This window comes from Pungitius pungitius, chromosome 1 (assembly GCF_949316345.1).
Source record: "Pungitius pungitius chromosome 1, fPunPun2.1, whole genome shotgun sequence".
Classification (NCBI taxonomy): domain Eukaryota; kingdom Metazoa; phylum Chordata; class Actinopteri; order Perciformes; family Gasterosteidae; genus Pungitius; species Pungitius pungitius.
Genome location: NC_084900.1, coordinates 22892139 through 23036317, shown reverse-complemented (window position 1 = coordinate 23036317; position 144179 = coordinate 22892139). Strand labels below are relative to the sequence as shown.

Below are 144179 nucleotides of genomic sequence, written 5' to 3'. Positions count from 1 at the left end.
TTTTATTCTGACGTCTGATGAGGTTGATTCAATTCTTGCAAGGGGGAAGTGATGCGGTTCCTTAACAAAGAACAAATCATTCGTTTTCTTTATTTTCAAATCAAATTTCAGATTGCGGGATGCGACTCACAAATATATGACTTTTTAGTGTGGTGCATTTATGAGCTTTTCCATATTAATCTCAGAATATCTGTTTTTTACTAATACTTGACCTTTTTCAAGGGACTATTACCCCCTCCCCTGTCTCATCCTGGCCTTTACTCCATGTAACGTCTGGTACTTTTACCACTTTTTCACAGCATCTTCTCGTTTCTGTTCTTTGTCCCGTTCGTTGGACTCTAATCAAAAAAGCTGCAATGCACAGGACTCAAAACCCCTACAACTACACAACGTTACTCTCTTTATAACAGGATGGATTTTCCCTTTAAATCCATCACTCTGACGGTGGAGATGCAAACAAAGACAAATGCGTTTTTTGATGCACTGGAAACATGAATTGTTAATGAGGCTGGATATTAAGAAGGTGTCGGTGTGACAGTCAGTGCACTCAGTGTGTAGCTCGCAGGCCTAGAAGAGTGGGCTGCGTGGGTGGTGGTGCACTGTGGTTGGTAGGATTCACACCGGGCCTTCAATATCACATCGCGCAGTCTCTTCAGCTCACTGCTCCATCTTAACAGAGGTAATCATTTATCGTATGAGGATCCACTGAAAAGACTCCCTCTCTCACACACACACACACACACACACACACATATTAGTTATCTCTCGCTACCTCCGCTGACACCATCACAGATGGAGTGATGAAATGATTTTCCCCTCCAGTGCTTTTCAATTCACATTAGAGGGAATATCGCGCCCCCATTTTAAAACGGCCACAGGTAAATCAAACTCAATTGGGTCCACTGAAAGCCGACCAATGCCTCTTTATCAGCGTGGTCTACAGAGGGTTGTATCGAGCCTTTTTTAATGTGGAGAATTATGTATAGCATATGGTTAAATTGCAATGTGATTTTTATGTGAAGTTTAAATTATAATGTAGTAATTTTGTATGTTTTACTTCTATCGCTTTAGGATATTTATGGGACTTTGAGGGAATTTCTTTAGAATATCGTGTATCTGAGCATCAAACTGCTTAATAAATGCCACGCAACATACAGCACTAAAATAGGACATCCTTAATGGGCACTTGGAAATAAATAGAAGACATCAAGTCTGCAGACAGCCATGTCCTTACTCTATTTCAGGTTGGCTCAGAACGGGGACGACTTTGTTAGCAACAGCTCACACACACACACACACACACACACACACACACACACACACACACACAGGAAACAAAGATATCTGTCAGAACTAGCCGCAGAGAAGCTGATGAACAAAACCGCTGCCTGAGCAAGAACAAAGCACTACAAAGCAAATCAACGCTTGATGCCAGCTAATGCCGTCGGGGAGTAGAATCCCTTTAGAGAGCTGCAGCCAGGTATTGCCATCACACTCTGAAAAACGCTGCTATTCAAATTGACGCCTCAGAGTCGAAATTTTTTTTTGCTTCTTCTTTTTCCTATCCACCTGGCACAGGATCGATGTGCACACACCTGTTTTACATAGGTCCTAACACCAATCAACAATTTGTGTTACTGGCTCAGTTCGGGCCTGACTGATCAGCTCAGTATTTCAAAATGCAGTATGCAGGAAACAGGGCACCACACGCTCCTACGAGAAAAAGGAGGTTTTTAAAGACATTGGCTTTTGCAGGATTTGCCTTGCGTTATGTCCTTTGACCATCACTACTTCCCGTCTGCCTACAGGTATTTATACAGATCAGTACAGGTGTGAAAGTCAGTGTCCCCGCCCCCTGGGAGTGGCCTCCTGGTGAGTTTAATGTAGCTCGCATTTTGAATGCTTCTCAGTCAATCTGTTTGGCTTTCACTACAACATCCACTGGCCTTCATTGGCTGGAATTTGAGATACTGACAGTGTTTTTTTACGCACTCTCCTTCTCTCTCATTTGGTGCTTTTTCATCCCAGCAGTTCATCAGAGACTACATTGCTTGAGCAGCTTACTAAATAGAAGAATTTTCAGTAAATACAATCAAATCTTTCAATTCATTTGTTTTATTTATTTGCTTATTCCTCTTTAAGTTTTCCCGCACCTCCCTTCCACATACACACACGGTGATGGGAACTGTTGGCCCAGTGTAATAGTGCAATAGTTTTTTATGTTTGTCTGATAAGACTCAGGTTCATCCATCTCTCTTAAAAATCAGTTGGCCCCTCTCTCCCTCCGCATGAAATGGACAAATGGAAGTGCTGTGGTCTGGGGTTGACATATGTGTGTGTGTGTGTGTGTGTGTGTGTGCGTGCGTGTGTGTGCGCGTATGTGTGTGTGTGTGTGCGTGTGCGTCTAGACAGGCTTTGGGTTTTAGTTTCCAGAGACTGAGAACAGAGTGCTGGTCATCCCCTAATTAAATCACCTTATGAATCCGATATTTCAAACCCTTCAAATGCCGCCTTTGTAGGGGCATGGTCGATCTAAAATCAAAGTCAAAAAATATATTTTCCTTGGAGAAAAGCCATCTGTGTTATACTTTGCTCTTTTTTCAATGAAGAATTACTCTGCAGTATCTATATACCTGACGCTGTTGTAGCCATTGTTGTCTGAAACCACTGGGTCCTCTTTATGTCATTTACACCTTTGCCACGTGTCTGTAGCTTCTCTCCCGATGCTGGATAAATCCAACTGTGGTACAGGGTGAACAGCATTACTGATGACCGTTGAAACCCCCCCCCATTCAGAATGTGAATGGGCCTTTTTCCCTCTCACAACCTCACTAGTGAGCTCTTTAGCCCCCAGGCACTCATCAACACGGTGCTTCTTTGGGATACATCCAGCACTGTGAGCAGATAAACATGCTCTGGATGCTTAATTGTCCTCTTCAGGACCACAAGACTTCAGGGGGAATGGCAGAAGCTCATATCCATGAAACACTACTAGCAAATAAACTATGAGTTTATTTAAGAAATGTCTCGTTTAGTGATGGCATAGAAATTTGTTGAGAAAAATACTTTCCTCTGATGTAAAATATAAACAGTGTGTACCCAGAACAGCAAGAGCAAAGAACTAAATGTGCTGCCGCATTATGAGAAGCGGCTCTTATTGTTGTGTTTACTAGAATTCATGTGGGAATGATGCGTTTAGAGAGATGAATCTGCGTTTAATGACTCCGTTAATCATTTACAAACAAACTTATTCCTAGAAATACATTTGTTCTGCACCCAGGGCACAGAGCTGATGGCTATTAAGGCAGGGAGCCCCGAGAATGAAGAAAAACGCAGCACAAAAAAGACCAGCAAGTTAAGAGAAAGAGAGATTGCCACCTTCAATTATCTGCCCAGGGATAAAGAGATTGCTACCCTGCATTTCACAAGTCTGTCCCTGATGAGCTGGTTTAGTCGGTTCTGCTTAGAGGTGGGCCAGCCACAATTACTTGCAATCCACTTAGCTTGTGACAGCTTCCCTAAACGTGATAAATTACACTGGCAGCGCAGAAATAACAGTCTAAACTTTTCTTTGATGAATTTGGTCTCTGAGTTCTCCCAAAACTTTGCGAGGTAATGAGCGCAGTCCCACAACTCCCGAGGCTTTAATTGGTGTGCCTCGTTGTGATTGTATTTTCTTTGCGGCGCAGGAGAGTCGGCGACACTGGTTCATTTCTTTCTTCTTATTCTTCTTTCTCGCTCTCTGAATGACAGCCGAGGGAGTCGGGAGGGTAGCGTAGCCCAATAAATATGTCGTCAAAATGTTGTCTACACACACTATAAAGCTACATCAGGTCTCCCCTGTTTATATGTGTGTGTATGTTGAGCTAGGCCAGCCCCTTCTAAACTTCAGCTGTGTACTACATGCACAGACAAGAAATTGATGTCAATCTTCTCATCTGACTTTCAGCAAGACATTTTTAATTTGACACAACACACAATTACTTTCATTCTTCGGCGTTATTCTTAATCTCTCTTGCTAGCCCTCCACACTCTTATTATATTTTATATATCTCGTCTCTGACACACAGAATCACTGATATTTTCACCCGTCTTTCTCCCTCTCTTTTCCCCTCGACGTCCACCCGGCCTCCCCCCCCCCATCTCATTCGGATTCACGGCCGTATTTTTGGCCTTTGTGGAGACAGCCTCGGTCCTGGAGGATTCTCCTGGAATCAATTTACCCTCCCTGTGCCAAGCCACTGATCAACAATTTACAGGCCATCAACTGCTGGGGCTGCTGGGAGGCTGTTTAACTGCTATATTAGGTGCTGGACATGACAGAGCGTTAACAACACATGCAGTCCTCACTTTAAACACAAAACCTCACAATATCCTTTCCAACAGCATATGCTGTGCTGCATCAAACCTCGGATTCGAAATATCTTGTAATCCAAATACTTTGTATCATCAAACAAAGGTTTTTAGTCGCAAGTCAGTATCCTGTTTGATGTTTTGAATGTATTCAAGTAGCAAAAATGAATGTGACAGAAAGATCACAGCAAAATTAGAATTTCAAGCGAGAATGTGACACATGGAACACCTGCGCATCAACACAATGTGCAAAGCACTAACACGTTCTGCCTGAGAGAATTACATCCAACACATTTCAGTGTGAGAGTTGAGCCTGTGCAGATATATTCGGACCTGCATGGAAGAATAATAAGACACACAAACACAGACATTTAAGCATACAATTCAAAAACCTCTGTTGTGCCGTATCCATGGTGATTAATTATATCCATTTGTGCCCTTTCATTCCCTGTCTAAACCCTCTATGTATGTAGAGAAAGAGGAAAAATAGAAAAATATAGTAAAAGAGAGGAAGTGGGAGAGATAGTGAGGCAGTTCAAACGACAGACAGGCAGTTAAGAAGGCAGGGGTTGCCATGCGACAGCGCCATACAGAGAGGTGATGGCCGTGGTAATGCTACCTGGCATTCTGTTCAGTGATTTAATAAGCTCGCCCGGCCAGCCATAAATCATCATCAGGCCGAGTTCTCGAAGCTTAAAGGAGAAACGCGGAGAAACACTAGAAGTCACGTGACTCTTGCCGAAGGAGAAGCTTGTTGCTATGAAGACAAACTCTCGTTTCACACTGAAGCACTGTCATGATCCAGTGTGTGGCGAGAGGTAGTAATAAGACTTTTTAATGCCTGAAATTTATTTAAATCTTTTTCTAAAATAGTTAGTGTATATATCCTTTTTTCACACTGTGACTTCTACTCCTACATTTGTGGACATTTTCGTACTGATAGCGGCATCTGTTCGATTGATTATCTCTGCTGTTACTCCATGACTCCACGCGTTACAGTTCTTCTCGATTGTTTACACACATTTTCTTAAAGCATGCCTCATACTCTCAGAACTCTACACACAAATCAAAAAACACACACACAATGGGCAATGTAATTTCTTCTCTAAATGGTATTTTGTTTTCAAATGAAACACACAAACCATCATATGAATAGACATTTATAAGAACCAGTTGAACACTGATGTGCTCAATGTAAAACAACATGATGAATGGAAAACTCTTCTCCATTCATCATAATGACTTAGACCTTTTTTTACACTTACTACATACAGTACATACTGTACATACGTGTGTTGTAAAATATTTTAGAATATTGTTTTTATACTCAGAACACACAAATACATGGTAACAAATATATTTTATTTTCCCCACAAAAACAATGCACACAGTGTACATCCCAACCAACACAAAGTTGCACATACAGTGGTCTACACACAAAACAACAGAAGAATTTATTGTATACAGTTACAGTAAAAAACTATGCTGCATCCTGTCATCTGTTCCGGTCTGTTCCACAGAACCTCATCCACATCACAAGCAATGTTTTCCCTGGCCAAGCAGTGGGGGAAATATCGCTCAGCATGTCGAATCCAGCCATGAAAAGCATCAACTGCTTTATCTCCACATGTGTCTTCCATAGCTTAGAGAAGGGGGATATGCGTTTGTGGATTTCGGTCAAACACTTTCCATCTCCAGGCAGAAAAGAATTCCTCCATAGCTTTGGTCAACCAAAGTGGCTCAGATCTCATCAGAGTTTACGGTCCTTGGCCTTCCTCGATCTTGTCCTCCCCCCGTCCTCCTCCTCCTCCTCTTACTCTCACTCCTCTGGCTCTGTTTCTAATGTTGTCATCCATTGCTCCAAAACAGAAGAGCTCACCTGTTGCCCTTTTATGCTAAAGCTCTAATTCCTAATTGTAACACTGTGTGACAGGTGTTTTCCCATGTGACAAGTCAGTGTGCATAGTAGGGCAATTGACTTTAGAATTTTGAATGACAGTGTTTTTCTTGTGAAAACAAAAAAAAATTCATGAAAATTGTGCAGAGAATGCAAAGAATTGTGTGTAGTGTTTTGAAAAAAGTGTGTTTTAGAACTGCAATTTGAGTGTAAAGCAAGAATTGTGCTTGTAGTTTAGCAGAATTGGTTCAGGGGGTTGGTGCATGAGTTACATGTTGTGGTCATTGTGCGTCAAGTACCAGTATTTGTGTGTAAACAATCGAGAAAAACTGTAAAATGATTGTCTCTATTCTATATCACTTTAAAGTAGTGCCCTCCAACTCCCCTTTAAGTACACGACAGATGGCTCCTGTGTCAAGTAAGAAGGAAATGCACACAAACACACCTGCAGGTAGACTTGAACTGTCGGGTCTTACTGTAACAGGTGCCCTCCACTCCCGCACTGTTGTCCCGAGTCAAACTAGGGGTGTTTCAAATTAGATTTAGCATCGATCATTTCCCCAGCCTGAATGGGGCCCAATGTCAGGGGCTGGCTGGGGCAGTCCCTCACCCACTGTCTGTCTGCCTCATCTCAACACAGCATCAGTCAGGCCTGGGAGAAATTGCGGTAGGATTGGGGAGAGAGAGGGAGAGAGAGAGAGAGAGAGAGAGAGAGATATCCTGGGAAGGAAGCAGTTGGGAGGGAGTTAGGAAAGAGGATGAGATGAAGGAACTCAGCTAGAGATGAGGAGCAGATGGTGGAATCGACTGGTGAAAAAGAGAGAGAGAGAGAGAAGGAATGAGTGATGGGTAGAAATGAGTGAAGACTAGAGAGGGGAAAGAAAAAGAGATGAGGGAGAAGAGAAAAATGAAAGATAAAGTCCTAATTTTCTCAGTTTACCAAGTCTGATCAATTTAGAACTTTATTTTTCTTTCATGAAAACAGATATATATTGGAGTAAATTGAGGTTGAGGACAGATTTAAATGGTCACTTTTAATTATCACATGCCTGTGATTGTGCAGCAGTCACAGAGGGAGCAGGTTGCTTGCTTTTTACAAGAACTATCTGCATGGTAATTGTATTTTTATGTCCCCTTCATGCAGTGTCACCGCCGAGCAAGTGGAGGAAGGTGAACTGCATATTGTCGCGTCACAGGATGTCTCCTATAGGGCAGGCTCAAGGTGTGACAGTACAAGAGAGCTGAAAAACAGACACAATCAAAGTGTGAAATGAAGACTGATTATCATAAAATAGGCTATGATGACATCGGTATTTATGCTTTTGTAGTCTCCAGTATCTGATACTGTTACATTGTAACAACTAATCCGTAACAAAGGTTCCATTTGTTTGCATTGTGATGCATTTAGGCTCTGTTCAGTGAAAAGGAGCAGCCATCCAAATTGTGTGTTACACCCCTAATGGATGCAAAAACGCTGCTGTCTGCTTTGCTCTCACCATTTTTATCTACTTCATCTCCTCCAGGAACAGCTGAAAAAATACTGATAAACCTGCTGTATGCTACCTGCTTTAGCAGAAAGGTGGCAAAATGGATGGTCGGGATGGACCGGTGGTGGTCAGATCCTGGCCAAGTGGACGCCAGGTGTTACTAATTTGAGGCTGTGTGGTCTTTTTTTTTACTGCTGCCCTCTTTTGATATCAAGGTCATACTACGTTTATGACTTTTTTCATAAACACTCTGTGAACTGAAATTAACCATTTTGAGATCAACTTTATATTAGTTTTTTTACCTTGCTCATTTCCTTTTTATTGTAGTTGTCCGCCACAGAGGGAACAAGACTTCTGTGGGTTTCAAACCAAAAATAGCTTGTAAAATAATTAGAATTTAAATAGAGGGTTACAACGGTGAAGTTTACAGATGTTTAGAGTCTCTCCCCATTGGTTTTTACATTTTGTACTGTAATACATTTTGTATTCTAATACGCATAATACATGATTTAGGCATTCAATGATTAGTGCATTGAAAACGGTGCCCATCCAGAAATAAAAGCAGACTTGTTCAGAAAGAAAAGAACGTTTGGATGTGCTTGATTTGCTTGGAGCCTTTTGTAAGTCACATCTCTAATATCTGACCCTTTTCCAGTCCACCAGCAGAGCCTTTTATGTATTTCCAAGTATGACATTCACTCTTTAATGCCATCCATCCACCACACGCCCAGTTACAGCCTTGCAGCCGTAATGCCCGCTCTCTGGACTGTGGCTATTACCATCAGCATCCTTGTTGTGTTAGTGAGGCATAGACTTGCTAAATGCAAGGAACATTGATTTTTATAACCCTGCTCCCAACAAGGTTTTGTTAATGTCCTTGGTCCCGTGTCTGGCCTCGCGTCCGTGATATTTTTGAGTGAGCGCGGTAATGAGGCTTCCTGAAATACATTTGATTGGCAGTATGGTCAACCGTTTCCCCTCCTGTAGAATAAATACCCAACTCTGTTTTTCTTCAGTTAATTCCTAAAGTGGCTTTCTCATTGCTGTCTTGATGACTTTTCAAATGGAGTTGCCCTCACTTTGAATTGAGAGTGAATTAGCTTAACGCTGGAGTCTGCGAATGCAGTCAACTCTTTGCACAAAGGGGCCATTCAGTGCGTGGAAATGAGTTATACCTCAGGGAAGAAATCATAGGGCTGTTACAATAATGAGAGACTAGACAATGACTGTAATATAATGTAGTGTGAATCAATGGTCCGGCAATGTGTACAAAATGGGCCGAAAAATTCCCTGTTCCTGGGCACACACTAGATGTATTGTGTCTGTGCACACGCATACTATATGGAAGTAAATCTGTGCCATCGGGGGTTGAAATAAAAAGTTGATTGAATTTCTAGCACTGAATATTTATGCATTGAAATTATGTACCTGAATGTTTTTCAACATTAAAACACCGCAAAAAAATTCAACCTAAAAAAAAAAATGTTGAAATATTCGAAATGGAGGCTACAATATTCAACCGCAAAAAATTCAAACTTGGCACACCAATATGCGGAGGCTACAATATTCAACCCAAATAAATTCAACCTTGGCACACCAACATCCGGGACACTAAGGAAGAGCAATCATTCTAGATTCAAGATCAGGAGCGTGCGTCAAGCTAAAGGAGCGAGCACCCAAAACACCTTCGGCTTTGGATTGTAAACATGTCCAATAATAACGAGGCTTTAACTCTTCTTCATGTCATCAGTGTGGTTTGTGTCTGTAAGATTCCGTAATAGACAGCTGACATTTGTACATTAACAGACTGTGTTGGACATGAACTAAGCGGAAGTTAAACGAGAGCGTACAGCCGCTCACAATACGCCTCTTCTTCTAGTTTTGAATTCATTTAATGATGCTGAGATCCTTGGACAAGCTGTTAGGAGTGATTGGCGGAGTTTTGAAAACCAGGAACGCGCTTGAAGAGGCAAATGAGCCGCTGTATCGTAGGGGGGGAGGGGGGGGGGGGGGGCAGCGGCTTTAGCGGAGCGTGCAGACGCATAAACCCGACAGGACATGCAGGAATAACCGCAGTAGCGTCGGTGGAAGGATCCTTTTTCACAGCGGCACAAGCCGATCTCAGTTGGGTATTAAGCGACATTCAAAGTCCACGTAACGTTAAATGAGTCTTCATGACCATGGGTAAACTTTATTGAGGATCTGGCACAACACAGCGACCTGCAAGTAGCGCAGAGTCTTACATAAAGGGATGTACGGCTTTAGAATTTATCTCAAAGGGATCCTGTATTTGCTCGTAAAGTCTGAAACGAGAACCCATTTTTCAGTGACGGTGTTACGTGCCTACTGGTTTTTGAACTACTGGTTTGGCTACGGGTGCGTGTTTGTTCTGAAAATGTTCAAAAATGCATCCCATATCCATTGCAGCGATTACGATTGTATAAGTGAGCACTACGTCACTGCCACGTATGAAGAAATACATAAAAGAACATTTATTAAAAGTCCGCCACAACCGGGATTCGAACCGTGTCGCGCAAAATAACGTAGTGCCACAGAGCGACTGTGCTACCCACTCGGCCAACCGAGCTTAAGGGATTTCAGTTGATTTGTATATTTTAATAGAGTTGTATATCGTCAGTGGCAAGCAAACGTTTTGGTTTAGGGTGAACATTATATGTTCTTTTATGTATTTCTTCATACGTTGCCACACTGATGGCATGAAGAAGAGTTAAAGTCCCGTTATTATTGGACATGGATACAATCCGAAGCCGAAGGTGTTTTGGGTGCTCGCTCCTTTAGCTTGACGCACGCTTCTGATCTTGAATCTAGAATCGATTGCTCTACCTTAGTGTCCCGGATGTTGGTGTGCCAAGGTTGAATTTGTTTGGGTTGAATATTGTAGCCTCCGCATATTGGTGTGCCAAGTTTGAATTTTTTGCGGTTGAATATTGTAGCCTCCATTTCGTATATTTCAACATTTTTTTTTTTTAGGTTGAATTTTTTTGCGGTGTTTTAATGTTGAAAAACATTCAGGTACATAATTTCAATGCATAAATATTCAGTGCTAGAAATTCAATCAACTTTTTATTTCAACCCCTGATGGCACAGATTTACTTCCATAATACTAGAGCACTTGTATATTTGATTTCTAGGCCAATTTTGTTGTTTAGTATACATCTTATTCCCACTAGTTAAGTGCAGGTTTGGGCCGATTGCCTGGTGGCTGGTATTGCTGCCTGCAGTGCTTTCAAGTGCCGCTCAACCCTTGTTGACCAAAGTGAGGTGAAGACGGGTTCAGTTGAAACATCAGTATATCCATCATCAGGCAGTGAAGTGAACAGTTCTACGTGACCCCCAAACCTTTTTGTTTAATCAAAGTTTATAATATTGGACGCGTCATGTGTTGGACTTGCACCAATTGAACATGGCCCTCTCTTGATTCCCTAGCACTATGCTCGTCAGTGAAATAGATTGCATTAGCGGTTTCTGAGATATGCAAAAGGCTTGGCCTTTAGCGAAATACCATGAAAAATATTGGTTGGTATAGTCAAGAAATTTGGGGATAACAGCAAGTCAGTAAACATCAGAAAATTGAGTCTGATGAAGTGACACATTTGGAACAGATATTATGGTGTCTTTAGGAATCCTACAGACTTTAGTGATGCCATGTCTTGTCCCCTGGTCCTTTTCTTTTGGTATCCTAAAAATGTCTTTATCTAACTTTTAGTTTTTAGAGATTCTCGTCGTCGGCCATAATGCAAACTCAAGGCTTTATAAACCACAATCAACCAACCGATTTGTTTTGTCACCTTGACCACGCCCGCCTCTTGTATGCTAGCATCGTCCTGCAGCATTCTAATTGTATGCATGCAACGTATTGCATGAGAGGACTGCCCTGTTTAATAAATAATACCATGCCTGAGCCGTCTCTTACAATATCTCTCCTTTACATCCATCCAAACTGAGTTCTTCCCTCTCGACCCCTCTGCGATACTGTGAGGTCTCAACCCCAGCGTGACGGCAGGAGGCCACTAGGGGGAGCCAAAGAACGCGTCCTCCGGAGTCAATCACCGGAATTCTAAACACCTGCGAGAGAGAGATACCTATAAAAGCAGCCCGACGCAGCGGGCAGGTTGTGAGGTATTGAATGTACACTTCTCTGCTGAACCGCTTTTTGATTATCTACCCCTAAACCCCTTAGAACCTGTGACTCGACCTTCCGCCTGCCTCTGACCACGAACCTGCCTATTCCCCTGGACCAGAACCATCTGTTGCCTCCCGCGTTGCCGACCTACTGCCTGTCTTCGGAATTCCCACTTAGATTTGTCCCGGAACATAGTTACTATCTGTCCTTTAAAATAAAGAAAGATTGGAAGCTCTGATCCTGAGTCCGAGTCTCCTTCCAGGGTCCAGACGTGACAGAATACCTCACCAGTATTCAAATGGAACCATCGGAGCTCCAACTTCGGCTCGCCCAGCAGGAGGAACGAGTTGAGGAGCTATGCCAGCTCCTACGCCAGTCCGCCACACCGGCGGTTCAACCCGCCATTCCTGCGGCATCCACCGGACCCGCCCCGATGGCTATGCCGGGAAAGTATGATGGCTCTCCTGGCAAATGCCTGGGATTCCTCATGCAGTGCGGGATGTATATCGCCCACCACTCTGCAAACTACCAAACGGAGAAGGACAGAGTCGACTTCGTCATCTCCCTGTTAACAGGAAGAGCCCTCGATTGGGCAACGGCCCTCTGGTCAGCGGGAGCCCCAGAACTTCTGTCTGAGCAACATTTTCAAGCACAGTTTAAAGAGGTGTTTGACCACCCCATTACCGGGAAAACAACGGGAGATTTGCTGTGCGAAATCCGGCAGGGCTCGCAAACGGTGTCAGATTACGCCCTGAGGTTCCGGACCCTCGCCGCTGGCAGCGGGTGGAGCGAGACCGCACTCCTGACCATCTACCGTCGCGGTCTCCGTCCTGAACTCCAGGCCGAACTGGCGTGCCGAGGGGATGTCACCCAGCTTGGCGATTACATCCGAGTGTCCATTAGCGTGGGACACCTCCTCGAGTCCCGACGACCCCCGCGAGCCGGTTTTCCATCAGAGCCCACCTTTCCGGTAACACCTCCTCTGGCCGACGAGGGACCGGAGCCGATGCAGTTAGGTCGCCTGCCCCTGTCTCCAGCGGAGAGAATAAGGAGGATCAGGGAGCAGTTGTGCTTGTATTGTGGCGAGGCGGGACATCTCCTTCGGAACTGCCGACTCCGACCCCCCCGTCAGAAGGATGGCTGGACCTACACCTCCGCCAAGGTAGGACTGTCTCCAGTGTTAAACATGTCACGTCAACAACTAACCCTACCTACTGTTTTATCGTTGGGGAAAATGAAGCAGGAGGTACGTGGGTTGGTGGACTCGGGGGCGGCAGGGAATTTTATGGACCAACACTTGGCTCACCGTTTATCTGTGCCCCTCATCCCGGTGCGTCCTCCACTCCGAATCAACGCCTTGGAAGGACAGCCCCTGGGCACCGGAATGATTATGCACCAGACGGCTAACATCACTCTGCGGGTCGGAGCGCTGCACGAGGAGGACATAAGGTTCTTCATAGTGTCCTCTCCCCGGGAGCCTCTGATCCTAGGACACCCGTGGCTTGTGCTCCATGACCCTGTGATTTCGTGGAGACAAGGTGAGTTACTGACCTGGTCTCCTGAATGTATGTCCAGATGTCTGAACGTCACCTGCCGAGCCACCTCGGTGGAGGCAGCCACGGCTACAAGACCCAGGCAGTACCCCCCTGCTACGAGACACTCCAGGAGGTATTCAGCAAACAAAAAGCCGCAGAGCTGGCTCCCCATCGACCATGCGATTGTGCTATCGAGCTGCTGCCAGAAGGACCGCTGCCGAGGGGTCGGATATACGCGCTGTCCCTACCAGAGGAGGAGGCCATGAACCGGTACGTCGAGGAATCCCTGCAGCAGGGCATCATCCGCCCCTCCACGTCCCCGGCCGCTTCAAGTTTCTTCTTCGTGGGAAAGAAAGATGGAGGGCTCCGTCCGTGTATCGATTACCGGGCATTGAATGCGATCACAGTGAAGAACCGGTTCCCTCTGCCCCTCATCCCCGCGGCCTTGGAACAGGTAGGAGGGGCAAGCATATACACTAAGCTTGATCTCCGTAGCGCTTACAACTTGGTGCGCATCCGGGAGGGCGATGAATGGAAAACGGCTTTCCTGACGGCAAGAGGGCATTACGAGTACCTGGTGATGCCTTACGGGCTCACAAACGCCCCCGCAGTATTCCAAGCCTTTATGAACGAACTCTTCCATGACATGATAAATCGGTTTCTTATTGTGTACATTGACGATCTGCTCATTTACTCCCACAGTATGGAGGAGCACGTCCAGCAGGTGCGTTTAGTGCTACAGCGTCTGCAGGCCAACCAACTCTACGTGAATGCGGAGAAAAGCCTGTTCCACGTCTCAACGCTCACCTTCCTTGGATACGTGCTTTCGCCAGGAGGGGTCGCCATGGACCAAGGCAAGGTAGACGCGGTGCACAACTGGCCTACACCCAACACCGTAAAGGAGCTCCAGCGGTTCCTGGGGTTCTCCAATTACTATCGGAGATTCATCCGGAACTTCGGGGCAATGGCTGCTCCACTTACCGCCCTTACGAGCCAGAAGAAAGGCAAACTCCCATGGTCTGACGCAGCCCAGAAGGCGTTCGACACCCTTAAGCTGGCGTTCACCTCAGCTCCCGTGCTGAACCAACCAGACCCCGACCGCCAGTTTATTGTCGAGGTGGACGCCTCCGAAGAAGGGGTCGGGGGTGTTCTATCCCAACGCACGGGGAGTCCCCCCAAGGTGCACCCATGTGCGTTCTTTTCAAAGAAACTGTCCCCGGCGGAAAGAAACTACGACGTGGGCAACCGGGAACTGCTAGCCATCAAACTCGCCCTGGAAGAATGGAGGCATTGGCTAGAGGGAGCTCGGCACCCCTTCATGGTCCTGACTGATCACCGCAACCTGGAGTATCTGAAAGGGGCAAGACGGCTAAACCCGCGTCAGGCCCGGTGGGCCTTGTTCTTCACGCGCTTCCAGTTTACCGTGTCGTACCAGCCCGGAGAGAAGAACGCAAAGGCGGACGCACTCTCACGACTATACGGGTCTCCGGCGTCTATGGGCGATCCCGAACCCATCCTACCGGACTCATATTTCGTCGGCCCCATCCACTGGGAGCTCGAGTCCGTCATCCAGGACGCGCTCCGCACAGACCCAGCACCACCTGACACCCCTGCCAACCGGGTCTATGACCCCGCATCAGTGCGACCTCAACTCGTCCAGTGGAGTCACACCTCGTTGGGATCAGGACATCCAGGCATTACCCGAACCACTCAGCTCTTGTCCCAGAAATACTGGTGGAATTCGTTGGCCTCCGACGTGCGGGACTACGTGCTATCCTGTCCGGTCTGTGCACAAACTAAAACCCCCCGTCAACTCCCCGCCGGGGAGTTAGTACCGCTGCCCACTCCCCAGAGACCGTGGTCCCATGTGGCAGTGGACTTCCTCACCGACCTACCGGCGTCAGAGGGGTTTACTACTATTTTAGTTTTAGTCGACAGGTTCTCTAAAATGTGTCGCTTTATACCCCTGTGTAACCTTCCTTCAGCCATAGAGATGGCAGAGTGTCTGTTCCTCCAGGTGTTTCGCCCGTTCGGCCTTCCAGAAGAAATCATCTCAGACAGAGGTCCTCAGTTCACGTCTCAGGTCTGGAGGGCGTTCTGCAACCGGCTGGGAATAAAGGTGAAGCTGACGTCCGGATACCATCCAGAGACCAACGGCCAAACCGAAAGACTCAACCAGGAACTGGGGAAGTACCTTCGTGGTTATTGCTTACAACATCCACATGATTGGTCCCGGTACGTGGCCTGGGCAGAATACGCACAGAACTCTACATTCCACTCGTCATTACGACTAACCCCGTTTCAGTGTGTGCTGGGATACCAGCCCCCATTGTTTCCCTGGGACACTAGGCCCGGTCCCGTACCGGCCGTAGAGGACTGGTTCCAACGCAGTGGCGAAGTCTGGGAGACCGCCCATCGTCACCTCCGCCAAGCCGCCAGCACGCAAAAGAAGTTCGCAGACCGACGACGCCGGCCCGCTCCCAGCTACCAAACGGGTCAGAGGGTGTGGCTATCCACGAGAAACTTGAAGCTGCGTCTGCCCTGCCGGAAGCTGTGGCCACGATACATCGGACCATTCAAAATCACCCATCGCATAAACCCGGTAACCTACCGACTGCTTCTACCTAAACATTATCGAATCTCGTCAGCATTTCACGTGTCTCTTCTGAAGCCTGTCCATGCTAGCCCTCTCCATCCATCTCTACCGACACCAACGCCACCTGCCCCACTGGAGATAGATGGGGGTCCGGCATACGCTATCACGGCGGTGCTGGATTCCAAACGTCTGCGGGACGGCCTCCATTACCTGGTAGACTGGGAAGGATACGGCCCTGAAAAACGATCATGGATCCCGGCCCGGGATGTCCTCTCCCAAGAACTAATAGAGGAGTTTCATCGGATGCGCCCGGATCGCCCTGCACCTCGCCCGCGGGGTCGCCCGCCGTCTACAGTGGCTCGACCGTCAGGAGCCGGCCGTGGAGGAGGGGGCTCTGTGAGGTCTCAACCCCAGCGTGACGGCAGGAGGCCACTAGGGGGAGCCAAAGAACGCGTCCTCCGGAGTCAATCACCGGAATTCTAAACACCTGCGAGAGAGAGATACCTATAAAAGCAGCCCGACGCAGCGGGCAGGTTGTGAGGTATTGAATGTACACTTCTCTGCTGAACCGCTTTTTGATTATCTACCCCTAAACCCCTTAGAACCTGTGACTCGACCTTCCGCCTGCCTCTGACCACGAACCTGCCTATTCCCCTGGACCAGAACCATCTGTTGCCTCCCGCGTTGCCGACCTACTGCCTGTCTTCGGAATTCCCACTTAGATTTGTCCCGGAACATAGTTACTATCTGTCCTTTAAAATAAAGAAAGATTGGAAGCTCTGATCCTGAGTCCGAGTCTCCTTCCAGGGTCCAGACGTGACAGATACCCATCAATCCCTAACTGTTGAGGGACACACTCATTTCACAGGTCAATTAATTTTAATCAGAGTGTGTCAATTTAATCCGAGTTCAAACCACTAGACGGACACTTTGTAAAAATCTCATTAACCTTCCCATTTGCAATCCGCTCACTTCATCAGCAGGGTTAGGGCAATGACTCAGTCATTTTCTCAACCACATTTATTTTTTCAGTTTTCTCAGTAAACAAACTCCTGAAATTGGATGGTGTCACAGGAAAAGGAACGCCAGGGAAGGGAAGCACACAACATCCTCTCACACCAAACACGACACTAACATTGACTTATTGTCCTCACATTGTTTTTTTTTAATGGCAATAACACTAGAAAGAAAATCAATGTGATCTCAAGATAAGGTTAAGGTTAAATGATTGCAGTGAGGATAAAGAAGCAGGAAGACAGTACACTATAGAAAGCACAGCAAAGGAGACAACACAATGTAAAAGAAAGTATTGAAGGTCCAACTGCAACAATGAAAAATAAGGCATGGCTTCATAGGACCAACTAAGAGTAAACAGGCTCTTTACTAAGTCCACATTGAGGAATATATTTGTCCTCTCGAGGTATACTTTCACACTGTATGAGACGTGTACTGGGATGTTCTACGATCTCAGCTATATCACTGCACTCTGTAACTGTGACTAAATCTCTGTTTCTAGCTGAAAAACACACATAAATCAATCATAACCGATTCAAAACTCAGAGGAAACTTAAGAAGATGTTCAAGTGTGCATAATTAGTATCATTACTATCAGATTTACAACTTGGACATAAACAGTATTCAGGTGGTCCAATAGTGCTCACAGTCATTTAGATGATCGTATTGCTGCTTTCACTTAATGGTTCATTCAATATACATCAGACTACAAAAATAAACTAGTACTGAAAATATGATATATATATATATATATTTGCTGACTCTTTATGCACATCTCATCAGCCCAGAGTACACACACCCCATTAAGACTGGCTCTTAGGGCTTTATATTCTGCAGGTTTCAATGTGCTTGACAGACCAAAGCAAGCGCACCCGACCACCATGACCAGGATTCATTATTTTTGACTCGGGTATGGTGACTAGCTGATAAGTTGCGAGCTCATTTGCATGACGGGCCAAGACGGGCTTCAGAAACCACGGAGCCGTGCAGGCCAGCCGCTATAGTTAACAGTGGCCTTTCATCTCCAGCTCTAACTGCTTTACTCTCCTGTTCTCTTTCTTCACACGGGCACACACTCATAGGCCCAAACTGCAAAAAAAATAGCAAGGTTGGCAAGAGGTTTTATTTTCTGTCAGCTTCTTTTTTACGATTGTTAGTCAGCTCACTCTGCTGCAGACTCACAGCAGAACAACGTTTTTTGTTCGTTGAGGTAAAACAAGAGGAATTCAAGAGAAGGAGCAGCATTTTACTTTCATGAAGAAATACCCACGGTCAAAGGGGTTGATTCTTGCTACAAAATACGAGCCCTCGCTAAGCTTGTAATTTTCACGGTGCAGGAAGGACAAGATGAACAATGAACACGCACGTGCCCACACACTCCTGTCCTCTTTATCTCCCTCTGTCACACATTAAAACACTCTCTGGCCTCTTTAGTATTCTGATGAGGTTCGTGATTCGCTGTCAACATTTGACTTCACAGGCAGGGGGGTCCAGACTGATACAGGGAGAGGCCAGCCGCCGCAGAGGACTGTGGGTGGAGCTGACAGGGAGGGAGTAAGGCAATGACACAAAGACAGACGGCTTACCTTCTGGAGTCACGTAATCTTTCATCTTTAACAAAGTGGGCAATTGACAGGCAATCGGTTGAACTGTAGCTAGTTCCTGACCCCCCCCTGTCTCCTCTCTCTTTGGCCAACGGTGGGCTGGGACTGTCTCAAAACCATAACATCCGATTGTGCCCCCAAAGAGACAAAAGAGCTTGCTGGCCTGCCGATGTGGTCGGCCACACTGTGCTACTCGGCAGTAACTGTTTTCCTTATGGACCCTTTAACATTCATCTCACATGCAGTTTGCTTCTGGATATGATTCAGCTCAAGTACATTTACGCCTGACATTAAAATGCGACTGTGGTATACACAGGGAAATTGGATTTCTCATTCCCTCACCCAAATGCACACTGTGTCCTTTACGTCCTCCAAAGCTGACAGTAAACATCTCCTCTTGCTTGTTGTTCACCCACAAGTGTCTCATATTTTACTAGTGTTTTACAGAGTGTCCTGTTGGCAGTTTGATTTGTTGTGTTGTGTTTCTGTCTTGGGGTTGGCCTTATCTGTTATGTAGTTTCTTTACATTAACTATTTAGGCCACCTCAGGGTGTCTTGGAGGCAGAAGTGACGTCATGCACACCCTCGCTTAGAAGTAATAAAAACGCGCTGGTGCGGTAGTATGCAGATTGCAAAAAAGCTGATGATCAGCAGAGCTTGTGAAATGTCAAATATCTCAACACACATGCTTGCTAACGGCTCAAACCTCCAGTGGAGGGTGACTCAATGGCGAGAGCCTTGCGCCCCCCCCTCGTTTGCCACTCAAGTCTCTTTGAGCAAGACCCGTCATTTGTGTCCGGTGCAGGTTCTTACCCCTGCTGTTATGCTCAGTGCTGACACCCCGATCTGTTTCCATTAGCCCAACCCACACTTCTATTTTGTCACAATGCATGTGTGAAAAGGGGGTGAGAGGTGCAGGAGGGGGGGGGGGGGGGGGGGGGGGACATAGCATCTCATTGTTAGATGTCACCTCCCATAGAGAGCTGCAGGAGCAAGCATGCACAACGCATAACAAACCTGGTATCCCTTTGTGTGTCACTCGGTGTGTCATCAGTCAATGCTGTCGCCATGACGCTTGCGACTCCGTCTGTACGTTAACAGGGAGCTGAGGCGAAGAGAAAGTCTGTCTCGCCTACCAGCACCTTTGTGTTTGACACAAAACTTGAGAAGTACGAGTCAGCAATAAGGTTTCCCTGCGTCTAGTGTACTGTTACGACCACTTTGTGACGCTTTATCCAAAAGTTGCCACAAGGAGCTTGTCAAAATTCTGCTTCATATGACTGCCTTTTAATTCAAAGTTAGTCATTACTTTATGCGTCATGTCGTCTCACACTTTCTCACAACTTGGCCTTGAGAGCTCGACAGAGCTCTTATACTTTGGAAATTGTCTCAACCTTTTTCTGAGTGAAACCTGCATTGGCAATGGGGACTTCCCAAATGATAAGAGCACATTAGCAGAATTGGGTAGATTGCCCCTGGTTCCAGCTGGATAGATAGGGGATTTTGTTCACACACCCTCAAACAAAGACTGCTTTCCTCTTCCTCTAATTGGCAGAACTTAATCTTTTAACCCGAAGCTTAGTATTGTAACGTTGTGGGGCACTTTTTCCGAACAACTAATCCCGCTATCACATCGCTGTATTGTGTCAATTTGATTACGTTTGTAGAAAAGCTTCAGTGGGGGAAAGATAAAGGAAATCTGAATGGGAAGAGGTGTGTTCAACTTTCTGTGTGCACCCATACAATATATGTACATCCATGTGAATGTGTGTGTTTTTGCGAACGTCATTGAAGGCAAGCAATATTTTGAGGACTTGATCTTGTGTGTGGGCACTACGAAAAAGGTAGTGAGGGATTTATCCAAAAGGATTTCTTCAGTTTCAGAATAGTTCATAAAAAATGTAAGATAATTAATGATTTGGTTTTTAATTAGGATTTGAGCTTACTTTTTAAAGCAGCCAGGAAAGGCAAGAAAAGAAGGAAATGCATTTGCCAGGCCTCAAGGATGCACAGCGTGATTTGGTATATAACACTGTATGTAAACATAACTTTCTTTACGTGAACTTGCAGGACACTTTTAAAATATACAATGGTTAGTAAACAGCCTAGTAAATGCCCCTCACTTTCTTTAACTATTATGAAAAGACCGTCTTTCCTTATTATGTCAGATTGCATAAAGCTTCTCAAGTGCAAATTTGGGCAAGTTATTTAACTAAATTCCAGTCTGTGAATATCACATGTCATGTATAGTCTGTTTGCAGCCTGAAGCATATTTAGTAGTCAAACAGCATTGAAACGAGCATACAGCTTTAAACATGATTGACACCACTTCCTTTTTTGTTTGTCTTTGAGTCAGACGGTAACTTGAAGAATTCACTTATTCTTGAATTCAGGGCTCCTCCAGACCATAAAAATTCATGAGATGCAATTAAAACAGAAGCCCCTGCATTTGGTGGCCGTGTGACTTTAAATCTGGTTTCCACTTACTATTAAGAGGAAGGGTGTAGATTGATTCATTTAATTAATTTCATGCCCTTAAGGAACTGCTAATCCCACTAAAACACTTTAATCAGACTCTGTTTCATCAGAGAGTTTTTGTTGGAAATCCTGTTTGAAATTCTGTTGCAAAAGATGTACGTGTGCAGGCTGCTCTTCTAAACTACCCCCTGGTCCACCATCACCCAAAAGGCATGGGCCACCAGCGCTGCATCATATTCAAAATGGAGATTAAATTGATCTGCTCTCCCCTCCTCTTCGTCGGCTGTCCCCCTCTATCCTTCTCTCTCTCTCTCTCTCTCTCTCTCTCCTTATACTGCCCCTACATACATTCATCTTTAGTCTAGTGGGTGCTGTGCCTCTCGCCACCATCTCTCTCTCGGGTGTTGTCTCTTCGTCTACCTACGGTGCTGCAGCAGCCCTCCAGCCTCTATCTGTGTCAGGTTTGTGAATGGCCGACAATGGGGAGGAAAGCTTTTAGACACTTAGCGGCTTCCTTGAAAGCATTTTTTGAAGAAAAATAGGTCTGAGCGTGACCGTGTTCTCGATTATCAGGAGAAAACCACGCTCACACACATCCACCATGCATTACTTCATCGCATTGTGTTAGCACATTGCAAACAATGTGACTTTACCTAATAGAACCTTTCAAGAATCAAATGGGCGCTTGCCAATCAGCCGATTTAAGTTAAGGCACAAGCACGAGAGTGGGAAAATGAATGCGGAGTCCTTTAAGTCCTTAATTGTGACAACTTCCCCTGTTTCAGCCGAGTCACTGAACACCCAGTACCTGTCTAAGCTGCAGCTGTGACAATGCACATCAGTAGAAAATGTAATGCTGCTTAGACGTTATGATTCGACCAATTCAAATGACAACTTGGAAATACTTGGGAATACTCTAATCTGCACACAATGAGTGGGTTCATGTTTACCGTCGAATTTTCTCCGGTCTGCCTGCTTGTCAATTAACTCGCCTGCCATCAACTGGAGATCATCTCTCATTCCCTTTACCTGGTCCTCATGCCCTTCCCACCTGCAGCCCAGTCCCCCACTATTTAGGTCCCCACACTTGCACTTGCCCTCTGCCAGATTGTCTTGTGTGTTACTGCCGAGCGCTCCAGTCCAGCGCGAGTGTGTTCCTGTTCTGACCCTCTTTGCCTGACTACTCGACCTCGATTTTTGTGTGCCCCCCTTTTTGGATTTGTTTGCCTGTTGGACTGATTTCCCGGTTGAGACCCTGCCTGAACACGAGTAAAGAACTTTACATCCATTGCTGTTTCCGAGTTGTGTTTTTGGCTTGAAGTACCTGTAATCCTTACACACACCAATAAATAATCGCCGCAGTCCGCCCTCATCAAAGCCTGCTGTCTTTGTTTAAGTTTAAGTGTCCTCATGGGCTGAACTAATGTTGGCATCCCTTGAGTTTCCACTAGTTTGTAATTACAGCTGAACGAGATCTCTCCCTTCAGCGTTGTCTGTCCATGATGGTTCACAACCAGACAAGTCCAGAGACTCCATATGATTCTAGACTTAATAACTTGAGGATGACACTGAGTAAGAGTTTGCATAATATCCAGGAATCCGTCGATCCATACACCCGCCAATTACTGTAAACGACCCACCCATCCATACATCCTCCCATCCACCCAATTACCCACCTAACGACCGTCATGACATTTTTGTAAATTTGTACAAAAAAAATTAGATTGAGCTTATCGTTCAAGGTGATAGGCTTCTCCCAAGTACAGCCAAGGTACGTACAACACACACAAGTCGGCCCACCTTCAAGAGAACGGTTGCCTAGCGAGGAGGATGTTGCAGAGTTGACAGAGAGGCTTTCTTCGTGCAGAGAAGGCCTACCATTATGACCCAAACAACTTATTAAGCAATCGCTGCTGTCGAAATCAAGATAAGAAATTCATCTTGAGCTGTGTGTTGCCGACTGCCAATGCGATTCGTAACTCAGTTTGTATCTCAGGGGACAGAAAATCATTTGATTGCACCACTTTACTTAGCGAGGGGTAATGATGAAGCCAATCTGTCCTCACCATCTCTTTCTCTCTCCCTCTGTCTTTCTCTTTTTCAATAATAGCAGTGCCACTCTAAATTTTGAGCACACTTACGTTGGCCTCCACAGCATGATACAATCACACTGACCTCATGCGATTTAATGCAATCAGCCCTCACAGCTTGTGTGAAATTGCATTGTTCTGTTTCAAAGGAGAAGGGGTATGAGTCTGTGGAAACGATCCTACGGCGTCGCCCCTGAAGAATTCTGCAGGGAAAGATGTGGCGATGTCATTTAGCAGATGGTTGTGTATGAAAAGCGTTTGGCTCCTTCAGAGATTACGGAATGTGTTAATCATTGCGTGGAGCAAAAAAAAAGATTCTGTAATAATGGAGGTTTTCACAGCAACTGCAGCAGGGGAGGAAAATTTAGAGTTGAGTCCGATGTTGCTAGTCGTTAAATAAATACTCTGTTCCCCCATCACTGCCTGCCATTATGAATTTATTGTATTCATGATCATGATCACTAAGAGACAAAGACGTTCAGAACGTTTCATTTATGGTTTATTACCTGACGTCTCCCTGCAGTTTAATGCCGTATGAAGGAGCTGCACAACACGTAACGTTAAATCCTAAACCTGGTGGAGCCTGAAGCTGCGTCCCTGTATTGAGTCACAGTATTTCCATACTCATTTGTATTTTTCACACCTCTCTCTTACTCTCTTTCTCTCTGTGTCTCTCGCTTTCCCTTGATCAAGTGTTTCTTTCCCTTGGGTTTTTGGTGAAGTCAAGCTAGGCTGCCTGACATTGGCTTCCCTCTTAAATGTTGTTTCTATTGCTCCACTGTCACAGATCACTGGCCAGAGACTGGAGTGGCGATGGAGGCTTTCACACTATGCACTGCTCATACACTTCCAGTCATCCTCACTGAAAAGTAGATTTTATGCCTGTCTGAAACAATAAGTCAGCTTGACATTTGAAGCTCTTCTGCAAGGAATATAGCAAAATTGGGTCACTTGAGACCAGGATTTTATAATGTGAGGTCTGATGCAGAAACATTTTAATTGTACATTTATCATAAAGGGGGTTTATGCAGGATTGCCGAATGATGAAAGGATTCTGTTGTAGGACTGACACTTATTTTATTTTTTAGGTTATATTACTTTAAGAACAACATATGTGATCCTTTTCTTAAAAATCTAATTTCCGCTACAGATAGAGCTGTAACATGTTAACCGATACAGAGATCGCAAAAACAGCTGTACTGCTATACATTGCAGTTGTGACTCTGTTTCTGCCGACAGTTTAAACTTGAAAGTATCAAAAAATTGTATTATATTGTGTTGTACATGCATAATTTTGCGTGTGCAAGTCACACTCCTCCAATCAGAACACTTCACAAATAGTATAAATCCCTTCAACGGTATGAAAACCTTCTACCCCTTCCGCTGATATCCTGCTCTTGTGTTTGTCAGTGTTGGGATTTCCGATCACTCCGAGTTGGTTGATGAGAAGAATCCGACACATCAATCAATTAAAGTTAAAAAAGATAACATTCATTTAGAAGAGACAAAGATACATGAGCAATTCGCGCAGATATCTGGAGACACTTTGCCGCATCGAACAGCAAATCCGTCTGTCAGAGTCTAACAGCTGTCAGACTGTGAAACCTCCCCACACCCTAAGAACTGGTCAAAACTGGCTTGTCCAAGGCGGTGATCACCGAAGCTGTATTTTTGTACTTGTCCATTCTGCTCTATTATACTGTTTTGCCATATAAGGTCCTAAAACACACCACAGCAAGTGTTTACTGTATGTATATGCATATCAGCACAGCGTCATTTCTGCGGTTGGGCCAGGCTAGAGGAAAGAAAAAGTAAAAATAACACATTCATACACAGGCCCTACATCTCACATCAGGGATCATTTACACACATTTAGGCACATCTGTTAAGGGCATTAGGCACACTGGCCTTTACTTATGCACCATGGAACTACTGCAGTAAATAAATTGTTTTGTTGTTTTCACAGACTTTTCAAGTTTTAAAATCTGTTATCTTCTGGGGAAAAACTGGACTGGAAAATCTCAATGCAGTCTCAATGCATTCAGCATGAAGCTTAGATAAACTATACTGTTATTTCACAGATATTTCAGTTTCAGTAAATCTAATTTGAAATCTTTCATGAAGCACTTCTGTGCACGTAAGCTTCAAACTAAATAGATAATGTTTCACTGCATTTTATTTTTGGAGGAGGAGAAGAAACAGCTGAGTGGACTGACTGGACCTTGTTTTTCCAAAATGTAACGTTACATCATGAGGTGGTTCATCATGATTTCAAATCATGGCCTTATCCCATCATAGGTACCCGGCTTCTTGTCAGGGCGTGTTTACGGCAGTCAGTAGCTGCGACAATGAAAACAGTCGCTTTACGGCAAGCGTGAATCCGTATGGAAAGCTTGTTGTTAGCCGTGTAGCTGTTGAAGTGCCACTTACGCTCTTGTTTCTTTCATGAGCTCGAGCAAAACATTCTCACTTTTAGGTTTTTAACCCGCTGTCATGGATGTCGGAGAGCTTCTGAACTATCAGGTAGACGTTTTATTCAGCCCGCCCATGAGGAACTGAGCTAACAGCTAGCTTCAACTGATAGCGCTCGTGTGCCACAGTAGCATCGCTAGCAGTTAACCTACCGCTACGCTAGCAGTTAAGTTACTTCATTACTACGTCTCGGTATTTAACGGTTACTTTGTTGTGTCTCTTTACGTCCACTGTGTGTCAGCCGACCGACCCTCGCTTTATTTCTCCTTCTATCGATAATTAGTGTTAGCAGTTAGCGTGTACAGGTTGATGTGTGATGCTGCGACACTAACTGACACTTCAGTTTGCATTATACAGCCAAACTACGTTAGTTTACGGACTGACGCAGATCGAATAACGCAACGTTCCTGCTGACACGGACTCTGATGATCTGCGCCAAGAGAGGCGGTTCGATGAGGACATTTCTCAAAAAAGTTTCTTTTAATCAACCAAATATATTACATATGTGAAAGGAAAAAGCGCGTTGATATGGTTGACTTGTGAAATCGGTTCGCCATGTTCTCTTGTAAGATTCATGGAGAAATACAGGAGCGTTACTTTCATGTGGGATTAAACGATGCTCTTTATTGTTATGCCTGTCTCCTCGTACGTTTCTCGCCATCTTACTTAGCTAGACCCTGGTAATCCATCTTTGTATTGAATGAGTCAACAAAGCCAACTATTCATGTGAAATGTCTCCATCCCCTGTCATCTGGCAGCCTGATAGAGGAGCAAAGCGTCCCAGGGGGGGAGATGGAGATGAGGAGACCAAAGGAGGGAAGCAGCAGAAGGGACTCAGTGCCAGGGAGTTGGCCCGATACCGGGAAGCAGCGGCAGGAATGGAAGGAGGGGGGGACACCGAAGATCTGACAGGGGACAAGAAGAGGATCCTGGAGAAGCTGATGGACCAAGATGAAGAAGAACCTGAGGTGGGAAATGTTATTGATAATATTATTAAACTCTACATTTGTTTCTCCATGTCCAGTACCATGTTTTTGAAACCCATTGGGATGCAGTAATACGATAGCATTGAGGTTGACTTGTCAAGACACGCCTCATCCCCCAACATCCACACTTACCATTAATCTTATAAGAGGTTCTGCAGGGTTTTGATCATGATTGAATGCATCCCAGCAACAGAATTTCATCCAACCCAAAACTGACGTGCTCTCGGTGACAGGTTCAAATTCAGGATGGATTGTTTAGGGTCCAATTTACTCATCGGTGTTCAGTTTGTTGCAAGTTGGGTAGGATTGCAAGTACTACCGCACTAGAACGTCTCTCGGTTCCGTATGTAACCTTCGTTCCCTGAAGACGCTGTCTCGTTCCCTTCAGGGTACGAAGGTTACATACGTAACCGAGAGACGTTCCCTCTCAGGGAACTCGAGCTGCGTAAAGACGCTGTGGGAACCCTATACCCACTCACCATATGAGCAAGTGACCGTGGTGTGAAGTTTTAAAAACGCACACTCAGACGAGCACCTGTGCTCCAGGTGTAGCGTTAAGGCCAAGGTGGTAAAACCTCACGAACGTGTGGGGAGAGGACCAGCCTGCCGCCATGCAAACGTCGTGTAGCGATATTCTTCCCGACAACAGGGCTTTAGAAGCCGCCATACCCCTAGTAGAATGGGCCCGGACAGCCAAGGTGTGGGCTGGCCGGCCGATTCATAAACAAGTGTGATGGCCTCAACCACCCACTTGCTCATCCTCTGCTTAATTACCGGGCCGCCAGTGTTTGGGAGGCCCGAAACACACAAAGAGCTGTTCGGAGAGCCTACACGGGGAGGTCCTGCGGACGTACAGGTCTAGGGCTCTGACTGGGCAGAGGAGGTTAAGCTTCGTCTGGTCCGACGCTTTTCTCTTCTCAGGAGCCTGCAGCACAATAGGCCCGGCCGTAGCGGACGGGACCTTAGGAATGTAGCCGGGGGAAGGAAGAAGAGCGCCTTCACCATACCCGGTGCAAATTCCAAGCACGATGGGGCCACCGAGAGGGCTTGCATATCTCCAACTCTCTTGAGGGAAGAAATAGCGAGCAGGAAGAGGGTCTTTAAGAGCCACATACTTCACTGCAACCTCCGCCATGGGCTCGAAGGGAGCACCGGAGAGACCCTCTAGTACGATGGCCAAGTCCCACGGGACTCTAGTGCTGGCCGCTGGCCTTAGCATAAGGGTGCCACGAAGGAAGCGGGATACCAGCGGGTGTCTCCCCAGAGAACGCCCATCTAGTGGGGCATGGGCTGCTGACAGGGCCGTCACATATACTTTGATGGTGGACGGGAATAAACCTGTGGCGAACGCTCCTGCAGGAACTCCAGTACTGAACCGACTGGGCAGTTAACTGGGTCCAGCTGTCGTTGCCCACACCTAGTGGCAGAGCAGCTTCCATCTACCGGCGTACGCCTTCCTCGTGGCGGGGGCTCTGGAGTGGCGGATGGTCTCCACGACTTCGGTCGAGAGACCGGCTCCTAGGAGGCGGGTCCCCTCGAGGTCCACGCCGACGGTTTCCATAGCTCGAGGCGAGGGTAAACAATGGACCCCGACGCCTGAGACAGCAGGTCCACTCTGATCGGGGTCTCCAACGGAGGACCTGCGAGGAGCGACAAAAGGTCCGCGAACCATCTAGGGCCGGCCAGAGCGGGGCTACAAGCAGTAGGCCACCGTCCTGACGGACCTTCTCCAGAACCCCCTGGAAGCAGAGCAACCATCGTATGCAGGCAGGAAGCCGCCTGCACTGCCGCCGAGCCAGGGCCGCCGCAGCCGGCATGCTAGCATAGCCATGTCGCTTAGCCTCCGCCACTGACAAAAACAAAGGTGGAGGAAGCCGCGGAGCGTGCCTCCGACCCCGGAAACGAGCGCCTGGATCCCTGAAGGGCCGGGAAAAGGCCTCGGGCCGTCCCGGAATCCTCCGCGAGATCCATTTGTGATCTCCACCTTGAAGACATCCGGCGCTCTGCCTCGGCACGAGCTGGACCGGAGCCGCGGGGAGCACGCCTCATCGAGCCGCTCCTCAGTGAAGAGAGCTCAACGGGAAGACGGGATTGCCACACACAATCTGCACAGCTAGCCCCCACGCCTAGGCAGACAACACAGGCGTGTCGTCTGAGTCTCTGCCCGTAATAAAACGGGTGCAAGGGGGGACACACTGGACAATACCGCTCAGCCATTTACTAGGTGGAAAAACTTCACACGCCCTAGATGAAGGCGCAGAGATGGTCCTGCCCTTCGGGTCCCTTTATAGCGCCCTGGTCCGGCGTCCCCGCCTATGACGTACCAGCTCGCCATTGGTTAGATTTTACACGTGCTTCATGACACGGTCACGCAGGGGCGTTCCCACCGCGTCTTTACGCAGCTCATGTTCCCTGAGAGGGAACAATGAACAGTCTGTGGATCTGGAACAAGCAAGTTTTTTGGGGTTTTTTTTCCAGGTCAAAAAGAACGAGTCAGTACCGGTGTTTTGACACGTTACTTAGACATTAGACAACTGAATATCTATTATCCTGTTCAAATTATCCCACACGGCAGACTTTTCAGGTGTCAAGAGCTACTGAGAGTGAAGTGCTGCACTGTTCCATAATGTCACATGATTGCAATTTCCCAACCTGTCATTATCCGTCCAACACTTAACAGGCTTTTAAGCCATCAGCTAGTCAGAAGCACTCTCTTATCTGACTGTAGAAAAGTTGCAGCTTTTAAATGTATTGAATAGTTGAGGGGCCCCTGATGCTGGAACAGTCAAAGCAGACATCAGAAGTAGCTAAAATGATAGGGATCTTACTGAATCTAAGCTATTTGGTTATTGCATGCAACACGGTGAGACAAAAAAGTCCTCTGGATGGGTTCCATAAACCCAAACACAAAGTGGACATTCTTTAATTTTACAGCGCTGCACTTTAACTCCTCCCCCAGATGTAATCAGATCAACTAAAAATCCTGTCAAGACATCTAGTAACCTTTTCCAATGAGCGTGACAAGAGTAGAAATTCTGTACCATTCGCCTTGAAACAGGAATGAAATCTATGGACCAATATTCCTACTTGGGACAGGAAGTTGTTGTAAGTTGACTATCCATTGCCCGGACTGGTCCAAATACACTTTGCAGAGGGGGCCTCTTTCATTAGTGATGATTTTTCACGTCACGCCCCCTTCACATCCCTTAAACCATTTGTTGGCGACTCTCGCAGACGTAGCATTTAGCAGAGTCCTAATTCATTGGGCCGGGTCAGGCATTTAGCCAATACCTTCGATGTGAGGTGCCCTCTTATTGGTGCTTTTAGCTTTATCGTGTCTGTTATTGCAGCCATTTCCTTCATTAAAGGCCTTTTCAATAATTGTTTCTCTTCGTTTTCCTTGTTAAATGTTTTCCCTCTCCCGTATGTTTTAAACAGGCAGAGCCGGTGGATGAGAGTTCAGTGAAGAAAATGATCCTGACCTTTGAGAAAAGGTCGTACAAAAATCAGGAGCTGAGGATTAAGTTTCCAGACAACCCAGAGAAGTAAGCTCATTACTGACTGTTCACAGTGCTTTGTTTGAATATGAGGATGTCATTAAAACCAATTTCAATTACTGACAAAGCACTTACAATTACCAAATTAATTTACTGCCCTTTAAGGATGCATGGTACTGTCGGATGCTAACATGTTTTCCAAAATGTTTTGCTCCTTAATCCAGGTTCATGGAGTCAGAGCTGGATCTGAACGACATCATCCAGGAAATGCATGTCATTGCAACAATGCCAGACCTCTACCACCTGCTGGTGGAGCTTAACGCCGTCCACTCCCTGCTGAGCCTCCTCAGTCATGAAAACACTGATATCCTTTCACTGCTCAATGAGACTAGATACATAAATATATATAAGCAAAGACTCAAGGTAGTTGCTGGCGCATAGCAGAATATTGGGCATCAAACATGCTCTCAGCCAATCACTAATGTTCCCTAACTGTGGGCCTGTTAAAAATAGAGGGGGAGGAGTTAACAGGGAGTCAGTTGCAAGTAAAACAGTCAATGAAGGGTGTATTAAGAAAGTGTGAGTCACCGCAACCACGGGTGGTCCTTAAAGCATGAGGACATAAGCACCCAAAGTATAATGCAGTTTGCTGCATTAACCCTGGCAAGTGTTTCTGTTTGTGTCCAAATGGGTGGAGTACGTAGTCCTTAGCCTGAACAACATGTTGCCATAGCAGTGGTGGACCTGCTACAAGAGCTGACGGATATCGACACCCTCCAGGAGAGTGAGGAAGGTGCTGAGGTGCTCATAGATGCTCTGGTGAGTAGAGTATTTCTATCCGTCTTTGATGGTCTGAATGAAGAAGCACTTTTTGAAATGAATCAAAGTTTCTGGGCTCCAGCGTGCAAGCGGGGCACAGGGGGCTTTTCAACTGCATAGACCGGTCCACTGGGATGGAATTGAAAGACCACAGCTTGGGCCCATGTTTACTTCCTGTCAGCTGATGTCACATACACAGCTATACAATTTTCCCTCTGCAGAGGAGATCACTAACAGATTATTTATTGTAGAATTAGGTTGTACAGAATGGAATTAATACTAGGCCATATACTGTACATTACTATTGACTGTTGTCTAACTTTGAAAGCATTCTGGGGCACAAGGGAGATAAAACCCATTTCAAAGTGTGATGTCAACCATACAAATAAAGCTGCTACTCTCATGTTTCAGTTATCTAAAGCTCTTCTCTGTCACCCTCCATATGCGTCTGTCTGCATCGGCTCTGTGTTTAGCATCTTCCATCGCTGTATTTCCTACTCGACTGTACATTGAGCTCTCTCTGCCTCTTTCTTTGTCATGCTGTCATCAAACTGGGGGTGGAGGAGGGGGGGGTCTTTGATACCCCAGTATGGGAGCTGACATTTAGAGCGACACAGACAAATGTCAAACTGCAAAAATGTGCTGATATTCCTAAAACAGAGGAACGAGGGCGATTTTCCCCACCGCTTTACTTAATTCAGTATTTAAGCTGCAAACATTACGGGAAGGCATATAGCGATATATATGAAATGGAAAATGAGGATGCGTTACAGAACACAGAAAACAGCCAAAAAACATTGGTTGGCTTTGTAGGCATTGCAGACTGTTTCTTAGAAATAGAGCTTAGAAATAGAAAGAGTTAACTTTGAAAGGTGGCAATGCAACATTATGGGTGAATGTTGCTGTATTTCCTATTAGCACGGTACATCAACATGACAAGCTCTTTCCCTCCCTCCCTCCCTCCCTCCCTCCCTCCCTCCCGCTCTCTCTCTCTCTCTCTCTCAAAAATACCAAGTATATTTTCCCCAATCTTGTGCCGCGCGTGGTTGGCAGCTGTTTGTCACCGCTTCCACAAACAAAATGAGTCCTATTATCGGGTTGTTTCACACACATGTGCTTGGGGATGCAGTAAAAAGCATGTCATCAGCTCAATAGACTATCTCACATAATGAGTCGTCTTTTCGTGTCAGCATTTATTGATGGTTGAAATAATATAATGTAATTTTCAAGGTTTTCGGGATCATTTATTGTCATTATGCAACACAGGGATGCACAAATGCAGTTCTGGCCCATTTTCTACACAATGAATTCCTGTCATGAATGTTTTGGTGATTTGGATTATAAGGATTTTAAACCACAACAACAACTCAACAACATAAAAATATCAAAACATGTCCATAAACTGACTGTTTGAAAACCAAGCATGCTGGATGGATGGATAGATAGATCGATGACGACACGTGTCTTGACTGAAATTCTGTTGTGCCTCTGCGCGTGAGAATTTGAGGGGCTGCAGGGCTGACAAGGCGAAGGCGAGATGTTAAATCGCTCCGTTTACCATGCAATGGAGCGCGCTGCCAACCACTGCTCTTCTTTAGAGTTGCTTCAAAGGGAACCGGTTTAGGGGCAACGAGGTGCGCGGAAACCCATTTCTCCTCTACGCTGTAAGCTCTGGCTCCTCTGTCCTCGATGCCACGAGGCCAGGTGCTATCCCTGATAAGATGAATCAAAGTGATCCCTGGCAGGTATCCGGTGGCTCAGAAATCGATGGTTGACTGTCCTCTTCTTTCATCTGGTACTCTTATCCAGTCGTTGGGCGCCCCGATGGTTCTGTTCAGTCTAGAGTCTCCAATCTTGACTTATAAATCCAGGACCTGTTCATAGATGCTTGGACAGGAGCCAAGCTTCTTCTACCAAAACTGAGGCTCAGAAGTAAACATTTCTAACATCTCAGACAAATATGAAGACACAGCCTCAATTTGATAGACTTCCGATCCAGTCAAAATGACGTGTTTACGGTTGATACATTTTATTTTCATACAAAAAAGAGCTTTGTGAGGGTAAACCTATGCTTGATTGTGACTTTCTGTGTGTGCAGTTGGAGGGTCAGGTGGTGGCCTTACTGGTGCAGAATATGGAGCGGCTGGATGAACAGGTGAAAGAAGAGGCCGATGGCATCTATAACACGCTGGGTAAGGAAATGTTACACTAGGCCTTAACGATGACACTCTGGTCGCTGTCTTTCCCACTTGTAAACAGTCTTTGAAAAGACAGCGATCTTTCCCCCAGGAGACTTCATGAGAAACACAATGTCAATGTTGATGCATTTGTCACGTCACTTCTGCAATGTACCATGGCTATCTTAACCAAAAAGACGATCTTTTCTTAAAAAGAAACCAATAACTCCATTTTCCCACCCAAAAGACTTTTACCTGCCGTCTGCATGAGCAATTGCAGATGTGCTGTGAAATTGGAACCCAATGTAATGGCCACATAAACAAACAGCCTCCTTTCTCCTGAGCAGCATAACCAAAAACAAACCAAACAGGAAGGCGCTCTTAGTACTTGCCTAAATGTGGCTGCTCATTAGCTTCTTGAATATTCAGAATCAGAGTAGTGAATCAGCCTAGTCGTGTTAAGTAAAATGTGACTGGCCCCTCCAGAGGGAGGGATCACTTTGAGGTGAGGGGAGCTTTATGCAGTACACCGACCGGTAGTCCTATTCTTTAATTCTAGGTCTCCGCTTCAATGTTTTGGCAAAAAGGAAGCACTTTTACAATTTATTTTCAGGTGCTGTTAGTCAGAGAATCACAGCCATCATTAAATGTGGACAGGAGGGCCAGGAGAGGACTCGGGCCAGCACAATCTGACTTTTCTGGCTCTTTTATGTGTTGAATGACTCCACTGAGATGATTTCTCTTTTTTTGGTTTTCTTTCTTTGTTGCCAAATTGAGGCCGCGTGTCAGGAGAGCTGCTTAGGTGTGCACATTCAGCTCTGTGCGAGCGTGGCTTATATTGAGAGAGCAGTGCAGCTTGTGTGTGTTATCAAGGGAGCTCTCCAAGCTTGAAAAAGCCTTTTGTCTGCCTCTGCTGCTCTCTGCTCCGAGCCTGCTGTCCACCAGGACGCTGTCTGTCTGGTCCGTTTGAATCCCTGATAAGGCCCTTTCTCTCTCCTCCCCCAGTGTCTCCATCCCTCATCGTTCCTCTATTAGCTGCTGCCCCTCTCTTCAAATGTTGCTCTTTTTTGGGGTCTTTTTTTCTCCTTTTTGCTTCCCCCCAACTCTGTTTGTTGTACCGATGTTACATCATTCCCTCAGCTTTCCATCCCTCATCTTTTGCCTCCCTCCTGCTTTTTCTCTCCCTCTCTAGTTGCCTCCCCTCTGCCCCTTAGTTTATTTTCTTATTCTCCTTACCTCTTCATTACCGCAGTCCCCCCCCCTTACCCTCTCTACCCCTTCTGCTGCAGTTTGCTCTGATAGAGATATCATATGGCAGAGACAGCTTTCTAATATAGTATTCTACGTATCCGGGACATGACCCGGACAAAACTGCTAATAAAATGAAAAATGACTGTTCACAGTTCTTCCCCTTCAAAGTATGCTTGCATACCATCTGTGTATGCGTAAAAAAAAACTTAAGCTGATTCACACGGGGGGCGTGGCCAATAAACCTCACTGGAAGATGGTAGCCTACAAAAAATATAAATATTTGTCGAGGGCTTTTATTGTGAAAGATTTTTGGGCCGCAGCTCAGCCTGTTCCACACAACTCGATTGGACGTTTTCTGTATTTGCAGGGTCCAAAAAGTGAAAGAAACCATTATATATGGTTCAATAATAGATTATATTTTTAATGGCACAGGAAAAAAACAACCTCGGGTGTGTGAAGTCCTTTTTTAAGTCTGGCACCTAACCAGTAGTGTTCCCCCCACCCCCCCTCCCAGACAGTAGGAACATCAAGTTTTATGATGGCATTAAGTCAGTAATGTCATGTCTCCCTCTCTGTAGTTGCCTCCCATCTACCTGTTTTCTTAATGAGATCAGTGTCAGTACCAATATGGACCCCCTTTTTTTACATCCTGACTTATTTGACGTCTTGTCAAGAAATGCTAGGTCTCAGGGACATGGTTACCATAGTTAATAATACTTGAAATAAAAACATCATAGGAAAAAAACCCACCTTCCTGTATAAGGTTTTTAGACTGGTTTTAAGAGTCCAGTGGCTGTGCTGCCACTGGTCAGTGAGACCACTGTCTAGTTCGGAGACAGCAAACATGGGTTTTAAATTTGTAATGTCACTTCCTCAGCAATCACAGAAAATATGGCGGAGTTCAGACCGGGCCTGTGCACCGAGGCAGCTCAGCAGGGACTGATGCAGTGGCTGCTCAAGAGAATCAAGGTGAGGATGTGGTAGATCCATCTGCAAATCTTGACTATATTGATTGTTTTAAGTCATCATTTGAGAACAATATCATATTTTCTTGGCATCATACAAATGTACATCATACAACACAGTTAGTTTTATACGACAAGACTATACTTTAAAACTCATGAGACCAGAGTTACTTAAGATGAGTGGTAATTAGATTTGCTGCCTCTTTCCCGCTCAGGCAAAGATTCCGTTTGATGCTAACAAGTTGTACTGCAGTGAAATCCTGGCCATCCTGCTGCAGAACAACGACAGTAAGTGTGCGCCACTAAATGGCTCGTGGGATTTTAGCTTCTACTTCAGCCATCTCAATCTGACACGGAAATACACGCACTGTTTTGTGTTTTCTTTTGTGGCTCCTTTCCTTTCCTCCCGCTCCTTCACCCGTCTTCCCGTCTCATTGTGTATTTGTCTCTCCCCTCCCCATCTAAAACCGTGTAAAGCCTCAGGGATCCACAGGGCTATCAGGTATTTGGATAAGTTCTCACTAATGACACAAGTCAGATTGATATCCAGTGGAAGTCGTGTCCCATTTTATACTCCTTCTCTTCTGCCTTCATTCATCCTCCTGCTGCCCGTCGACCACAAAATAACATTCACAAAACATATTTTTCTTCAAAGGGAATGTGCCCACATGAATGTTACTTATTATATTACTGTTGGTGTATAAGGCAAGTCACCCAGCTCCTATTAGGAAAATGACCATTTGAAGAAGGACCTCTGTGTGCTAATCAGAGTGTAATTATGACTTCCTGCTGTCATATTCGACTGTAAACTCCACTCTTAAAGGTTTATATTTACAAATGTGAACCAGTGCTGCTGCGAATGAGATCAGCCCTACTAATTAATTATGACTGAAGAGAGGCCACATTTCTCACATGAAAATCTACTTTAGTTGTGAACACTTCAGAGAGAAAATATTGTAAACATGGATATTTTTTGCTCCTCCCTGTCAAATCACAAGATATATGGCTATTGACAACCTTCAATTTAAAACATTTGTTATCCAAAGCCACTAAGAAGACATGTTGTGATGAGTAATGTTAAAAAACACATTTTGGTAGAGGTATTTTTCAGTTGTCTTTGCATGCCTTTGTCTTTTTTTTCGTTCCTTTATGTATGCAATTAAAATAATGTTCTCCTAGTTTCCTGTGCTGCTACCTAGTCTTTTAAATGTCTATGCAAGTCTGAATTGATCTCTTTGTTGTCGCGTTACTCCATTCATTTTTCATCTTAGTCCTCTCTGCATTTCTTCTCTTTTCCACAGATACCAGAGAACTATTGGGAGAGATGGATGGCATTGATGTGTTACTGCAGCAACTATCTGTAAGATTTTTCTTTCCCGCTCTATTTTTAGTGTGCGGTTTGCTTTAGCTCACGGTCGTTTGTCAAACATGAGCACTTCTTGAGCATAAGCAGGGTAAAGCCCAGTTTGAAACTATGCCAATTTTTAACCATATTTACAGTCTCACTATTAAGCCCAATTACTTACTCTCATTGACCAGCATTTTGGTAGTGGCTGTTGGCTTTTTCCCCACCCTGTCTCCTTATTTTCTCCTAACTATAGCACTAACTTCACTAATGTTTGCCAGGCATATATTCCTTATCATCACATCGCCTCCATTCCCAAACTGCTCTAATAAACCCTTTCCCCCGGTTCTCTCTCTTCGCTCTCGCTCTCCTCCCAGGTGTTCAAGCGTCACAACCCGTCCACTGCCGAGGAGCAGGAGATGATGGAGAACCTCTTCGACGCCCTCTGTTCATGCCTCATGCTGCCAGCCAATCGGGACCGCTTCCTCAGAGGGGAAGGGCTGCAGCTGATGAATCTCATGCTCAGGTGAGGCTACCAGTACTCCCAGGCTTCTCTAATTTAGAAAAGCATTTCCTTCCACATAAACCTTAACATCTGGGTTCCGAGGTACAATATGCTGCGAGGAATTGCATTGCCTTGAATGTAATGGATGTATTGATGGAAGGGGTTGTTGTGGATTCATTCTTTGCACTTTTATCTTTTCTCTAAATATTCTGACACCATTAACAAATTTGCCGTTGAGCTATCAACACTGATGATTTTTTTATTGTTTGAAAAGCTGTCTGCAGTCCTAAGTATCACTAATGTTGGTTTAATGACATGCAGAAGTAACGAGATTCCATCTTAAATTAAGACACTAAATAAAATCCACCTATTCTGTCGCAACTTCCTTGTTTGCAATGATTCCCTTCACTTTTGTTGTGAGTGCACCATACCACATATAAATCAACCGTTGATATCCAATGTTCACCTCATTTCAAACAAGTGGTATTTTCTGTACTCTGTACTTAATTGCAAATTAAGAATTCATTGTTTACAGCCAATACACTCAAGTTTTAGCTTTTACACTCTAAATATTTTTCCAGGCCATTGTCATGAGTAAACTGCTTGGCAAGTATAGACGGGATGGAAAAATATTTGTTGCAAAGCCGCAGTTAATAGTTTACTTTTTTTGCAAGAACTTCTGCGATATATGAACCTTTAGTAATGCTCAACCTCCAACTGTTAACAGTGCTTTGGTGCTATTCTTAAAAAGCTGAGTGTACGGTGTTCCCCTGCAGTGCCTCCTGTGATGTGAAAATGTGAACACTCCTAGCGGCTTGTAGCCCGGCACAGAGCAGCACGTCTCTTTGCCGTATCGCCTGGCGGGGCCGTCTAATGAATCAACGGTTCGGCCGAGGTGTGACCTTAAGGAGTCATAAAGACGCATTCATGATACCTGCACAGCCTCCACACCGCTCTTCCGATAATCACATCATTGAACGTGTATATTTAAGGCCGATCAATATCTCATCATTGCAATCCACTGCAAAAAAACTTTTCTGGTAAATGATCCACCAGACAAACCGAGGAGGTGGAAGACGGAGCACAGTGGAAAAACAGACCAGGATGTGACCTTTTTAGAAACTTATTGTGAACTTTTAAGAAATCAAGCAGAATTTAACTTTGGACTATTTGAAGGGATGCTAATCTATATTTTCCATTAATGACAGCTGACTTGATAACAAATGAAACTAGTACCTTGCAATGATAACCAATGCATAGACAGGCTACATCCGGGCGCGCAAATGTGTGTGGACCATGGGGCAGTCTTTCAGGTCATAACGAATTTGAGTCTAATCCAAACCCCTCTGATGGCGTCGTGCCAGCAGCGACTTGGCACCTGCGACGGCGTAGATAGCGGCACCAGACTGCTGAGTTAAGTCACCTGTCTCCCAACTGAATTGCCTAGTTTCCTGACGCAAAGTACACCGTGTATATTCCACACCACCCCTCGTCCACCGGCCCCTCCAGCCGTCCATCATACATAATGTGTCTGTCTGGAGAACCAGACTTAACTGTTTGAAATATGTGTCTCTCCTCTGAGATAAACACTGTCGTCTGTCATTGGCAGAAGGAGGAAGTGACATGATGACAGACAGCTACATTTCCCGAGAGGTGTTGTGAACTCGGGGGGTTCGGGAGCACTGGGGGTGTGGACAGAGCATGAGGCGGTTGGTCCCCGTTGTTGCGCCACTGCTTTGATGGTGGAAATGAAAGGATGCAGCGTTCAGTGCTTTGACAGAACATTTTTCGTTCTTAATTTGTGGAATTTTATTATCTTGCTGAAGATTAATGTGGAAACAATTGCTTGTTTATCTTAGTCAAAGTTGTTTACTTCCACTGGGATAACAATTGGAAATAAATAAATGTGTTGCTGGTTTAGTATTGTTCCTGAAACAAAGTTATTTAAAAACAAATACAGAAATGACTAATCTTGTAAACCTTTTCAAGGACTCTCATTACAAATATGTTTCTTCTTTCTATCTATTGTGTGGAAACAAAGAGTAGCTGTGACTTCATCATTGTGTCCCCTCTCTGCTGCAGAGAAAAGAAAATGTCCCGAACCAGCTCGATGAAGGTCCTGGATCACGGCATGATTGGACCGGAGGGAGCAGATAACTGCCATAAGTTTGTGGACATCCTTGGCTTGCGAACCATCTTTCCCCTTTTCATGAAAACCCCAAAGAAGATGAAGAAAGCGGCCGCTTCAGAGAAGGAGCATGAAGGTTAGTCACTAAGCAAAGCAACAGCGGATGCAGTTTCTTCATGAAAACTGCAATCGGCTGCAAACGTGTCACCTTGTTATGGTAGCATGACCCATTTGGGCCCAGCAGTGGAAGCTGTGGTGTGATATTGTGCACTATTTATCAATAAAATGCCATTAACAATTAAATGTGATAATAAACTGGTCGAGAAAACAAGCGAATAGAAACCAAACCACCGGGGTAACGAGATCTTAGTTGCCTGAAATCTATATCTTCCACACATCCAGAGAGAATGTGATTTTTAGTTTTGGTTTTATTATGTATAATTTGGATCGAGGACTAATGAATGCAGTGCAAATTGGCAGCATTTGATTCATTAGTAAAATGCACTTATGCCTTGTAGTGCGTGCTAATCCCTTAATCCATTGTTGACTCCCTCGGTCACGATTCGATTCAAAATTTCTAATTTCAGGACCGACACATTCCAAGTCAACTTTATTTTGCTAACTGTGCTAATGCAAATGATTGCACTAATCGCCGCCGAGTCCTTTCTCCTCCTCGTTCCTTGCAACATGCAGTCAGCCCCGTTTCTCGCAGACACACTCAATCCTTATCTGCCTGCATACCGCGGTTGGCTGCCTCTTCGGCCCCTCAGTTTACTCGATCCATCCAATCTTGATTGATTTTTCTTGCCCGCACGCTCCGAGCGTCTCTTGTCTCCGGGTGAGAAATGCGAAGAGCTAACAAGAGCTAGTCAGAGAGAAGCAGGGAGCATGTCCACAGGACAGAGGGGGGCGGATGATAACACCCCCCCCCCGTCCATCTCTGCTCTTAGTTACCCATCGAGTACACACAATGTTTCTCTCTCTCTGTCGGCTTTAATTAAGTTTGATTTGTCCGGTGGGGCTTCCCGGCCCCGCAAAGGAGGACAAATTGTCTTTAATTGTGTCTTGTCTCGCTCGGGCACTGGCCTCATTAAACTGTGACCCCTCCTTCCTTAGTGGGGACGAAAACCCGTACAAACAGTTTTATGCGTCCATCCACGTGGCTCTTTTTCTTTGTGTGGTCCAGACTTGTGATTTTCCAACCAAAACTATAGGTTAAGAGGAACAATATGATGAGACATGATTAGACATGTTTTTGTAGAGGTTCACTGCTTGCCAAGGCCGTTTAATAATACTTGAAAGTAAACGTAACCACATAAATATAGACTAATTCTTTACCAGCAAATATGCCCGAGACATCTCGTTGCCACGTTCCTGTAAACGGCTTGGCATCTTGTTGACTTCAAATCACTAAACTGGGCATACTGGGCTGTGCTGTTATCAGCTGCACCTTCAACAAAGCTCAAAAGCAGTGGCTTTCTACGACTAAATCTTTATGGAATCCTCTTGTTCCAAGACCACACTATCTGCATAATGTCTCCAAGCCAAGAGGAGATTTCCACACACACTTTTATATATTTCTAAGACTGGATCCATTGCAGGCTTGCAGATATAATCATGAATTAGAACATGGAGATTAACCTTAGTCGAAAATGAGGTCCTTCTGTGAGGCTTGTGTGATGCCATGGAGTATAAATTGTGTAGTTAGTCAATGTTCGAGGGGCTGATATGTTTTCTTGTTTTACTCTGAAAGGACTTTGGCTGTTTTGCCCCATTGTGGCTGGATGTCCCAGACAAACCTATTTAATACGCATTTGAATTTTAACACTATTGTTTTCAGATTTGATAGCTTTTTTTCCTGTACTAGCCTCACAGTAGGGAATTTTGGAGTAAACGAGGCATCAGCAAGAAAACAAGATATTATAGATGGGTAATTAAACAAATGATCCCATATATATATATATATATATATATATATATAAAAACTATTAAAGTAGATGTACTGAATGTTTGATGGTTACTTGTGTTCAGAGTCGCTGGTGGGTGCGATCCAGCAGATCAGCCCATATTCAAACATACAAATGAACAGTTAGCGCACCCAAATTTATCTTTAGAATGCGCGGTTCCATAATTAAAGCCCCTCGTTTAGGGTTTCCCATCATGCCTCCATTGATTAGTCAGCTATAAGCGAGTTGAGATGCCCGTCATAATGTAGGCCGTATGGAGTGAACCCCTCTCTTAGGCGAATAATTGAAAATTTGTGCTAATCAAGTGGTTCTCCACAATAACAAAATGACAGCGTTGATTAATTACCTATCAGCCGCTTCAAACTAAAGTAATTAGGAGGCAGAGACGTCTCCGTCCTCTCTTGGCGCGTTCTGCGGCGTGTAGATGGATCCCTCTAAAAATCCTGTCTGACATTGACACAAACCAAAGGACCGGGGACTCCAGAGGCCACGTCGGCACACAGAGCAGCATAATTAAGAGTTTGTAAGAAGATGGAGATGGAAAAAAATGAATTGCATTGCTGCGTCAACATTTCGCTCACGACACCGTTCACCTCGTCTTCAGGGCGTCCGTTCGTTGGCACTTGTGCTCCGCCATCACCGGTGAAACAAGGTCTTTTTGGGATGAAAATTCGTGCCAGACGGCAGTTTATATTCCGGCAGCTAATGATGCAAGTGAGCGAGAGAGCAGGGGAGCAGGAGTAAACATCTAATTTACAATAGTCATAGCTCTAAAGAACGCTTTTTATCGCGTGCGGATATTTGTTCGGGGGAGAGGTCGTTGAATGCCACACGGCCAACTTTGATTGGAGCGGACGCCCTCGCCGTGAACCTTATTTTCTAATGAAAGCACTCAAAGAGGTAATGAGCGAGGCACGCTACCGGGGAGACTCATATTGCCATATTTTCTGGCCATGGTGTTAGAAATATACAGCGATAGGGGGAAAAAAATATGTGAGGCGCTTTATTAATTTTTTTTTCCTAGTCAAATGATGGCTGTTTCATTACAAAGACTAAAGATGGGGTTTTATCAGTCTATTACTTTACAATGAGATTCAGAGAATTAAGTAGCAGAGTACATAGAGTACACGAAAGTGTCTGTACGATAAAAACCTGCGTCCAACATTTCAGTCCAAAAGCAGAGAATCAAATGGAGCCATTTGATCGTCTCACTCCTCAGAAATGCCCGCCTTCGCCTCAGACTCAGATCATAATCATTTTACACGATTCAAGTGTGATTATAATCGGTGTTGTCAGAAGCACGCTGTGTAATCCTATTATTAGTCTATTTCAGAGCGAGAGATTTCCCTTCAAATCTCTGTGTAAAAATCCAGTTGGCGCCTTCACGTCTGCTGCTGGGGATGGATTGTTGCATTTTCGCACGCCGTGGTACATTTAGTTGTATCGGAAAGAATTTACACTGAAATATTCTGTTGACAGGATGTGCTCGGTATTTAGAAGAGGTGGTATTATTTAAAAGTTTTAAGTCCATCTACAATTTGACATCAATCAGGAAACCAAGAAGGAAATGTATTATTCATAGTTTAATCATTTGACGGAATACTGTTTGGATTGAGTTTTTTTGTCCCGATACCAGTATCCTCTAGTGATCGTTGGCGTTGAGCAGCTGGTGGGCAGCACAGTCCTGTGCATTTGACAGTGGAGCAAACAAAGGTTCTGTTGATTTACATCATGGTGTGTTCATCTCTCTCACCACGCCGCCACATACAGACGTACGGCTATCGGCGGGCACAAAAAGCTATTACTAATTCTCAGTTGGACCTAAATAGGTCAAACCTTTTGCTATCTGCCATTTTAGAAGTGGAACTTGTTTGTATGTAGACCAAAAGTTTTTCCTTCTGTTGTCCCAGAATATCTGGGCAAAAGAATGAAGCTGGTACAGATTAGCTGGGGCTCCATTTAGTCAACTGTGCCCGATGGGTAAATTACAAAATATAATATATAATCATTTGTTCAGCGTTCTGCTGGTAGCCTTCTGAGAATTTAGTTCAATGTGGACACCCGCTCACTGGTTCTTTTCACCACAATAACTTTTCAAGAAATCAGTGACTTCTCTTCTTTTTTTTTTTTTTCTTTTTTTTCAAGCTGAAAGCAAAGCCTGAATCAATCTGACTTTCATCACTGTAGCTTCCCCCACTATTTCAGAAAAGACTTGAACTATTTGTATAGGGACTCAATGTCTCCCTGGTTCCCACTGGTCAAAGTGCAGGTTTGGATCTCTTATTACAAGGTCCCCGGGCCCCAGGGAGAGTTCCAGAAGCAAAAAGGCCCTCCATGTAGTACTTTATGTTGCCCAGGAGGCCTGATGGGAGGAATATTGCTTTGGGAAACACAATGTCTCGACACATTCTGTGAAAGTAAGAGGTTGGGGTCTGTAGTATATGGACACACTAAAAGAGCAACATTAAGGAAGAATAGCCAGGCTCATTTTAATTACCTAAATGTTCATCCCTATAAAGTCCTCTTTAATAGTTCTGTACTTCAAGCTGTTTTTATTTACAATGACTTTGCCTACCTATGCCAATCAATACATTGGGATGAAAATAGCAGCAACGGGTACATCATATACTGCTATTATGTGCTTTTTTCTTTCCTCTCCTTTTTTCTGCGAGTTGGAGGCCGAGTTCATTCCTGGTCCTTCACACACCGAGGGCTGTTTTTAAAAAACCCTGAGAGGTTAGTCTGTGGTGCTGGAAGGCTGATTGCTCTCCCCAGGGCACTGTTAACCCGGTCTCTCTGCAAAGCACCACCGATCGGTTCTCATGTTACTCAGAGCTTCACAGCACTCCCTTCAGCTGTCAATCCGTACAATCTGGGCCACTCGGGGTTATTTGCATGTTAACTTAAGGCTCTTGATCCCCCGAGGTGAAGGTGAGGCACGCTGCTAATGGTTAGTGGAGAATGAGCTAACGACAGCGTGCGAGCTGTATGCAAATATCAGCAGTTTCATGTTTCCATGTTTGAAGGATTGTTTATTGTCATTATGCTGCAGAGGGATGCCCAGCGAATTGGAGTCTGTACAGGACTGATATTGCTACTGGTGCATGTCTACCAGAAGGTTAAATTCTAACATGGCAGACCTCTGATAGATGAGAAAGCATCCACACTTCAGCCAAGATACTGCCAGTAGCAACGGACATTATTTATTATACTCTACGCAGATTAAAAGAAGAAGAAAAAAAACAGTTTGCAAGGAGTTTAAGTGAAATCCCTTCTGTCTGGTTGCCAATGAAAGGATCCAACAATTTTAACAGTGAGGGTGATGTCCTTGCAGTTGCTCGTAGAGTATATGAGAATCAGCGGAGAGTGTACACAGAGGACCTGGTACCAGATGGAGCCGAACCACACATTGGGAATGAAGCATATGCGACAGCACAAACAAATTTGTCTTTCTAAGGTCTTGGTTATGTATTTGATTATTTCTGTTTTGTCATGGCTCGAGATTTTGAGCTTGAACTTGCTATTTTCAAGGGTAGAAGATGAAACCAGTCCTTTTTTTAACTTGATGTAAGTGTGAAGCAAAGCATGTAAATGAAGTATTGATCGGACACCTTTCTAAAGGCTCTTTTTAGCAGCCACATTGTACCCAAGATGTAATCCTGCCTCCACCCCTGCCTGGCTCTCAGCGGAGCGGTTGCTGTTTAGTTGGTCCACAGCCAGCGATCAATAGCCTCCGCGGCAGGGTGGGGAGGCGTCGACATCAATTAGCACTCAGATCAAGTTGGTAAAGCAGGGTCCTTTCGGAAATGTCAGTTAGCCCCCTTGTCATTGTGTACAGGAAATCAGGCTGGGTACATTCAAACGAGTGGACCTTGTGCTGAAACTACCTGGTTTACAACCAGAGTACCATGTTTTAACTACATGTAGAACCAGTCACACAGTACAACTGGGATTTAGGGTTTACAGTTTTTGCATTATTCATTATATCCCTCCTTCTGGATGTCCTCATTATATCATTATATATATATGATTTATTATGATGAACACTATTGAACAAGACAAACCTTGAAGAAGCCTTAAATTCCCCCCTGCTGACACACCCTAATCCATCAAGTTGTTTGTGTAACAGCTTTAAAATGAGTACTTTAATTTAAGCACTCATTTGGAGGTTCCACAAGGCTGGAAGTTCAGGCATGCTGACAGCTCTGAGAGACTTCTAATGCACAGGCGCTTTGAGCTAAATGCTACAGACGGCATGCTATCATGCTCACAGGGACCATGTTGAGGTAAATAAATGTTCATCTTGTTAAACACCTGTTTGCTTAAATTATTTTACTGCGCATTTCCCTTCATTCAAGTGCTGCCACTCCTTTCTGTTGATAGATTTGTGTATTCTATAACATCTGACTTTGGAAGGTGTTCTAGCGATGAGTTGCTCTTGTTAGAAATGGCGCTGCGGGTCGTAGGTTTGCAAACTGCGAGACAACAGCAAGCACGACACCCTTTTAAAAGAAGCAGAAATGGGATTGATTTCTCTACTGTTGTTGCTTAGCAACTGCATAGCCTCGATGAGAGCGGATATTGACCTCTTGTTGATAAAGTCCAATTACATTTTCTCCACACTCTGTGTATCCAGAGATTTTTACAGTGTCATATTCGCTCCTCCTGTGTGCACAGTGTATTGGTCATTCAATATAATAGAGAAATATTACATGGCGATTGTCTTCGACTGGTGCAGCCTGTGAGAGAGAAGGCCTTGAATAGGATATCACATCTCGCATGGCATGAATTGGGTTAACAATGGCCCTGGATGGGACTAACTAGCTTTTGTCGAGGATCTCGTAATTAGCATATTTCTTTAGACCTCCCCCTCGCTAAACGGCCCCAGAGTGCCAAAGAAATTTTAATGTGAGAAATGTAATTCAGCCACATCCAAAACTGTTCCGCTTGTTCCAGCGGGTCCTAAAAAAATAATCTAAATTGATTTCTAAATTTCATTAAACAGTTTCTCCTCCTCTCCTTCTGTGCTCGGTTTCTCTGTCATCAAGCTTCGCTGGGATTGCTAATCGATTTGTGCTGTCTGTCTTTCTATCTCTGTGGGTGTGAACGAACATTCTTTTTTGATAGTAGCAACATATTTGTTGGTTAAAACACGCGCACTTATTGGGTTTACCAATAAACACGATGAGGTGGAGGAATTCTAAACCGTTCACTGCCAACGGTGGGGAAAAAAGAACATTTCAGAGGTCCGCAGATTGAATTAAACGTTTCATAAAACCCTTTAAAGTGTTTGAGATGTACACCATGACGGCTTGTCCTCACGCCTCACTTTACTGTCTGTAGAACACGTCTGCTCCATCATCGCCTCCATGCTGAGAAATCTCAAGTCCCAGCAGAGAACCCGACTCCTCAACAAGTTCACAGAGAACGACTGTGAGAAGGTGAGCTTTCTGCATCTTCATGCTTTGTGACTTTTCCCTCTCGTTTCTATCGACCAGTGCAGACAAAACCTTTCGAAATGAAAGTGTCCAGTGTATTAGATATTATTCGCAGTAGGTGCCCTTTAGGCGGGCCTCGCTGACTTTCAAACACCTATATACAAGTCATTGGAGGAACAAGGGAAAATACCCAAACTATGTTGATTTTCAAGATGACCATAGCGTAGTCTGACATTCCAATCCTATTATTAGGAAAGAGGCAGCGAAAATACACCAAGTCAGAGAAGCGCCACTCTGAGCCTGTGCACACTAAGCTCTGCTACAAGTTACACAACTTGACAAAGAGACCGACATATCATAGCCGAGGCTGCAGCTGCAATTTATCCCACAATTTGCTTCACATACTTGATATTCACTGTGCTGATCGAGGCTATTTGGAAGGACGCATGACCTTTGATGTAAGAAAGGTGGACATCTTCATTTACATCATCCACATCTTTGGTTATTTGTTTGTTATTCTGGGGTGCTTGATGGTTCCGACCATATGGTAATGCAACAAATTTGATTCTAAAATGTGTTATCCATGCCAGTCTAAGTGTTCCCCTCCTCAACCCTCAGCATTTGCTTAAAATGAATAATTGATGTGAATATTTTCCTTATTGTCTCGCTCTCTCCCTCTTGCTTGCTTTCTTCCTTTCTCTCTCTCTCTCTCTGTGCCTGCCTGCTTTTTTTCCAGGTTGATCGACTGATGGAGATGCATTTTAAGTACCTGGAGGCTGTTCAACAGGCCGACAAGAGGATCGAAGGAGAGAAACATGTAAGCCCCCCCCACTCCGCCTCTTGCTGCTGTCTTGTTTACTCTGGCGTTGTTTCGGGCAGATTGTTGGATGTAGGTCTTTCGATTTGCTTTGTTGACTTCAAGTGATATACCCTCAAAGGGTCTAGATGTTCCATGGTTCCACATGTTTGTTTGTTTTTTTTAGTTTAACCATATGCTGACTGTAGCAGCCCTTAGCAAAACCTCCACTAGCTCAGACCTGAGCGGTGGAGTGGTACTGGAAACCAGTGAAATGATGCAGACAACGACACTGTCAGTATCCGCACAGGAGGTACAGTTTAAAGAAGTGAATTGGAGTGAAGAGGAGACGTAGATAACGGATTTGAGAAAAAGGTGTGAATGGACACGTCATGTGTGAAAGATCCTTGTCTGAAGATGAATGGAGATTCATTTCTCAGACAGACATCGCGGTGGGATTGCCAAGAAAAGGCCAAGCAGTTTGACATTCCCTCTCACTCCCTCTCCTTTACTTCTCACTTTTTTTAATGAATAAACTCATTAAAAGAAACAGGGAAAAAAGCATTTTTGCGGTATTAACTGGTAATTCGGCAGACGTACATTGGTGCGCGGACAAAGCTTATGTATGTTGCTATGGTGATGGGATAAATTGATTTTGTGTTTTACTACTTGATATCCTTATTTTGGAAGGGCACATGCTATAAAATGAAGCCTTTTCTTAATATTCTATCGCATGCTTAAACCACTTCAACCTCCACAACATATAATCCACAGATGCAGGAGGGCAAAGGAAAAAAGCTGCGTTTTCCTTCTCCAGCACGGACCCTTTTGATAAGCTGCTTATTTTCCTCCCACCTTGGTATCTCTCCTCTCTTTCTATCCTTTCGATTCTCCCCCTTCTCCGTCAATGCTGCATTTTCTGTCCCTCTTTCTTTTCTGTGTCTGTCATTATTTTCATACGGTCTTTTCGTTGCATCCTCCCCCGCTTCTTACTTGTGATCTCCCTGAATCACATCTTATATTCTTTTGCGTCCTTTTCTTTCATTCTACTGCGTTACTGTCTTCCACGCAGTCAACTGTGGCCTCCTTCAATCCTTCACACCTTCTCCCTGTCCTTCCTTTCCCCTCTAAAGCAACTGCTTTTGCTCGTCCCTTTTTCTCCAAACCCTCTCTACTTGCTGTTTGGTACCATCTCTTGGAGATTGATGAAGCTCAGCAAAACACGGCCGGTCTGACCTCAATACTGTAAAATGCCTAAGTGTGCCTTCGCAGCCCCTAAGAACCGCGTGCAGCAGATATGTGCCAGTCGAGCAATGCTGACAGCAGGCGTTTTTACACAGGTCTGAATTGGTTTTGCACCCTGATGGGATGTATTTAGTGTTCCTGGATTTTACATTTACATTTCCTCTCCTTCTCTGTTTCTGGATGTCCTCATTTTTCTTCAAAGTGGACGTGATCACAATGAAGTCACCCATTGATTTGTGGACTGCAATTTTAAGATTTTTTTTTTTTTTTTTAAGCCAAAATTCAGCATATTTGGACTCCAAAGTAAAGCTGGGGGGGTTATTCATTGCGCTGCGCTCTATCCATATCACTGTTTCACCTACCACTATATTTGGGGTGAGCAGTCAATCCGGGGTCTCCACACACTCTGTATCGCGCACGGCTCAGTTGCCCCCTGATGTGCAAACATAAACACCCACAGGTGAGCAAACTCCCACTGCTGGACAGAAAAAGGGACATTACAAACACATTTGTTAATGGCTTAGAAAGTTTTGGAGGCAACCGTAACCTTTGCAACACAGGAGCCCCTGCAAAGGACAGGAATACATTGTCCTTTGTTAATGCCTCCCCTGACAGACATGGAGGCTGCTAATTCTTCAGGGCATTGTAATGAGGGATCAGTTTTACTTTGCCCCACTTTGTGAACAAGCCCTTAATTGATGTGCGCCCCCCAAGCACAGCGCAGTTATTTTTCTCTTGGAAAATATTATGAAAATCAGCACGTTGCCTCCTGCAAAGTTCACTTTCGTTGTTTGTTTTCTTTTCCTCCTGAAAGTTTACCTCATTATCAACTTCAGAATCTGTTTTCTCTATTTTTAATGAGGATTTCTAACCTCTCTATCCTTCTGGTATTTGCTTTAGCCTCATAAAGAGCATTACGTCCTACACACACACACACACACACACACACACACCCGCGCAGTCAAAGTGCTGACAAACAAAATCTCTAATTCATTATCCAACTATCCTAATGCAAAATAAAGCTCAGAGACACATTTCAAACACACAAACACACGGTTTCTAATATGCACGACAAGTCTCGCCTCGCACACAGTGCCTTCCATGAATCATAACACACCCCCATGCTGCTGCCCCATTGCACAAACGCCCGCCACGTTACAGCAAAGGTAGTGAGACTGGAAATCGCTTCTTATTACTTTGTCCGTAGTGCAGCCGGGCTCCCTGAGGGGGCAGTAATAGACTTGTCCAAGCCCCCCCCACGCATCCCTTTCAACGCGTTATCCTTCTCCGGCGGTGTTTTCCGGAGGGAGCGAGGCGCCACGCTGAAGGTATTGGACGCCTTGTCAAACTCAGGGGTGGACAAATAGGCCAGCGGTTGTAATGAATACTGCCCACACAGCACCGGCTTTTTTTTAATATCCTAAATGTCCGTTGCTCACGATAATGAGTATTTAATGCACCTGTCCTTTGTTGTTTAGAATTAAGGAAGTCATAAAATAAGACATATTTTTGTTTCATTTTTACATTAAATTGTCATTAGCGTAGTTTTATATTCACACTATTGCTTGTAGTAGAAGAGGCTGCTGGTTCTTTCAACTAATGATCAATTCTTTGAATGCAAATGTTAATTGTAAATCAATTGTTTCTACAGGAAAGAGATGGAGCACTTTTTACAATTAAGTAGCTTTGTTTCCGTTTTTTGGGGTTTTTAATCACATCCTTAATGCAGCAATGAGGACAAGCCATGGGAGTGTTTTACAATGCGTTGACGCTTTGTAGTAATACAGTATTCTACCCAGAGGACCCAGATTGCCCTACATATTGAATTATGTCGTTCTAATCATCAGCATTGTATTGCATCTTTAATCAGCTCCAGTTGACGTCGAACCGCAGCGCTTTGTTTCCGAGTGTCTGCTTGTGTTCCCTCGTAGCAGAACGCAGGCTGACGTCTTGCTGCAGGACAGCGTGTCTCCTATTGGAAATGTTGTTCTGCGTCCCCGCGCTGCAACCTGCTGCTCAAAGGGTTTTCCCCCAGCGGTCTCAGGATTTGTCCTTTTGATTGAGGCATGTTAATGAGCTGAACTTCATGGCTATAATTGGCGTTTACGGTGTAATTGATCTTTGAGGATAAGGCCTTCTGAAAGATTTAATTTTCTCAGAGATTAAATCATTGGGATGTAAATGTCATGTGTGTGGTACCCTTTAGCTTGATGCTGAGAGCTATTTGTTTTCATTAGGAACGGTTTGAAAAGTTGCCCTTTTTCTTAATTTACTGTTTCTTATATCCTCTCTCACACCACAACAGACATGGAAATATGTAGTAGTGCAGGAATCCCACAATTGTCAATACCGACATTTTTAAAAGGGAAGACTTTCAGTAGCTATGTAAAATGTGTCCGTAAGCTTTATTTTTATGAACACCAAAATCGAATTCCATTGGGAAGGGTAATCCTCTAGTTTAAATTCTCTTTATATATTGTGAGCCTTCAAAACAGAAAATGCCCTGACTTTGCAGTCCATGTGTTTGGGGCGAGTGGCTTGATTATTGAAAAGTTGCATTCCGGCTGTAATGTTCACCCGGCGTTTAGTTACATGAAATTTAGCTGATGCCTTTATCTAATGCGACTTACAATAAGTGCATTTCAACCATAAGAATACAAACTCAACGGAACAAGAAAGTGCAATTTCCCCAAGTAAGGCGATTTGAGCCCGAATTGAGGCCTTCCACTGGTCTACACTGCAGACCCCCCCCCCTCCCAGTAGCGCCTGCTAATGATGATGAATAGGGCCTGTGTGCTCATTGGCAGCACTGTGTTATCGGCAGTCTGATAGGGTTGTTAAGATGAATAACTATGCAAGAGTGAGCAGGCATGGGAGCAACACACCTTTATGCTGCTTGGCCCCAAAATCAATTGATTAGTGCGTCTGGTCGATAGAGAAAAGGGATTTGTGGAAAAGAGCTGAAAAACATCAAAATGAAAGTTTTGTTTTTTGAATGCAGGGAGCAATAATACAGTAAACGTGATTTATTCAGCGAGTCATTCTGAGAAACGAGTGTTTTGTGTGTGTGTGCAGGAGATGGTTCGCAGGGGGGAGATCCTGGACGATGGCATCGAGGATGAGTTCTACCTACGCCGCCTGGACGCTGGACTATTCGTGCTTCAGTTGATCTGCTATATCATGGTGGAGATCAGCAACTCAGGGATATCACAGGTACACACACACACACACACACACACACACAAACACAGGTTGATTGTTGTTAGGGCATCTGATCAAAGATGAATTTAATCCGTACTCGCTTCACTCTGTTTAGGGAATAAACACAAGTTAAAATCCCCTTGTGTTAGACAGTTCAGTTTGAGCTCAGGGCGTGTGGGTGGTGCGACCAGTGTCCTGACCAAATAATTATATATAAACGGCATATATATATATATTCATTTTGATTTTACAATATGTTCCTTCTTTATGGATTTAGCTGCAGCAGAGGGTCCATCAAATTCTCAACCTAAGAGGAGGCTCTGTCAAAGTAGTGCGACACATCATGAGAGGTACGTGACTTAGTTTGCTTCAGTACATTTTTCAAATGCATTCTTCTGTTAACAGCAATGAAAAAGTTCTGCTGTTGTCTACTATCAGGGTTCCTAAAATAATGCCAATGCTTTGCCCATCAAGTGAAGTGAAGAAGATTTGGGTTTTAATGTTAGTACCTCCAGTATCCATCAGCTAAAGTGATCTAGAATGAATCGGCCACTGTGGACAGCCTGTGAATATCAAGTTTAGCAATATTTATGTTAGTACTACTTCTATCGATTCTACTTTGCTCTTCTCTGCCATTCACAACGAGTGATCATTCTGCTCCAAACTGCTGTTGGTCATGTGACACTCGGAGGAATTGAGAACAAATGACTGTTTGGCGTGATGATTCTGTGGTCGTCCTGAACCGAATGCATGTGACTTGTGGTTTACACGTTTTAATGAGGGAAAACAAATTGAGCCGAAAAAAAGGAAAACGTGGAACGAACAGTTTAATCGTACTTGAAATATGCTGAAAGTGCCACACAATTAGCAACAAATTCCTATCGGATCAGCCCAAAAACATCCCTCAACCAGAGGTGAAATAGGATTGAACTGTTCATAGTCACATATTACCTCGACTAGCTGCTCCATTTTACTTTGAGAGAAGCGTTTTATCAATAATCTTTTAGGGCGAAATGCTGCTTTAATCATTGCTCTGCTGCTGTGGTAGTTATTCGATGAGCGCCTGCTGTCCTCTTACCAAAGTGGTTGTGTTGGAATGTAATGCCATGGGGAATGACACTCGTCCCTATTCTTTTTAACAAAGTTTAAGGCCCACAAAAACATTTATACTGTGATATCAAGCCGTCTTATTCACGTTTTGTGCATGATTCTGCTCTTTGCATCCCTCTTTGCATGTATCGAGCATTAACACAATGTGCCTGCTGGAGCAGAGGAGGATACGTCTGAATAATAATGTGACTCTCCCAAAGGTCATAAAATACAGAATGCGCCTTGAGAGTGAATACAATTTGAAATATTATGGCAGTAATAAACACAGTAAAATTCTGCATCTGCAATGTCCAGGTCGAAGCATTTATTGCTCTTTCTCCCTAGTACCTGTGTACGGCTGGTAAAACAATATGCATTAATGCTTCCCTCTGTGCTGATCTGCATCGTAATGGGAGGAGCGGAAACTGCCTGGCTGCTATTCGGTCTTTGTCTACTCGTCCAAAATGTTCCCTGTCCCGCTGCATTCACTTTTCCGCTTTGGTTTTCATCCATCCATCCATGCCGAGTCGAGCCTGAGGACGAGCCTCTGCTCACACACCCTTTGGTTCTGTGTGACGTGTAGCACTGTAGATGAAGCCATCTGTCACGCAGGGCCGTGCCAGCGAGCGTGGCAGTTCTCCAGTGTGTGTGTGTGTGTGTGTGTGTGTGTGTTGCTTTTGTTTTCATTTTGATATTTGCGTACACGTGTGCCTGGCTTGTCTGGGTAGTTTCCACAATGCAGTCCTGTGAAATGCCTTGAGCATTTTTTTTTAATTGGGCATAGAGGAGCACTTGGACCCAAGAGGAGGAGGGGCTGATTTAATTTCAGGTCCAAATTTTCTTTTCACGTTTCATATACGGGGAGTACCCTTCATGAGCTGCTAAACAACAACAACAACAACAACAACGCAGCAATGTAATCCAAGGTGGTGACGACTAAATCTCGCAGCTTCAACGGTGGTCCACAGACCAGGGAGTGACGTCACGATGGTGTGTGTGTGTCCGTCCGTGTCCGCCCGTCCGTCGAGCCACTTAACATGGGCACATGTTTCATTGCTTTGTTTCTTGTGCATATGTTTCACGTTTTAACATCTGAGAGGAAGACTGCATGTGTTTGTGTGGGCGAGTTTGATTTGTGATTTAGCTTACATAATTTATTCATGTGCCGCGTGTGTGTTGTCTTTGTGCGATCTTGATGAGATTTATTTATTTGTCATGAACTGTGTTTGTGACACGGGTTTGTCAGTGTACATTACATCGCTGTGTTTTTCAAATAATGCTTATGGATTATTTTATATAAAGGGGCATTCGGTGTATAATGACTGAGGAAACACTTTAATACCTCTGGTGGGAAGTAGTCATCAATTTGTCATTGATTTCTATGTAATTGACTTTTTACCGGCCAATTTAAAGAATGTAAGTTTAAATGGTCTTAAGCATAGGTTTCACTTTCAGACAGGTGGGTCGGTTGACCATCTGGTATGAACCCAGATCAGCGTATGAGCATGTGCAGCAGCATCTCCCCAACAATGAACTGCCCTCCGAGGATCCAAATGGCTTTTATTAGTTGGCTCACGTCCAGTATTTAAACCAAACGGCTAAACAGATGGCTGACTAAAAGTAGCCATTCTAATTCAGCTTATGATTTGATGACCATATTTTAGAGATATTGCCGTATGCATAATTTCAGACACCTTAATCCCTGTGTCTTGTGTGTGCACATCTATAGAATTGTGATGCTCAAGAAGCATAGTATAACCTTTTTTTGTTAAATCAACATCACAACTTCTGATGCATTATAGCTGTTGCATTAACACAGTGCAGAGTAAGAGGTGCCAGCTGGTGTCAAGCCAGTTTCACACTGTTAAAACGGTGTTTATACAGGCGTAATAACACACTCCGGTCCTACAGTGAGTGCCCGGGCTGCTGCTGCAGAGACCACTCCTGGAAATGATTCTCCTTGTACTCATGGCAGATCAGTCCCAGTCACGGACCTGAGTAATGGCAACGCTTAGCACTGTATTGTCCTCTGCCGTGTTGCCGTGGTGACGGCAGGAGAGAGTACCGGAATGATAGAGAAAAGCTTCTGCAGAGAGTTGAAAAGTCCCAGAAAGCTGTGACCTTTCTGTCGCTGTGGCTGACTGCGCCGCCATATATAGACACACACACACACGCTTCATGGCAATGAAAAGGGATGTTTTCATGTTTTCAGCATGTCACTCTCTTCGTCTTCCCTGACCTGCTTTTCTCAGTCAACCTTGAAACTCCATTGTTTATTTCAATAACATCCCAGTGAATCTGATGCTGATCCATGTAGCTGTCATTCAATCATACACATATCTTTTATATATACATATATATGCACACACACACACACACACCTCCAGATAGCGGTCTAGCCATACACAAACTACTCATGGTCTGTCTGTTTCTCCCCTCTGAATCTCCAATGATGGAGTCACCTCTGGACTCCAGAGTGGACCACTGTCCTTCTGGTCCTACCAAAAATACATCTACAAACAAACAAAATCTCAAAGCCTTTGAGTTTCTCTTTGAGGAGCTTCTGGACCAGACTTCAAACACACTCCCACAGATACTCATTTCTCAAACGTATGCGTTATCCCAGTGACTTATGTCAACTATTTAAAAGATCTCCACATTAAATATTCAACACATTCATGTTACAAACATATTCAAATGTTGTAGACCTTGCAATATTTGTTTAGACACATTTTCTCATTCAATGAGAAAGTGTCCAAACTTTTGACTGGTACTGTAAGAAGCCCTCTGTCCTGAGACGCCCGTCTCTGTATTGTTTTCTATCTCGTAACACACTTAAAAGTCTCCTTGGATTCTTTGTCGGCCGCGTGGCGTCCTGCTGAATCCCCCCGTCCATCTGCAGCGCCCCCCAGAGAGAACTAGTCTTTTCCATTTCTCCGTCTCGACATCCCCGGGTTTAATGTGTAATCCCGGCCTGAGGAGGCTGGCTGGCAGAGAGAGAGACGCGGCGAGATGCCTGGACTCCACGGGGGAGCCGGCAGCTTTCTGTTTCTGCACATTACACCCGCAAATGGAGCGCCGGTCTGTGTCCCGGTGGGAGAGGCAGGCCCGCCAAATGACGTACGAGCACTGCCTGGACCGGTTACTGCTCGCAGAAGGAACTGTTCAGTACAGTTTCTATTTGGGATGAACGAACCAGAGGCCGTTAAGACTTAAGGAAGTTGAAAAATGCAAATTATTGCTTTTGACATTTACAAGAACTAATGAAAAGGTTCTTTCTTGACTTCTTCTGCAGAAGTTTTTAGTATATTTAATGAACGGATAGACTAAAAAGGCAACTAGCCCTTCATAATTAATTCATTAATTCAATGCCGTAGTGTAACCAAATCTGGATAATTTATGCAGATGTATTGTTTTTATGTAATTGTAAAATGTAACTATTTGGCTTTATTGTTCAGATATTCTATGATTCTACACATTCTCAGACATATTAACCCTAAACCTTTTTTATTCCTTACCTTTGGTCGTTCAGTAAGCGATCCTGACCCCTGTGTTGTTTACCACGCCCATTTATGCTTCCTTGTGAGAGCGACTGTTCCCTGGGACCTCACAGGTCAACCAGTCCTCTGACCTGTCTCCTCCCTTTTTGTCTGTTGCAGAGTACGCAGAGAGCATCGGAGACGGAAAGACCGACGAGTTTAAAGAGGCCGAGCGGAAGAGAATCATGGACCTTGTTGAAAATTTCTAATTCTCACACACACATACAATATATTCTCACACTTGAGAATGTCAAAAACCGTGCCGTCTTATTTGGACTGATGGTGACCGTGAGCCATTCTAGGAACTAAAGCGTTCCTCTGTAACATTCCAAACCAACTAAAGCCATTGTGTACATGCACAGCAATACCGCAGCTACTGGACCGAGTTTTTTTTAAATTAACTTTGACTTAATCTTTGGCATCAATTGTCCGATCTGAAATTGGACAAGTATTTTTTAATGAATTCATTTCAATAAATCTCATAAGCACAATATTTTTGTGCCACTTAAATGGTTGGAGTGAAATGTTTGCTGTGCATGTTCCCTGTCGGAGAGCAGAAAGCTCGACTTCTGAGCCACGTGATCCTTGTTTTCCCTCCCGTGGCGTAATCGTTATCCCAGCAAAATAATTACGGACAGATCTGCAAACTCAGCATCAATCCCTCGGCTCTACCGCTTGACCTCGCCGGTTGGTTTTGGATTCACGTGTAAGATATTCTTTTCTAATAAAACATTTGCTGATAAAACCCTGCGTGTTTGATTTGCGGTTTAGCCATTGGAACAGCTAGTAAAGTTTATTTGTAGCTTAAGAAACTTTAGGATGTTTCACTGCTTCAATTGGTTGAATTTCTGATGGTGAGTAATGCATACATACTGATTCGCCCATACAGATTTGCACACGCATATTCAAACTCCTGGTTCTATATGGTCATCCACACATTCATGTAAATACTTATGATGCACAAGCACATACAGTAAATTTACCTCATTGGTATCCGTATAAATTAGATACTCTGGGCTTGTTTTTATATACTTATTGTGATCGTGTTGAGGTAATGTTAATTATTTTCGCCAGTAAGCTCTCTCTGGATGATGCGTTCCTGGACGCTTACTGCCAGCAGGCACATAGAAAGAAATAGAATCTGATTGATTGTGGTGATGAGGCACTACTAATTGGCTGACAGATTCGACCAAAACTTTTAACATTTAATTAACATTCAACATTTAATTTGTCTACGATATTCTGCCCTGCTTGTAGCCTTCGCAACAGTGGTGTTACATTTTAACATCAACATTCAATTGTTTGCCTTTTATTTCCTATAACCCCAAATCGCAAATTAGCCTCAGAGGGCTTTACAGTCTACTGTAAACATCCTCAAATCCTGCTCATCAGCACATAAACTCCCTAAAAAAGGAAATACCTATTGATGGGGAGAATAAAGGAAAGAAACCTCAGGGGGAGGATGATCCCTCTCCCGGGATGGACAGACCGTTACGTGTGCAGATGTAAAATATGTACAATACATTCAATCCATACAACAGAAATTATTCAAATATACAGATTGTCTGGAACTCCTCATGCATTCATCCTCATCTCCTATTTGCCGTGGTACTGTCCGAATATCCCGGTTTCTGTGATAACACAATTATCCTGATGACTGACCTCTGTAGTGAGACATGACCCACCTGAACACACGGACCCGCTGCGTCGTTAAAATGGAACAAAAGGGGGCGAAAAACTTTTAGATTAAAATTTTTTTTAGATTATTTGGTTTGATCAAGATAATCCCCAGCTATTGTTCGCTAGCAGAGCTCCATCGAATTGATTGATTGTCTGTATCAGACAATAGGATCTATCATGTTCATTTTCAACATTTTGTCTCGGTGAAGCTGATTATTTTTTATGTTTGCTTTCTCTACTTCTGAAATCTGTCTGGTTGTTTCATTATTATAAGACTATTTCAATTCTTTTTTTACTATTATGTCTACTGCTATAATAATTAGTCACGGATGACAAATCCTGAGTTCCTTATTAATGGAACACTGCAGCGGAGGAAGTTGTTTTAAGCTGTCGAAATATCAGAACAAGTGAATAAGAAGGACTTTGCGCGGCGATTGTTTAGTAAACAGCGGTACAGTCAAGAATCAACATTGTAAACTGACTGAACTTGTAAATATCAGTGCTCTTCTTGGGGACTCGGGGTCAAACCGTGGGATTTACAACTTCTGGGTCCATCAACTAATACCATGATATTCTTTTGGCAGGCAGAGTTATTAAAGGAGACGCTACGGCTCAGGAAGATGATCAGTGGAAGACCTGCTGGATTTCATCTGAATGTTAGTCTGATTGTAAAAGTTCTTTTTTTCCAATAGCAAAACACGGGGCGCCGCCTCTCATGTCTTATCCACTTTATACATTTATGACAGACAAGAATGCGAGGCTAAGCAATCAGCCCCGTTGTGAGCGGACTGGCTCTAGTAGTCCTAATCATTTGGTACTTTGGTTCACCAGCTGTGCTGTTGGCGTTTACAACCTTTTCCCATTTGAGTTGCCCGCGTTTCTCCTCTGAATATTTGGAAGACAAGTCGCCCCGAAGTTGAACAAATAAAACAAATTGGCAAAAAAAAAATGTTTCTTCATAATGAAACCTCACCGATAACATTTCCCTTCCTTGTCTCCTTGGTTGAATCTTTGCCACGTGTGAATAAGTGTTGATTGCCACGACATCACAAGGAATTACTGAACCATGACCCATTTCACACCTCGACCCCCAGTGATTTCTTGCACCCTGGCAACACGTGATGGCTGAAATATGATTGGATGAAAGCTCTCACGTAAACACCAGCCCGCCAAATCTCGACCTGAGGCAGCGCAAGCAAGAGGGAGGCAATGAAATGAAGAATGAAAAATGATACCAACAGAAAAGGTCTTTCCGACCCTAAAGGCCCGCCATGATTGTGGTTTTCATTTCTTGTATTGATGAGGCCTTTTAGTTGATGCTTTACAACAAACCACACATCCTAATCGGTTTGTTGTAAAGTATTACTATACTGCGCAGGTGGCACTTAACTGCCTCTCAATATGTATTAGAGTCCTTTCAACGGTGCAATGTGTTATTAATCACTGTTGTTGCGCTACGCTCACTCTAGTTCCCCCTAGGAAGCCACAGTGGTGGCAGTGAACGTGGGCATCCTTTCCCTTTCCTAAGTGTCTTCAGGAACTCTCATATCACTCAGTAACTAGACGGGTAGAGCGGCAGGGCATCGTTTGCATTTTGTATTGGCGGAGCAGCCCCGGCCCCATGCATCTCTTATCAGTGATTATGACTGTGGCGTGTTTAACAGCGGTTGTACAGCAATTTCACAGCCGAGGGGAAGAAGAAGAATTGTATTTTCCGAATGACTGAGTGCCAACACTGTGCACCGCTGTGCTTCAGGGGCTCCTCTCTGTTAGTAGGGGCCATGAGGAGAAGGTATTCTGTTATTGAGATTCAGCGCATGGGTTGATAAAGGGTGTAATAACAGGTGGCATTTGGAATTTAAAGTCACTGTGGTGCTTCCTTCATTCTATCCTCCCAAATTGTGTGTTCCCTCAAAGGTCGCCACTGTTAAGTCAGTCGCCAATTTGTCAAAGTCCTTGGCTGATTGCAACAAAATGATTCGGCTCAGGAATTGTGCTACGACTAGGGCATTTCAATTACCCAGAAGACCTTATGGTAAAAAAAAAGAGTGAGAAGAACCTCAGAAGGTCACTTTATAAGGCCTCTCACGACAGGGCAGACGAGGCCACATGACCCCACCAGGCCGATGCACCAGGTGAGATCGCCAACCAGCAGACTGAGCTGAAATATTCAGCACCCAACGCGCTCGGGTAGTGGACATTGGCAGCGTGCCGAGCTGAAGCAGATGAGGTCGAGAACCCTGCCTTGCGAGCGGACAGTTGCACAAGTTGACACGCGTAAAGCTGCCATCGAAACCCTCGAGCTTAGGGGCTCAAAATAAAGCCGGAGAGCGCTGCCACAGTCCAGCTGACCGGCGGCCCTACACGCGCCACTCGACGCGGCAGACGCACATTCATTTCCCCCTCAGGGGCTTTATTGGCGCATAGCAAAATATGACAAAGGAAGACTCCCCGGTAAATGGGACCTAATGGCGCCCTGGAAGAGGCGAAGCCATCGCAGCGCACAACAGACGAGAATACATTCCTATTTTCATCTTCTGTGCTGTTTCTCTATTCACTGTTATTTAAAGTTGCATAAACAGCATGCGATTTTCTTCTTCATTTCTTTGTGTATGTCTTGGAATGAAAAAAAAAATGAATGAACATCTGGGCTAATAAGACGGTAATTTGAGTCGGGTAATGAAATCAGTGTGTTGACATTCACATAGGAGTTACTGCCAGTTCCCTTTCGGTTAGAAATCCTCCAATATCAGTTACAAACCGAGTGTGAACTTCAAAGCAGAGACCCGGTGATGGGAAATGTGCCTCCTTTAAAAGATTTCAGGTTATCATCCGGGTTGTGGGAAATGGTAAAAGATCTGTGCCGTCCATATCTGACGGATCAAAGAACTCCAGACAAACGATAAGGAATTGTAGGTGTCTGTTCAGTGGTTCACAGGTGGCTAAAACGGAACAGATACAAACACAAACAGCCCAATCTAAGTTAGCAAAAAGCGATTTATATCATATTTCTGACTTTGATTGTAGTGTTGATGTAACTGATTAAACTCTGGTCATCAAACACACATCTTTCTGTCGCTTTCTTACAAAAGTATTATCATGATGAGTATCTACCCTGAAGGCATGTTAAGATTATATCAAAATACCATCAATATGTTTAAATCAATTTAAACAAAACCAACCAATAACAGATGTAATGTGCAGAAAATACACAACACATTTCTCTTTTAGAGTATTTTAGAGTCCCATGGCCACAATTTAGAGACTTTCCAAAAATGAAATGCAGGAATCTAGTTAGCAAAACCTATAAGAGGGGCTTGATCTTAGTCTAATGCTTGAATAAAAGGGGACACATAGTATAAAATCTTACTTAACAAGGTGTCTCAGTAACTCATTTGGCTATGCTGCCCTGAAAAGAAAGTGCTTAAGATCAATGAAGATTAAACAAGCACTTACACACCCTCCCATAAAGTCCAATGGGCCATATCGTAGTGTGGCTTGAGTCTGAAAATGTTCTCCTCTGGTGGTCAATATTTGTCTTACGCTGAGGCTGTATTTCAGCACCTTGGACAGCTGCTGTTGCTGTCCAGGGTGCTGAAATACAGTCTCAGCGTAAGACCAGGGTGTTTTTTCCAGTTCTCTTAATAGACCTATGTAAATATTTAAACCTTTCAACGTCACAGGGCAAGTAGTCTTTTTCTAAATAAGCCCATTTTTACACAATCCAATCATTTAGACAGTAAAATACATTTATATGAAGAGAAAAGAGACTTTTCATTGTCTCAGCAACGCATTCTGCCATGGTCTGGCAACAAACGTTCTTGACCACTCTTAGACATTTTCATCACACAGTTGGTAGCTATATAAATATCTAATGTTGCCTAAAGAAAATTGTGAACATGGCAACACGCGTAAAGATGGCTGCCGACAAACCGCTGAAGTCGAGTTGTCAAAGTCCACAAATCAGTCGGTGACGTCACGATGATTAAGTCCACTTCTTATGTAAATCTTTGTTCTATAGGCCTATGCCAGATGAGCATATCCAGAGAATTATCCTTCCTCCCCGAAAAATAAATGTCATTGTTTGCTAACTAAAGGTTCAATTTTTAAAATTGTATTTTTAAAAACTAGAGAGAACATGTCAAACCTGTTGGAGCATCATGTGCCGTTATCCTTAAGTAGTATTGTTTAATTAGGTTTGATTGAATGTTCAAGATTGCCTTTCTGTTTGTTATCAGTTTAGTTTAATCATATTTTGTTGTTATTTAATTCGTGATACAGTGGGCACCTGGAGATATTTATGAGAGTAGCCAGTTATTGGACCAGCATGCACCGGGGTGAGCTACAGAATTGTACCATGAGCAATGTAGGGGAGGCAGCGATAGGCAAGGACAAATGGCCACCACACAATCCTTTGGGACACTACTGGAAGTTACTGGATTTATCTTTCTGAATTTTTCTTTTAAAAAGTCATAATTAATGAATGACCCAGCAAGGTAGCGATTATTGAGCTACATGAGGCTAAAGTAGACGTTTTGCCGAGGAAAGCATTTTTTAATTTGTGGGCAATAATAATGTTATCCTATCTTTTTTACACCAAAATAGCTCAATAAAAGTAGAGAGAAAAGAAATAGAGAGTTAGTGTCAATACTTTTTTTAACAATATATAATTACTATTATTCTTAGTAATAAAAGTAATAGTTTGCTCGGAATCTTTCAGAAGGTCTACTGTGATTCATAAAGCGCTTTGTCATAAAGACTCAATTTGTTTCTAATATCACTCCCCTCAGAACTGACATCCCCGCCGAAAGCCGCGGCACCTCCCATTTGGGAGGAAGTCCCTCCGCCGCATGTAGACTCGACTGAGCGGAAGCTGAGCGTCAGTCGGTCTGCTGCCACACCGAGAGGCTGCAGCGGCGTGCCTCCCCCCCGCCTCCCCCGTCACAGGTATCTCTGCTCCTTCCTCGCCACACAACAAGTCACCTGGATTTAAAGGAGAGGGAAAACAACCCAATTTGGAGAGCGGCTCCAGCAGAAGAGACATGGCAGCGTTGCGCGTGCTGCTGGGGAGTTTACACTACATGGGACTCTACATGCAGCTCGGAGTCTCCACGAGGCAGCCCGCACGCGGACACCTGGAGAACCACGTCTCTGGGAACGGTAGGTCACACGTCCTCTGTCCGACCCAGCGGAGACCCTTTGGACTTCGGACATGTGTGAGTGTGTGTGTCTGTCTGTGTGTGTGTGTGCGTGCGCGCGTGTGCGTGTGTGTGTGCGCGCGCGGAGAGAGGTGACGGCACAGGTGACACCCATCTGCTTCCACGCTGGTGGAGGAATCAAACAGAGATGCTGATCGTATAGGACAGCTGATATGTGTTTCCTTTTGACTGTGAGGAGCTCGTGCTTTCTGGCTGTGTGGGGGGGGGGATAAAAAAGCTAAACTTCAACTGCACGACGAGAAGAAGAAGAAGAAGAAGCGATGCCGAAACGTTCCATGCTCACGTTCGAGGCTTCGCGTCTTTGACGTAACTGGTGGTGTAACAGTGTAACAGTGATGCAGCCTCAAACTGACAGGATTCTTTTGTGTTCTGCTGAGACCTGCAGCACCCCCCCCCCCCTCCACCTTGATGAGTGTGTGATTCATCCGATGGAGCAGAGGTGATGTCAGCTGGTAGATGTGTCGAAAGTCTCCTTCAGCGCCCCCATGACATGATACTGAACAGCCCCTTCCTCAGATCTGCCTCTTAATCCGTCGCCAGGATCTTCTCTAAATGGCCTCACGCTTTGTTGCATCTCTCTCTCACTCTCTCACTCACTCACTCACTCACTCACACATAGAGGGTTGCGGCTGGCTTCCGGTAACTTTGGCTCGGCACCGTTGGCTGCTGGCTCGTGCAGATGTGCGTGGGATGTCTGCGGAGTCAGGAGGTTGAGGCTGCCTCATACAGTGTGGATCTGTACTGTCACTTGTCACTCATCTTCATCAGGTGCTTCCCAGCAGTTTGACGTGGGACCTCCGACAGAATTCTTACATAATGGGTAACTGTTGATTCTGTCCGATGGTTACATTTAACCAGAGCCTAATTTAATGTGTCAGACAGATTCAACTAAAGGTTTAGTTGGTTTAATGTGGCAATATACAGACAATATATTATTTGGGAACTTTTCTACAAACCAATGTTGAATACATTTTTTTTTTTATTTAACCAAAATGTTACAAATAAAGTCTTCACAACTACGTGGTAGCAGCCTGTCAAAAGAAAGCCACACCCTAAAGCATACCCTGCATTACGGCCTTTTAGTCCAAATTGACTATATTTACTAAATAAACGTCATGCTGTAATGGAGAAGACTTGATAATAGTGTCAAATCCATCACAGAAATCCAAGCTTTCACACAAGAGCGTGACCGATGTCACGCTAAAGGATGTCTCTCTGTTTTCTCCGTTTCCCCATTCAGAGCAACACCAGTAATGTCTCGTGGCAGCATGGCGCATACATAACACAACCCTGTACCATCTCTCAAGCTGAATAATGCGCTCGCGGGAAGAGATATTTTCTCACAGTGGGTGTGTGGGATTTTTATGGAAATGAGTGCGTGCATGTACACTTGTTTTTTTGTTTTGTCCCAGGGGCAGAATGGAAGTAAAGAAGAAGTTCAGTTGTGCGATAACTAATTGAAATATGAAGCGTTCCCGTGACGATTAGTAAGACCTTCAGAACCCGGTTATGTGTAACGCCGTAGAGGAGTGTCTTAACGGGATTGTTTGGATTGCAGACATGCCGTTTTGCACGAACAACAAGGATCGACTGAGCAAGTGCCTTCCTTTTGCTTCTCTTGGACCTGTGTGTTTGGCTTGTGTTGGGGTCGTGTCAGGCCCGGGCCTGTGGGCGTCAACATTTATCCTCCTTTAGTCTCAGATGGAGCCGAGAAGGATTGAGGGGGGGGGGTGGGAAAGGATGCGAGAGAAATGAAAGGAAAACAGTTTGGACATTTTCACGACGTTGTACATCTGTTGAAACGCTGTTTAAGTCGTTGATAGGTTTCAATTAACTCCTAATTAGGGCATGCTTATCCAGCCAGGCGATTATTCCAGCCAATCAATCGCCTTAATTAAGCCAGGCGCTGGGCCAATATGATGCTTTGACTTTACGAAGGAAAAGCCGACAACAGGAGCAATACTACACACACATTTTCAATTTTCATTATTTCTCATGGTACCAGATCTTACCAATTATTTCAACTACTCTCCTGACAGGACTACAAAAATATATCCAGTCTTACATCATCACTCCATTTTGACCTCTAAACTCCAAAGAAAGCAGCCCCAAATTAGATTTGAAGCATTCTCTCCGATGCAATAGGTGGCTCATTTAGCATTCAGTGAAGGGAAGAAGCCTTTATGGCTGCTGGATCCACCTTGAAAGGCCTCAGGCGTGACTGCTCCCCCCGCATGTGAGAGGAATATACTGGTCGGTGCAGTGGGGGAGCCTCCTTCACAGCTCCGTCTTTAACACAATGTGCTAAAATGTACACTTGCACATCGTGGAATAATAGCAAAATAGCAGAAACATTAATTCACTGTCATTTGACTGTTACTATTATGTACTGGCGGTATTGACTGTCAATTTACATGTAACGGGTGAATATTTAACTATGTTGTGTTGATATTGTTTTGTAAATCCACCGTGCACTTCGAGCAACTCGTTACAGTGAAGGGACGGCAAAAAGCACCGAGGAGGCAATGACATCACGCTACTTCCTTGGCCCATTAAAGACTTAACAGTGGCCGATGCCGTAACACTGGCAAACATTCAGCAGCCGCTTGTGGGGTTTAATCGAGTCTTCTGCACAATTCCACGCCAAATATCCCCGTCTGCTCCTCGCTCCCACTTCAGATCTGACAGCGGCGGGATAGCGGCGATCCAGACAGAGTGTAGGAGCGCAACTGCTTCAACAAGACCACAAAGTGTCGCATCATGTTATTTGTGTCGCAATAATAAAAAAAAAGCCAACCATTAATTAACGCGTGTGATTTTCCCGCTAGAAGTAAAATGAATGTTTTACCCAACATTCGGAGATGTGTTAGTTTTGAAAAGTTTTACCGTTATCCACCAGCAGCTTGCCAGCAGCCAAAAATGGCCGAATTGTATTGGAAATACCACTTTGCGTGTTTTATGACGTTCTAAGTTGAATCAATATTTGTATTATTTTTGGGTCAAAATTTAGATTTGGAACACAACGCGCTTTAAATACCTTTAAGCAGATGTATATCGTAAATATCACACTGTATTTCTTTTAAATCTTCAAAGTGAGAGCGAGAGATGCTTCATTCTCTCAAGCCCCCCCACTGGTAGACCTCCAAAGATCTCAGCCCCCTGCTGTTTTCTTTTTGTGAGGCTGTATATACACACACACACACACACATCTGTGCAGAGGAGAAAGCAAATGTAGTTGTGAATCAAACCTTCCTTAAACATCTGGCCCACTGTTTCTTCCCAGTTGTACGGTGTGTCAGCAGTGTAGTGGTTCCAGTGAGAGTGATGGCCGCCTCGTGGTTCTATCGTAGGTTGAATCAGCAGGTCTGTGTTGTCTGTGTTTAAAATGTCGATCGCCGTAGACCTCGGTGTTACAAAGGTGCAATTTAGTGAAAGAATAAACTGTTTAATCTCTAATGAGTGGTATATATTTATTTAATGTACCTGTTAAATTAGTCTGTCAACCCATACGTAAAATATATTAAATTCAAGTCTGTTCAAGCAGACGATCGCTGGGTTCCCAGGCTCCTCTAGGCGATGGCAATATGTCCGTGGGCAAGAAACTTAAACCCAAATGGCTCCTGCAGGCTTTTTTTTAGAGTCCCTATGGACAGCTGGTCTGTAGCATGGAAGCCCACGGCATCAGTGTGTGAATTTGTGAAAGATTGCAAGTGGTGTTAAAGTGCTTTGAGTGGTCGCAAGACTAGAAAAGCAATATAAAAGTACACTCCATTCACCTCTATTTTATAACAATCTAGCTATAACACAAGCTATAAGCACACTGGGTGCAGAGTCAATAGATGCCTTGATGTTTGCTGTTTGTAAACTGAACACAGAGAAGCGTTAATGGAAGCAGGACCTAGCCCAGGAGAAGGTGTGACAGGGTTCCTGGGATGAACTACAGGCTAGAAACGATTACAGTAGCTGGGTCCTGTCTTCACACGGTGCCCCTCGCCTCCCCAAAGCTTCTTCAGCACTTAAAAATCTATCTTGTGTGCATCGCTGGGCTTTGTCCGCATACTCCCTCATGGGCAAAGTAATAATCCGTTTTATTATTAATGGGTGTTGACTTTGTTACTATCCGCCATTCCTAATCCTAACACGCTTCCACAGTGATTCAGGTCATATCTTCAATGTTCGCCATGGGACTGTATGGGAATCACATACAACATTTTTTGGAGAGATTGAGAGAATGATTGACCTGGAATCCAATGGTCAATGTAATGTATGGACACATATGTAAATACATATGCTTTCCCAGCTGAACTCAACGTGAGGATGAGAATGATGAAGGTGTGAGGTGAACGTCAACATCCCTGGAGAAAAGTCTTAATATGCAGAACCACCTGCAAGAGAAGTGTGGAGCAAACATGCATCTTACATTATGGCATTGTGCAACATTACTGTATGCTGTTAAACTACAGAATTAAACCAGCGTATTAAAGAATGGCGCCGATGTCAGAGGAAAGACGAGATTGGTTGCAACCAGGAAGTCAGTCCTGCATCAAACAGACAGGTTAAGAGGTAAAGACATGGAAACTACCACCTCTGTTACAGCAACAAACACCAAAAAGGGAGAAATGGACCGATCCATCGCTTTTCTGATGCCCAGAAGACGTCAAACTCTGAATCACAGGCAAGACGGACATTTGGAATGTTAGGATTTGTAACGGACGTCTCTTCAGCCTCGAGGGGGGGGGGGGGGCGCAGCTTGTCTTATGCTAAGCTCAGAGATACCCCAGAAACCTCAAACACTGTGATGAGGAAATACTGCCGAAGATCACTCTGATCCAAATAATCGGTGTGGGCACCTCAGAAGTACATATACGTATATTTGTGACTATGAATAATAGTTTTTCTAATTATTGTTGATGATGCATTTTTATTTGGAGAACCACGAAAAGTCTTCCTGAGCTTCATAGCTGTGGAAGTCCTTCACATTGCGATTTGTAAATGATGTTGCTTTCTTCTTACTTTTGTATTAACTTGCCATGTGTTGTTGCAAAAGAAAACATCAAAATTTACCAGCAAAGCTCTTGATATATTTGTGGCTCTGACTTCCTGCCATCATGCTATGTGCGTCCATAGGCTGGTGTATGTTCATTTTTTGTTAGTAGTTGGTGGAATGAAGATATGCAATTGATTTGCCGAAATGTAATCTGAAAGGATCCACATTTATTTAGTTGTATTTTTTTCTGCAGTTGTATGCAAATATGTGTTGGAGGAGATTAGCCTCTCACAACGCCATTTTATCTCCGGCTGCTAATTGTTGACCCAGATTATCAGTGGCTGCACCAGAAGCTTTGGAATATTGGTCGTTGGCTAAATCGCCGTCAGGCTCTCTTCATGCGATTGGAGTACATTTCTATATTTGCATGCAGAAGTACAAAGGATTCAGTGGCGCCCCTGAATTTCTTTTCTTTTATTCATTTGCAAAAAAGGTCTGCGGCTCAGATGAGACATCCTATTTAATAGTGTAGTAGTTCTGCAGTATGATAGGTCTGTAAATTAATAATGAACTCGCGGAGAAATGGAGCAAAATGTAAAAGAATTATTAGAATATGCCCGCAGCGTAAACTCCAGTTTGCAGTGGCACCGTAGCTTTGGTGCGTGAGGAAAGTGGTGAGTGGCTGTATCTGATTGAAGTACACCCCCCCCCCCCCCCCCCGACCCCACACAGACACACACACACAAAATAAGCAGTTCAGGTGCTGTTATTACGATATGGACTCAGACGTTCGGTGTCCTCTAGCATTCCTGCTTCGTCTTGGCTTCTCTTTGAAATTAACTCATCATCTCTGGACCCCCCCCCCACACACGCACACGCACACACACTCCCCCTCACTTCTCGCTCCGATCAGGACAGCTTTTCAGAATTGGCACAAACAAGCGGCGGGGTCAGCAGGCAGTCAAGGACTCTCCCTCTGTCTTTATATAAGTGCTTCAATCTCTTGCAAAGCACTCTGAGGTGTCCCTCCGTTACTAAAACTCATCTCCGGTAGTCCTCTTCCAACCCACTGGGGGGGGGGGGGGGGGTGCTGCTTAGTTGTGTTTGTGCACAAGGCTCTTTCAACTTTCTGTGAGCGACGATAAAGACAGCTTTGAGATTGATGATCCAAACCGTCACTCTGGAATTCCTTGTGTGCGTGTTTGTGTCTTTTCATTGGTGTACACAATTACTTGGCTGTGTGTGTGTGCTGGAAGAGATGGAGGCGGAGAGTATTCCCTGTATTGCACTCAGCATGATGATGTGGGGGGGGTGCTTGGCTGTGAAGACTTGTCTGAGAGAGTGTTGCTTATCTTCCATTAGACACATTACTGCCAACGTTGCCATCAAAGTGGAAAGACGCACACAAACACACACACACACACACACAGAGCGACACGCACGCACGCACGCGCACGCACCCACACACACACACACACTGCTCCTGGGGAGGCACTTGGCAGTGTTCATCTGCTGGCGCTCCCACAGAGGCAAGAAGGAAGAGGAGGAGGGGGGGCGGAATGTGCCCGTGGTTCAGGATCAGTCATTTGCAGGCGAGACGGCTCCTCAGCACCTCGTATTGTAGCGAAGAGTCACTGTTCCCTGCAGAGTCTCTTTTTGTGTTACACTTTGGATGCAACTGCATCTTTTAGTTGAAGCACGTTAGTTAGACATTGATTCTTACATTTCCCACCTCCCCATGCAATACCTTTTATCTGAATAACAGACCATTTTTTGTCTTTTATAATGAATGGGTATTATAAAAATCTTTGGTCGCGTTTTAAAAGAATGCATCTTATTTAGTGCAGTAAAGTAAAAAGCTTTAGAGTAAAGCCCCGTCGTTCCGAAATGATCAATCACACACTACTTCCAAGCCTTTTGTGCATACAGTAACATACGCCTAACAAGGGTTACCATTTCATATTCACATGGCAAACCTCTTTGTGAGGAGAGAACGGCGTTGATCACATTTAATAACTATACTGGTACCGCTGGTGAGAGATGGTGCTTTCAACACACCCATGGGCATTAGTCGCTTTATTAGCTAGCTTGCTGAGCTTTATTATGTCTTTAGGCTTTTTATAACCGCTGACAACCATATAACTATTTACAAAATGTCATTACCTCGAAGACAGGGGAACAGGAAGTGCACATATGTGAACTCGGGCAGATTCCTGTAGCACTCTGTCCGAGCTGGTCTGTTGTTTGTGTGGCCTGTCTACGTGACCTTCTCTCCTAAACTAATAACTACCCTTGCTGCTCTGGAGAAAACATCTCCTTCTATTTACAGTAATGCTATGGCCCCGTGTCAGTCCGTTTGGAACCAACCCATCACATAACCAGCAGGCGGCATCTCTTGACTCCAAGCGGGTGTGTGGGGGGGAAACTTTGACTTTGAAGATTGGCTTAAAGTGTTTGCTTCTTAAAGCCTCTCTGCCTTTCATGTAGCCGATATGAATGTTGATCTGGCCTACCAATGAGCCCAGACTCACAGAACCAGGTTTAGAAAATTAAAGAAGAAAACTTCTATGCAATCAAATCAATCATTTTTATACTTGTGTATTGAGCAGCCTTTTTTAATCCTAAAATCTTTCACGTAACCGCAAAAAGACCCACAAGGTCAGAGCGTCACTCAAAGTATTTTAAATTGAATGATGCCTTACAATAGAGTTAAAAGGAATGACATCAGAGATCCAAATTCATGAGTTAATTTCTCTCCAATAGATAATGAAAAAAATAAATTAAATTAACTTGTGTTAAATCCATCACTGATGCAGTCTTTTCAACTAACCGCTGTTCTCCAACACAACTTTGTCTGGCACATTTTGTTCCTTTTCAAAAGGAAAATCTGAAAAATGACTTTGCAGAGACACAAACATGGCGGTCCAACTGCGTTCGCCCGGTCGAGAGAGAGTTGTGAAACAATCGATGACGGCGTGTTGTTTATCTCGACATGCTAAAGACGTCCGCGCAGCTAACTAACTCCTTTGCAGCCATGTGGCACGGCCAAAGGGAATTGACGACCATGATCACACATTTAGATGGATCGAATCCCATGCATTAATTACTCTCGACGACGTCTTCAGTTACACTGCCCTACGTATAAATGACACATTCCATCAATGACGGAAAATAGTCTTTCCTGCAACAACACAAGCAGCAACAAACAAGCACACAAAAACATGGAGACGGCAATTTCTTTTCATCTTTTTGTGCACTGCATCTTTGTGCTCTTAAACCTAGACATTTCTCTGAAACGGCCTGCGTGATGTGTTTTTCTACAGCATGAGCAGAGGGTTGGTTTCCTTCCCTGAATGCATATGGGAAGATAAACATGTTGGGGTTGAGTCTTTTAAAGTGACATGTCAGACACTGCAGGGCTTCAGGCCCCCATGTTCACATACTGCAAGCATGCAGAGACAAAAACTAAGTGAGCGGCGCGGTTCGCACTCCCTTGTGAAACACACGCGCGCGCACACACACACACACTCATAGACACAGCATGCTCAATTATGTGTGCGGCCCCCGGCCATTTTAGACAGGGTTATCCATTACAACGTCTCTGCAGTGACCAGGCCTAATTACACCGCTGTGGAGAGCCTCTTTGCTACACAGCGGCTGTGTGTGTGTGTGTGTGTATACAGGCATTGTGTGTGTTTGTATGCGACTCTACATCTCCTTGTTGGTGCCGCAATTACCCAAACTCTGGCCAAACCCACTGGCATACGCTCGCGTAGTCTTTCAAAGAATTGTTTAGCGTTGTCACGCACACACACTGACAGGCTCATTTTGGTCTTCATATAATTACGCTCTTTTCCTCCTTTAGCTGGCTGCATGTAAACCCCATGTTCTATATTACATGTCCAACTAATAGGCCCTTTGTTGTTTTTTGGTATTAACAATGGTCTGCTGAGTTGGACAGCCTGATACCTGTGGGCAGTGTAGAATGAAACATGTAAACATCCACATTTACACACGCACAGATAACCTTGCTCTCTGCTTGGTAGACCAGCATCAAAGTAAATAAGGTTTTCTCAGTGGGGTTTGGAATGGTTGGATGCACCGCAGATGAAACGCATCCCTGCTGGTTAGACTTAATTGTATTTGAGTGTCCTTCAGAATTACTCCTCATTAGTGTGTGTGTGTGTGTGTGTGTGGTTTCTGATACCAGATATTTTCACTTCGTAATGGTATGATGGGCAAAAAAGGCAGTACATTTCTAATATAAATAAATATACAAGCGTTCTCTTTTTCACTTCCCATTCAGACTTGATCTCTGTAATGTATGTTATCCAAAATACATCTTCCAATCAATTTAACTCTTGTATGAAAGAGTCAAAGGATTAATTTGAGAAAATCAGTTGGATGAGAAGATCCCTTAAACTGGATTCAGAATTCTGTTAGCCTAGCTTAGTTTAGAGACTGCGAGAAAGGGGGACCAGCCAGACCACCGATAGAGGAGCTGCCGAGCCGTTTGTGGAACTTTGGAGAAAGCCTGCAGACACAGCTTCCAGTCTGCATGCTAAGCTATCGTCCATTGTCCTCTGAGTGGGATCGATCTCATCAAAAGGTTAAAATGAGGAAAATATAGCCGATATGTCCCGTATGGACCTCTCCAGCATTCTGACATTTGTCCCTGCAGAGAGCTGAGCAGCAAAGCACCTTAATGCAGACGGGAGTCCCGGGCATTTCACTGCTGAGACATGCTGAGGACGTTCATAGCTGTGATTAACTGTTCCCCGCGTGGATTGTGTGTCTGCGGCCCGGCTGTGCTGCTTAGGCAGGTTTGGCCAGATAAGATGCAGCTCAATATTGGAGCTGCATAGCTCCAAACATGACACGGTATCAGTAATGAGAGCATGCGGCGTATCCGGCCGAATTGCTACTAGAGGGAGGCTTTAACCGTGAAAGAGCTCGGTGGTGGAGCCATAACTCCTCACAAGGGATTAGTGATGAGTATATGCTGCATATCAAGTCACCTTTTGACTGGAGGGACGGTTTGCCCTGCATTGCATTTACACTCCTGTCCTCGCTGCCTTTCCCAGGATTTTCGGCTTCAGTCCATTTTGCCTTTTTTCCAGTACAATTTTAAGTTAAATGTCTTCAGGCCCTCAAGATGGTGTAGGACCAAATGAACACGGATGTGAGAACTGGTTTCAACAGAAATCGCTTCAAAGGCCAGAAGTTTAAACTTGCCCTCCTGCTGCATCGGCAAAAATAGTCTTCTACGGCGTATTGGTTCCTGACCGCCTATGGATTGGTATCAAAGGTTGTTCTTTGGCCTAAAGCATCGCACGACTATCCTGGAAACAGGATGCAGTTTAATTAAATCTAGATGTGTGTATCAAGCATAGTTTTCCTTTTGAGAAAGGGAGAGGTTCATACGAACATTTGTGAGCCGGATTTACCTCCAAATAAATTGGTTCAGATACTCCGACTGATAATCAAAAGCTTTTTCGTAGTGCTAAGTTAGCAAATCATTGCCCTGTTTTGCTGAAGATTTCAAGGTCAGAGGGCAAGCAGGATGTGCCGAGCGGGCAGACACAAGTCTGACAAGGGGGGGGAGTTAGGGACACACCAAGCACCATACAACACACACACACACACTTTGGTCGTTTTGTCTACATTACGATTAGAAGACCCTTAAATCGTACAGAACTACCAAACTGTTATTTTCTCACTCCCAACTTGACCCACGTCCTAATACATTCACTCTGTCACTCTAATGTGCTTTGGCGCATATGTAAGCAGATCACTTGTCGTTTTGTCCACATTACATGTTCACGCGTGCCGATGTCCCGCCGTTGTCCTGAGCCACGAGACGCGTTCGTCATGCTCGAACAAACGGCCGTTTGAGGGATCCGGCCCCGAAGAGGTCTCCCATTAGTGAAGTTTAACGAGGCCGCTGCAGATGGATTGCAGCAGAGGAGTTGTGTAGTCCCAACGTCGGCTGTGATTAGCGCGGCGTCTCGTCAGACGGAGTTGTTCCTGTGTGACAGCTCGCCGTCCCAGAGGAAGCTCCATGTGTCGTGTCCTTATTAGATGTGGCTCCTTTTCGCGCCTGTTATTCTTCTTCTTTTTTTTTTATCTGCCGCGTCAAAGTCACGCTGCCAACTGTGTTTCTCAACCCTTTTCCGTAATCTATCCTGGCGCCTCTCCCCGCTCCCGTTCTCGTCTCTCTGCGGGTGTCAGTGTGGCCGACGTGCGGCCGCCGCTGAATGCACGGAGGGATCCAACGTGATTTATTTAAAATGCCTATATGAGTTTGGAAAGTAGGCCAGGTGCCTCGTCAGCGCTTTGTGCTGCTGTCTGACGTCCTGAGGTGTCTTTTAGTTTGATATCTTCTTTTTTTTTTTTTTTTTACATGTTTCTTAATGTACTGAGACTGCAGCATTTAAAAAAGTAATGCTCGAGTTACGAGTTCATCCCGCAACTGTGTTATAAAGAAAAAAATATTGTTGAGATAAATGTATAATTTTTAGTATTTTTTAAGTCTCCAGCTTTACACTCAGGACATTGAATAAGTGCTGCTTTCACTATCTACGCCAGTGGTTCTCAACTGGTCTGGCTCCGGGACCCACCATCACCCCTTAATGACAAGCCGCGACCCAAATCGATCTGTCAACGGAGGGTGGGGGGGGGGGGGGGTGGGGGGGGCGCTAGCGGTGTCGACGTCGGGGTGCCAACTGAAAACATGGACAGACGAGCAGGCAAAAAAAAAAACACTCCGCTGCATTAAATTTTTATTTTCCCATGCAACGGCCCGCGACCCACTAAAAACCACCACCAGTTGAGAACCACTGCTCTACGCAACATTGAATGAAAGTCCTGCAACACTGGTAACACAAGCTCCAAGGTTGCATCCTGAGTCCCAGTCCCAGTCCTCTGTCCGCCCACCACACTAAATCACCTTCATTCTCACCTCTGACGGCCGTAGCCCGGCGAGGTTGTGAGTTTGGTCGCGTGCGTTTGTGTCTCCGCGGTGGGAGTGTTGTCACGGGGCCGACCCGGCTTGTCCTTTTGATCCCAAAAATGAGAGCGGTGCCAAAGTGTTATAGTGTCACGGTGGGCTAATAGGGCACGCCAGCGACCTGCATAACAACTGAGATATTCGGGCCCTTTGTCGTTGGACATTCCCCACACGCCATTGAGCCGGTGAGTCAAGCGAGAAAAGCCCACGTCCCAGTAAATGGACACAGGCCTCTTCTGAAGTGGTGCCAATGACCTAATTGTGGTTTGGGGGGGGGGAGGGGGTTCCTGATGGTGGGATTGTTACAAACATCTGAATCTGTGCACTTTCATCTTTTCGATTCATGTTGAAGTATTTTAGAAGGAATTCTGAGAAGCGACTAAAACTAAATCACCTTTTTTCTCTGACTAAATTTGAGCTGTAATTTGTTTTGCGCTTTCAAAGGGCCTTTCCTGCCTCGCTCCAAAGTGTGTTTGGCATTTCCCGTCCATTGGATACTAGAACGAGGAGGAGAGCAAAGACCTTACAGAATGGCCGATGATTTGAAGATGCCGTGTAATTATCACATGACTGCATCAGACCCAAATTAGTGTTGACTTCTTTTTAGGAGAAATCCGCTTACAATTCAGATCTACAAACCCCCTCCTGTATCTTCACAGTCCCTCCATCGCTATGCCCACGAGTTCATGTTATCTGATTAGAGCTGTAACTAACGATTATTTTAATAATCGATTCATCTGTCGGTTTTTATAACCGCTGACAACCATATAACTATTTACAAAATGTCATTACCTCGAAGACAGGGGAACAGGAAGTGCACATATGTGAACTCGGGCAGATTCCTGTAGCACTCTGTCCGAGCTGGTCTGTTGTTTGTGTGGCCTGTCTACGTGACCTTCTCTCCTAAACTAATAACTACCCTTGCTGCTCTGGAGAAAACATCTCCTTCTATTTACAGTAATGCTATGGCCCCGTGTCAGTCCGTTTGGAACCAACCCATCACATAACCAGCAGGCGGCATCTCTTGACTCCAAGCGGGTGTGTGGGGGGGAAACTTTGACTTTGAAGATTGGCTTAAAGTGTTTGCTTCTTAAAGCCTCTCTGCCTTTCATGTAGCCGATATGAATGTTGATCTGGCCTACCAATGAGCCCAGACTCACAGAACCAGGTTTAGAAAATTAAAGAAGAAAACTTCTATGCAATCAAATCAATCATTTTTATACTTGTGTATTGAGCAGCCTTTTTTAATCCTAAAATCTTTCACGTAACCGCAAAAAGACCCACAAGGTCAGAGCGTCACTCAAAGTATTTTAAATTGAATGATGCCTTACAATAGAGTTAAAAGGAATGACATCAGAGATCCAAATTCATGAGTTAATTTCTCTCCAATAGATAATGAAAAAAATAAATTAAATTAACTTGTGTTAAATCCATCACTGATGCAGTCTTTTCAACTAACCGCTGTTCTCCAACACAACTTTGTCTGGCACATTTTGTTCCTTTTCAAAAGGAAAATCTGAAAAATGACTTTGCAGAGACACAAACATGGCGGTCCAACTGCGTTCGCCCGGTCGAGAGAGAGTTGTGAAACAATCGATGACGGCGTGTTGTTTATCTCGACATGCTAAAGACGTCCGCGCAGCTAACTAACTCCTTTGCAGCCATGTGGCACGGCCAAAGGGAATTGACGACCATGATCACACATTTAGATGGATCGAATCCCATGCATTAATTACTCTCGACGACGTCTTCAGTTACACTGCCCTACGTATAAATGACACATTCCATCAATGACGGAAAATAGTCTTTCCTGCAACAACACAAGCAGCAACAAACAAGCACACAAAAACATGGAGACGGCAATTTCTTTTCATCTTTTTGTGCACTGCATCTTTGTGCTCTTAAACCTAGACATTTCTCTGAAACGGCCTGCGTGATGTGTTTTTCTACAGCATGAGCAGAGGGTTGGTTTCCTTCCCTGAATGCATATGGGAAGATAAACATGTTGGGGTTGAGTCTTTTAAAGTGACATGTCAGACACTGCAGGGCTTCAGGCCCCCATGTTCACATACTGCAAGCATGCAGAGACAAAAACTAAGTGAGCGGCGCGGTTCGCACTCCCTTGTGAAACACACGCGCGCGCACACACACACACACTCATAGACACAGCATGCTCAATTATGTGTGCGGCCCCCGGCCATTTTAGACAGGGTTATCCATTACAACGTCTCTGCAGTGACCAGGCCTAATTACACCGCTGTGGAGAGCCTCTTTGCTACACAGCGGCTGTGTGTGTGTGTGTGTGTATACAGGCATTGTGTGTGTTTGTATGCGACTCTACATCTCCTTGTTGGTGCCGCAATTACCCAAACTCTGGCCAAACCCACTGGCATACGCTCGCGTAGTCTTTCAAAGAATTGTTTAGCGTTGTCACGCACACACACTGACAGGCTCATTTTGGTCTTCATATAATTACGCTCTTTTCCTCCTTTAGCTGGCTGCATGTAAACCCCATGTTCTATATTACATGTCCAACTAATAGGCCCTTTGTTGTTTTTTGGTATTAACAATGGTCTGCTGAGTTGGACAGCCTGATACCTGTGGGCAGTGTAGAATGAAACATGTAAACATCCACATTTACACACGCACAGATAACCTTGCTCTCTGCTTGGTAGACCAGCATCAAAGTAAATAAGGTTTTCTCAGTGGGGTTTGGAATGGTTGGATGCACCGCAGATGAAACGCATCCCTGCTGGTTAGACTTAATTGTATTTGAGTGTCCTTCAGAATTACTCCTCATTAGTGTGTGTGTGTGTGTGTGTGTGGTTTCTGATACCAGATATTTTCACTTCGTAATGGTATGATGGGCAAAAAAGGCAGTACATTTCTAATATAAATAAATATACAAGCGTTCTCTTTTTCACTTCCCATTCAGACTTGATCTCTGTAATGTATGTTATCCAAAATACATCTTCCAATCAATTTAACTCTTGTATGAAAGAGTCAAAGGATTAATTTGAGAAAATCAGTTGGATGAGAAGATCCCTTAAACTGGATTCAGAATTCTGTTAGCCTAGCTTAGTTTAGAGACTGCGAGAAAGGGGGACCAGCCAGACCACCGATAGAGGAGCTGCCGAGCCGTTTGTGGAACTTTGGAGAAAGCCTGCAGACACAGCTTCCAGTCTGCATGCTAAGCTATCGTCCATTGTCCTCTGAGTGGGATCGATCTCATCAAAAGGTTAAAATGAGGAAAATATAGCCGATATGTCCCGTATGGACCTCTCCAGCATTCTGACATTTGTCCCTGCAGAGAGCTGAGCAGCAAAGCACCTTAATGCAGACGGGAGTCCCGGGCATTTCACTGCTGAGACATGCTGAGGACGTTCATAGCTGTGATTAACTGTTCCCCGCGTGGATTGTGTGTCTGCGGCCCGGCTGTGCTGCTTAGGCAGGTTTGGCCAGATAAGATGCAGCTCAATATTGGAGCTGCATAGCTCCAAACATGACACGGTATCAGTAATGAGAGCATGCGGCGTATCCGGCCGAATTGCTACTAGAGGGAGGCTTTAACCGTGAAAGAGCTCGGTGGTGGAGCCATAACTCCTCACAAGGGATTAGTGATGAGTATATGCTGCATATCAAGTCACCTTTTGACTGGAGGGACGGTTTGCCCTGCATTGCATTTACACTCCTGTCCTCGCTGCCTTTCCCAGGATTTTCGGCTTCAGTCCATTTTGCCTTTTTTCCAGTACAATTTTAAGTTAAATGTCTTCAGGCCCTCAAGATGGTGTAGGACCAAATGAACACGGATGTGAGAACTGGTTTCAACAGAAATTGCTTCAAAGGCCAGAAGTTTAAACTTGCCCTCCTGCTGCATCGGCAAAAATAGTCTTCTACGGCGTATTGGTTCCTGACCGCCTATGGATTGGTATCAAAGGTTGTTCTTTGGCCTAAAGCATCGCACGACTATCCTGGAAACAGGATGCAGTTTAATTAAATCTAGATGTGTGTATCAAGCATAGTTTTCCTTTTGAGAAAGGGAGAGGTTCATACGAACATTTGTGAGCCGGATTTACCTCCAAATAAATTGGTTCAGATACTCCGACTGATAATCAAAAGCTTTTTCGTAGTGCTAAGTTAGCAAATCATTGCCCTGTTTTGCTGAAGATTTCAAGGTCAGAGGGCAAGCAGGATGTGCCGAGCGGGCAGACACAAGTCTGACAAGGGGGGGGAGTTAGGGACACACCAAGCACCATACAACACACACACACACACTTTGGTCGTTTTGTCTACATTACGATTAGAAGACCCTTAAATCGTACAGAACTACCAAACTGTTATTTTCTCACTCCCAACTTGACCCACGTCCTAATACATTCACTCTGTCACTCTAATGTGCTTTGGCGCATATGTAAGCAGATCACTTGTCGTTTTGTCCACATTACATGTTCACGCGTGCCGATGTCCCGCCGTTGTCCTGAGCCACGAGACGCGTTCGTCATGCTCGAACAAACGGCCGTTTGAGGGATCCGGCCCCGAAGAGGTCTCCCATTAGTGAAGTTTAACGAGGCCGCTGCAGATGGATTGCAGCAGAGGAGTTGTGTAGTCCCAACGTCGGCTGTGATTAGCGCGGCGTCTCGTCAGACGGAGTTGTTCCTGTGTGACAGCTCGCCGTCCCAGAGGAAGCTCCATGTGTCGTGTCCTTATTAGATGTGGCTCCTTTTCGCGCCTGTTATTCTTCTTCTTTTTTTTTTATCTGCCGCGTCAAAGTCACGCTGCCAACTGTGTTTCTCAACCCTTTTCCGTAATCTATCCTGGCGCCTCTCCCCGCTCCCGTTCTCGTCTCTCTGCGGGTGTCAGTGTGGCCGACGTGCGGCCGCCGCTGAATGCACGGAGGGATCCAACGTGATTTATTTAAAATGCCTATATGAGTTTGGAAAGTAGGCCAGGTGCCTCGTCAGCGCTTTGTGCTGCTGTCTGACGTCCTGAGGTGTCTTTTAGTTTGATATCTTCTTTTTTTTTTTTTTTTTACATGTTTCTTAATGTACTGAGACTGCAGCATTTAAAAAAGTAATGCTCGAGTTACGAGTTCATCCCGCAACTGTGTTATAAAGAAAAAAATATTGTTGAGATAAATGTATAATTTTTAGTATTTTTTAAGTCTCCAGCTTTACACTCAGGACATTGAATAAGTGCTGCTTTCACTATCTACGCCAGTGGTTCTCAACTGGTCTGGCTCCGGGACCCACCATCACCCCTTAATGACAAGCCGCGACCCAAATCGATCTGTCAACGGAGGGTGGGGGGGGGGGGGGGTGGGGGGGGCGCTAGCGGTGTCGACGTCGGGGTGCCAACTGAAAACATGGACAGACGAGCAGGCAAAAAAAAAAACACTCCGCTGCATTAAATTTTTATTTTCCCATGCAACGGCCCGCGACCCACTAAAAACCACCACCAGTTGAGAACCACTGCTCTACGCAACATTGAATGAAAGTCCTGCAACACTGGTAACACAAGCTCCAAGGTTGCATCCTGAGTCCCAGTCCCAGTCCTCTGTCCGCCCACCACACTAAATCACCTTCATTCTCACCTCTGACGGCCGTAGCCCGGCGAGGTTGTGAGTTTGGTCGCGTGCGTTTGTGTCTCCGCGGTGGGAGTGTTGTCACGGGGCCGACCCGGCTTGTCCTTTTGATCCCAAAAATGAGAGCGGTGCCAAAGTGTTATAGTGTCACGGTGGGCTAATAGGGCACGCCAGCGACCTGCATAACAACTGAGATATTCGGGCCCTTTGTCGTTGGACATTCCCCACACGCCATTGAGCCGGTGAGTCAAGCGAGAAAAGCCCACGTCCCAGTAAATGGACACAGGCCTCTTCTGAAGTGGTGCCAATGACCTAATTGTGGTTTGGGGGGGGGGAGGGGGTTCCTGATGGTGGGATTGTTACAAACATCTGAATCTGTGCACTTTCATCTTTTCGATTCATGTTGAAGTATTTTAGAAGGAATTCTGAGAAGCGACTAAAACTAAATCACCTTTTTTCTCTGACTAAATTTGAGCTGTAATTTGTTTTGCGCTTTCAAAGGGCCTTTCCTGCCTCGCTCCAAAGTGTGTTTGGCATTTCCCGTCCATTGGATACTAGAACGAGGAGGAGAGCAAAGACCTTACAGAATGGCCGATGATTTGAAGATGCCGTGTAATTATCACATGACTGCATCAGACCCAAATTAGTGTTGACTTCTTTTTAGGAGAAATCCGCTTACAATTCAGATCTACAAACCCCCTCCTGTATCTTCACAGTCCCTCCATCGCTATGCCCACGAGTTCATGTTATCTGATTAGAGCTGTAACTAACGATTATTTTAATAATCGATTCATCTGTCGATTATTTGTTCGATTAATCGATGAATCGGATAAAAAAATAAAACATTTAAAAACATTAATTTCCAACCCTTTATTGAAAAATAGAACTGACAGTGCAAAACATTTAGAAACTGCACAAACAGATTGCTCCTTGAACATCCCTAAGTAAGCAAATAAAATGGACTAACACAAAAAACACTCATCGCATGATGTATACTTTACAGCTGCCAAATTAAATAGATTAGGCACAAAAAATATTTAGATTCGATTTTTCCAACTTGTTTCGGTTTAAGGTGCTGAATCATCGCCGTGGTGCTCCCGTGCCAGGCCATGTCGCTTTTGCATATCTTACAATCAGACATGTCAACCCTCCCGAATTTCAAAGACCCTCCCGAAAATCTCCCGGACCGACCTTTCTCCTGATTTCCACCCGGACAACAATATTGCTGCACCATCCGTCACTGGGCGCGCTGTTTCAGACCGAACAATAATAAAGGTTACACCTTGAAGTCAAGCGCGGCGATTAGAACGGAAAAAGATGAGACTGGCGCTGCAAAGAAAAGCGCCAGCACCCTCCCCCCCCCCCCCCGTGAAATATCCCCATACCTGGGAGGATTTAGGTCGCATTGGTTTCTCTTCCTCCGCATGTTTCAGAACAGTATTACGGGTCTCTCCGATGGTCTTTCCTCTACCTCAGCGCTGCTCTTTTTTATTTATTTTTCTTAGCAATGCTCTGCTGGGCGGAGCTGTTTTTCTTCTCTGCTGCGCGAGCGCTCAACTTTTTTTTAATACTCAAACATAATAGTCGCGCGACACAATGAATCGATAATGAAATTCGTTGCCAACGCTTTTAATAATCGATTTTAATCGATTTCATTGATTCGTTGTTGCAGCCCTATATCTGATCCCCTACATCTAAATGTAGTTTAGTATCTGCATCTGCACGGCTTTGTGCGTCGAACAGCTCATTTCGAGGGGTTCTCTCTTTTTGTGTAAAATAAGTTAACCTTAAATACTCCAATATGCGCTGTGAGGAAATTAATCCCAGCACTTTCGTAATTTGTTTTTTGCAAAGATAAGTCCGAGCTGCAGTATCTCCATTCTTTCATCTATGCGCTTGACAGCTTGAGACCGCAGCGCTGTTTAGTATTATTCCATCTCATACGAACGGGAAAAGCTTAGTTCGTGTTCGTAGGAGGAATCGTTCCCCACGCTGCGGGTCAGTGATCCCACCAATCCTTCTGGCTTCAGCAGGAGCGTCTTTTTGAATCCGGCGTCTGTGTTGAAATGAGCCCCGTGCACACAAACCTTTTATATCTCGACATCTTGGCTCGCCACATTATGTTTGTGTTGCATTATCTGATACATGCACAGTATTGCTGGACCAAAATGCAGTTCATGGGGACTTTACGGGAAACGAAGCACCCTTTAATGTTCAAAAGAATATCCCTAAACGTGCTCTCTATTGGTATATTTGTGTGTATTTGAAAATGATGTTCATATTCCCATTGAATGGTATGCCTGTCCTGTCCTGGTTAACCCTTTATGTTCTTCTAGCTGCAGTTCTTCCACTTTTTTCAGAGAGTTATTTGATAAAAATGAATAATCCAAACCCTTGATCATTTGGATTATTTTGTAAATGGGCACCAATGAGCGTAACACTTTGGTTTGGAATAAGCCACGGACTCCGTCGTCGACAGTGTGTGACTTCAGAGGAAGTTCCACTTTGTATTTCAGCCTTTTATACCGCCCGCCCTGTGTCAGGGTACGAAGTGGCTTCCGTGTCTACTTTTGATCACGCTCATTCTGTGATGAAGCTAAACGCTTGTCTGTCCAGTAATGTCCGTCATCCATCAACGTCAGCCCTAATGAAGACAGAGAAGGGAAGGAGTGAAGGAGCGCCCTGCCCTGCTGGTAAACCTCCTCATCTCCAAAAGCCCTTCTTTGGGGTTCCGGGTGTGCGCCAATATGTGCCTCGGTTTAGTGAGCGCAGGAACGATGGCGTCCGAGTGCGTTCCTCTAGACGGAAACTTGCGCCAGAGAAACCAGCTCGGTTGTTGATCCGTGCTGTGAGCTCGCACAACAGGGAACTGGAGCAGGAGGAGGAGGAGGAGGAGGAGGAGGGGGAGAAGCAGCAAGAGAAAATAAAGAAAAGAGGAGGACAAGTGCAAAGAGGTGTGATTTGTGTGGAGGGGCATTTCACCACTCCCTGCCAGACAGTGATGCTAGTTTCCAGCTGTCTGCCAACAAGCCCCCCCTCCCACATACCCTCTTCTCCGTGTCGCTCACTGCCCGCCTCCAGCACTGGACACAAAGGCCGCTTTCTCAGCGCCGGCTTTTAGCAGTGTGGAGATAATAGGAGACTCGTCCTGGTGCCGTGTTCTCAGCCGAGCCAAACAGAGCATCAATCATTCCTCCATGTGAGGGGAAGATGTAAAGCACACAGCCACGTCCTCCCAACCAAACATGCATTAAGGCCTCTTATGCAGCTGGTGCTGTTTATATTTTTAATTCTAAACTGTAGCTGTCTCCTGGGATAAAATAACAATTCACTTAATGACACAAGTGAAAATTATCATTAAGCCCTTCACCAATCATTAGTATCAGAATCCAAACTGTGTGAGCCATACATGTTCAGACCCGACATGGTCAAGATATCTACCAAGCATTAGTAAAAAATACCTGCTTAATGAATTTAAATTAATTTAAACAGTGGACACATTAAACATTATTGAAACATTTTTTTGGCAAAATGATGTCAACTTGATCTTATCCCATCCTCGATAAGCACGTTGTCCTTCATGCAGTTACAGACTCCGTATGCAAGCAGTGTGCCTTCACAAACCCTCACACATGGCTGTTCAAACCTTTGCATCATCCATCACTATTTCATGGCTAGTTAGCCCAGCTCCTGCTGCACTGCCCCCACACACACACACACACACCCACACCCCGCGGGGCGTTTCCACTTCCAGGCTCGTAAAAAACGTTACACACCTCGCCACGGAGCCGCTGTCCTTTTTCAATAACGTTCAAGAGCTGAATTTTGATGGAACACTGCTGTTTCTTGGGGTAAATTCTGACACATTACACATTACAAGACCTATTTTGCAGGGGGGGGGGGTGGGGTGGGGTCTTTTGAAGGTGAAGCACAAACAAAGAATCATGACGCTAAAGGGCACGTAGAAGTTAACTTACATCATTGTTGCGTTTTTTTTTTTGACAAAGGTTAATACTGCAAAAAAGCAAATGGATTTTCTGCATTTACACAGAAAGTTGGGTTGTGTCGCTCATGCTGGTCGGATCATCGTCTCCACTTGGGACACGATATTAAGTGTGTGACATGTAATGTAATGTAATGAGACGAATCGCACGATGGCCGGGATCAACAAATTGGCTTTGGAAAGAAGAAAAAAAACTGCTCCTTTTCAGAAAGCTCGCGTTTTGAACCCAAACCACATCATGTCGTTGCGTTGTTTTGACTGCTGATTACAACATGTGACTTGTGACCTTTTTATATGAACAGGCAAAAGGCGCAGCAAACGCCACTGAATTCCTGTGTGGTTTCTCATTACAGCATCTTAAGCTTTGTGTATCTGACGGCAGCTGTTTACCGCGGCGCTGTGGAGAGGCTCCTTATCGGAGCGTGAAGCTTGTTATGAGGCCTTGCTAGAGACTCGTTAGTCGCTAATTATTTCCGAGGAGCTGCCTGCCGATTGTGGATGGAAATGATTTTGTGGAGATGCAGGGAGACGCTACAGAACAGGAGGAGGAGGGATGTGCTGTTAAATAGACACAATAGTCCAATCACTGCTGTGTCTGACCTGTTGGGGTTTATTCCCATTTACGTTTGGCTTTTGGCCATATGGGTCTTTTGTGGTCCATTTTTCAAGTTAAATGTTAACGGTCCCTATTGCGTTTTTTGCCCCCGGTCGTTTTACATTAAGTTCCTGCTCATCCTGATCTGATACTCTTTGAGACCATACAGCGGAAAAGAACACTTCAAGTATGTTAAACCTATTCAAAACAACCCAATTCATGGAAATTCTTTAAATTCTTTCATTCTAAATAGCTTTCATTAAGAAATTCAATGACTGTGCACCTTTTTGTTTGGAATATGGTAATTAGGGCTGGGTGATACGTAAAAATCTGTATCACGGTATTTAGAAAGATTCTGACGGTATTCTGGCTTCCCTACATTTTTTATAGTTGGCCGTGTGCAGCAGTTTTTTAGGCCAGCAAATGAGGAGGAGCCACTTTCACACAAAAACTAAGTCAGTGCAGAGTGCTGAATTGTTTCCAGCGTGGAGGGATTTCAATGCAGCTTTAAATTAATTTTATTATTATCTGACAAACAATAAAGGAGACTAAAAGAGGGAGCAATCCAGAGTGATTGTAGCTTTCAGACACATTGGGGTACTGATGAGACAGTGTTTCTCAAACCAGGGCGTATCTGGACTGCAGTCAAAGGAAGCTGTGTGTTAATGTCCCCAGAGCGTCTCTCCATTTCCAGAAGGCGGAAGTTGTAGCCTGCCATTCAGCCCTGATCAGCATATTCTGTACATGTCAGTTGCTCCAGCGACTCAATGTCAATCCTCTTTAACTCGATTTTTACACACGGCCTATTTTACTTTAAGTGGACTGAACAACCTACACATTCCTCCAGTTTGTGTGCAGTGCTCGTCAATGCGCGTGTGTGTGTGAATGGGTATTTATTTTTCCCTTTTCAATATGTTCCGAGTTTTCCACAGTCACGTGAGAGGACATTTTAATAAACCAAGTGGGGATTGGAAAAGAAATAAAGATACAACAAATGGAGAGTGAAGAAGAGGAACAGAACATGTAACCGCATATAAAGATGTAAATACGCCATCTGCACTCGGCTCTATATTTTTAACCATCTCCACTGGTTCTGAAGGTTCATCCTTTACACCTTAACAGTGGGCGGACTGTTTCAGTCTCGCTGTGAGGGAAGAGGCCTCTAGCGGGCTGCATGTTTTTTTTATGTATAGCACATAGGACAGAAATAGCTTGCGTTTCTTATTGTTCCCACCTGGAGCTCTGAGCCCTGGCGACGGATGTGCTCCTTCAGAGGAGGAGAAGGCCCCTGCTGCATGACAAGACAGACGCATGTGCCTGTCTGATGGAGAGCAGAGGAAGGAGTTTGAGGGCGGAAACTGCGCCGCAAAGAGAAATACTGCATCCAGATTTACGGTGGAACGGTGATTACAAACATCTAGCCAATCCGTTAAAGTCACGTACTGACGACGCATAATTTGATTTTAAGGCTTTGTTCGATCTCTTGAAGGATCAGGCGAGCCTCTTCGTCCGCCCGATGCCCTTCTCCGAAACGTGTGCTGAAAACGATAAGACTAATGGCGCGTTTCCACCGAGCGGTACGGGTCGGGTCGGTCGGGTCGGGTCTGTTAACCATGATTTGGCGAGCGTTTCCACCGCCAACAGTAGGCCTACCCTTACTTGATAGGCGTGATGTTGGACGGAAAGTAGATTGACTTCATTCGATCGCGCGAAAACTGAAAGCTAACCCCAAACAACAATGGAGGACAAACAGCAGATCCTGTTCTTGCTTCTCGATATGTGGCTGTTAAAGTAAATGCTGCGCGGCGACATTGTTGTGAAGGTGTTGTAGTTTAAAAACGGCGCTTCGTGTGTTGTCTTTCCCCTTGCGGCACGCGCAAATGACGACACCCTTTCAACCAATCAACGCTCTGCAGTGAGTCTAGCTCCACCCTTTAGTACCAAACAACTGTGCCAGGTACCCCAACGGAAGGGTACCCAAAAAGTGGTACGGTACAGTGCGGATTTTTGGTACTTTTCTCAGTGGAGACACAAATAAAAGGGTACCGACCCGTACCGTACCGCTCGGTGGAAACGCACCATTAAAGCCCACTCACCTCAAACAGCTTTGTACTAGAAAGGCCTCGTTGGTATTCTGAAGTCACCTGTTGTGTTTTTGCGAGGAAGTAACCGCTGGGTGTTGATGTGGTAATAATGTCTTGTGCAGAGGTGGCACCTTTTGTTTTGTTTTGAAGGACGACAAGCTGTCCTGACCCGTCCTTGGCGTTCTGGCTGAACCCTCTGGCTCAGGAAGCCATGTTCTCCTTTTAACCTTTTTCATCTGATCAAGAGGGAAAACAGTGTTTGACCTGCGCCGTGGGGAGGCAGGGCGCCTGCTGGGATTTGGGCCAAAACAGCAAGAAGCTGAGCTCATGTAGGGGGAGCTGGCAGGGCCAAGGGGGCTGACGGTCCACACACACACGCACACACACACACTTACTTCTATTTGTGTGTGTAACTAGAGGCTCAACATGGAAATGAATCCCAAAGAACCAGGAAACAACCTCGGCTCTGAAAAGTGAAGTTGATGCAGAAGTGCCTTGAAACGTGGACTTTCTTTACTTACCAGCAGGGGGCGACTGCTCTAGTTTGTTAATTGGGTCGGATCGTATACAAGCTTATGAGAAAATGACCCTATTTATTACCCCAGTAAACACTGCTCTAAATTTCCTTCAGTTCGGCGTGATTGTTGTCTGATTCGTTTGTGTTATAACAACCACATAGACAATGCAGACACACACTGATAGTGTCTCCACATTTTTAGCTAGAAAAAAACTAAAACAAGATACAGTTCACAAGGCAAAATCGGTTTTCCTGAGTAAGTCTTTTGTTATTGCTAATAAAAATGATTACTTTCTGATATTTTTTAATATTAAAATCACATAAAAGTGAAAACCTAATTTGAATTGTTTTCCTGTAGTACTGTTGTAGCGTTGTTTGCAGAAAGTGGAACACCTAACGTTACTCTGGCTGTACTGACTGCATCAGCTGGAGTCTCCTGGCAGGGACATTCATGCCGAACAGGTCATGTCAAGGTCACGTTGTTGTTTAGGTGTTGAATGGTTTTTATATTCACATAGTTCCAAATATAGACCTGTCTCTCTTTGAGGTAAATTAATAAACAAAATATACTGATAATTAGTTATTTACTGTAGACGCTGCGTAAATTACCGGTGCACCAGATGCAAACACAGCAAGGTTCTGTAATGTATCAAAGGGAAAACTCACTGAAAATGTTGACAGCATATGGCAAACTCAAAGGCTGCAGTGCTGAAGACTCCGGTGTACACAAGTCCCCCATCTGCTGATCCGCAATAAGAGCCTACATCATACAAAGAGTGCACCTACTTGGGTCTTATTTGGATCCAATGACAATTTCACAGCTTCTTTGTGAATTCAAAGTACATTTCCAGTAATAGTGACTCTACGGCATATTGCAGATTTGATTGGTTACACCTTACTGATTACACTCCAACCAGCTCCATGACTGATGTTCCAGCTCAATCTGACCCCTGACCTCCCATCTGAGAAGAGCACAATAGCCAAACTACACCCAGCGTAAATACAGTGCATCACTTATTAAGCATTCAGATCCGGTTCCTTTTTTCATTTCAGCCATTTAGCAGACGCAGAACGGATACAAACACAAAAGATTTGTTCTCTGTCAAGCTGTAACTGCAGCTGCATTTGCATTTTAATACATAGAGTTTATCCATTAAGGAATATTAGCTGAATTAGCATTGTAATAAAAATACAATTCTACTTAGCAGAGGTGTAATTGTACAAAACAACTATATAGTATATACCCGTCTCTTTGTCAGAGTACAACGGAAGATGCCCATAAATCACCTTAATCGATGCCCATGAATCACCCTAATTGTCATCATGGGGGCGAGTGAGCCACACGGTGATGGTGAAATGCTTTGGAGCTTACTGTCTGCAGCCCAATGCACCACCAGCCATCTCACACACCTCACGGCCTTCAAATTCAGAGGCCGGTGCCGTTGACCCCAGCCGCTCCTCCCCAACTCGTCTCACATCGACTGGTTAACGCGGCGCCAGTCTACAGGATTCATGTCATGTTTAGGCAGAATAACATTGTTTCTCGGCCACATATCTGAATTCTAATGTTTCATTTTTATTATTTCATTTAAAATATTGAATAGTGGAGCAACAAAGTTATTTGTGATGCCAGTCCAAAGTGCATTGATCTCTTGCCACCGACTCATTAAGCAAATCGCGAGTCCCGCACAAACCGTATATCACTTTCCAGTGTGTTAGTGTGTGATGGTCTTCAACGTAAAATAGTCCCTTTTCATTTAGCCGTGCAGCGTTGCCCAAAGGCACACCTGCTCGTGTCAACAGGCTACTCCATGCAGTGTGGTGGATGTTTATGGAGGCCAGAGTGACAAAGAAATGTCTCCCCTTTTTATCACAGCTGTAATTACTGCATTCCATTTGTCAAAGGAATAAACCAAAACAGCTCTCTGCTACCGGGCACAATCCTCCAGTTCTGTCTCTGTCATAATGATGATGCTTTGGGCTGAGCAGACCTCAGCATTGACAGCATGGGGCTTAGAGATTACCATAACCAAGAGATACAGCACTAAATAGCTGTATAGACACCGGAGACAATGAATGCAGAGATTCCCCGAGCAGGACATAGTGCTCACCTGTCTGTGAGGTTTTCTCACATTTTTAAGTATTAAATGCTGACATTTAAGAGGCAAGCAGAGGGAACGCTAACTGATCTGATTTGCATCTAATGCGTTGATTTCATGAATTTTCCGGTAAGCTGTACCTCCTGACATTACAATGGGCCAATGATGACTTTGATTTTTGTGTTTCGGGCCTCACCGCTAAGTGACCGCCAAAAGATGGATTTTGGTTGCGTAAGTGGCTGCAAGCTTTGAATATCATCAACAAGTAGAGCGGCTGGAGACACTGTGGCTGGCTCCGGCTGTGTAATGTCAAATCAATATCCGGTGCGCCTCAGGTTTCACAAATGAAAAATACAAGCAGATTTGATCAATGTACAGGAGGTAAGTATGACCAGAGGCTTGTACTGCTCTCATAATACAAGACAGATCCTCAGTGGTAGAACAGGCGATGTTAATCCATGACCGGTACTCAGTGGCTGCAGCTTTGACTCGATCTTATTGACTGAATAAGACGGACAAATCTTTGAGCAGGACTCCTGCTTTCTTTTTAATAGCTGCACAATGAAAAAAAAACCCGAAATGTCACTCACCTGTCAGGACAGAACTCAGAATTCCAGATCCGCCTCAGGAACCTCTAATTTGACTCAAATCATGTGCTGCTCGTCTACATCTGGAATGAAACTGCTCATCTGTAACGCTGGATTTCCCCCCAGAGGGAAAACACATCTCCATGTGTCCGATGACAGACTGTTTAACACATTCAACATGTTTGTTTGATAGCATTTGAAACCCTCTAAACGATGACTGGTTTTATACCGCAAAGACCAAACTGTAACATTTAACACTTGTAACACACAGCAGACACAGGTGAATAGTTATGTGAGAAATGCTTTTTCTTAAGGTTGAGAGATGAATTAACGCTTGAAACTTACACCACATAAAAAAGTAATTGTTTTATCACAAACTTGCTAGATGTGAACCGCTATTTTGAGCATGTGCTGATGAGGAGCACTGTCTGTGAGTTTAAAAGCCCTAGAACAATTCAGTAAATGGACATGTGATGAATAATAGTGACTCACTTCTCTTTGGTATCATCCTTTCTATATTCTGTTTTTGTTTTTGCAAAAGTGACATAGTGTTGAATTAAATGTGCAAAAACTCATTCCTAAATAGTATGAAATTCCTGCTGCACTCCGCTCACAAGGGCTCCCTCTGTGGTTTGCGTTAGATTATTTGAAAAGGATATTGCTGAAATACATCAAAAGGAACTGCAGGTTTAGCAAGTCATAGGATTTTGAATAAAAGTGTCCATAAAAAGATACTTGGCATTTACCAGCCATCCAGGTATGTCCCAGTTTAAGGCCTGGTTAGGCGAAACCATATCCATGTAATTAACCATCTGCAGGGAAGTGCTCACCTGGCTTACACTACTCATACCTGTAAAAGAGTGTGTAAGAGTGTGTAGAGCAGTAAAAAGAAGCATATACACAACATAATTATTAACATATATATTATATAGTGAAATGTCATAATGACACCATGTGTTAATTGGTCTCCTTCTTTGTCCGTCCAGCCATGTTCACAGAGGTGCCCCACGATGTGACTGCACAGAGGGGTCAGGACGTGGAGATGGCGTGCTCCTTCAGAGGGGCGGGGATGCCCTCCTATTCACTGGAGATCCAGTGGTGGTACATCAGGAACCATCTGGACTGGACAGACGGACAACCCTGGACAACCAATGAGGTAGGTCCATCTGAACCGATGAAGCAGCAGGAGAATCATCCGTCAATTCTCAAAGTACCTTGTTCTAGTGTAACCTTCGTGAATTCATGTGTTCATGACACTTGGTTGTTATGCTACATATCATATAGTATAACTGTTAAGCATCTGGAAATATGAAAGATTTCAATATTTTTCTAGGTGGCCCCTGATGAGGAGACTCCTAAGGATGCTACAAAGATAAGCGTGAGTAAATCTCCTCATATCTTCTTCTTCTGGTATTCTGCTTGCATCGGTATTATGTGACAACATGATGCACAAAGCCTTGGTGACTACATTAAGATGTCTTGTTGCAGATGTTGTTCATACGCTGATCCTCACTTTGTGCTGTTAAGGCCCAACACATTCACTCCATCCTTTCCGGGTTTGTTCAAATTGTTTGTCAGTCAAAGAACCAGCAGGCCCTGGAGCTCGGGGGGGTGGAGGCAGTGTCGTCCTCAAAGAGGGAGGTCACGGCTTCCTGTTCATCACCTTCAGATCCTCATAAATGCCCCCTGCATCATTATGACTGCAACACTGAGACCAAATAACAGAGAGTGAAGGGGGACGAGCAGGTGAACGGGAGGATCTACCGAGTCCGCTGCAGATTATCTCCAGCCAACAGATTCCTTTCACTAAATCTCCCTCTTGACTTTACAGTTACAAGAATGAGCAAACGGAGGCAACGGCACAATCTCAGGCAAGCAGTGAGGAAAAGGAAACCTTACGTGAAGTAAAAAATATATGATATGTAGCACTGAAAGGAACACGCTCACACAAAAAACATTCCTCCTCCCAAGAGACCAAATGCTGCTGATTCGCTACCATGAAAGCACCAGGTGTGGGTGTGAGAGTGTGGGGGGGCGGAGCCTGAACACTGCAGCCGTACAGCTGGGAAACATTGAGGAGATTTCGCTATATAATGAATGTCGGCCCATATTCATGTAGTACAGACACACACTGACGACTGGTGCCACAAAACATCCTCAAGCGTTAACATACCCTGGCGTGCAGGGGGGCAAACAAAGTGCTATTTATATCTGGGTACGTCACACGTCTCAATGTCCCCAGACTCTCCTCATCTCAGCAGCGCTTTGATGTGATGGGAACTTGCAAAGCTTTTACTTGGGCGATGTAGTCTCTTTGTACTTTCAAGGCCCCGAATAGAATTGGTCTAAGCAGCACCTTGGTGTGTGTGTGCGTGTGTGTGTGCGTGTGTGTGTGTGAGAGAAGCCGGTTGCTATAATCGAGGGGGGGGGTGGGGGTGGGGGTGAGGTGGTGTCACAAAGACATCCAGATACTGAGGCACTGGGTGTTTGCATCGCCAGGAGAACAGTATCTGTCTAAACACAGCCTAAGCTTAGTTTTATACGCCCAATTTATGAAAGGTCGCTGTAAAGCTTTTATTCAACTGCAACTTTTTTTTACCTTTTCTTGATTCTTTAAAATGACTATAGTTTATCTTTTTATGACTTCTTTTGACATATTACTGACTTTTTATTGATTATTTTTGGCTTCACTGTAAGTTTTAATGACATCTTATTAACAATGAATATTTAATGACTTCTTTGCGACTTATTTTGTCAAAAATAGTCATGGTATATCATAACAAAAATATCATACTACGCCTCATTTCAACATACTATACTACATATACTTTACTGACATTTTAATCGCATACTTTTGACTGTATCATACAATACCATAACATCTTATTGCATAGTATATTTGAATTTCTTCAAAGAATAGTACACTGTGACCTTTTTTATTATTATTTTTCTTTTTGTGGTTACTGTTTTTTATAACAATATTTACATGTTAAAGCTGATGTTTCTTATAACGTTTGACGGCAAATGATGATTAGTTAGTGCGAGTGCGGCTGATTTCCCTGCAGTGCTTCATTGCGCGCTCTCATTACACACTCTTTGGCAGCGTTAGTGGTGTTGCATCATGGGATGCTCACCGTTAAAGAAATAAACCGGCATGGTTACAAATTCTAAATAGCATTTCAGAATGACTTCTCCCTCCAATTAAGGATTTTCTTCCATTGCTATTTTGCAACAACATGCAAAAACACCTTTACCTAATAGCTTCTCCATCCATTTACATTTCTCTAATATGGTTACAATTAAAGGTTATTGCTGAAAAAGTCTTTTCCATGTTTATCCAGCATAGCTTTATTCTTACATGACCAGTAGCTTGTGGTGGCTATTGTTAGCAAACTTGAGATTTCTTTGTATTTGATATTAATATATAACGTTAATTACCTCAAATATCCTATTATTGACATGCATGGCCACAGTGGCCGCTCGGCAACTGCTGCTAATTTCTCGCTTTTCTCTTTTATTTCATCGGCCTTTGGCAGGTTGTGAAGGTCGTAGGAAGCAACATCTCCCATAAACTCCGCCTCTCCAGGGTAAAGCCGTCCGACGAAGGCACCTACGAGTGCCGCGTCATCGACTTCAGCGACGCCGCGGGTACCCGCCACCACCGCGTCCGGGCCTACCTGCAGGTGGTGCCAGAGGGCGCCGACCGCAACGACAACTTTGAGGCCTTGGACGACACCAAGGGGGGGGTGGCGTTTGCCGACGGCGACGACGCGGAGTCTCGCGGCGGCACAAAAGAGCAAGCCCACGGCCACCACCAGAGTCACGGGCACCACCAGGTGCACGCCAATGGGCCCTCGTCGCCGGCCCGCCACGGCCACAGCCACGGCGGTCAGCAGCAAAAGGCGGGCCGCGAGCTGAGGAAGAGGGACGCGGACAGTGACCACAGCGACTGCACCGACGAGCCGAGCTGCGCGCCGTAGAGTGAGAAGGTCCCACCAGGAATGTGACTCGTGGCACAGCATGAAAAGCTATTATTCCCACACTGCGCAAACTGAGGAGCCTTGGAAGGGTCCAGTCGGTGCTCGGCGCCGTAAGCCGTGCTGGGGAATGTAGCTGTTTCGTGCTGTGCGTGGGTCCGGGTCGGACTGCTCTCCGTCAGTAAGCGGTCGGGGTTTCGGGCCTCAGCACCGACAAAAAAAAAAAAAAAAAAAAAAAAAAAAAGATTAAGACTTGTCTTGCTATTTAGCCGTTTCACTCTTGTACTTTAGATACTGTAAATGACGCCACCCTGCTTTCAGGCTCGTACTCCCACTGCCTTACTCGCTCGTTTGATACACACTCAGAAAAAAAGTATATCAGACATTTTGTAACTGGGTCTGTGCCCAGTGCAAGAAGGTTCCTTTTCTTCTGAGGGTGCAGCGAATTACATTAAAACCAGTTAGTAATTCCTCCATGGAAATCGCGTTTGCTTCACTGCATCAAAATGAGAGAATACGGTTGCAGAATCTGTGTTTGCCCGAAATTCAGCAATTTTCTTCCGTCTGTACTCCCGGGGGGAGGACAACATGCTGTCTTCAGCAGACGCTCATCAAAGGTCCCAGCGCAGCAGCGCTCATCAAGGACAGATAAGGCCTCCATTCATTTGTGTTGGAGTAAACACGGTGGCAAAATCACAGGCTGTATTTTCATCACAGCTCCTAGCTGATGAACTAGTGCAGGAGCAGATAGTATACCCACCCCCCCCCCCCCCACCTGCCCCCTTGGGCTGTTCAGCCTGTTAGAAAATCAATCTGTTTTGAAAGCCATGAAAATAATCCAAATCTCTGCCACTGAAATAACCCGACATGGACGCGTGTCTCTTGGAGACATTTATGGAATGTGTTTGGAAGAGCAGTGATTTATTCCCAATCCCACGTTTACTTCCCTCATCCCGATTCTCCGGCTCAGTGATCAGTCACTTAAAAAGCCTCAATCCTCTTTGTATATATGACTGTATAATATGAAATAAAGTGCATGTTCAGTAATTTCCCTACATTTTTTTTCAACCAACCATACACAAAGAAAATGTTTGTTAGACATTTTTCATTTATGTTCTTTTTGTTTGGTTCTTTAAAAAAAAGAAAGTCCTGACTCTTTACTTGTACTTTGTCCTGTCAAATAGAGCTCTTGGATTCAAAAATCAGTTTTCTCTTTCTTCACTGCTCTCCAGAAGTGCTGTACAGACAGATGAATGACATGTTCTCTTCATAGCTGCTCACAAAGGGGTTTCCCTCGTGTCTCTTAGTACTTTGTCCGTGTTCCTCAAAGGCAAACCGCGCTGTGAGGGCAACATGAGTGTTGCCGTGTTTTAATCAGCTTGAAAGTGGGATTCTTTTGGTTCAGTTTGGCGACTGAGTGTCTGAAAGGATGCGAGAGGCCATTTCTGCCAACGTTGAAGCTGGAGGAGGATCTCTTTGTTCAGGCTCTGAGGGGATCAAATGGAACCAGGTGAATGAGGGTAACATCCAGGATGAAGCCCCGGGCAGCGGGAAGCTGCTCTGAGTGAAGCACTGAAATTGTGTCTCCGTACTGCCTCCACATCCAGCCTGTGTCCGGAGGCCATGCGGGGGCCTCACCTCTCCGCTGTATAATCTATCATGACAACTACTAGTGGACTGAGAGAATGTTCTACTGAGCACTGGGATTTATTTATTTTTCACTTGATGTTTTGTAAAGAGATCACTGTTAAAAAAAAAAAAAAAGGGGAACGGAGATATAATGTACATTTCTTCTAACATTCAATCTCACACTAAGTGTATGGCTTTATCAAATGAAATAAACTTGTATATGAAAAATCTGTGGCCTTGATTGCATTGATTTAGCTTATTAATGTTATATACTATACATTAATTTCAAAAGGGTTACTGCGGGTGTTTCCACCTCAGGTTCAGCTTCTGGCCTCCTGCTCTCTGTGTGCGTGTCCTCCAGCAATAAGGAGAAAGCGTATTGGTGTAATAGGTGCTGCCAAAGCCACCGCTGCTGATGAGTAATGGCTCCATTGTCCGCGCTGGCAGCAGAATAAATAGCGGCAGCGCGGCGTGAGATAAAGAGGCCCTGCGCCGCGCTCGCTTACACTGAGCCGGGCCGCCTGAACACAGCGCACGTGGCCATGTGGACTCGCAGTGGAGGCCTCGCATTCATTATGGCGGGCTTCTCCCGTCAGTGAGGTGAAGTGATAACGGAGGGGAGGGGCAGGAGGGGGGCTTCCTGTTCAATTCATTTAAACATCCCTAGAACCCCGCAGGGCTCCAACTGATAACGGCTACAATGACAGATAGGCCACTATCCCCGTCACGAGGCGTTCAATTCCCCTGTAGTTACACAACCCGGTGCACCCGGTTCCCTTCCAGCTGACAGATGGTTGTGCCTGAGCATGTAGGATGTGGGTGGCAGGGCAGCTCCTGATGGAGCAGAGCTTAACCAGCATTGTATTATTAAAGGACAAGTCTGGATTTATTCTCATGAAAAGCAAAATCTATGAATAAACCACAAGCACCACATTTTTGGTGTTGGTCCATTCATTGGGGTTTGTCGACATGAGGAAAAGTCTAGAATATTACCAGCCTTATGCATTAATATTAGTAACTTACCCAGGTTAGCTGAACTACGTACTTAAGTTTCGCAGCAACAGAGGTCTGGAAAAGCTCACTTCTTTCTTACTGCCGTTTTAATTTGCAGTCTTCAAGCCTCAGCTCCACTCACTCCAGTGACATCGCTTGTAGGCATCAGACTTCACAGAGCTCCCTCCGGAGCCACAAAAGCCTTTGTACATATTCAGGAGTACTCTTAAGACCTGTCAGCAGCCTTCAAAGTGTAAAACCGGTGAAGCTCCCTAAAAAGATCCTCAATTTGGCCAGACATTCGAGCTTTTCTTTCGTGCTAGAGACACATTTCAGTTGAAATAACATTGTAGGTTAGGACGCTTGGCCTGGGCCTTTTTTGCCAAATGATATTTGAATAGTTGAAGTATTTGACGGTTGACTTATACTTGTACTTATTTTGATTGGGAATCACTCAGTGTCTCAAAGCTTTCGATCTAGCTCACCAAAAGCCAAGTTAAATTGTATAAAAGATCCCAGAACTACTCAGACATTACTTTAAATAATTCAGACCATCAAGGTAGGAATAAGGCCTTTCTTGACAAAATACAGAAATAAAAGGAACAGCAAGCATCACATTTGTACACAGAATATGTCTACATATTCACGGAAAAACCCTCCACTGTGTGTGTGTGTTCCTGGTTTCCACACCTGCAGGCAGCTCCATTGACATTTTCCTTTTGCAACTTTGCTGCTTATCAGCCGTGTAGAGCATGAAGGTTATCGCAGCCCTATCTGATGGCCGTCTCTTCGGCGCGATGGTCCGATTTCTTACGGGGGAACTGCCCGGTTCGAGTCAGTGGCTGGAACGGGCCGCCCGTGTGAGGCACGAGGCGATGGCCCGTTAGCTGGCTGCCTCGGCGACCGAGCCAAACTCCTCCCTCAGCAGCTTGAGCACGTTGTCGGAGTACTCATCCCTCGCACGGCCCATTCCGCTCAGACGCACGGGCTGCAGGTCCGGGTGGGGCGGGGCGTAGGAGCACGGGCAGTGCAGCTCGTTTAGAGTAAACCAGAAGGCATCGGGGTCCGCCTGGATCAAGTGGTGGAAAACGCTGTGCAGAGGAATGGAAGGTGCAGAGGAGGAGGATTATATATCTGCATGTACACTGTAAAAAAACATTATTTGTGTCCTTCCCCACACTAACGTGTTTTTTTTGCTGCCGTGGATAAATCAGTAGGCCTCAAAGAGCCACACAATATGTTTCAGTAAGAAACATATTACTGCTATAACAACACGTGATAGTTCTGTGTGTACATCATGTAGCTAACAAACTATAGATAGAACACTAAAGATATGACACTAGCTAGAGGCACTTGGATAAAGGGCTCACCTTCGGCCCGCCTCCTGCAGTCTGATTGGTTGTCTGCAGCTCAGGTAGGGCAGGCAGGCCTCACAGACAGCATCCAGGTCAGCATCACCTGGGAAGCCCAAACACAGGACCTTTACTGCTTTGCACCGTCCTCCAGAACCCCAAACAGTCCGAGGAAAAGATCTGGCAGCAGGCGGTTTCCACATCTCTAGATTTCAAACATCACCCCCCCCCCCCTCCCCCTTTGAGGAGTGAATACGTGTGAGAAAGGCCACTCTTTCCTCCACAACCCCTCCCACCCACCACCCTCTCTCGACCTCCCGTTATCCATCCCTTTCATAGCCTTGCCAGCTCCTGCTCCACATGTCTCTCCTCACCCTCCCGTTGTAACACTGGGCTGGAGCCCGCTCGCTGTGCCTTTACAAAAAAGAGCGGTGGCACAGATTCCAGAGAGTTAAATGTGATTATTCAGCGGCCGCTCGCATCCCCTTTCTTCCTCTCATTTGTGGTGCTGCCCTCGTAGCCTTTAAGGTTGGGGTGGGGGGGAGCAGAAAAGTGAGAAATACTAAAGGAGGAAGTGAGATTGTGTGGTAAATGAATCACGGGGTAGAATTGGAGCTGAGGCTGGAAAGCATTATTTGCTTCAGTCAATCTGTGTTTCTGTCTTGGTCCCCGTGTGACTGAGGCTGTGTAATTGGCTTGCTGCAGGCGTCCCAGAGGTAAGCTGCAGCCATTCACACGAGTGCAGGCTGCAGCCGCTGACTGTTTCTCTCCTGCTCTCTCTGACTCAAAACCTCTCCCCCCTTTCTGATATTAAGGCCAGACAAAAAAAATACGAAATAAATCACAAAAGAATATCTTTAACGAAACACACATTGTTCTTTTAACTTAAATACATTCCAGTATGCGGACCTCAAACCTTTGAGGTGAGGTATCATTGCAGTGGTCATTCACTCTGAGACGCACCATGGACCGGGTCCATCTGCCCAAAACACCACACGTAGGTGCCAGAGTAGAAGGAAACTCAATAGCCTTTAAAGACTTTCCATCTCAACACAAATTAAATCCTAGTGTCACGTAAAGACGCTGAAGAGGAAAGCCGGTGCACAAAGTGCACTTATTAAACCCAAAGGGTAAATTGTGAAGCTATAAACCGTCTCCCACTCAAAGGCTGGACATGGCCGGCTGCCAGAGGCTCCCCTACCTCCGGAACGTCACCCGCAATACGATCCTAGCAGAGCAGAAACAAAGCTGCCATCTCCACGTAGGGCCGGGGGAGCACTGCAAACAGTAGGTAATGGGAGCGGGGGGGCTAGCTCGACTAGAAATGTGCGTTAATTTGTGCTGGAACCCATCAACCCCATCATCACCACTGCTACTATGTTCAAAAATATGTTGAATTCAAGCAGTGGCACAGCATGAAGGACTTTTCAGTTACAGCGCTGTGATTCAATGAGTGAGTTGACATGGCCCGTGTACTTGCTGAAACACGTGGGATGTAAGCTGCTCTTTGGACAATAAAACAATACGTTGCCTGTCTCGAGACTAAATAAACCTAAGGACGCATCGAGGAAGCATTGCCCCCAAATTCAAGAGGGACAAAAACCAAAAAGAATTTTAGAACCCGTGTCAAGGAACTGTTGGAGTACAGTTCAGTTTCATTTCTTACAATGTACACTGGATTGTGTTTTTAGTTCTTCATAGTAAGATACAGCAGGACAATTGAGATGCATAAACTCCTGCCTGGTTTTCACTGCTGTACAAGACTGCCACCTGGTGGTAAGAGGCAGCATCACCCTCAGCTTTTGGAAATGAGGTGGTCATATGGGGAGGATGCAGCATTCCAAAATTAAGCCATCAGAATTAAGGCTACAATTAAAAACAAACTTAATGACTATTTGTGCAAGTAATTACCTGGATCTATTTCTTCTATAGTCTTCCATGTTAGTAAAATTGCCAGAATTGGTCAAAATAGTGTGTAGTTTATCAAAATAATCTTAGATTATTTATTTGTTCTCCATGAATGTGTTCAACCAATGTGTTTATATACTGCTGTAAACCAAACAGCTTGTTATAATATTTGTTCCCAAAAATGGCAAACAAATGAATTATTATTATAAAGCATTATAATGAATAAAACATCATTATAATGCTGCCGTTAGAGGGAGATTTGCATGAACCTGAATCCATGTAGATTACTGGCTGGACTCTGAGTACCATTTCATTGTGATCAGATGCTCAATTCATACCACACAACATAAATATACCATAAAGATGTGGCAGCGTGCTGCTTGTGTGGCATACGTTTCTATCCTCTCACCTAGATTCAGCCTCAGGCACAGCGAGCCCAGCCCCTGCAGCACAGCCAGCTGCAGCTTGTAGGCCAGCGTGTGCGTGTAGACGGGACCGGCCTTGGCGCTGACCGGAGCCTGCCGCACCAGAGACGAGCTCAGCTTGGGCAGAACCTCTTTGGACACCCTCCTCCTGAGGAAGTCACCGCACGTTTCACCCAGCGTGCACAGCACCTGGCGGAGAGAAGAGCCGTGTTCAGTACGTACGCAGCAGCTACGTCGGATTCTGTCAATTCATCAGGCGACAGCTGAGATAAAAGATCCAACACTGGTCCAAATAAAGACAAGTATACAAATCCAGAGTGACACACAAGCCTGATCTTCATCAGGGAGCAAGCTAATTCTCGGATGAAAATTCAATGTTCCGTTTTTTTTGTTCACAATGATTCCATTTTTTTAGTAGTAGTACAAATGACGAAATGCCCTGCCAAGTGTAACCATCATAGCCATGACGTACGCATACATAAAGTGCAATAGACAACGTAATACAACCTTAAACGGCTACCTAATAAACGTGTTATATGTTCATCAATCGGCACACGTTTAAAGAAATCAACCGTTTTGCAGGAAAAGGAGATTTTAACGCTTAGCAATCCAACAAAGTAAATGGAAAGAGAGACTTGTATGACGTACCCTGAAGGCTCGGAGGACCGCTAAGGGGTCATCGGCGGTGAGTCTCTGGAGGAGGGCGGGCCAGCAGCGATGGGCCATGGGCAGCAGCTCGTCTTCCCTCTCACTCAGAACACACGCGCATAGCTCCAGCACGTCCAGCACCTGAGGACAGACACATGCTGTAGATCTTCTGACTGGAACCACAAAACTCACAACGGAATTGGTGGATTTTAGGGGGTGTAACTTGATGGAGATTGAAAGCTCCATAGGAACAATATTTAAGAAATGGTGGGAGTTTTCTACAATGCAAACTGCCTGTTTCTGCTGAACTGGGTGGTGGATTTCATTTCATTTCTGTTAGTCTTCTTACTAGTTATTGAATTATCGCTGATACATCCCATGTATTTCCCCATTATACTGTCTTGTTGGCTCTGTGACTTCACAGCATCAATAAGCATTTTAGCCACCTAAATCTATAAATAAAAAAATTCCATTCAGTTCCTGGTTGGAAAGGGCGGTCCGACGGCAAACAAAGTGGTGAAAATGTTCAAAATATAGTGCTCACATAAACGCATAAGGTTCTGTCAGGTGGCTGAAAACCCTCTTTGCTCACCTTGCTTTGCTCATGTCCCATTCCTCCTTTTATACTCGGGGTGTGCTCACTGCCATTTTCTCCATGTAACACAATGACTATGGATCATAGCATGATCCAAGCAATATATTGTTATTACCTAATATCTCAGTTTTATAACAGTCAGTTGGGTAAAATCATTTCTTGCTACATCTCTAAGCACCTATTCCAATAAATGGACACTATTAGGACCCTTCTGCACAGGGACAGTACCTTGAGTCGCAGCCTGAGACAAGGGTCCGACAGCAGATGAATGCAGCGCTCCATGACATCTTTAGTAGTGCTGAGGTGGGCGGGGAGCTCTACTTTGACATCAGGACCACCGATATCATCAGCATCCTCACACTCGGTGGGAGGAGGGACATCTGGAAACACAGTGATGGTCAGATGGACAATGAACACCCACTGTCTTTGGCTTTTATTATTATGCTTACGCTTCATATTTACTCCTGCTACTGATAAAGTTCCATCTAATATGACCTCTACAACAATATGAATCCTACACTATATGGAATCATAGTTTCCTACAGACACCGCACTGTAGTACCAAGGTCTTCGACGTCGTCCTCCTCTATCCCAAGGCCCTCTGCCAGCTCTTTCTGTTTACGGAGATCCAGCAGGAAGCGGCGGATGTCGAGGACTTCCTCTGGAGGAGGGGAGGTGTGTTTGGATGGGGCAGACTCACAGGTCCTTCCACGACTAGAGGGGAACCACCTGGCTAAGAGGAAGAACAACAACAGGAGCAGGCCGGGTGAGCAGAGCAAAGCGTGCAAGATGCTTTTCCTTTTAATAATTTAATAAAAGTAATGTTTCCACTATCATAGAGTTGAATTCTCAAATAAAGTGTGGCACGTGTTGTGGTACAGTATGCTACGGGCCAGGAGAATCAATTATTGTCGCCCACACCACACGGTGAGGAAGAGTCAGCGTCACTTTTAAGGCCTCACCCAGCGCCTTCATGAGCGCGTGCAGCACAGAGCAGAAGAGCGCGGCCGTGTGGTCGTAGCTGAGGTCCAAAGCCGTCAGCACATCCTCAACGATGTCCCCCACCAGAGGCAGCAGGCTGCAGTCGGAGTGAGTCAACATCACTGTCAACACCCGCGGAGCCTGGCCAACGAGACGGGAATATGATGAACCACATGCTTGGTGCCGCTCACAGCATCCACCTGGTCCGTAAACCAGAAGACTGAAAAACTTGGACTAGAATCACAGGCGAGTCGTCAATGTAATTAATGACTGCAGATTCGACCTGACAAACATGAACTCAACATCAACTTTAACCCCCAATGACTTGTGACCACACACTAAAGAAAGAAAAGAAATTCATTAAAAAATGTGTCCTGAAACAATTCAGTCTTCAGATTCAGTCTTTGAATTGGCAGCAGTCGATCATGTTGTAGTGAAGGGTGCGTAATGACATAATTAGTACTCAAGACCCAATAGCTTAGAAATTCAATTTGAATCTTGAAACTTGTCACTTGCAAGGGATTTGTATGATTTCATTGTATGAACCGATCATGCAAAAATGGTGAAAAAGTCATACAAATATAGAGTATAAATATATCAGTATTATGATGATTAAATGTTTACTTATCAAGCACACATTCTAAATGCTGTAGTTACTGTTTTGTAAATTAAACATGTTTGGGTTTTGGACTTACGCTCCAACCGATGTTATTTTATTATCTTACATTCTAGACTTAAAAGTTGGTCGGTTAAGTCAACAACACAAGATGATACATTGATCATCAAGTCATCAATCAATGGGGTGATGATAGCGCATGGAGTAGTGTGATGCACTGGGAGCTGAAAGGTTGGTGGTTCAAACCCCGGCTGCTCCATGTGCCATGTCGAAGTGTCTCTGAGCAACACACCTAACCTTCAATTGCTCCTCAGGTAAAATGAAAGCCATGGATTAAAATGCAATGTAAGTCACTTTGGATAAAAGTATTAAATGTAATGTAATAATTTAGCTGTTTCCATACTCATTATCATGCAACCATATCCGTTCATGAAACCTCACAATGTATTTTGACCTAAACTATAAAATCCACTAGCTTTTTGTGCATTTTCTTGTTATATATTTCTTTTAAAAGATAATCTTTAAGTGATCTTACAAAGTTTGTCTCTCCTCTCTGGTGCTGCCGTGCATTCTAACGAGGAACCAAACTGTGACCGAGTTACCTGGGGGTTCTGGCTGAGCCTCTGCAGGTTAAGAGATATGTCGTTGAGCAGGTAGTCACAGTTGTCATTGATCAGCTCCTTCAGGGAGCGGTAGCCACAGGCCTCGCTGATGGCCCACATGGAGCCCAGCGCTGCCTGGCTGACCAGCAGCGTCTCCTCCCCGGCTTTCTCCAGCACGGGATACAGTGATGTCATCAAAATGGGCCGAAAGTCGGGTCCCAGTGCCTGAGCAAAGTGGGCGACGCCCTCAAGTTGGATGCACAGCTGCCAGATGTTGCTGTTGAGCTGTTGAATTGTGGAGGTGGACGACGAGGAGGGTGGGGTGCCAGATGAAGAAGGATTCAATTGGAGCGCTTTGGTGTTGCCGACATTGCTGTTGGAAATGGAGAGGAGTCCCGATGGGCTGAGTACCTACAAAAAGACAAATGTCATTATCATGCCTCAAAGAGTTTTCTTGAGCTATTGACAAAAGATCAATAAAAGAGATAATGATGAGTCTTAGCTGATTTAAGTCCACTGAAACACATATTCCTGTACGCAATGAATGTAGCTCACATCAGCCATCTCTAACTTGCTGACTGTGCATATATCCACTATAATGCAGCAGTCTCTACAGTGGCCAAACCTTCCCTCTGACAAGTATTTATTTCTGTGCTTAGACCTGCTTTTTTCTTGGGTGAGGGGCCTCTGGGAAAACATCTGAGCAAACAAAGAGAAACTGAAAGTAGTGCGCATAACGCTGCCAAGGTTTTCAGGCCCTGTTGGTCTCTAAAGCTTAAAGCGGTCCCTTGAATCTGTGAGCTGACTTTTGGCTCTGCACTCACACCTTCCCTTTAACTGTTGTTAGATGCACGAGTGGGAGGAGGGACGAGTGAAAGGGAAAGTTTGCAGATTTTTTAGCTATTAGGATCTACAAACAGTTTTACTGGGGTGGCTGGCTGGTTCCCCAAAGTCATACTTGATTCGATTACTTTTTGCCAGCTGTTGCAGAAGCTAAAATTGCTCTAGCTAACCTTTCCTTACTTATGGCTCATTTACCCTAGAAACAAAGCAACAAGACATGTTCAATGGAAGCTGGTGATACAAAACAACAAAGGGAGTCCCGATGCCGGCCTCAGTAAAGCGCTAACCGTTCGTCCCCATGTAACTATTCAACAACATCTAGAGGCGCTTAGGCCACCGTGGGCTGCCTCACCTGCTGGTCCTGTCGGTCTCTCTCCGTCTCCTCGCTGACGGTTATCAAGTGCCAGTTGTGCAGACTGGTGTATTCCTCCATGATAGACACCACTGCCACTTTAAGGTCCTCCCGGCTGGCAGAGTGTCCCTGAACTTGACTCTTAAGGCCGTGATCCGCTGTTGCCACGGCGATGCCCGCTGCGCCCGTGACAATCTCATTTAGCACCATGGCAGCCTGCTTTCTGTATGCGGAGGACTGTTGGTACAGATCCAGGAAGTGATCCGTCAGCAGGTAAATGTTGCCGTAGTAACCTAAACCAAGTGGTCACATTGCAGATTCAGATTGACTGACAAAATAAAAACATTGAAATATGATGCATTATTATTCATTAAAGTTTTCAGCATCCTATTAGAATAAAACAAAACAAATACAATGCAGGACCTTTACTCGGCGCCCTTAACAGTTGTACTATTAATTGTTAGTTTGAATTATTATTATTGAATTAACCACTAAATCTGCCCCTGAAAGTACACACACGTTGGGTTAACTCAGTCACAATTAAAAAGGGATTTTCAAAGAAAAGAAAATTACTTGGAAATGACCAAGTACAGTGTTGATCTAATTCGAAGAGTTATTTTTCTAGCAGTAAAGTTTAATGTTAGTATTGCAAAACATAATTGGAGGTGCTGCAGAGTGTTGTGTGCTTGTTCTAAGTATACTTAGAACTTAACTTGTATAAGTATTTCATATTAAACATGTAGCATTTACGAAAAGCACTAAATTAAACAAAGCACCTTGCAGGGTTCTTATCAATTAGAGCTACCAGCTCTATCGGTTATTCCACTATTGTTACTCTAGGTTCAACTCAACTACCTTAAGTCTATTAGTCGTTTTTTGTGCCGAATTACTTATTTCTGAGAAACTAACAAGCACTTATCTGGAAACACAAATTCTAAAGTGGTGCTTTAGTGTGATTCTTTGTGAAAAACTTGTTGATTAAACAGAGTAATGGATTGACAAAACTGTACGATTGTTAGGCGATTAAGAGGACAGCTCTACCAGCATTTGGATTAGCAGTTACTGAGATATAAGGGGGAAACACACTGACTCCTTGCTCGTTAAATAACGGGTCTGTATCTATTCAGAAGTGCTGTACATCATCTACCGTAGGTTCATGGGGAAACGCACCTAATGTTCGACAGATCTCCATAAGCGCAGAGAAGATCTTCTCATCTGTGAAGTAGAGAAAATGCTTCCTCTGTATGCGAGCCGCATAACAATCCTGAGAGCCTGGGCTCGTCTCTATGGTAACGGCGTGACTCCTTTCCTCCACAATGCGGACATCCATCACATCCAGCTCAAGCACCTGCAAAGGCATACAAGAAGGCCAAAGTCAAACTCTGAGAGGGGTAATGATAATAAGTACTACTAAGTAAACTAAAGTAAATGTATGACATAGGTTTAGTCCTCTTTGATATTTGCAGCCTTTAAGTAAACCAGATTCAAGGGTGAAATAGATGCTTTTTACTGCACTGCAACTTTTATTCCTGTCTGTTGTTGTAATGTTCTTTTGCCTGATGTTTTAATGGTTTTATGTGAATCACGGTGAAAGGTGCCACACAAATAAATGTGCCTTGTATTCAATATATGCCATTGATAAAAAAAACGTATTGTTGTAATAGTATTGTAAATGTATTTGCACACTAAACCTGGCGTCAATGGTGCAGCAGCACGGGGAACACACACTGCGGCTCTATGTGGCCGACCTGACGTGGGTTTGCTTTTTTTACCGTTCCATCCCAACATGTTCCAGTAGACGACCCAAATAAAGGCATACACCTGAAATGATCGTATGTCCCCTTAAACAATAATAATGAAGCAGTGCTCCTTCCAGATTCCCCTCACAACATCAGCTGACAGATTACCTGCATCAGGGCTTTGGAAATCCTCTCGAGGTGTGCAGCCGAGTTCAGCACCACGGAGACGGTCGGTCCCAGGACCTTCAGATAACCCAGGAACACGTTGAGGACAAACAGCTTCTTCTGGTCATCGGATGTCCTCATCAGTCTGGGCAGAGAGGTGGCCAAAGAGTGGAGGTTCTCTGAAAGCACATCTGTGAAGGTCTGAGCACTGCTGCCGCTGACACAGCTCTGATTCCTCTGTGATACCTCGCAGAGAACATCTTCGCACCTGGAGGAGAAGGACGGGACAGGAGAGAACGTTCATTTACCATCTTGCTTAAGTTGTTTGGTATTCAGTGTTGTCTCTGCCCAAAAGTGCAAATCAAACCTCTTCCTGACTCGGGGCTCCTCGTCGTTGACTGCTCCCACCAGTGCTTCCAGTAGCGGACCAACACACTCTCCCAGGGACTGGCTACACCTGGCCAGCAAGTGGTTATCCAGCTCCACCATCTCTAGTCGCACTCTCCAGTGCTGGTGGGATGAGGTGCAGGAGATGATCTTCCTCAGGAGCACGGACAGTTTCTCCGCCGTGCTCTTCACCCACGCTGGTGTCCGGAGGACCATCAGTTGAGCGATTCTCCCCAAGTCTGCTGAGGGAGTCTTGCTGGGCCCGCCGGCCTGAATCTGGGCATCTTCCATGACGAGCCCCACGGTCCTAGACATAACCTGAATGACACCAACGGTGATATAATCGCCTTATATAGTTCACTTATACATCTTTAGTTAACTATCCATTAGTCAGTTATCCAACCACATTAGAGTTTTGATGACAGGACAGTTTTCATTATTTCAAGGTCCAGTGATGCAAAACAGCTTTCTGTAAATGTCAAAAATCTAACTTTATAACATGAATACTGTATTTGGCCCTTATTGTTATATTACAGCATTGAAATGCCTCGGGAACCACATATAGACTATCAAGGGAGACTCACTTTCCAGTGCTGGATTATATAATATAGAGAATATTTATAATAGGGAGTTTGATGATCAACTAAACATTAACTGAGAGTTCATCTAAAACCTAAAGAAATCTACAAATTGTTAGACTAACTTTGGAAGGAAGGAGTTGTAAGTAAATTGTTTTGCGGTAATCTAGGAATGGACACAAACCTGACTGACGTCAACAGTGACACAATTAATAACTTGTAACAGGATTGCTTACTGAACTGCATCATCACAACAGGAATTATGAATCAACACAGACATACGTTACCTTGATTGCCCCGATGGTGACTCCGTGTCCTTGTCTCAGATCTCCTGTAATAATCTTGGCTACGGCCACAGTGATCCCGGGTAAGAATGAAGCCAGGGTGCTGCCTATCGCGTGTCTCTCTTCTGAGGATGGGACCACATGCTCCTGAGTGCAGTCACACTGCAGAGTCAACGACTGAAGGCACTTCAACGCCGCTGCCTGTACGCCTCGGGATTTCTCCTTCTCCGCCAAGGCCAGCAGCAATGATATGGCAGCTCCGAGTCCGGGCAGCATGACCGGCTCGAAGAGTTTGAACACTATATCACCGTAAGCAGCGTGAAGCAGCGCGTCCAGGCACCTCAGCACAGACGACTTGAGCTCTTCCGACGTGTCTGCAGGTTTCCCGGGATCACTTGGCGAGCACAGGCAGAGGCAAAGCTCCGAGAGGAGGTCGCGGAGGGTCTCCCAGTTTTGGACACAAGTGTTCTCGAGGATGTGGCTCACGGCCTCAGCCACGGACTGCACCAGCCTTTCATCCTTCGGCCCGGGGACTTTGAGTACAAAGCGAAGCGGGAAGAGGACGTACTCTTGCAGCTGCTGCAAGGTGGCATCGTTGACTTCTTTTAACTGGCCACTCAGTGTCTCCACGTTGGTCACAGTGGGCGCTCGGGTGAGGAGGACACAGGCCGGGCGCAGGTATGCAAAGGCGATCTTGGGATCACTGATCTGAGCCATGATCGGAGGCATGACAGCAGGGGTCTCTTTGTTGAGGCGATGCTAAAGAAGGACTGAGAGGGGAGAACATGAAGTATCAGGAGGAATTTTCCTGGTCAAAGGTATCACAATTTGTCAATGCCGGCACTGAAAATTAACTTGGCTCCTCGCTTCTTGGCAGGTGTACTAAAAACGTCAATGTGTATGGAAATAAACTGTGATTTATATCAAACTCTCTCTCTGGCCATTGTAGTCACCACTAGCATTACCTCGTCCCTGATGCTTTTAGATGCTAAAGAAGTTGTAGCAGGGGGTCCATGGTAATGTAATAATCAGCATGTCAGCATTATTGGTCGTGGTGATGGTTGGGACGGTGTTACATGTCGTTCTATTGCCTGAGACTCGTCCCTTTCATTCTGGAGCTAATGTTAAGTTTGTATTGAGCTAACTGCATGTGCAATGTCGAGGACTTGTTATTGTCAACCAAGTGCCCACTGTGACAATGTTGAAACTTTATTTAAGATAAGATCCACACACCTGTCGAGGCCGTAACAGCAAAACATCTAACGTTGAACGTACACCTTCGATGTAACAATAGGTTAGTCTAAGTTAAGTTAGCTATCTGACAACATTGAGCATGCTGCTGAAGCTGCAATGCGTTTTTGGCGTGAACAAGCAGCTAGCCTACCGTCACGCGTGTTAAGTGGAGGAGCTGCGCGCACCAATACTCCATAGAAGAGGTTTCATTTGAAATGGAGAAAATATAACATCAGACACGGGTGAAGTTGCTGAACACTACGGCGGGGTGACGTCATGATTCTGCGTCAAAGGCACATGTGCGACGGAAAGCAAAGAAAGACTTCCGGGTATGGTGATTTATCTTCAAAATAAAACATCAGGTTTTACAGTGAGGAAGAAAAACCTTTGCGACTGCAATAAAAAGCTTTCCCTGTACTAATGTGTTAATCTTGAAATGTTAATGAAGGCTTGCTAATTTAATACGATATTTAAAGTTAATGGGTTTATACTTTATTATCATTTTAGAACAGATATGTCAATCGTTTTATCATAGAAAATTGGTATTTGTTCAGGCTATTGCATCAAATAGTCTGATGAAAAATAACTTTCTGGAATAAGGCTCTAGGTCAACACTTGAAAGCTGCATTTATACCTTTAGTAGAGGTAGATGGTATGTCGGAATACATCTATTTTATTTTGACAGAGGAGACAATTCCCACCGCGGATGCACCAGTCATTCCTTACTGTTAGCTTGATACCAGACCGGTTACGGTGGTATTCGACTGGGAGAATTTAGATTTGAAATTACTACATTTCGCAACACATGTTTTCATGGCTGTCACCTTTTTCGTTGGTGCAGTGGAGATCAGCCCGCTGGGCTAATTACAAAGGTAATGCTAGTTGTGGTTATCAGTTGTTAAAGTTAGCTTAAATACGGCTAACGTCGAGCTAAAAAAATAGCTCTGAAATAAAGCTTGGTTCTCTATGCAAAGCTGTGTTACATGTTTTGGAAAAGTTCACGATGATTAAGTCACTTAATTAGTCACTTTAGTTAGAAGGGCTTCATGGATCTTACTCAAAAGGTTCCATAACAGACCTTAATTGTAGGAAGTAACGTTATTTCTTGTAACGTTAAACCACACACTTTATAGCGTTGGTTCAGTGGAAACGTGACGTTATTTACGTTTCCTAAACCCTCGTTCACAGTCATCTGCTCTTCTGCTGTAATTCAGTCTGCCACTTAACTGATTCCCTATCATAAATAGATCGTACCAAAAATATGACTCCAGGGAAGGATCTTGTGTGATAATACGTGATAAGGTGTCTCGGAGGCTTGATGCTGCGCCTTCCTGTCCAGCCCCGCGCCCAGTGTCATCATGGATGAAGAAACCCTTGAGGCAGCCATCAGTACCTATGGCGCCCAGTTGCAGCAGGTGGAGGCAGCCCTGTCAGCTGGCCTGGATCCTTCCCATCAGTCAGACCTGCTCAAACTGAAAGACGACCTGCGTCAGCTGATCGAGCTCACCGAGTCCAGCCTGGTGTCTGTCAAGAAGAGTCAACTTCTGGCCAGCCTTGAGGGGGACTATGGACTGCAGGCAAACACCTCCGAGGCGGCAGCTGACACAAACGGTGCAAACGGTGGTTTGGACGGTGAGATGGCTGCTTTCTACTCCAAGCTCGGGGAGTCATCAGGTAGTAGCTCTGATCCGAGAGACAGGGACAATGGGGAGGATGATGGGGTAGAGTATGACGAAGAGGAGGAGGAAGAAGAAGAATATGAAGATGCCCTCAGTGGTACGAAAGTCAGAGCGCCCTACCGGACAACATGGGGGACATTAGAGTATCACAATGCCATGGTGGTGGGGGCAGAACCGTCGGATGGAGAAGAGGCAAAAGTAAGAGTGCTCTACGTCTGTCCCACCCAGAAGTCTATGAAACCCTGCCCATACCACCTGGAGGACAAATGCCGCTTCCTGGAGAATTGCAGGTAGAGTACTACGTTGTTTTTTTTAAACTTGCACATGCAAAAGATTGCTTAATATTAACTGGCCCATTTCTGCCTTCTTTGTGATTGTGAATATCATCCGGCAAGTGTCACCCATTATCCACTTAATGCACACTGAGCTTGCAAAACAAAGTCATGTGAAATGTGTTTTTCTTTGCACTTTTTCATCTAATTATACTTGATCTCAGTTATGTTGTCCTTCTCCCATTTATTTACTTCAAAGGTTTTCCCATGGCGAGGTGGTGTATGTGTCGGAGCTCAGAGAGTTCCTTGAGTTTGACCTCAGTAACCTTGAAGATGGCTCCTGCTGCTTGGCTCGACATGAGGACGGCATCTGGTACCCGGCCAGAATCAAAGGTATTCCGCTGAGAGGGCAAGTCTTTGGTTGCACTTAAATTGTCTTGCCTTGTTCAATCTTCATCAAGCATCTGAATACAATTGTCACGAAACAACCAGAAACCGTGGTCCTGTTGTTTGAATGTTTTGCTGATTATATTGTTTTCTCTGCATGTAGATATTGACAGTGGTTTCTACACTGTGAAATTTGACTCGGTGCTGCTGAAAGATGTTGTGGTAGAGGCCGACTGCATTATCCCACCTCTGAGGGAAGACGACCCGCTCTCGTCGGATTCTGACCTGGACGATACTGGAGATGGACATTTGGGTTTTGCAAAAGGTGTCTATGGATTATCTGTAACTCTTGCTAATCAAACCATGAGCTAGTCTTAGAAATCTTACAAAATATCAAACTTTTGCTGTATTTTCATAGAATTGTGGAGCTGTGGAGAGTTATAACCCTCCCCCAGTAAATATCCTAGTATTCCCATTCTACTTCCCAGTAGATATTTTAGTCTTTTTGTCTAAAAGTTGTTTGACAAAGTAACTTACCCTTTTTACTTTGATTTTAACCTGCTACCCAACAGTTATGGACACCGGTGTGGAATCCACAGAAACAGTAAACACTGCAAATTTTGGTGGCTGGGAAGCACATACCAGAGGCATCGGATCCAAGCTCATGCTCAAAATGGGATATGAATATGGGAAAGGTAAGTGCACAACTTTAACCACATTTAACAAAAGGCACATTTTCCCCACCACAACGACTTCAGTTGCACGGAAAGAGAATAACTTTTGCAAAGATACTCATACGGCACTAACCAATTTTCAAAACCCTTCCTCTTCTGCCCTTGACTAAAGCATTTAGACACTAACATTGAGTTGGTCCCTGGGCTTCACACTGTGGCTGCACAATACGTTATATCGTACATAATGATTGACACACATGTATAATACAGGTGTATATATCCAATTCAATTCATTTTATTTTGTATAGCCCAAAATCGCAAATTACAAATTTGCCTCAGAGGGCTTTACAGTCTGTACACATGCAACATCCTCTGTCCAGAAACACTCACATCGGCACAGGAAAAACTCCCTAAAAAAATGAAAAACCCTTCAATGGGGCAAAAAGGGAAGAAACCTTAGGGAGAACGAGGAGGGATCCCTCTCCCAGGATGGACAGATTGCAAAGGAGGTCATGTGTACAGAATGAAAAATGTAAAGGATGTACAATTCCTCTAACAGAAATGATACATATAATTGCAAGTAGCAGGCCAAGTGTACAGCAGGAGAGCCTAATGTTGGTAGTGTAATGTTGGCTTATGATGACAGTAATATGAATCATATTTAAAATAATGATGATGATGATGATGGCAGCAGCAGGTGTCAGGAGGGCCACGCCAGGAGTCAGAACCAGGGTCCAGACGGAACTATGATCTACGGAGACCTGCTAGGCGAGAAAGCACAAAGAAGTCCCAGAAAGAAGCAGAATTAGTGATGTGCATTAATAAAACGTGGATTATTGTAGAAGGAGAGGGTGAGAGTGAGAGAGAGGCTAGTAGTAATAAGCCAGTTGTTGACAAGACATCAAAGAGTCCTTTAAACAGCATTTTCAACATGCAACACAACTGTGGCTTTAAAATGCATGTTTAATCTGTTGTGCATGCTGTTGCCAGGTGTTTGTTTTGCCTCATCCTTCCTCACTGTGTGGCTTTTGTTTCCCCAGGCTTGGGGAAGATGCAGGAGGGCCGAGTGGAGCCAGTCATGGCGGTGGTCCTCCCCAAACGCAAGTCTCTGGACCAGTGTGCCGAGCTCACCCAGAGACGCACCCAGAGCAAGGTCTCCGGAGACGGCACCCTGAAGGGCCGCCGAAAGAGACGCAGGAAGCCTCGGGTCGCCACCGGAGGGCGCCGCACCGTCTTTGACTTTCTCAACCAGAAGCTCGAGGGCAAGAGCACTGCCCCCACCAAGGAGGGGGCCGCCGCTGCTGCTGCGGGGGCAACAGGGGTGGAAGCTTACAGGGGGGGGAAAAGCACCAAGAGGACTCTGAATGTGAAGGTGTTCCAGGCTGCGGAGAGGGTGTCCCAGACCGAGAGGGAGATCCAGAAACTGACCGACACACTCAGCAGACAGACGGGCCGGTCAGTCCTCACTCGTCATTTATTATATACATTATGACATCATTTATGGTCATTTCATTCTAGTAACGACCTTCTCCATGGAGAGTACAGACACACACAGATTGCATAGCTAGACTGTAAATAAGGAGCAGAGACCGGCGGTTTCCGCCTGCTTATTATGCACAGTGCATCAGAAACCAGCTCCCCCCCCCCCTTCCCTCTCCCTCGGCCCTAACCTTCTTGTGATTTGTGTGTGCAAAGGGACTCGTCCAGAGTGAAGCAGCTGGAGGAGAAGCTGTCGGCGGCTCGGCGGCTGCTGGCCCAGCAGAAAGCCCACGAGCTGTCCATCCAGAGCGAGCACAGGAAGGCCGACACGCACAAGAAGATGACCGAGTTTTAAGATCGCTTCTCTCATGAGATTCTGAGGATGAAGAGGAGCTCTGCCTGCCTGAAATGAACTTTTGGCCCTTGCCTGTTGTCAGTTTTTTGCCATATACTTTTTTGCATTATCTCTCGCGTCAACTTGGCTGTTATGCCCGTTGTTTGCTGAACTTCATTTCTGCTTCTCATTATAAAGAATTCGAGGACTGTGCAGTTTTATTTTGGTGTTGTTGGGTTACTTATTGAACACTTACACTCTACAACAATGTTCCAAACTACTTTTTATTTGTGATGAGCATTTTGTGTTTTTCTTCATCAGGGCTAAAATCCTTGTGTATGCTTGTGTCCCTGTGCATTGATTCATTTCATTCTTTTCTAACTCTACTCCAAAGTTTTGTGTTTCCCATCCACCAAATCTCTGATGTGTTCTTCGTTTTTACTTTTCAGAGAGAGCTTTTAATAATTCTAGCGTACGGCTGCTCCAGTCTACCTTTCACTGCATTTCGGACTGACTTTCAAATTGCAACCCCAGGGGTTGGGAGACCTGTACTCAGTTTTGAAGTGAAACCCCTCCATTTGCCCACGCCTCTTACCGGCTTACACAGAGCATCTTTGAAGCAACGACCATCACCCCTCTATTAAATAATGAATTTGGAGAGCACCTTGTCAGACACACATTGTCTGTAGGCGGTATGTGGGTTGAGTGGAGACTGCATCCATCTTTGGGTTGAGATGTTAGATTAGGTCATGCTTATGAACAATTTCATTTTTTTATGCAATGCAGCATAAAACACAAATACTGTATTTGTTCTTTAAATAAAAAGGCCTTTCTGAAGAATCGGTAAGGTGGACATTTAAAGTTCAATGTGACCCTGAGTCCATAAAATAAAGTTTGACAACTGGTGACCATCCGCATTATTCCCCAAGGGGAAAGCGATAGTGAATAGCTCATGTTGAAGCTGGGAGATACTGCACTCTGTAAAACCCCCCTGAGGTCCCCGGGTGGACCGCACATACTTGGTGTCCGGAGGGAAGCCCGGCTCGCGCTGCAATCTGTTAAGTGGCAGCACTTTTAGATTGCCGGTGTCTGGAAGCATCACAGTGAAATCGTTGATTGTTGGGGGTGGCAAACAGGCAGCGCGTGAGTTGATTTAATGGGATCCCTCGAGGGCCTGTGCTTCACACTTTGCCCTGTCTGCGGGTCCCCAGCGGTGTCACAGCACAAGCGACAGCCCAGTTACTGCGCTCACGTCCAAGTGTTTTCTACATCGCTGGCTGGTCTGTATGCAATGCACACTCCTGCAGACATTTGCATTAAGGTTGGCCTTTTTAAGGGGGGTTTTCTCTGCTAATCGCCACTTATGAGGCCCTGGATTATGTGATTAACAGGATGTGATGATAAAATGGATTGGAAGGCCACCGTGATCGATGTTTTACTCAGGAATTCACTTTAGGCGGTCCCGCTCTGAGGGTTGCCCGGCTACGGTTGATGACCTATGAACGAGTAGAATAGGTTCAGCATTATCCTACCTGTTTCTCTGTGGTTCCAATTTAGATCCTATTCTTTAATAACTAACAAAGTTGCAAGTTGTCTTTGAACTATTCAACCTTTTTTTCTCTCTTTGTTACAACCCCCATGAAAAATTACAATTATTCTGGATCCTATAGATATAATGTCACATAGTGTGGCTTCAGGCTGACATAAAACAACCTCTGCTGTCCCATCACAGAGTATTTCTGTGATAGGGCAGTTGCTCAGTTGTCATGGCGATGAATCTGTTGACGAGCCACATGCATCTCTGTCACGTTTTTAATGTATCAGGCATAATTAATCTGTATTACAACCAAGCTAACTGCTTAAACTGAGGATGTTTCTGTGATGTGGTTCAATCTTTATGAGACCAAATAACTAAGCCTTAGAACAGGTATAACCAGCTGCTGACAACTTTCCAGTTTTTAATGCAGACATTGCAAACAAATGTGTGGGATTATGTTGCAGACATTGTTTTTATTCAAAATAGTGCGCTGTATTATTAGGACCACATACCTCTATCCTCAAAAACACAAACAACAGTGCCCCTTTTTTTCAATTTCTACATGGATCATTACTTTTTTACATTTTGCTTTTAACATTGTACAACAGTAGAGTAAATAGCCATCATCATGTACACATCCTCTAAAATGAATCTTCCGAGAAGTCCGATCTCAGCAATATGTGAGAGTTTCCCAGTTCTCAGCAAGTGACTCTGCTACAAGCCGAAAACCCTCCACTCCATGAATGACCTCCGCCTGGCAGACGAGCTGAATGAGTTCTACTGCAGATTTAATAGACAATGTACTGACTCCATCCCCCCACAACTCCACCAACCTGTCAAAGACAATGATGGCTTCTACACGGCCATCATGGAGTCCATCCTCTGCTCCTCCATCACCGTGTGGTACGCTGCAGCCACAGCCAAGGTCAACAACAGGCTGCAGCGTGTCATCCGCTCTGCAGAGAGGTTGATTGGCTGCAATCTGCAGTCTCTCCAGGACTTGTTCACGTCCAGGACTTTGACGCGGGCCAGAAAGATTGTAGCCGACCCCTCTCACCCCGGACATAAACTGTTTGTGCCCCTTCCATCCGGGGAATGGATGGAAGGGGCAATGAGGCTGAGGTCCATCAGGACCAAGACCTCCGTCACACTAACAGTTTCTTCCCGTCGCCAGTCGGGCTCATCAACAGAGCCCGGGGCCCCCCCTGACTGACTCTGTCATCCCTCTCCACCGGTCACTCCCTTCACACTCCACATGCACATACAACTGTCACTTGTCACTTTCACATACAGCACTTTATTTTGAACGTTTATTTTAAACTCCTTCCTAATCATTTATTCTATTTTCCCCTAGCCCACAGCCTTATATTTTATTTTATACCTTGTCAAATTGTAAATGTGTAAATTGAAGATGCCATTTTCTTGCACTATGTTGTCTTATCTGTCTTGTTGTCCATTGTCTTAATGTCTGATGTTATGCACCAACTGCCAAGTCAAACTCCTTGTATGTCTGACATATTTTGGTAATAAATGTTTCCTGATTCCTGATGTGTATAGACATACTATTATACATACAATACTTACATCCATAACTATATCAGGAAACAGGGAGCAGCATTATAGTCAGGTTCCTCACGTGCCACTCATCTATTAAATGAAAGTCTCCTTGTCTAGATGAATTATCTAAGTACAGGCATATTATCTGCAATAATTGAAACTTGCCTTGACGGTCTGTTTTTCATCCAAGTGAATTTAACACAATAACATTTAGCTGTAATATCTTTCCTTACTTGCGTGGCATTTTGCTGAGCTTTCTTAAGGGCAGCCGATACGGAGGACCTTTACGGAGCTCTATCACGTGACGTGCACATTTGTAATTTGCCCGAGTACAATAGAATAAAAATACCAGAATTTGAAATATGAAATGCCTGCTGAAAAGACATGCCTTATCATATAATGGAAATATAACGTTTAATCTAAAGACCAACTCTTGTTTATTGTGTTTCCAGAGAAAATGGAAAGAAATATTCATTTATATATGAAACTTTGCATGCACACAAAAGAATAACAGAAGCTAATCTTTTTGCAGTTGCAGAAAAGCTATGTATTTTAGACCATCATCTTCTGCAAATTATGTGTTGGATTTAATAAGTAATAATAATATACAGCTCCGCTTAAAGTGCTGTCTTTCCATATTGTGCTTGATTGCAATTTTCCCTTGTGGGTTTTCACATAATAATCAATGGTTGGTCCCGTGCCATTGGAAATATAATAGTTTATTGGCAGAGGTTAAGATGAAGGACATTCAGGTATAACGTTACATGCATTTAAACCTAATGCAATCAGGGATGTTACTGAGTTGGAGCAGCAGGGTGCAGGTGTACTGGATTTGATGAGAGTATAGATGACATGGCAATTTTGAGCATCACCTTCAAAGACATCCCCACTTCTATGATAATCGGCAACAGTTTTGGGTTAAAATTCAGTACAAATGTTGTATTTTCGCAAAAAACATGTTTATTTGAATATTTGAACATTTCTGCATGATGAGGCCCCTAATTTGCAATTAAGAAATGCAAAGACTCTTGTGGTGTCAATGCGCTCAGATGAATTCTTGTGTGATGATGTGAGTCTCCACATCAGCCACGTGTCTGTCTGAAAGTTGATTTCACTATAAAATGACCTGTTGGGACCTCTCGGATAATCCCAGCCTCATAAAACTTTACATTCACACATTAGAGACCATTGACATTCAGATGACTTTTGGATTTCCTAGGAATATTGACAATAAGGGAGTTTCACAGAAGAGGACAGGAGCACTTGACATTCAATTGCAGAAAGATGGAATTCTCACAGAAGTCTTTCAAATATCAAAACCTGTTGAAATTCCAAATTACAGCATGTTTTTTCTGTGCTGTTCCTCATGGTCTTACTGCTAACTTTTAACAATTGCAGATATTGAAAAGCAATTAAGCAAAGCAGCAAGTCATGCACAATCTATATTAACATAGAAAAAAAAAGTTTGAAGCCTTTCCGCAATAAGGTCAGCCTCATGTAATAATAACAATAAAAAATAACTTTTTTTTGTATGGTAGCGGGTGAAGCACATTTTTATTGTCGAAGTATAACACCTTGGCAAATGGTATCCTATCCTAGTGGCGTATTCTGTTTTAAGATTCCCCATCAACGCGTTTCTGCTTGCTGGCATCGCTCTGTGTTTCTCTTTTCACCATCAGCCTGCCTCTCCTTTCACTGTCCCCCACTGCCTGAAACCTCCAACCTATCAAGAACAGCTTTTTTAAAGCATTTCGAAAGCAATACAATTTCTTCCCTTGACACGAATGTGTTGCATGGTACACTTTGCAGAATGCAGTGTGGAGGCTGGTTTTCTTTAATCCAGATACAAATCTAAAAATAATGTGGTATTCTTCTATTGACATTCATCTTATTATGGTGTTGAAAGGCATGCTCAAAAAAATAAATAGTAGGAAAAAAACATCAAACCAGACTACTCATTTAACTCACACTTTAAATTTTACTTCTTTAGGTTGAGGGGAAGGAAGGGCTATTCATGACTAGAAGGAATGACTTTAAATCCCTCCTTTTTAACAAATTGCCGTGCTAGCAACAAAATAAATATTCAATGATGTGTTTATTTTTCTGCTCGGACTAGGACATCACTGTATTTTATTATTTTCTTCGTTTTTCTGCAGTTGTATGTATGTCAAACTCTATTCCTCATAAAGGTGACAATGGGAGCTATACAGCTCAATGTCGAAGTGCAGTGGTGGGGAAGGACTGTTGGCCTTTTGCCCTCATAAAGAATTCATAAGGTGAGTAGAATCAATGAGAGATATTTCATCCTGTTTCTCCGTGGGTAGCCTTCTGATAACCAAGACCAAGGTGTTTCATTTGTAAACTGTAAAAATAAAATACCATACCGTTTTTCTTTTAATAGGTAAGATAGTTTGTTACCTAGCCCAAGTGTCCGTGGACTCTGCCCTTTAATAATGAGATTCTAGATCATTCCAGCCAACCAAGGAGGAAGAAAGAGTCCCACAGATCCCAGTATACACACCAGTACAAACATCCAGAGGAATATCCTGTCAATGACCATGGCCACATACTTCCAGTCCTCTTTTACCTAGCAGAAGAGACACAGAAGAGAGGGACCTATCAGAAATTTACACTGCCTTACTTTTTCTTCTTTTTCCTCTTAGTTTTCACCCTTCATTGGTTTCCCATGAATGTCTGTTTTTTTCATTATAAGGTCACTATTGCCTGAATGTCAACTCTTGCTCCTCTCTCTCATGAAATATTCAAGGTCAAATTGCCCAAAGACGGGCTTTTCTGACGGGAGAAAGCACATTGTGGTTTTGACAATGACCAATGTCAATGCAATAACTTCTTTCATTTTAGAATAATTGTATACTAAATACAACTATTGTATTATTAATTGTATTTCCAAACTCGCTCCCAGAAACAACTTTCCTTATTTTGCAAGCTATCAACACTGAATCAGTCATGGCAAGCTTCTTGTTTTCCTTCTGGTTTATCAAAATGCATTTTCACTGAAGCGATTAACAGGGAAATAATGGCACAAAAACAAGTTGTAGTAGGAACATCCACAATTGGCTTCGACATTGGGAATTTTGATTGGATATTTATATTTTTCCCTTAAAAATAGCAGCTCAAATTCCTGTTGACTGCGTGTGGGATTGTACTTGTATACAACATCATTTAAACTGCCAAACTCATTGAAGCCATACTGAGTTGTCAAATGGAGATTTAAAAACTATTATGTCATTTATCAAGGTTTTACTGATTATTTAAATGAATTCATGCTTCAACTCACTGAGAAATCGGCATCCTCTGCCCGGAGATGATCGGCGACGTACTGAACTCCCTCTATGGCTCGTTGCACGGCTGGGGAAATAGTTGAAATAACGACGTCTTGTTGGGTACTCGCGTCCTTCGTTGACTCGGCCGTGATGCTTGCTGCAGGGTAATTTGTAAGGGCTTGTTTCTTCGCCCCCATGGGCGCAGGCCCTTCCCCGTGCAGGCAGCAGTACTGGAAGCTGCGGGAGCGACACCGGTGCCCGGCTCTCTGAGAAAGCTCCCCCTGTGGGTCAAACATCTGCTCTGCGCTGAGGGAGCGTCCATTTGGGGCCATTGAATTTCGCTCCTCCTTGGAAAAGCTGCGGAGTGGACCCAGCGGGAGAGCTGGGGGCAGGGATAACTGCGAAGAAGATGAAGCATCGGAACTGCGCCCGCGTGGGGTTTGCTGCTCAGACAGAGCGGAATAGCGACCGGATGTGGTGCGGCAGAAGATGTTGGCCTTCAGTAGGTGATCCTCCTCCTTGCAGCCCTCAGGAGGGGAGGACGGTGGACCGGGCGAGCAGACGTGGATGCTTGGACTCTCGCAGGGAGTCTTTGGGAGTGCATTCTCCGCCTGGCACATCTGTCTCAGTCCCGTCTCCAGCCCTGTCCAATAGGCCAGCGAGTTGCCCGTGGCAGATATGGCGGTTGGGCGGTGCATCATCTCGATGAGCTTCTTGCAGTGCTGCTTGGCTGTGCCCGGCGGACGCTTCATGAAGAGGACTCGCGGCACCATGTCCAGGAAGACTCTCCGCACCCAGTGGGGCATGCTGTGGGTCTGTGGCGACCGATGGTGCACGTTCAAAACAAAGACGGTAATCACGATGGAGAGGGTGACGAAGACCATGGTGAACAGCAGGTATTCCCCAATGAGAGGAATCACCAGCGACGTAGACGGTATGATCTCAGTGATCAGAAGGAGGAATACCGTTAGGGACAGTAGCACCGAGATGCACAGGGTGATCTTCTCTCCGCATTGCGACGGCAAATAAAACACCAGCACGGTCAAACAGGAGATAAGGAGGCAGGGGATGATGAGGTTGATGGTGTAGAACAACGGAAGCCTCCGGATGATGAAGTAGTAGGTGATGTCCGAGTAGATCTCTGCGCAGCACTCGTACTTTTTGGTGTTGTACTTGCCCACTGCGTTAATAATGACCCACTCGCCGCTCTCCCAGTAGTCCATCTGGTCCACGTCGCTGGCCATGCTGATGAGATCGATCTTGGCGCGGTCATAAGTCCACGAGCCAAACTTCATCTTGCAGCTCTGCTGGTCAAAGGGGAAGAAGGTGACATCTATGCTGCACGAGGACTTGTAGATGGCCGGTGGCATCCACTTTATCCGACCGTCGTGGAACAGATGTGCCTTCGTGAGGTGAGTCACCGCAAAGTCGCCATCAGCGCTGTGCGTAGGAAAACGAGGTATGAGAGGGGTCAAATGTAATCAAGGGTTGTCTTATCAATAGTCCACATTTCATTGTGTTTCAACAATGTCTTAGTTTGGTCATTGGGTCGGTTGCAAAATGCTGGTGAAATGACCTTGTTTAAGCACTAACTAAATTTCACCTGTAACTTGGCACGCTCAATTTCAGCAAAATGTCACCACAATGAGCTGCTTTTGGTGCCAGAGAAGAGATTAAGTGATCTGGAAAACTGTCCCATTCTCATCTGTCATATCCGGCCTCTATAATGTGATCAATCTTTGTTTAAATCCTTCCATAATTCGAGCCTTCAATTACACACTTGAATCCCTCCCATTACTTCCTACTTCAGCACATCATCTGACCTAGTTATCTGTCCACCTTGTTTCAATTAGCTTGAGTACACATTGAAGTGCCTATCAGTCACTTTGTGCTGCCTTTCCTCTGCTGTATCTGTCCATCACAGCCGTCTGGATTTCTACAATGTTTCCCTTTAGTCTGCTTCACTTTTACATTAAAGGTAACTTACGTCAAACATTTTGCTGTAGTCCTAAATTCAAGAGCTAAGAAGACACAATACCAACAACAGTCTTTTAGAAATATTATAGCAATTATTATATCCTTGAAGCTCATGTCTTTATAGAAAGCTGAGAATGTAAACATAGATGTACACATCTATGTATACATATATACATGTATATGTATACCTGTTTACCTCCCCCTTTTTTCCAGATTGAAAGCAATCTTTTGTTGAGGTCCTTTGAAACACATCCATTACATTTCATCTTCTAATTACAATGCTAATGTATTGCTTTGCACGATGTACCGAGCTGTGTTTGTACCCACATCCATTAAGGCTGAACTTGTTCCCATTTATTTTAGCTAAATTACTTTACAGCATCAGCACAGCAAGACAGCTGAATCTTCAAGTGTTCCCTTCAGTCATACCTTCTGTTGAAATTAAATCAAAGGGAATATTGGCCACTGTGGGATCAGTTGTGTGTTGAATGTGACAACATTTAACATCTCAGAGTCTCTCACAGTTTCTTTGCATGAAAACGTATTGACAGAGATCCTCACTTGTTGTAGAGGACAATGTCGGGCCTCCAGATGATCTCTGAGGGTATTCGTATGGAGGAGACGTTTTCGTATTCCTCCGGGTTCCAGCGAAGTTTGTAATCGTTCCATTCCTGCGGTAAAACGTCAATATATTTTATACAATGCAGTTTTATATTGGACTGTATTTTTAGCATGTGTTTTATCTCTATATTTATTATGACATACTTGCTTGACCCAGACGTTTGTGGTCATCATTTGGTTCTTCTCATCCTTATGTCATGTAAATAGGAGAGAACATTTTTTTATTTCAATGTCAATCTGGACATCATCTTCACAGTGGTATGATTCATTATTTTTTAGTTTTTTTTATTTATTTCAAAGCTGCTTTCAAAATCGATCAACATACCATCTATTTATACAGTACAAGTATCAAGAAAAAGGTAATATTTCGTGCTTGTCTGCTTGTGCTGGCAAGCTGCTATCTCCAGCTCTCTCCTATAGCAACATCTGAGACACAGCAGATCACCTAATTGTGCAAAAAACCCAGAGAATCTTCCCTCGTAGCCAAGCAGGCTCCTGGTATTCTACCGTATGCTGAAGCTGCACCAGGGAACTTGACAGTTAGATGCCTTATCATTTTTTTTTTACAGAAACCCTACATCACAACTTGTTTCTGTAATGCAAAGAAAAAAGAAAAAAGCACAAGAGAATGAATATGACATTACATTACATGTCATTTATCCAAAGCTACTTACAATAAGTGCATTTCAACCATAAGGATAGAAATCCAGAAGAGAAGTTGTTGTTGAAACCAGCTGTGTCTGGATTCGGATATTTACTGCCATCAATAGCATACTTGACAACTGAATTTAATTTGTGAAAATAATTCTCTTCTGTTGTTGGTTTAATTTCCGCTGATAAGTGATCTGTATATTTAGATTCCTCTTGTTGTGGTGTAGCTTTGAGCTGGTGGCTAGTGTGACCATGATGTTTTATATTATATACAGTATATTATACTATATTTGTATTATATATAGAGAGTGGTATTGAAACTGGACACAAATGCATCAGACCAACATTCATAATAACAAATCATCCTTTGCAGGGCCACGTATCAGCCTGTGACCTGGCATTGGTTTTCCACAGTGGACATTTGGTGCTTTTTTTCAACAAGTTAAGATGCAGGAGGGGAGTTGTGGTCATGTTTGTAAGTTAGATAAGAAGGAGAAGGTCTTTGGATCTCGTCTGTAGCTTGGTGCTGTCGGGCTGTGGTAACCCTCTACCTAAGAGACCCGATAAGCATTTAGCATTTTATGTTTCTGCAGACCGTGTGAACATTTTTTATGCGTTTGCTCAGAAGAAGCGAGGTAGTGCCACAGGGAAAGGGAGGTTGTATAATTAGCGACTGTCATTATAATTTCCTAATGATAATAATAAGTGTACTAATACAAAAATAACCACTGATGGTGGTGGATGGACACAGGACCTTCACCAAACTAAACATTGAGTCATGTACTACCTTTACGTAGATTGTTGCATAACATTACATAAGAAAGTCTGATACAAAGTTACGTTACATTTTATTTTATTATTGGTTACCGAAGCTAGGATCTTTTTTCCAACCTTACAGAGTAGTTTAGTTGCATACAAAAATTGTTCAATTATTCAAAATGTTAACCATGTGGCTTTGTGTGTTTCTGCAAGCGTTATTTTTGGTTCAGAAATCTCGAGAATCATTTGGTTTGTGTTTTTTCAGAGAACAGCACAGGGCTGGTGATAAATTGAGCAGATATGTGTGCTGTAGCAAAGAAAAAACACAAAAGAAAGCAATGTATTCCAGTTGGACTGTATTATGGATATCTGGGGTCAGCTACTGGTGAAACGGAACAATGCTGTGAGCTACTACCCACCACATCAATGAGCTGGGCAATAGACAGCCCAAAGTGGACTAGCACAGTGTCTGAAGTGTTTTCCACCGGCCGGGAGAGCTTATTGTAACGTGCAAACAGATCCTGGAGCAGCCTCTCTTCGGCGTGGGCACGAGGTCGAACCTGGAAACAAACTGGGGGAGGGAGGAAGAGATCAGAAACATTATTAAAGCTTGGATCAATGACCCTTTTTTGCGTCATATGTCATTAAATGTCTTTATAGAACTTTAAAAGAACACATGTGGTTAAAACTGCACATAATTGCAGCTCCTTTGTGCTCATTTATGACAGTGGCCTTTATTTGTTTCTCTTTCCACTCTTTGAAAATAGATTTAAAATAGAACTATTTAAGATACACAATAGTAATACTGAATAAATTCTCCACAATACATTCATTTTTAATGGATTTAACTGATCCATCCTTTCATGAAGAACCCAATGTACAGAGTCTAATCTAAAAAGAGGGTGACCTCTATTATACAGGTGGCATTTGGTTACAAGAGACTGTATCTCAATGATGGGAAGAAAAAAAGCGGAAACATGAATCAGAGTCTGAGGACATCCATCCAGCGTCCCTGAACAGACGTGCTGATGGAGCGCTCAGTTGAGACGTCTCATCCCCCCCCCCCTCTCTGCCGCGGTATCTCTACGCCGCGGCCGCTCTGATGGAGCAACTCCACCCGCACCGCCTCCACCCGCACTGCCCGCGCTGAGGATGACCCAAAAAGGTCTCTGAACAAAGGGACGGAGATTGTCCTGATACAATGTCCTGTTTTCCATACCTTTTTTAAAATATTTAATCAGGAATTTTTATATTATGGATATAGCAACGCTGTATTTTATTGGGACACAAATTCATCATAGGCTGAGATTTTGTTTCTCCAGCCTCACTGATATTTATTCCTGGCCCATCCGCATTTATCAATGTCTTACTTGTATGTGATGCAGTGTGTTGTATATATTGGTTTCTTCTTATTGAACAAAACATACATTTCTAGTGGAAGTGGGGGCAGTACTATCTTCCGATCTATCTAGAGAAATGATGATTGTCTTCTTGAAATAAGGACACAGATGTTGTTGTCATGGTGCCGTTCTCCTCCACACTCAATCAAAGCTGAAGGGCTGTCCTTCAGCCCGAAACCCAGCAATCTCTGTTTTTATAAAGCTTGAATAAATCATTCTTTATTAAATTGATCAAGTGTATTTTTCCAACAGCATTTTACTTCCCCTACTACATAAATGTGTTCAACATGTCTAGATTGTAAACAACATTGAAATGTCTGAAAGAAACCTACACAGGTACAACTTGTTTCATCCTGTCACCTCGGAGCGATATCTGTTCAATGCAGATGGTATTAAATAAATAGTGAAACTCCAAAGCAGCGTCCCTACTAATGGGTTTCGACGGGGGAGCTTGCATGGCGCCATGACTTTGGCAATGTGTGGGTCAGAGCAGTGATGTGTGCAGGAGAAAGTAAGTAACTGTTAGATGAATTTACTTCCGTACAATGGGCTTTACTTGGACACAGAACGTGAGGTAACCAGGTACTAAGAAAGGAGAAACCTGAACCCTTTCTCCCTGCTGCCTTCAATATACTTACTCAAATGTCTCTTGTCCTATTTCTGTTAGAGTATCCCGTTCAGTGGAGACAATCGTAATGTATTATGTAAATCGCCTAGAAAATATAATTTAAAAAAAGCTAATTTCCAAATATACCATTATTTAAAATTTGACATGCCAAACCAAATCTGCTTATTTATCTAGACGCTTCATGACATCCAGGTCTGTCCTCTATTGATCAATGAACTCTTGCGAGCAATGCAAATATTAGTTTCTATACAAGTGATATAAATGAGTCCTGCTCAGACAAAGATTTGCTGCCAGGTAACTAAGCAACGGAGGCAGTTTCTACCTCCTCGTCCAATAAAGCAACAAAGTTTTTGTGTATTGAAGGTTTTGTCAGGGATTACGTTTGTCAGAAATCCTCCCCTTTCTAATGCAATACTTGGAGTGAAGCTTCAAGGACCGTAGGGAGGGCGACTGAAATAAAAGTTTGCTGCCTTTAAAAAAATATCCTCCTTGGACCCTTCACAATAAATGCAATACCTTCACATCGTAAAATTTCATGGCGCGACCAAAACTAAACCTTACCAACTCAAATAAAAAGTGGATTGGGCATCAACTTGACACATTAACAAAAAAAACTAATTGTGACCAATGCTCTTTCAAAAAATATAGACCAGCCTCCCTTGAGCATATATTTCAAATACACAACTCTCTCTCTTTCTTGATACCCAATCATCCCCAATCCCTTACAGTAATACACATAATAATGTGATGTGAAGCAACTGATTTACCTTGTGAAGGAAGAGTGATGAAAAGTACGCTAAGACATTTGTAGAAATCCATTTCGAACTCCCTCACAATTTCCGCTTGATGTCAGTCCCGATGGTGAGTTATGTGGCGCTCGTCAGGGGGGTTCAGGTTAGGTACATCAGCAAGATGGAGAGGTCATGTCGGTCTGTGTCAGCCCTGGGCCTGGCGGTCCTCCATGTGTCCATCTCTTCCGTTGGTCTTGTGTCCTTTCTGTGTCCAAGTGTCCAGTCTGAAGGAGGCCCAGACCTGTAGCTCAGACCCCTTCATCCAACACTTGAACGTCCCTCCTCACTCCGCTGGAATCCTTCATCCAAGTGTGCCTCCTCCCTCTCTTTTCCACCCTCCCTGTCTCCATTACTCCCTCCCTCGGCTCTCATCTCTCCGCCTCCTCGCCTCATCTCCCTCTCTCTCTCTCTCTCTCTCACACACACACTCACATTCACCTCATTTCTCTCCTTGCATTCTCTTTATTTGCTTTTCTCCCAGTTACACTTTCTGTCTCACCTCAAGTTCGGAAGTTAGTTTTTTTGCCATGAAAAACAGGGAACTTTTTTTCTGTCTGTTTGTGTGTGTGTGAGAGAAAGGGAAATATAGAATATATACTGTATCTGTTGATACCTTTCTTACCAGTCTACAGTATGCATAAGCAGTGTGTGTGTGTGTGTGTGTGTGTGTGTGTGTGTGTGTGTGTGTGTGTGTGTGTGTGTGTGTGTGTGTGTGCAGCCCATCGATGCCTGTCAAAAAGTGTCTGTGAGTCATAGCAACTCTGGATACTCTTCAGTCTCCTCAGGGCCCCATTTTCCAGGAGAGTTTAATCTTTTACCCTCACCCCTCCTTTTATCTTAGCCCCCCCGCTTTCTTATTTAAACACCTTTGACCCTCATCTTCTTGTCAGACAGAGATTTTGTCGTTCTCTCTGTGCTCTCCTGACAGTCTGCCGCGCTCAGTCTATTGAGACGGTTGCACTTGCTTTAGGTGTGTTTTCATTTACTGCATCCATTTTACTTTTTCCCCCCAGCAATGCCGACATGTCGTGCTTCCATAACACAATCGTGAGAGAAAATAACCAGAGACATTCAAATGAAACCTTGACTCAAGAGTCATGTTTACATGAGATGAAGAAGGCCAACTTTTGACTGTTACATGATAGAGTGCAACAAAGGAGGTCTGGGAGGAGATATATTTTGCCACTGTAGATGGGTTTGTCAAATGTGCTTTTTTTTCAATACACTATGAGCCCACAGAGATGAAGCCCCCGCAGTGTACACATTGATTTTTTCTAATCAAAGACGCGGCTCTATTGATGCGGCGATGACTAACGGTGACTTGACAGATGAAGAGATTCCTCTCAGCTGTGGGCTGCCTCACAAAGACACAGACTCTTACCATCAGAGATTTGATAGCCGACTATTTAGTTGGATTTCTGTCAGAAGTCCAGCAGGAATTTGTAAGTGGGACAACGCAGCAGCAGGGGGGGGGCCACCGGAAGACAACATTTCACAGGCTGTAAATGTACAGGGTGTGTACAAAGAGGCCAACCACAGCCTGGTGGGTGGCACATACATCAGATTATCTCACACCCACATACGGACACATGTCAGATTCCTCTGTGGCCACCTCAGCTGATGAGACGGACCATCTGCACCTCACCAATGGACTGCATCAATGCTTAGTCCTGGGCGAATATCCAAGAAGGTAACAAATATTGTCTTTGAATCGAATTATATTGGGATGAAATCATATGGAGATATGATACATGATTATTATGTCTAAATTAATCCAAACCAGCTTGTACTTACTTTGAAAATTGATACAAATTGCTCAATGATATTAGTATTTTAGACTAACACATGTCAGGTTTTATCCATTCAAACATTCATTTATATGAAGGCTTTCGCACAAGGTCATCATCAGCATTCACACGCTCTCTCACACACTGGTGGCGAGAGCCACTGGGAGAAAATTGTGGTTCATTATGTTCCTCCCAAAAGACACTCCAACATATTGACCTGGAGGATTAAACCACCCACCTTCTGATTAGTGGACAACACCTTTATTTCTCCAGCCACAAGGGAGTTCAAGAAATGGCAATATTCACCGCTGCCAGTAGACTCCTAAATAATTCAAGTTATCCTGATATCGGAGAGCGTTTTGTCATTCCCAAACAAGCATTTTGACCTTTGCATCAGGTGGTCAAAACCTGCGACCATGTGGGTGAGCAGCTGAGGTGGTTGGCTGCTTCATACACATTTGAGATTCCAGGGTTTAACAATCTGGACCCAAACTAAACGTGAGCTGATCAGTATGTTGTTTGTCGTGATGACTATAACTATTGACTACTTGTTATATTCTAGTGGAGGGCCATCAAGGTCAGCAGGGCCTTCTGTGCTGTTCTAAACATCATGAGAATAGAATTGGTTTTAATATTTTTTCCACAAATATCTATGAAATGATTCCCCATAGTCTATTCTCATTCTTTATTTCATCCCTTCCTGTTGGTTGGATGCTTCCAGCCTCAGGTCGGGATTTGGTGGGCTGGTGTTTGGTGTTTTATCCAATCATATTTTAGCCATCACGTGTTGCCGGGGTGCAAGAAATCTCCCCTCAGGTCTTCAGAATCAACCATGCAAGCGCTTGTAACTCAGGGTGAACGGAAACTAAACTGGTGTTAACCACTCAGATTTGGAGTTGGTGCCAGATAACAGGCACACAATAACGTCTGCACGTCTTTTGATTGGATACGCACTAGTGAGAGGCGGAGCTAGGCAGAGCTGGCTAGGCAGAGCAGCTCAGGTGAAATAAAAGAGGTGTGAAATGCACGGACCGCAATGGATATGTTCAGTCCGTGTTTTTTATATGTAGCTATAAACCGCTTATTCTGGTACTGAAAATAATATGCTTATTTTATGGTGATTAAGACAACCAAATTATTATTATTATTATTCAATTCCCAAAATGCTACCTCTGTTGCTTTAAGTGTAGTTGACTACAACAATCTCAAAACATCTAGCGACGTTGCATTGCAGTGCTTTACGTCTGTGGAGTCTCAAAGGGTTATTTCCCGCTGAGTCACATTTGACTTGCCAAATCAATTATACGAAACCTCAGAAGTCGTCTTAAACTTAAACACTAACGACTCAAAACTCCACTTGAGCTTGAAATGAGTTGACACTCTGCCAAACCTAGATTAATACTTGTGATAATGTACTACTTGTCATTCACAGACAAGCCTGTTAAATAGATGGGGAGAAGGTGCAGGAGAGAGATAGAGAGTTGTGACAGGAAGGGAAAAACACAGCGTACCCACATAAGAAAAACTGTGCTCTGAAATATACTGATTCTGCGTCATTCTGTTATTTTATATCAGAGGACAAATAAAGAGGTAGACTGGTAAAATTCAAGCAGGATCTTCCTATATGTTTGGAATCTGTGTTGGTGGGGATGGGCAAAAATACATAAAATGAATTTTGATGAAAAATATAAATATAGTAAACATCAGAGGTGGGATCAAGTCACTGTTAGGCAAGTCACAAGCAAGTCACAAGTCATTGCCCTCGAGTCCCGAGTCAAGTCGAGTCAAAGACGAAGCAAGTCCCAAGTCGAGTCACAAGTCACAGCCAACAAGTCTCAAGTCGAGTCACAAGTCGTACCATTTTAGTTTCGAGTCATTTCGAGTCCTTTTATTATAGTGGGGACGGGGAACCCTGGGTGATGGTGCGCTGCCTCACAGACCTAGACTACGAAGGGAAGGGTAATGGTGGATCGACTGTGACTGTGTTATAGTACTGTAACGCTCACCCCAATGCTGCAGCGTAAATAAGGAGGCGATGACTGGCTTGCAACTCCGCTGCATTTATTTATATAAAACAACTCAACTTCGGTCACTGTTGGCCGTCACCACGCCGAACGAACACTTCCGCATTCACGGCCCCCCAAAACTCGGGTTGTCTCGCGTAACTACAGCTGGTAACGGAGCATAACGTGAACACATGCAACATCTGCATAACTGATTAACTAATAACTTTAACTCAGCTAATTACACTACTTTAAAACGGACGTTGACATAATCATTACACTACTTTAAAACGGACGTTGACATAATGTTGGCGAGGATTTCCATCGGAGTCTGAATCCGGGTTCAAAAATCCCGATTTTTGTAAGCATGAACGAGCTGTCTCGTTGATACGGTCAAATGGACTGCAGTGAGTGGATGTTGTTCAGGCAGCGCGCGCTCTCTGCATACAGGTGGCGCATATTTTTTTGGCAGATGCAGATCAACAGAGCGGCGCGGCCGTGTGAAAATGTTTCCCCCAGTTTTCATGGGAAGTAGCAAGTCTTCTCGAGTCAAAAGGCTCAAGTCCAAGTCAAGTCACGAGTCATCGGTATTCAAGTCCAAGTCGAGTTGCAAGTCTTTGTACGTTTTGTCGAGTCGAGTCTCAAGTCATCAAATTCATGACTCGAGTCTGACTCGAGTCCAAGTCACATGACTCGAGTTCACACCTCTGGTAAACATACATTCATAACTGAATCTCTTGCATATGATTGAAGATATAAAAGTTTTAGATACATATGCAAGCGTTTCATACCAGTAATCTCACTAGTGAATGTAAGAGCATCTCAATTGTGTGTATGAAAAATCTCACTACCATATTTTTTTCTTCATATTCAAGACCAGTCGAGCTGCTGCATTCTGGATGAGCTGCAGAGCTTGAATGGTGGCAGCAGGGAGACCTGCCAGGAGAGAGTTACAGTAGTCAAGGCGGGAGATGACAAGAGCCTGAATCAGTACCTGTGCCGCCTTCTGAGTGAGAAGGGGTCGTATTCTCCTGATGTTGTAGAGCGTGTATCTACAGGATCGTCTTGTCGCTGTGATGTTAGGCGTCAGGGAGAGTTGGCTGTCAAGGGTCACACTGAGGTTCCTACTAGTTAGTCAGCCTTCACAAAGTTAACTGTCAGGTAGGAGAAGTAGTTTAGTCTTGTCGGGGTTCATTTTCAGATGGTAAGCGGACATCCACTGAGAGATGTTAGCCAGATCCGTGCCGCCACCTGCGTGTCCGAGTGAGGGAAGGATAGAGTTAGTTTGGCGTTATTGGCATAGCTGTGGTAGGAGAAGCCATGCGAGCGAATGATAGAGCTGGTGTAGAAAGAAAAGGATGCCGGACAGGACCTTGAGGAACTCTAGTAAGAGGACAAGGTTCCAACACAGATCCTCTCCAGTAGGTGTGGCCGTCAAGGTGGGATGAGAGAGCAGAGCCTGAGACACCAGGTTCTTGGAGGAATACAGATCTGGTGGTTTACTGTGTCAAATGTAGAAAGGTCCAGAAGGATTCAGACAGAGGAGGTGGATCTCGCAGTGTGGAGTTGCTCTGAGACAGCGAGAAAAGCATTCTTTGTGGAATGGCCTGCCTTGAAGCCTGACTGGTGGGGGTCAAGAAGGTCGTTACGGTGGAGATAGAGTTTGACAGAAAGGGAAGAGACTGTAGTAGTTTCCTTCAGATGGGTTGTGACTTCTGCAGGAACCCAGACTCATGTGAATGGTGAAGCATAAGTGCCTTCTATATGGAGGGGGTCGTTAGGAGAGAGAGCTATAGTAAAAAAAATAAAATAAAAAAAAGCTAAGCCCAATATTCTTACCATTTATTGTCCTCTGTGGCCCTGTTACTACTTCTTTTGTGTCACCAATCGGCAAACTGGAGCCTATGATTAAGGCAGCTGCTTTTAATCAAAGGTATCATCATTAACCCTTAAATTTCCTATACTTCACTGCAGATTAATTGAACAGAGGTTTCCAAAAGAACAAATAGAAATACATTTGGTCAACCAGACAGTCAGCTGAGCGACACACAAGCAAGGCCCAGAAAGCTCCAATTACTTCAGTCACCAACAGAAAATGCAATCCGAGCTAAGTGGCAGGTTACATATACCCATCCTGCAGGTGTCACAGGTGTTGCTGATCAGCTGTAATTGGCTCTCTGTTCAGGAGTCAGTGCTCGTTGAGATGCAGCCCTGCTTTTAACAAACCTTTGACAATCTATGTGATCATAAAACCCATACAAGTTTTGCATTTAGCAGTTTTATGATTTAAAGATCATTCAAAGAAATGGAGACAACAGAAACATGTTTACCAGACACCCTTCCCTTAATCTTTACCACTTTTAGTAATACTTTCTGTATTTGATGTTACGGAAGAAATATCAGAAAACTAAACAGTATATTTGATCAAAGAGGTCTCTTCTATACTGCTTATCCTTATCCTATATATTTATAGATGTAGATATAGATTTAAAGATATTGAGATATTCACATGTTAAAATCAGACAAAACAGAGGTTACTCCAAAGTCAATTGTCTAGTGATATAGTTTCTCTAGATGGAATTTCTCTGGTATCACAGCTACTGCTCCGTAAATAATGTTATAGTCATCTTTAATCATCTGTCATCTGTTTCCCAAATAAAATAAAACTAACCTATGTGCACCCAAGTAATACATTGAAAGAGGCACTTCCTGCCTCAGTGATGCAGAAAGATTCGTTCATGCATGTGTTACTTCTCCACTAGATTACTGTGAATCCTTGTTACCAGATTGCTGGTACACAGGTGCCAAAAAATATAATACATCTGTGTTTAAAATAAAGAAAATTCTTACCAGACATAAATTACACATCAATGTAGTTGACATCTGTTACAGTTAAAAATAAAATATTTAACTTGACAATCCGTTAAACTTGAAGATCTGAAGACAGAAATTTTGAGTATTTTAAATAAAAAATGACTCCCCTCTGCATAATATAAATACTGCCCATCTCTGTGTGCCACAAACTATGTTTGGTGAGGAGCTCATAATTACATTTAAATAATTGAAGACTCAACAATCAAAGTTTTGGCCCTTAAGCACCAAGGCTAAGTATAAAATAATGCTAAGTTAACAGGAATTCCCTTGGCCCATGTAACACCCTGCTAGTTTCATGAGGATCTGCAGTTATTTTTCTGTAATTCTGCTGACAAAACCCCCCACAAGATGAACCAAAACCTAACCCCCTTGGCACAAGTAAGAAGGCTATTGTACAGTATCTACAGTATAAAGCTTCATTGATTAAATTATAATACTAGAGTAAATATTTGCACTGCTCAGGGGCACAGGGGATTACCTTAAAAAATGATAAGAATACATTTAATTTCATTAGGTGTTAATCAGGCCTATGGGCATATGTTTAATTAAATAAAAGGTTTCACTGCTAATCTCTCTAACCAGGCCCAGTAAAATGGACTTAACAAGATACAAGTTTGCATAGACTGAAAAATGATCTATGGTTCAGTTTGGAAGAAATCAAGAGATTCAGATCTTTCGGCATGCAATGAATCCTCGCATCAGGACCAAGCGGGCTAGGTTTAGTATCGTCGATCAGAATGTTTAAAGTTAAAGAAAAGGGACAGAAACTGTGTCAAGGAAGGAAAAAAGGAGAGCTTGAGAGAGAAGATGGAACAACCTTCATACATCATGTTGAATTGTTCCGGGATCGGAAGGCGTGGCTTCCAAAAATATTTGTTAACATTAGCACGTCTCTCCCAAACCAAAAAAAGACAGGTGTTGTGTACCATTTTAAGTATGGTGATCCATTGTTTCATAACCCAGAGCCTATTAGACTTGAATTTAGAAAGAGCCAGGATTTGCAGCTTCTCATTATAAAAACCATCAATTTAGCAAATTTTGCGGCGATACCACAAGCCCGAAATGATTGTCCTTGAGAATAAGTCTCACTTCATAGTATTTGCCGAAATAACCCTCACATCCCACTAAAGGTGTCAGGACACTACTCAGTGGTTATTAACCATAGCGAGATCAATGTTCTACGTTGCCCATAGCAAGGACGACGATGACATCAAGGATAGTGGGAGGGAGTACTATAGATTTAATGTTAATCAGGCAGTTGGTACCACAGAGGGGATTGAATCATACATGAGAATGGTAGCATTATTGATGGGCTCCCAAAATCCAGGGAAAGGCAGATCAGGGACCAGTGTTTCCTCTGAAGCCTCTGCAGGGAGAGCTCCCTCCCTGGAACAGCCCCAGGATCTGAGATCAGCAGGTCAGCTAGCAGTGATTCACAGAGCTCTCTTTGTTACACACACACACACAAGAGCATGCATCCACACAAAAAAATACCCACACATATCCAGGGATTCATCCCAGGTAGCAGCATACTAAGGTTGCCGAGATCACCTGTCAATCATGGCTTCCGCTTCCTTAAAAGGAGAGGCAACAGTTTCCCTGCACCGTCTTTGTAAATGAAGCTGAATTTGATTCTGACAAGGCCGGTGAACAGGTAACAGGAATGATGGGGCATCTGGAACATCGTTAAGGGCTAAATACACACAAACACAATACCATAACAAAATGTTACCATCACTGTTGACTTCATTGAAAAAGATGACATGAATGTAACTTCCAGATTTCTTGAAACATCAGAACAAATCATTGTCTTTTTACACTGGCTGGCGCCAGATGTAGTATCAGTGCTGTTTGAAATCAATATCCTTTTGATTACAGTGAAAATCAATCGGCAAAAACACCATTACACCAAATGACATTTTGTACAGGGACCATAGTTGTCCCTGGCTTTATGCGTCCATTGACAGTTTGTTAATTGATTGATCATTGACAGGATATTAGAGATCCATTAGAGCTACCTTATAATGGGGTCCACGGCTGTTAGTGAAAGTAATGATACAATAAGCAGAAAATTGTATTGTCAATGATAAGAAGCATTACTGGGAGAAGAAGACATCTGTTTTTTTTTTCAAAAGGGAAAGGCAATAAATTTCTTTATTATAAAAATATAGACAGTAGTAAGTTTGCAAACAGGTGATGGAAAAATATAAAAAGACATGACAAGATATTTTTCATCATTCTGTATCATGAGTGCTGGAATATTATTGTCAAAATGTAAAGTTTGTAGTACTTCAAAACATCAAATGGCCTTGGCTTTCCATTTCAAACAGAATATTTGATCCTAAGAGCATGTTGAAACATGCCTCACAGAAGGAGCATTTCCTTGTTCTCCATACTGGAGAGAAAACAGCTGGGGACAGAGAATCTCCTCCAGCCTCCACCCCTCCTCCACCCTCAAGTTGACACTCTGCACGGTCCCCCACTAGTGTCTCCCTTCCCCGTCCATCTGTCCCCGCTGAAGGCAGATTTAAGAGACGTGGGTCAGACTTCATCTGTATTGCATTTAAATGACATGATAAATGAAATGGATGTAACCTTGTCATTTTTCCTTGAAACTGCTTCACTGCAGATCACATTAGATCTTTACTGGCTGAGAGAGAAGCTTTCTGTTGCTTTAAGTCAATTTAAACAAAATAGTTTTAGATGAACTCCCAGAGGGTACGAGAAGAATGTTCACATTGGGACTTGAAAATGGTGAATACTATAGACCTCAATAAAGCTATTGTACTGTATCTCTGCTAACAAACAACTACATTCTCATTGAAAATAGTAATAAAGTGGAGCAGATCTTTATTGAAGGCTGATGCCAAAGCCTTTTAATGAATGAGGAGCGATCATCAACCACAATTATTGATTATTAATGTACTGCCTCACCGCATTGTAATTGGAACTAGGTTTCGCAGGTTTTGTTGAGATTATGCAATATCCACACTGGACTTGATTAACACAAAGGCCACCTGAGGTTTAAGCTAATACAGTAAAATCTGTTAGTACGCAGCGAGCGCAGAAAAATTCAATTACTGTTTAATTACTATACCCAAAAGATACATGGCCTAATCCTCTGCTGCTACTGCTGACTCAGGGTTATCCATGCAAGGGCATGTACGTACTATTGACGCCTGATGGACTATACAGAGAGAACATTTCAAAATTTAAAGTCTAATCCAGCAATATTGTTGGTTGTGTTTTCTCGATATGTTAAATATGAATGTGTTTGTCATTATAGCCAGTTAAGATCATTACACATGGAAAACTAAAAAAGCAGTACGAGAGGAAACTACATTTCCCTCTCAACGTGATTGAGAATGCAGTTTAGTGGGGAATTCTTTTTGTAGGAGATAGGGTTGCTCTCTGAGGTATTAGTATGGTCCTGGTTGGGGGGTTATCCCTCAATAACGCAATATCGCTTTATAAGACGAAGGTTTGCATCATGACGAGCACATGAGCGCTCGGAGCACGGCATAATTATTTATAAAGTCAACTGTAAGTGTTGTTGTTATCCCAAAGATGCCCTGAGTTCGAACCTCCCACTACAGTGTGGATTCTCCTTTAACTCATAAACCAGTGTCTTTATTTTTTATTTTGACCTCATACTCGTACTCAACTTACCTCTGCGAGAGGTAAATGTTTGAATAAGTCTTGTAAAGATCTTGTCTTGGTGCTCCTGTTCTGCTTCTGAACCACATGAAGACATTTAGAAGTGACACTTGAGTAAAAGCTAAAATAATTATAATGGTGCAAAGAAGTTTAGACTGGTCCATTCTTTTCAAAAAACATGTCCGTGGAAATATACACAATTTATACACCTTTTAAGCAAAGCCAACACACAAATGAAACAGAGCTGTGACAAAGGCTGTCATATACAAGCGCATTTTGTATCCGACCTCTCTTAAACCTAGTTACTTTAATAAAACCAATTCCATCACCAACATGTACACTATGTAGAGAAGCACCTGCACCCCGACTGCACTGCCCCTTGCCAAAGATCAAAACCTCTTAACCAACTAAATATGGAAGGGTTTTTATCCATTTCAATTCTTTCCTGTTTTTCCACTGTTAATTCTTGCTGGTCTTTAATTCATGTTTTGAAAATCAGTTAATCACTAATCACCAGAAAAAGAATACCATGAGGGTTAAGCGTGGACACACGTCCCTCCCATGTTGTCTTTATTGTCTTATTTTGCAATAAAAACATTAGCCATATCGCTATAAATAAACTTCTAATGATGTCCTCCCAGTAAATAGCAGTGACGGATATCCATGCATCATCTCAATGGTGTGGTAGCAGAATGTGATGTATCTGGAGGATGTGTTCTAGAGGAGTGTGTTGTGTGTGGGGGAGTATGGTGTGAAGTCCCAGCGCGTCAGCAGCATATCAGTAAAAACAGCTGAGAAGGCTCCTCTGGGAAACAGTACACGGGCACAAAAGCATTTAGAAATGAAATCTTTATTTATTTAAGTAAATTTGCATCATGCAAACTAAAGTGAAAATACCTTTTAGTAAGAAGAAGAGAAAAACCAATGTTAGGTAGACTGCACAATAACGGCCGCTTATTTTGTACGTGGTTTCCCCATAAGAAAAACTTTATTATACCGACGAACACACTAACTGAACAAAGATAACTTAATGCACACGTTGCTCACCTGTGGATAGTGTCACCTCCATCTGGGCAATACTTCCATTGATTTTGCACGTATTATCACACATGCTATATATATATATATATATATATATATATCGACATAGCATTGATACATGCTATACATCTTTTGTTTTCCGATGTCGATGGAAAGAGAGCCGGTTGATTTCTCAAATCTGTGAATAATGTATTCTAATATTTCCAATTATAATGATAAGTGAGGAAACAATTTACCTCGTCCTGGCCCAAGAGAGTCGGAGCACAATAACATTAGACCCTGTGCCCTGTGGGAATATCATTGGAAAATGTCAGATTGTCAAGCAGCATAGTAAATAAGAAGCTACTGCAAATGTATTATATTGTGTTGATCTCAGTCTAAATCGCAGTCTAAATAATAATAGGATTGTCAAGATTCGATTTTCATATCATTATACACACCGAGACCTGCTTACTTTAAGCTTCACCATATGACAATCACAGGCGCCTTCTGCGTTTACAAATGTACATTTTCTTTCAAGTGTAAATTGGTACCACAGGACTGCTGCATGTAAATGTAATTCACGGGCAATTGGGTGGAATTAACGAGATGTCTCCAAAATGTCAAGTGAATTAGAGTGAAATCTCCAATGCATATTAAGAGTAATTTATCTCAGCTGAAGTGTGCGGCCCACGATCCTGAACATCCCAGGCATGTTGCAGTATGGCTCCATCATCCATCACGTGTCCTCCTTCCTGCCTGACTTCCATGACTATTAGCCTCTGATCCCTCATTGCCCGTCCCGCTGTGTTTCCCAGCACGCCATGCGCGATATACGTCCAAAATGGTCATCCATCAATGACATTGTTAGTAGAGGAAACATTTCACCATGCTGGCACCTTTGTTCCGTGGATCCCTCTGTGGCAAATGGACATTTAGAAAGCGTGTTTCTAGTCTCCTCACAGCTCAAAGGGTTTTACACCACGTCAATCTGCTCATCAGGATCAAATCTAAGTCACATTCACACACACAGTGTTCACTGTCTGGTCAAAGGACACTTGGACATGCGGACCTCCGTCCGGGAGTCTAACCTAGACTTTACTTGACTGATTAAAAAGAATGAAGTCACCATCGATCTTGTAGTGGCCATTTGTCCATAAACTTAAACCAAACAAATAATAACAAAACTTCTCAAATGGCCACTTGAGGCTAGGTCATGGTTAGGCTTTACGCAGGTTCAGAGGTACCAAAGCAAAGTGCTGTCCATACCAAGATTGAGTTGAAGGAGGTTTATTCACACACATAAGTAAGCTCACAGACATTCCTGCTGCCTCTCTCACGCTGGTAAAAAACCATATGCCCTCCTAGCATGAAGCACCTCCCACCTTGACCTACTTTATGCAAATGAACATAACACCATGTGACCAATAAACGACAATACAAGTAAAGCATAAATACAAAATAAACCAAATTAACCTTAGCAAGAAAATAAATGAATAAATGAAGCTATAAATTAACTCAAGCCCAAAATAAACAAAAACAACAATATAGCTCCAACAACCCAGCCCCTAATTGTGACGGTACTTTACCCACAATTAACCTTTATCAAAAAAGGAGCTATTTTCTAATTGTAGCTTAAGCATTAAACTGAAATCTTCACATCTTTGGATTCTCCACACCTGAAAGAAACAAATAGATGGAAGACAGAGATAGGAGAAAGAATGAATTGTATAGTCAATTATTTGCCTCCAAGAGAAGACAGAGCTTGGTTATTGGTCTGTCCAGGATGCTGTTCTTCGTTTGGACCTTCACCGAGCGAACCAGTCCTCTGGAGTTAGCTGTGGTGCTTAGAACTCTGCCCATCATCCATGAGCCTCTTGGAGCTGTGGCATCAGCGATTACAACAATATCTCCTAGAATAAAGTTTCTCTTCTGCTTCATCCACTTTTGCCTTTCTTGCATTACAAGCAAATACTCTGCTGTCCACCTTTTCCAGAAAAGCTCCGCAACGTACTGCACTTGCCTCCATCTCCTCTTAATGTACAGATCAGATTTCTCGAACAGACCTAATGGCAGAATAGGCTTGCCTTTTAACAGGAGAATGTGATTTGGAGTAAGCGCTTCTAAATCATTGGGATCTTCTGAAGCCTTAGTTATTGGCCGATCATTGAGTATCGCTTCCACCTCGCAAAACAGCGTTTGCAGGCCTTCCTCGTCCAGCAGTTGCTGTCCAACAACAGAGATAAGTACACTGCGCACAGAGCGAATCAAACGTTCCCAAACGCCACCTTGGTGAGATGCAGCTGGGGTGTTAAAACTCCACGTCATTCCTTCCTGCACAAAAGTCCTTTCAATTTTAGAATGATTTAAAGCGGCCAATGCCTGCCTCAGTTCCTTCTTCGCACCAACAAAATTTGTGCCGTTATCTGACCTTATACTTGTCACAGGTCCTCTTCTGCAGATAAATCTTCGCACAGCATTGATGCAGGAGTCTGTGTCGAGGGAGTGCGCCACCTCAAGGTGTACTGCGCGGCTACTCATACAAGTAAATATCACTCCATATCGCTTCAGCACAGTTCTACCTCTCCTCACCTCCAATGGTCCAAAATAGTCCACTCCCGCATTTGTAAAGGGTGCGTTATCAGGCACAACTCGTTCCTCCGGTAAGTCGGACATCTTCTGTTCTCCAAGCTTTCCTCTGTACCTTCTGCACACTGTACATTGTGAGAGAATCTTCCTGGCCGCAGAGTTGGCATTTATGATCCAATATTTCTGTCTCAATCTGTGCAGCATGTGATTGCGTCCAGCATGTCCAAGTTGGCAATGGATGTAACGCAATATGAGCTGGGAAACGTGCAAATCCTTTGACAGAATCACAGGATGCTTTACCTCCCACGGCAGTGCAGATTTAAACAGACGTCCACCAACTCTGAGGAGGCCATCTTCGATGAAGGGGTCGAGGCGGTACAGAGGACTGTCTTTAAGAACAGTCTTTGGGTCACGTTTTAGTGAGGAAATTTCAGTACTGAATCTTTGGTTTTGCGCAAACTGAATTATTGCCTTTTCGGCTTCCTCCAAGCGCTCTGGTGTCAAGCTGGATTTTCCAAGTGCGGCTTTGAATTTTTTAATCTCCTTTTCCACATTCTCATTCTGGTTGACCACATATTCTTTCCTCTTTCGGCTCAAAAGTAAAAGTCTTTCTTTCAGCTCCATCAGCCAGGCCACTGATGTTTTAAGCTTTCTCCAGGATGAAAAATAGTGAATGAGCTGACTGAGGGGATTGTCACTGTGTATTGTAACAACATTCACCTTGAGTTCCCTTTTCACCTCCGTATCATCAGATGGAATGGAAGAGGAGTCCAAGTCAAGCTTTGGCCACCTGGTGGGGGGCAAGAGCAAAAAGTCCGGTCCTTTTAGCCATTTTCCTTTCCCAAACTCCTGAGCTCTTAGTCCTCGAGAAGCTTCATCTGCAGGATTGTCTTTGGTGTTTACATACCTCCACTGATCTTTGTCTGTGGATTCTCTTATGGTGCTGACACGATTGGCAACATATGTGTGAAAGCGCTTTGTTTCATTGAAGATGTACTTGAGAACAGTAGTGCTATCAGTCCAAAAGAATGACCTTTGCAATGGCAACTGTAGCTCTTTCAACAGCATTGTGTTCACTCGAACAGCAAGCACAGCTGCAGCAAGTTCAAGGCGTGGAATGGTTAGTTGCTTTAGAGGAGCGACACGAGCCTTGCCTGTGATAAATGAAACATGCACATTGTCAGTGCTCTCCAATCTCAAGTATGAAACAGTGCCATATCCTGTTTGACTGGCATCTGAAAAATGATGCAGTTCTGCTTTCACTTGTGTTCCAAAGGTTTTGGGTTTAATACACCGTTCCACCTTAAATCCACTCATATGCTGAAGTTCAGAGAGCCACTCAGACCAATGTTCGGAGACGTCATGGGGAACTGGCTCATCCCACTTGAAGTTCATTCTGCACAGCTCCTGTAACAGTAACTTGGCAGGTATTATAAAAGGAGACAGAAAACCCAGCGGGTCGTAAAGAGAGCTCACCACAGAAAGGATGCCCCTCCTAGTGTGTGGACGTTCCTGAACTGCAGTCCTGAAGCTGAACGTATCTCCTTGAACACACCATTGCATCCCCAGAGCTCTTTCCACAGGGAGTTGATCTCTGTCCAAATCCATGTTCCCCACACCCACTGCTCTGATGTCACTAGGAATAAGTGCAAACACATTTGAGTTATTTGTGACCCACTTTTGGAGATGGAAGCCGCCCTTTTTACAGAGAGATGTTAATCCATGTATGAGCTCCACTGCATCTTCCTCTGTCACAGTAGACTTAAGACAGTCATCCACGTAGAAATTTGTCTTGACTGTACGGAGGACATCGGGTGAGTATTGCAGTGCATTATCCTCAGCAGTTCTCCTCAGTGCATAGTTTGAGCAGCTTGGTGAGGATACAGCTCCAAACAAATGCACGCACATCCTGTATTCCTCTGGCTCCGCTGTA

General features: G+C 44.2%; 5 protein-coding genes across 8 annotated transcripts; 3 read left to right on the top strand and 2 right to left on the bottom strand.

Moving 5' to 3' along the window:
- Window positions 1-25537: 25537 nt before the first annotated feature.
- Window positions 25538-57377, top strand: ctnnbl1 (catenin, beta like 1). Its single transcript, XM_037480344.2, has 16 exons — window positions 25538-25721; window positions 26429-26638; window positions 30095-30201; window positions 30378-30517; window positions 30875-30972; window positions 33071-33164; window positions 35278-35369; window positions 35581-35653; window positions 36667-36725; window positions 37088-37236; window positions 39298-39479; window positions 46654-46751; window positions 47485-47565; window positions 51865-52002; window positions 52268-52340; window positions 56739-57377. The coding sequence occupies exons 1-16, from the start codon at window positions 25692-25694 to the stop codon at window positions 56825-56827; spliced, it is 1713 nt and encodes a 570-aa protein (XP_037336241.2). The 5' UTR covers window positions 25538-25691; the 3' UTR covers window positions 56828-57377.
- A 5760-nt stretch (window positions 57378-63137) lies between these two features.
- Window positions 63138-96815, top strand: LOC119222349 (V-set and transmembrane domain-containing protein 2-like protein). Its single transcript, XM_037478913.2, has 4 exons — window positions 63138-63458; window positions 91966-92135; window positions 92313-92357; window positions 94516-96815. Exons 1-4 carry the CDS (start codon window positions 63341-63343, stop codon window positions 94957-94959), a joined length of 777 nt encoding a protein of 258 aa, XP_037334810.2. The 5' UTR covers window positions 63138-63340; the 3' UTR covers window positions 94960-96815.
- Window positions 96816-96902: 87 nt separating this feature from the next.
- On the bottom strand, window positions 96903-110573 carry tti1 (TELO2 interacting protein 1). Of its 3 annotated transcripts, none has more exons than XM_062563230.1 (14): window positions 110438-110573; window positions 109057-109823; window positions 108172-108509; window positions 107808-108072; window positions 107071-107248; window positions 105901-106193; window positions 104706-105116; window positions 103469-103628; window positions 103069-103239; window positions 102735-102886; window positions 101912-102052; window positions 101248-101452; window positions 98949-99036; window positions 96903-98669 (listed from the first exon to the last, which is right to left on the bottom strand). In XM_062563230.1, the coding sequence occupies exons 2-14, from the start codon at window positions 109780-109782 to the stop codon at window positions 98462-98464; spliced, it is 3336 nt and encodes a 1111-aa protein (XP_062419214.1). In that variant the 5' UTR covers window positions 109783-109823; window positions 110438-110573; the 3' UTR covers window positions 96903-98461. The 3 variants fall into 3 exon arrangements, with proteins under 3 accessions (XP_062419214.1, XP_062419219.1, XP_062419216.1); XM_062563235.1 differs by lacking the exon at window positions 110438-110573 and adding an exon at window positions 110019-110431; XM_062563232.1 differs by lacking the exon at window positions 110438-110573 and adding an exon at window positions 110287-110431.
- A 439-nt stretch (window positions 110574-111012) lies between these two features.
- Window positions 111013-116136, top strand: zgpat (zinc finger, CCCH-type with G patch domain). 2 transcript variants are annotated; one of them, XM_037480654.2, is made up of 7 exons: window positions 111013-111158; window positions 111626-112255; window positions 112497-112630; window positions 112788-112949; window positions 113197-113319; window positions 114339-114753; window positions 114994-116136. In XM_037480654.2, exons 2-7 carry the CDS (start codon window positions 111645-111647, stop codon window positions 115130-115132), a joined length of 1584 nt encoding a protein of 527 aa, XP_037336551.1. In that variant the 5' UTR covers window positions 111013-111158; window positions 111626-111644; the 3' UTR covers window positions 115133-116136. The 2 variants fall into 2 exon arrangements, with proteins under 2 accessions (XP_037336551.1, XP_037336550.1); XM_037480653.2 differs by having other exon boundaries at window positions 111534-112255.
- Window positions 116137-120339: 4203 nt separating this feature from the next.
- chrna4b (cholinergic receptor, nicotinic, alpha 4b) lies at window positions 120340-128674 on the bottom strand. Its single transcript, XM_037480735.2, has 6 exons — window positions 128293-128674; window positions 125917-126068; window positions 124232-124276; window positions 124028-124137; window positions 121504-122929; window positions 120340-120792 (listed from the first exon to the last, which is right to left on the bottom strand). The coding sequence occupies exons 1-6, from the start codon at window positions 128342-128344 to the stop codon at window positions 120667-120669; spliced, it is 1911 nt and encodes a 636-aa protein (XP_037336632.2). The 5' UTR covers window positions 128345-128674; the 3' UTR covers window positions 120340-120666.
- Between the last annotated feature and the right edge of the window lie 15505 nt (window positions 128675-144179).

What these genes read in the sequence shown, in the direction of transcription:
- ctnnbl1 (XM_037480344.2), top strand. Translation starts at nt 25,692, where the DNA reads ATGGATGTCGGAGAGCTTCTGAACTATCAG. An exon ending in AGGTGCTCATAGATGCTCTG is followed by an intron (nt 30,973 to 33,070) that starts GTGAGTAGAGTA and finishes CTGTGTGTGCAG; the next exon opens with TTGGAGGGTCAGGTGGTGGC. An exon ending in TGTTACTGCAGCAACTATCT is followed by an intron (nt 36,726 to 37,087) that starts GTAAGATTTTTC and finishes CTCTCCTCCCAG; the next exon opens with GTGTTCAAGCGTCACAACCC.
- LOC119222349 (XM_037478913.2), top strand. Translation starts at nt 63,341, where the DNA reads ATGGCAGCGTTGCGCGTGCTGCTGGGGAGTTTACACTACATGGGACTC. An exon ending in AACCCTGGACAACCAATGAG is followed by an intron (nt 92,136 to 92,312) that starts GTAGGTCCATCT and finishes ATATTTTTCTAG; the next exon opens with GTGGCCCCTGATGAGGAGAC. An exon ending in AGGATGCTACAAAGATAAGC is followed by an intron (nt 92,358 to 94,515) that starts GTGAGTAAATCT and finishes GGCCTTTGGCAG; the next exon opens with GTTGTGAAGGTCGTAGGAAG.
- tti1 (XM_062563230.1), bottom strand. Translation starts at nt 109,782, where the DNA reads ATGCCTCCGATCATGGCTCAGATCAGTGATCCCAAGATCGCCTTTGCA. An exon ending in TCACCATCGGGGCAATCAAG is followed by an intron (nt 108,510 to 109,056) that starts GTAACGTATGTC and finishes GGTGTCATTCAG; the next exon opens with GTTATGTCTAGGACCGTGGG. An exon ending in GGACGACGTCGAAGACCTTG is followed by an intron (nt 102,887 to 103,068) that starts GTACTACAGTGC and finishes CTGTGTTTCCAG; the next exon opens with ATGTCCCTCCTCCCACCGAG.
- zgpat (XM_037480654.2), top strand. Translation starts at nt 111,645, where the DNA reads ATGGATGAAGAAACCCTTGAGGCAGCCATCAGTACCTATGGCGCCCAG. An exon ending in ACATTTGGGTTTTGCAAAAG is followed by an intron (nt 112,950 to 113,196) that starts GTGTCTATGGAT and finishes GCTACCCAACAG; the next exon opens with TTATGGACACCGGTGTGGAA. An exon ending in CTCAGCAGACAGACGGGCCG is followed by an intron (nt 114,754 to 114,993) that starts GTCAGTCCTCAC and finishes GTGTGTGCAAAG; the next exon opens with GGACTCGTCCAGAGTGAAGC.
- chrna4b (XM_037480735.2), bottom strand. Translation starts at nt 128,344, where the DNA reads ATGGATTTCTACAAATGTCTTAGCGTACTTTTCATCACTCTTCCTTCA. An exon ending in CAAACGTCTGGGTCAAGCAA is followed by an intron (nt 124,138 to 124,231) that starts GTATGTCATAAT and finishes GTTTTACCGCAG; the next exon opens with GAATGGAACGATTACAAACT. An exon ending in CAGAGGATGCCGATTTCTCA is followed by an intron (nt 120,793 to 121,503) that starts GTGAGTTGAAGC and finishes CTCTTCTGCTAG; the next exon opens with GTAAAAGAGGACTGGAAGTA.